This window comes from Scomber scombrus, chromosome 4 (assembly GCF_963691925.1).
Source record: "Scomber scombrus chromosome 4, fScoSco1.1, whole genome shotgun sequence".
NCBI classification, from domain to species: Eukaryota; Metazoa; Chordata; class Actinopteri; order Scombriformes; family Scombridae; genus Scomber; species Scomber scombrus.
This window is the reverse complement of record NC_084973.1, coordinates 3,331,310-3,475,488: the sequence shown is the minus strand read 5'-3', so window position 1 is coordinate 3,475,488 and position 144,179 is coordinate 3,331,310. Positions and strand designations below refer to the sequence as shown.

Here is a 144,179-nt window from a genome sequence, read left to right as displayed (position 1 = left end):
TCAGGGGTGTTTTTGTCTTTTGTTCTGTTTGGTAATCTCTCAATGATGTTGATGATCTCATACTGTACCTGTTGTCCTAATTACACAAAAGAAGTAGTAGCTCCAAAACTATGGAACTCTCTTCCTTTTGATTTACGATCTGCAGCCTCTGTAGAAGCTTCTAAAAAGCAACTAAAAACCCACCTGTTTAAATTGGCTTTTCTCTCACCTTAAAATGTTTAAGTGATTGTTTTTCTTGTATGTTTCCTTTGATATCCTCTGCCTCTTGCCCGTGTTATTTCCTTTTATATATTTTGATGACCTTCTCAGTTTTAATCTATTTTATATTCTTTTTCTTGCTTCTACGCTTTTATTGCCTTTGTTTTTAATGTTTGCATGTTTTTACGGTCTTTTCAAGTTTTATTCTTGTGAAGCACTTTGTTAATTTTACTTCTGTGAAAGGCGCTCTACTAAATAAATGTATCAGTTTTATTATTATCAGGACAAACCCATGAATGAAGACATAAAAGGCTCAGGCTCAGAATTGAAAAAAAAGTAATGTAATTTTTAAAAAAGGCTTTTCATTTCTTCATAGCCAGTATGGAGAGAATGAAGAATGACTGAATGTTTTAGGGTAGATGAACCTGAGTTTTTCCTTTAGAGAGTGAGAAAACAAAAAAAAAAAGTATCCTAAAATATAGCACAGAGCTCAAAGTGAGTGGGACGTTTAGAGACACCTCCACTGGCACGCAGCTGGTCCTGAAGTAGAGGTTGTTGATCCCTCGCTCAACAGTGTCCAGCAGGTCCTGAGACTGCTGCAGCTCAGCCTGCAGTCGCTGAACTCCATCCACCTGCAGATCCAGCTTCGCCTGCATTTGTTCCTTCATCTCGTCGAACCTTTTAAACAAACAGATGGGAGTTTTAAAGCATCTCCTTGTAACTTGATAACATGGCAGTAAAATGTCACACATGTGCAGTAGATGATAAAACTTTTCCTGATGCAATTCTTCTGTTATTTCTCTTCGGTACAAACCGTCCCCCGTCCCAGATGTTTAAGCAGATTAAATGATAAGCGCAAGAAGCGGATCAGATACTGAATACGCCACAGTGCGCTTTGAGGATGTCCCAAGGTGATGGGAGAAGGGGGAGGGAGGGTTGTTGAAAAGATCTCAGGAGAAATCAGCACAGACATCAATCAGGCCAAAAACTTGCCGCCACAAGAGGATGATGTTAACGGAGATTTCCTCGCTACGCCGAGCTGATAAATCTTCAATCCGGCCACAGGCGGCCTGTCAGGGCTGCCAGCAATGAGACGCTTTCACATTATCGTTATTATCAAATGCTGCACACACAGCCACGGGTGTTAAACTTCTACCTGCCATGTGAATCGCACTAATCCAGAGAGATGGCTCATATCATGTGGCCGGTGTGGTGTGACAAGAGACGCCACATTTATTATTCATCTGTATTTGGGTCAATGACGTGATGCAACCTAGTGTCAATTGGTGTAACCAGTATTTTTTCCTGTAAATCTGATTATATACAGGAAAATAAAGGTGAACTAAAATAAATATAATCCACTTTTGTAACCTAATACTATGGTTTTTAACTAATTTTACACAATTTGTCTAAAATTATTTAGTTTTTAGGATATGTCCTGCTTAATATTGAAATGCATTACAATTTAAATGTAGAACTACTACAAAGTTTTTTCTTTTCATTTGACGTTTTAAATGGAGTAATTATTTGTATAAGTCCACTTAAATACACTGTAGGTGGATCAAATATTTAATATTTATCATTCTTTTGTGGTTTCACCATTTGACATTTTCAGGAGAATTCAGTCTTACTTTTGGTAAGAAATGTTCCAAATGTCATTTCAAATGACATAAAACCAACAAAAATACTAAATGTACATTTTAATAAACCTGATCCTGCTTTTAAAATGATTTCCAACGATATGTATGAATTGCTCTTGCCTACCATTATTTGTCACCGACCCATTTATTGTCGTTTAGCTTTAAGTGATGATTCTATATGTGAGTTAAAAATTGTATTAGAAAACACACAGATGAATGTTGACACTGCTGAAATTACATTCAAACCCACTTTTGCTCTAAAAACCACACATATTTCATTTACAATTGCTGATGAATAAAGCTTGAACATCATAATTGACTATGTTTACATGCTCCCCCCTGCTGGATAGAATTGGTATAGCATGACATTCCATTTATATGTTGTGTGTTCCTTCCCATGTGGTCCTGATTCAGACTTATTGTGAGAGGAGCTACGGTAAATAGAAGGGGAGAAATATGACTCATTCTCTTTTCCACCTCCCAGCAACAGTTTGTGTTGTTTGTGTTATGTTTTAGTTCTTTGTCTTTGTTCGTTTTCTGTTTGTTTGGCGTGTCTGTAGTCTTGTTTTCATGGCTTAATTTGTGTTAGGTTTAGTTTTTATGTGAATTTAAGTTAGAGGGAAGAGCCTTTGTGGGCTGGTCTGGGTGTCTTTCCTTCTTTTTGTTTAGTTTGGTTAGAAATTGTTGGTTACTCTGTTAATATATTGGTTGAATTGTTTTTCAATCCTGACACTCCTTATTATGTTTGGCCCTCTTTGTACCAGGCTGTTTCAGAGGCTCATAATAACATTATTATACTGAGGACTAACATTTGAACACTATGGCAGACTCAGACTGTGTATCAGAGCTTCAGTGACAGTACCTCGTAGCAGCAGGTTTGACACTGAACTTGAGTTCAGCGTGCCGCAGCTCCAGATCAGCCAGGGCTTTGGTCTCCTGACTGACCACTTCCTCTAACTGGGTTTTTTCAGCGAGGAGGCGCTGCGTGGTCGCCCGCTGAGACACCACCTTGTTTACTAGATCCTAGTAAGATAGGAAGGAATAATTGTGAGTTGATAAATTCAGAATGTTCTACAAAGTTTTAAGTTATAAAGCAACACAACAGAAATAATCACACAAAGACTGCTTTAATATCTGAATAATAACTGAAGGCTAACTAACATCAACTCACAAAAGACATAAAATACATGATAAAATGTGTAATGAACTATACATCTGTGGAATCCAAGTGAATATACAAATGTTGAAGGTATTTCCAGATTCCTCCAAATCCTTTCTAACAATCTGGATGAAAAAATATCTGCTGGCTAATTTATAAAAAACATTTTTTAACCTTCCCTTCTCAAGTTGTGGCGGTATTGAGGCAGCTGGAAATCTCATCATATTGTTGTTTTTGTTATTTTGTTTGAAAATATTTTTAAAAGCCTGATAAGAAACAATATAACTGAACAATTTTGGTTTGTGTTGTAGAAACTGAAGATTAATTTTTGTCTGCCATCTTTGTTTTGGGATTGTGGAACAGAGTTGCACCTTAGGAAACAAGTTTTTATTATCACACTGAATATCATAGATAGTTAAAAGAGTCTTTGAGGAGCGCCACGGTAACTAAATGGTTAAAGTACATGCTGAATAATATCGACGGTCCGACTCTACCTGGGGACCTTTGTTACATGTTGTATCATTCTATCTCTCTCTAGCTTCTATCTCTTCCCCTGCTCATGTCCAGTCTGTTTCTCAAACATCAGCAGTTGAATAAAGGTAAAAATGCCCAAAAGCATTTTTTTTTTTTAAGTCTTTGAGGTTTCTGAATAAACATTTCAAATCACTGTGTGCTGCTGTGAGAAGCTCTGTCACTCAACTGTAGTAGTAATTATGAGAAGAACAAATCAAAGCATTATATATTGTCATTATGTCTGGAAATGTCAAATACTGCAGGTTTTATGGGTTCATTGATGTTTGTGTTGCTTCATTAAAACTTTGCTGTAAACAGTTAAATATTGTAGCACTGATCGGGGGATATAAGCTGTTATATTTCCCTCAGTAGCTCACTATATAAACACTGTGTTCAGTTATAATCCTCAGAGGCCTCTGCAGTTATTTCCTGCACCAGGATTTAGACACATAAGCTGTGATAACACATAAGCTTGTAGTTTTACCTCTTCTTTTATTTTTCTATTTGTGTCCTTGTCGTTCTATTTATACATTTGTTTTCCGTGTCTGACACTTGAAGCTAAAGCTGCCTTATAAATAATACATGTGAATGTGACTACCTGCACGTCAGCGCAGCCCAGAGCTTCTCTCAGAGCCTCCATATCCTCCACCGCTCTCGTGTCAGACTCAGAGGCGCCGCAGATGTCGTAACACTGGTGAGCTGCTGAGAAACACGCAACACGAATCCACAGTTTAACTTCACTGATTGCTTTATTTATTTATGCTTGTAGTATTATCTTAGTGGGAAGTGCATTCATAATATATTTTTAATGGAGAAAACTGTGTCTCAGTGATGGGGCTTACAGAAGACTTTTTAAAATGATTATTCTCGCTACAGTACCTGAGAACAAAATTATGTTTTTATGAGCGTGAAAGTTAATGTCCTTAAACTTGTTTTGCAAAAAACTGAGATTTGACAACTGAGCCATCTCCATGACAACGGCATCCGCTGATAAAGACCATGAGATGGGATTAAAAGCTTTGGAAAAAGCTAGTAATTGAGAATACTTTGTACATCAATTCAAAATTGCAAAGAAACTGGAAAATAACTACAATAGTTTAAAGATATACATTTAAATACTTTTAAATCACCAAAATAAGAGCATGTATTTATCAAACTTCTGAGAAACACTTAAGAAGATAACCTAGGAATAAAAACGTGAAGAATAAGACATTTATCAGTCAACTTACTCCTATTTATTTACAGTGATGTGTAGGATGATGCTCGAAGGAGAGATAGCCAATCAGAGACAAGAGCCTCTTTAATATCTTAAGTAGCAATTAATATATGTTTAATATGTTTAAAATATATAATTATAAACATAGGCATGACGTAATAGAAAATATGAAAGAAATAGAGATGCTGCTGGTAATAATAAAAATCATGATGAGGAAAATGAAGTGCAGATTATAAAGATGCAAAGTAAGTCAGGTTTAATTCTGTGTTTTGAACCCTGATAAATGCAAAAACACGTGTAACATCCTATCAAATTTTCTAATTAAAATCAAAGATTGGTGTTATTCTGAATTACATGTATTTCTCCATGTACAGTATGAACATACTATACATCATGTCCAATGATATTCTGTAGTCTCTACAAAACATGGCTGAGAGGGTCAGTGTGTTCTACCTCTGCTTCATCCAGGGTCAGCTCTTAACTTCAATATTTTATAAGAGGCAAGATAAATTTAGGAGTTTATTATTCATTTAAAGGGAGTAAAGGGTTGTCTTTCACTTCGGTCCAATTTTTTTTTGCTTTTAGCTGTTAGCCAGTAAATATAGGCTCAAAGTTAAAAGGTGCTTCACAGATGTACATAAAACATCACAATGGGTCTCACGCAAGAACAAGAAAACACTTGTTTGACTTAGAATTATAATGTCTTAATCGGAGTGAAACTGAAGTTCAAATATGATGCTGAAATCAACTAAAATACAAAAAGCTCATGCAAATATTATCATATTCTGTTCATCATACTGTCATCATCATGGCTGCCAGTTCATAGAGAGTTTTTTTTAGGTTTAATGATTTTTATTGGCATATTTTCAGCTGCCTCTGTGTTTCTGCAGCTCTCTGTCCAGCATCATGTTGTTTTGCAGCTGTTTTTTTAGCATCTAACTTCATGTCAAAGAATTCCTTCTTTATTACTGTCACACTACAGCACTGCTTTATGTCACTGTGGTCATATTTTATATTTGTATCAAGTCCTCCACTACTGACACTGACACTCCTAAACGTATCATGTTTTCGTCTGCTGTTTTCTGAAAGCAGGACTTGGATATCTGCGGTTTGAATTCTTACTCTTTGGTAACATTTCTGGGAGTAGCAGTCGACCACAGAGTGACCACGTCAACTTATGTGAACATTTTGGGGTGTTGATGATGCTTCTCATGAACAGGTGAGACTCATCATCTGAATAGATGAAGGCTGTGTCTGAAATCACTCCCTACTTACTATATAGTACACTACATTTACCCTCTTCAGCTGATGGTGAACTATTTAGTGTTCATTATATATTGTGAATGACTGAGCAAGGGAGTCATTTCAAACACAGCCAGGTTCATTGTTGGTGTACCTGTGACAGGACTGGAGCGCTCTACTTCTTCTTTTTCTTCTTCTTCAGTTTCCTGCATGTGAAAAAAGACACTTATTTATATATTGATTTATCTTATTCATCTTCATCACAATCTCAGATGAGTTCTTCTTCCGTTCTCACCCGCTCTTTCAGTCTGCTCTGTGATGTTGGGCTGAGAGGACGCCCGAATGTTTCTATCTGCTTCTTCAGCTCCTTCTCCACTGTGCCCAGTTTAAACAGCTCTTTATCCAACTGTCTTTTCTTTTCCATCGTCTCATACTCCATCTGAAACATCTGGCCCTGGTAGAGGTTAAAAAGAGAAAAGAATGCTGGCAGTCACGCTTTTAATCTGAAAAATGGTGACAGCTTTGAGAATCATAAATTCAAGGGTCAAACGCTGTTTTAAGGTCATATAGGACCATGAAATTATGTATTTTACACAAGCACTGGTGATCCACAAGGCTCCCACTATACATCAATGGAGACAGAGCTTCCCATTCCTGGGCAACCATATCACCCAACAGAAGTGGCTCTACTTCCTCAGAACATTGATAAAGCCCAACCTGTCCAAACAGCTTCAGGTATCTTTCTATAGCTGCTCCTACTGCATGTCGGTGTGGTATGCCAGCTGTTCTCTCTCTAAATCATCAACATACACCTTCTAAGACTGGAGGACACACACATTTAAGTTTGATTGCTTTTTCTGTGTGCCATTAGTTTTATGTGCAATACTGATCATCCAATAACTGTGAGTGTCTGTACATTTAACATAATCGTTTTATTTCTTATTCTTTTTTTTTTTTTTATACATGATATGTATGTGTGTAACTACTGGGAAGTTAGTATACTGTATTTATTTTTAAATAATAATAATTTATAAATATGTGCATGAAGAGGAAGCTTGAAAAAAATGGATTATGAATGTTTAATGTGTATCTGAGGTATATATCAATAGTTAGTATTTACAGTTTATTCTGATCTGATATAACACCTTTCAGGAGGTTGCACCTTCAATCTTTCTGTACTGCATGATAAAGACAATCTATTCTGTTCTATAATGATGGTGGTGGAGGTGCTCTCTGGTGGTGACAGGCTGTAAAAAGATATGAATTACAATACATGACATACACACAAATTGCCACAAAACCCTTTTTTAGATTAGATCAGGTAAAGTCAGGTAAAGTCAGGTAAAGTCAGGTTAGATCAGGTAAAGTCAGGTAAAGTCAGGCAAAGTCAGGTAAAGTCAGGTTAAGTCAGGTAAAGTCAGGTTAGATCAGGTAAAGTCAGGCAAAGTCAGGCAAAGTCAGGTAAAGTCAGGTTAAGTCAGGTAAAGTCAGGTAAAGTCAGGTAAAGTCAGGTAAAGTCAGGTAAAGTCAGGTTAGATCAGGTAAAGTCAGGTTAGATCAGGTAAAGTCAGGTAAAGTCAGGTAAAGTCAGGTAAAGTCAGGTTAGATCAGGTAAAGTCAGGTTAGATCAGGTAAAGTCAGGTTAGATCAGGTAAAGTCAGGTAAAGTCAGGCAAAGTCAGGTAAAGTCAGGTTAAGCCAGGTAAAGTCAGGTTAGATCAGGTAAAGTCAGGCAAAGTCAGGCAAAGTCAGGTAAAGTCAGGTTAAGTCAGGTAAAGTCAGGTAAAGTCAGGTAAAGTCAGGTAAAGTCAGGTTAGATCAGGTAAAGTCAGGTTAGATCAGGTAAAGTCAGGTAAAGTCAGGTAAAGTCAGGTAAAGTCAGGTTAGATCAGGTAAAGTCAGGTAAAGTCAGGTTAGATCAGGTAAAGTCAGGTTAGATCAGGTTAGATCAGGTAAAGTCAGGTTAGATCAGGTAAAGTCAGGTAAAGTCAGGTAAAGTCAGGTTAGATCAGGTAAAGTCAGGTTAGATCAGGTTAGATCAGGTAAAGTCAGGTAAAGTCAGGTAAAGTCAGGTTAGATCAGGTAAAGTCAGGTTAGATCAGGTAAAGTCAGGTAAAGTCAGGTAAAGTCAGGTAAAGTCAGGTTAGATCAGGTAAAGTCAGGTTAGATCAGGTTAGATCAGGTAAAGTCAGGTAAAGTCAGGTAAAGTCAGGTTAGATCAGGTAAAGTCAGGTTAGATCAGGTAAAGTCAGGTAAAGTCAGGTTTGTAGTGGTGACACTTACCACTGTGCTCTCTGCAGCAGTTGCTGCCCACTGGAACGTCTTGTTTGCTCTGTTCAGCTCCATCTGTCCAATGGAAACTGCACGCTCCTTCTCATCCAGGACCTTGAATATCCCACGGACTTCCTGATCACATTACAAATATGACACATCAGCTGATTGAGACATTCGACAGGTGTCACTGCTGAAGGGCAAGCATCTCAATGTGGTACGTTTGAAAAACAGTCATACAGTATATTGAGTGAAAGTGTTTGACTTCTCTCGTTACTTAATTGCATCATTTTATGAAATGACACTGAGTTCTGTTTCAGACTTATTTTGACACTTAACCCTTACTCCTACTTTCACAAGCCTTGCTGAGCACACTGAGTTCTTATCAGTGAGCCAATATTACAGATTTTATCAGATCTCTCACTTACACCAACATCACAGCTTAGAAATATTGTATTAGTTATTTTGTTCTTCACAGCAACACCATGTTTCACCTACATATTAAAAACCCCTCACACACACACACACACCTACATACCCACCCAATAAAATCAAATGTTTGTCTGATTGTGTGCTGATGTTGATGATGATGATGATGATGAATAAAAAAGGAGGGATATATTCTTCCTTCAACCTTGCTTTTCCTAGGGGTTTTTTTCACCTATTTTTAGAGTAATTTCTTTTCGTTCTAAAGCAACATTATTTCAGTTTAAGGTACTTAGTGAAAATAATAGTAACTTCATATTGTCTCTCTCTTCAGTATGTATTGATTAAGTATTTGTATTGATAAGCTGCATTGATAAAATCCATAGAAAATCCAAACCTCACACCATCTTCTTAAACCTCCTGCTTTCATATTGTGGTTAACAGTGTATAATAGAGTGCTGTTCACCTGGTGTAGATGATCACGCATGTGCTGGTAACTGTTCTGGATCTTCATCGCCGCTGTCATCTTCATCTTCATCTTGTCTATGTTGTTCTCCAGCTGCCTTATTCGCTGACATGACAAAATGAAGCAAGGGATTATAACTCTGTAATAGAGATTAGATTGTCCGTTAAAAAGTGCTAAACTGATTCATCCAGTATTAACTTTCCTTGCCAATGGTGCTAAATGTGGACTCTAGAGTGAGTTATGCTGAGCAGTTTATGCAGCTGTTGGCCCAAGACCAAGCAGGCTGTCAACAGTTGAAGAGGTGCGAATGTAGTGAAGAAAAATATTTCTATTCATTTCAATTACATATCTCATTACATTACAAATCTCACGCAGTTTAGCTTCAATTTCACTTTGACAATGACAGCAGTTTTAGTGTCAGAGGGAGAGAAATTGGGCCTGGTGGAGGAGTTACAATGTGTCAGGCGTGGTTCAACATGGACAAACTACATTAGTTAATAATAATTTGAGTCTAGAGGACAGACATCGACATATGCGCAACGTTGTTACATTAAAGCTGCACTAATCTTTTCTTATATCAACAATGGCTCAAATTATTGTTAAATGTGACACTGACCATGAAACACAAATAAAAAAGTGATATGATATTAAACTGATATATAAAAACATTTCGAAGGAGTTAAAAGAAGAGTGAATATTGGACTTACATTCATCAGGTGGTCAGAACTGGTGGTGTCAGGCGTTAATGTGTTTTAGGCTTGTTCTGCTTCTCCCAAGTGGACAAAAGCTTGATATATTTTAAAGCTACCATGTTGTGGTTGTAGGGGTGATGGTGTTGGTGACTGTTGGTGTCCATTAATGTTCTTGAGTGCACACTTACCTGGCACTCTGAATCTTCATTGTTGTAAGTTGTGATCTTAAGTTCCGCTGTTTTCGACATCTCTTGCAGCTCTATTAACTTAGTTTCTTTTTCCTTCACAGTAAACTTGAGTCTGTTGTGCTCATTAATGAGGAGATTCATCCGCCGTGTCTCGTGTTCAATTTTTTTCTGAATGTGAAGAAAAGAGGGAAAAAAATCGGAATGGTTTAAATTAAACTTCCTTGAAGTGATATTGAGTTTACACAGCTAGTTCAGTCCGTGGTGTTAGTTGGGATCAATGTTTTGCTATAAGGCACTTCAGCAGAATAAAGGAATGCATAAAGTAAACTCCTTTACCTCCAGAGGTAGTCCTGGCTTGCACGGCTTTTGTCTTGTAGTTGGACTGTCCTCGCTCTCCAAGACCCGTTTAGCAGCATTTTCTTCTTCTGCTTCAATCTGTTTGTCTAAAAACAAAAATCAGCAACAAAATGTATCTCTCAAAGTAACATTATTGATCAAATTTAACCCTGAACTCACCAACCTACTGTGTGTCAGTGAAAGTGTATATATGGTGTACTTGATGGTAGTTTTATGGTTGTATGACACTTTTTTTCTTGCTACTATAGTTATTACGGCGTGTGTACTTACTTATGTATTGTTCTTTATTCTTTTTATTGATGCTCTTTTTATTTTTATTATCACCTGCTGTTGTAATACTGTAAATTTCCCCACCGTGGGACTAATAAAGGAATATATTATCTTATGGCTAGGTTATACTTGTAGTTGTTACTTCTAAGGCTAGTTAAATAAAGACACAACTTTCATCCAGTTTTCATCATTTTGACGATGTTAGCTAAGCTAGCTTGGTTATAAATTAAGTAGCATAATCTCTCAAAGGACATGTATGTGATTTCTAAAGGCTTCACCTTCTAGCTAAATTAGCTTAAATATGTTTTTGTTTTTTTTTTTCCCCAGAGGAGTCTATTTAACAAAGTCTTGCATCTGGCAGGTGACCTAGCTATATGCTAATGCTAACTAGCTTAACTTTATAAATAACCTACCTGAGAATTGGATTCGACGTTGAGTTGTCCTTCCATCTTTCACCGTTTCCATTTTTTATTTGAGCCTAATTAGCGGTTACTTGTCAGCTAAACTATCCTAATGCAGTTTTAATTAGTGGAGTTTGTGTTTTTGTTGCCGTTTTAAAATCATTACAATTTCAACTGACAGTTCACTGACACCTGCCCTTAGTTACTGTTGCTATGTCTGTCCAGTGTTCTATTCTCATACAGAACATGAACCTGAGCACCTGTGGGGAAATTAACCATTAAAATTCAGTCATTTTTGTAACAATGTGTCCTATATGTCCGATTTAAGTGTACAAAAGCAGGCTGTAAATTTGTAATTTTTAGGTGAATGAAATGACAACAGTTACTGGTTAATGTGAAGTCCTTTTCAAACTGCAGGGATTGAACTAGTGGGTTTTAGTGACAAATTAAGGCATCTAAGAAGTTGTCTATTCATCTGCATTATGCAAATATCTCAAAAATTCTTACAAAGAATAAGCACACTTTTCACTCACACTTTTTTATTTCATTATTTTAATTCAGTTTCTGACATCATCCCCCTTTGCTGAAATGACCCTAATCCAGTAACTGGAAAGATCTTGTCCTTCATTGTTACTATTTTTGGAACCTTTTGCTGCAGTATGAGAATAAAAATGCTTCTGAGGAGCGAAACAAAAAAGGTGCCAGATTTGAGCATCTTCTCATGATCTGATACAAGCATGGTGGACTTAAATGCACTGATATATAGAAGTTGTATGTTTTATGTTTTTTGTCTGACATTGTGTCTGTCTGAAACAATATTTGATTTGAACTGCATTTGGACATGGTTAATGTAGGGCAGTGGGAATCTTTCCATTCAGGAAAAGGTATTTCCTTGTTCATCTTTGAAATAACTTCATACCTAGTCTGAAATTATAGGGATATCGTTCTTTGCAGCTAACAAAAAATACATTTAAAAAATCAAACCTTCTAAATTACTCATCCACTTAAATTAGTGATACTACTTTACACACCAGAAAAAAAAACCTGGTACATAAGTTTCTGGATTTCTATTGAGCCTTGTGAAAAACAAAATGAAAAAAATCAGGCACAAATGAAAACAACTCAAATGTCTGGGTTTAAAAATCAGCATGTGTACCGGCTTTATTAAAGACAGTAAGACAGTACCTTCCTAGTCTTCCTTTCTACTTGCTCAAAACAATTGAAAATTGTGACAGGAGATAAAATATTGACATCTCAAAAATGGATAAAGGTGTTAAATAATGGTAACAAGAAAAGTCCTACAAGATTACTTTTTTTAGAGTTCAAAATGTCTAAATTAAACTTTTCTAACCTGACCTCCGGAGATCAGAGTTCTCCGGAGGTCAGGTGCCTGAAGTGGTGTCACCCATATAGCAAAGAAATCCCCAGCCCTTGTTAGGAGAACAGACATCTTTATTCCTGGCTGAATAACTGTGGCTCTGTTCCAAGAAGTGAAACACCAACATCCACCTTAAAAAGCATTTGGAACACATTGTTATAAAGTTGGTAAAGACAACCTGTTGACATGAAGAAAGCACTCTGAATTACAGAAGTTTATAGGGCCTTTTTCACTTGTAGCCCAGCCCTTGTCGACTGAAGCTGCAAAAGAGCGGGACGGTGAAACACAAACAAACGAACTGTAAAAAAAAGAAAACATGAAATATACATTTTAGTTAGAGTCAACAAGACAAAAAGAACATTACATATAAAAGATAACATTCAAAGTCAAAGTGACAAAGTACATTGTTCTGGCCTTTCAACTACCAATAACTAGATGCTAGCGGTGAATGTGACATTAAAGCTGCTCTAATCGATATATGCTACATACCTAGCATTGCGCAAGAGATACTGCAAAGATAAGTTAAGCTACTGGATAGTGGGATCCAGTTGCTAGGTATTTCCTTCAAGAGTTGGTTTGTAAATCAGGGTACATATTCACGAAGAATCTTGTCACCAAAAGTCTTCCTTAATGGTACAAAAAGTTCATCGCTAAACTTTTATTTTTTAAAGACTGATTAACAAAAGTGTTTGAGAGCAACTTTTTCTAAGGAAATGAGAGAAACTGTGCGCTAAGTAAAGGGGACAGACACAGTTGCTATGGAATGAGAAAGCTGAATGTCCAGTACCTGTATGATAAACATCGTGACAACACCACAGCCTGTGCTACGGTAGTTATGGGCAAACCAGTCCTTCAGTTTCACAAGACAACCCTGAAAGACAAAATGTGTTTGGTTATCTTTTGTTTGTACAGAGTCAATTGGCTGAGCATACATGAACTTTTATAGGAATGTCCTGTTTACAGTTACACCAAGAAACAAAACTCACATTAAAAGCACCTTTCTTAAACCAGTTTTCTGAATCAACCAGTCAACCAGTCACTGGAAAGGGTAACATATTTTTATTGTCCATGTTATTGATTTTCATACTAGGACGCTTTTTATAAATGCCAGTGGTCATAATGAGTCTCTGTCAGGGAAGACTAAGCCACCTTATTATTTAAAATTGTACAGTGGTGAGTCTTGTTTTATCTCCAGAAATAAGATTGGGAGGAGTGCAAGTTATTGTTATATAAAACTCTGGATTTCAAGAACTTAAATGGAGAATTAATAATATATGGTTTACAAGAACACCTTGCACTATATTAAATGAGAGCGGCTAATTTGGCAAGAAACACAGTATTGTCTGTATAAAAATGACTACTATATAGTTTACAATATGGTTTATAATGGTGAATAGCACAGGTCCCAAAATAGAACCCTGAGGTACACCCAGAGTAACTGGCAAGAACTCCGACAGGCTCCCACCAAGATCATACACTGATGCTTGTTTGATAATCGGACACACCATGTTTCTTATTGTCTAAACTAGTAATTTAATCATTTATGACTAAGAAACCAGCTGAAAAGGTGTCTTGATTGGCTATAAAACTACACCCATAAGAACTTATAAGGACACAGTGCTCCAAAAGGATTGACTTCAACTGTGCAGGTGGATGTATTGGTGCATGCATGAAGTTATCATCGCCCATTGACTTCCAAACATTTATGGCATACAAAAAACAAATACATGATCTGCCTAGGAATCTGATCAAATGATGGACTATAGAGTATTTTGTGTGTAAATGGAAGAACTTTGGTTTAGACAGTGATAACACAATGTAAGCAGTGTACCTCTTGCCAGGAGCTAAAATTGACGACATTACAGGGGTCCTTTTTACAACAGGAGATTGGGATGTTATCCTTCCAATCTGCCACACCATGAACTCCACAACACTTAAACTGCAAAGGAAAAAAAAAATGCTGAATCATGTATATGAGGGTGAGTAACAAAAAACAGTACTGTCAAGAAGACAAATAGCAATGAAATTCAATTTAAGTTTATAAAGCAGAGTAATGGATCATTTACCAGGTTCTGGACAGCATCAAAGTCATCTCTTATGGTCTTGTTGCCTTCAGGACTGGACATTCTATAGATCTCCAAGCTTTGCATTAGGTCTTTCTCAAAGTATGTGTCAATCTGCATAGCAGAAAGGCAAGATATGTTATCTGCAATATCCTACTCTACTATTTTGGATTTGTAAAGGCAATATATAAAGTCTCTTACCTTTTTGCTGAAGACCAGGAACACACAGGCCATGGCCAACTCCACCAGCATCAGGATGAACAGCAGGATGAAGAACTAGGATCAGTGAATCAGATTCAAACATTACTATATGTTATGGACAAGTGTAACATACACTAATAATGATTTGATTTATACTATGTAGTGTAACAGATGAGGAGGTTCAGAAAAGTTAAAAAATGGAAATCGGAAGAACAGACTCGTAGGTGTGTCGCTACAGGACGGAAGTTGATTTTCAAAATATTTTCCTTTTTATAAAGGTAAAATATGAAGAATCTTTTTGAGTAAGACAATATAATATTTCAGTGCTATGTGCACTTAATGAGGATGTATGAGAGACCTGATAGCTGAGTGGTCAGTACCACATAGGCACAAACACCTTGGGTAGCGAGTCCTTGGTTTAATACCGAGGTGGCCAAACTATTTGCTTGCCCACGTTTCTTGTCTCCATCTTCTAGCACTATCAAATACCTAAAAACTCCTTATTTATCAGGGTATTTCAATATTTCAACAGTTATTGCTGTAAAATTTGTGGTTTTGAGTAAAATGTCTCAACATCAATCGGATGGATTGCCATGAAATTTGGTACAAACATTCATATCTCACTCAGAATGATTTATAATAACTTTGGTGATCTCCTAACTTGTCATCTAGCACCACCACCAGGTTAAATTTTAAATTGGTCCAACCCTGGATTGGTCAAAGACCTGACATTCCCATCAGACTCAACTGTATTTTGCATTAGTCTTGCTAGAATAATAGCCCAAACATCATAAAATGACATTAGTTTAATACAGTACCACAAGTTATAGAGCTTTCCCATTTAGTATTTTACCCTTTAAACCACATTATAGTAAATATTTTGTTTCATACTCACACTGATGAGCATGCAGCGGTTCTCCTTCATGCCTCCCAACACTCCTATATAACACACACACATAACGATGGTGCCGGTGACCACCAGAGTGTTGGCGGGGTAGATGGGCCAGAAGGTCGTGACGAGGGAGGCAAACCTGGAGTTCATGGACTGGAATATCCCAAACCCGAGCACAAAGCCACCACACAGCTTCAACAGACACCAAACAGACAAATTAGTATTATTCTGGGTGTCTGAGTTTGGATTTGACTGTAAAGAATGAGTTCTATTTTTTTTTTAAATACAGGCGGAATATTTATCCATTTATTTATTTATTTAACCCTAACCCTAAGTGATGTATAGTTTTTACAGACCTAAACCCTTCTATAAGAAAATATGGTATGGTTGTGTATTCCGGTCTGAATGTTCACTTGGAAAAGATTATATGGAGTTGTGTCCACATATATGATATCCTTCTACTATGGTCTGGTTGAGAGACAAAATATAATAATATTAATACATTTCAACTTCTTCATGTCTGTTGATTATTGTCGTCACAGAGCCAGTTTATGCTGAATATCACTTCAACAGTGCAGTGTGGATTAAAGGATAGGCCTTAAAACAATAGTCAGGTGTACTAATGAGAAGTTTTGCTTGATGTAATCATCCCTACATCTGATATTTGCCATTAACAGATCACTTCCTAAAGTGCTTACAATCTAAGTAATGGGGGAGAAAATCCATAGTCCTTGTTTTGTGCTTAACTGTGATCCTCCATCTATCTGCCCAGGGACTACGGGCGGAAAATAGCAACTTGCTAAACCTGGTGCAATGCATCTCTCCTTGTTTTATTGCGCACTGTCTCTGTTTAAATAAATAAAATACAAATTGCACATTTGATGGCCTTTGTCAGTGGTGGGACACTGAAGTGCTGAAAACCACCAGTGTCAGGTGAATCAGATTTAATGCTATTGTCTCCTTTAAAGGGAACATTAGTGGGACCATCCTTGACAACTTAGAGAGATCATAACACATTGGCCTTTGGAGGCATTATATCCCATGTACTGGCTGTAATATACAGCATAACATTCACAAGACTGTGTAGTGTTTGTAGCGTATGTGGGTCTTAAACCACCTACCCAGCAGAGAAAATGGAGAAATGTCACCATATCTTTCAAGAAGTTTAAACAGGAGCGATTCATCCTTCCTGATAATCGTCCGTATCCTTTGTAAGACCTGTAACATTAAGCAAGTCAGTGTCACATTTATTAAAACATTCGTCACATACAGAACTACAGCTTTTCAAACACGTAGCCTCGATACTTTGCGAAGGAAAACAAGTGAGGCTGAGTGTTTACAGGACACCGCTGTTTGATATGGCAACACTGAGCCATCACGCACAATGAATACCTGTGACCTGCTCAGCTCCAGTTAATCATTATTACCTGTGCTTATCTGCAGATTAACCATTTGTTACAGCTTAAAACCAAAAAAGTCGGAGAATGTGTTTCTTTAAGCGGCTTTGTCTTTTGCTTATAAAACACAAATGTATGAAATCCTTTCCACAGTAGAATACTTTCTCTAAAAATATAAATTTTCTGTATTTTTTTTTTTTTTAAATCTGCTCTTTCCATGTAAACTTAATTCCTAAATTGTACATTTAATGGTGTAATTCATTTAAATGAATACTAAAAACTTACCCACATACATACTGTTATAACACCAGCAATATTACATACACTGAATTTGTTTAAATAAAACTGTTCATTATACTTTTGTTTAAAATTCAATGTCTAACTACTGTGGTTGACTCATATCATGAAACAGCTTACCTTAACTACACTGTTTTCCAGCAATAGTCCAATGACAGGTGCAGTGAGCAGTATTTTGGTGTTGTTCCTAACGTTCCCAGTGCTAACTGACGAAAGACAGGTATGAGGAGGAAAGAGAAATAAGAGGGTGGGGAGGGAAGACAACCGAGGCTTCTGTATACCAACAGGCGGTGAGACATATCTACATGATCCACAGTAAAGAGGAGGGGCGTCCACATTTACAGCAGGAAGGAGCTGCTGTGAGCAAAGTGGGAAAGAAGTCCTAAAGGGAGTGTTGATCTCACAAACATAAATAGTAATATGTGGCTTTTTTGACACCGATCAACAGAATAAGAGCATTTAAAGTGATCAAAATGACTTAAACTACACATTTAACCTCTTTAACAAGACACGCTGAAGTCACATTATTAGTCAACTGGAGATCACTGGTGTGTATTTCAGTTGATTGTAGTATAAACACAGCTTTACCTGAACGCTCCAACAGTATTGTGTCAAATATCTGCAACATGAAGATAAAAGAACACTCGAGCAACTCTGCGAAAAGTCAGGAAATTTGACTCTACATCATTTCCAAGCTGCTGAGCATTGCCTGGAGTCCGGTTAAATCCATTTTTAAAAAATGGAAACAGTTTGGCACAGCTGTAAATCTGCTGTTCTCAAAAACTGAGTGAGTGGCAGGAAGACCAGAGCAAGAGAACACAGACGGTTCAAAGCTTCAGAGGTGCAGATAGGACAGACTGTTGGTTGACTGATTCACCAGTCACATATTCACAGTTTTACGGCAGAGTAACAGAAACAATGACTCAAGGCTGCAACTGCTGCCAAAAGTGCTTATCATACTGTAATACTTACACAAACAAGTATCAGTCAGGTGTTCATATGAACAGTCAAAGAGGTTTTCTTTGCTGTAATCATTCCTCCTGTTCATGCGGACTATTATAAGATCTCTTTTTGTATGTGCTTTCAATAGAAGTGTAAGTGTTGGAGTATGAACAGGAGGAATGATTACAGCAAGACAAATGTATTTCAATGTTCATTTGGACTTCTGACTGTTGTTTTAAGACAGATTTGGACAATTGTCTAGGAGAACTTTGAAGGCTCTTTTGAAGCCACATTAAATTTGACAGTAAAACATGACCCTCTCATCCCCCCACCCCCCCCCCCAAAAAAAACCCTTTATCAACACATAGACAAAAAACAAACACCATATAGGCAAGATTACCACAGACACTTTTACTGAAAAAAAATCAGTCACATGAGTATGACAAGAATATTCTTCAGACACAGGTTTGGATTAACAGACTCAAAGAGAAGAATAGGCTTCACTTCATTATTTAAATAGTTACCTAAAGGGCTCATGGTGAATTAAACAATCACAACAAATAACTTGACATACAGTAAGAAGTATAAGAATTAAATAAGCACCTAGGAAAAGTTTAGATGACAATACAATACAAAACTAAACAAAGAAAGAAGCAGGGTTTGTTGGTAAAGTAGTAATTCTAAACAGGACCAAAAAAGTGGTTTTCTGATATGGCTTAAAACTGCTAATGCTCCTGTAAAAATGTCAATGAAGAGAAAAATAATTAAAATCAGTTATTTTTAAGTTGTATTAATCAATGTTAAGCACACATAATTGTATTGGCTAATAAGTATTATTGATTTCTCTTCTCCTTACATTGTAAACTTCACATACTAGCAAGTGCATTCCCAATTGGGGATATTTTCATGAAGAAACTTGAAGAGTATTACTGTGCATTCCTGATGCCTCTCTGTAGATCAGCACAGATCAGACTCAACAGTAGTTTTTCATCAAACACGGTTGTGCAGTGTCAGCTTCTGGATTTTTTTTCACCTGGTCTGAGCATGAGGTTTATTTAGAAATATACTAATTATTAAACAGGAGAGGACTGAATTCAGGAAACACACCGACAGAAGTGCTGATGTCACTTTTAGCTATATAGCAGCTCTGTGTTCTGTATCCATGTGCCTTTAGGTGACGTTTGCATCATCATGACTCAGCATAGAGATTTATACAAGTGCAAAAAAAAGGGATTCCACTAAAATGGACTTAAAGGTTTCTCTGTAGGAATACAGAGTTCCTATTTATTACAGTGGTTCAATTTCATAAACCTAAGACTTTATTTCAACAAAATCTATTTAATTTCTCAATTCCAGTCCAAGACAAGTTACTTCAAAGAGTACTTTTTCTAGAGTAACAAAGCCACCGATTTGTGTGGAATCTGCCTTTAGGGACTACAAGGAGCTGATGGTAGATAGGTCGTGTTGACTTCACAGTAGGAGAAGCACAGGTGTAAATTGTGACATGCTGCTTCAGTTTCAGGGTCCTGCTACTGACACAGTATAGTGACTCAATGAGACTTCTGAACAGAACGGATTGGGAGCAGATCGTTAATATCATTATTAACACCCGTGCTGTCCTGCTGTAGGTGTAACCCTTCATGTCCACTGGATGCAGCTGTGTCACTGCTCACATATCTACTGGAGCCTCTAAAGCAGTTTGCAAAAATCGTGTGGTTATAAATATTTTGTTGCTGCTTATTGCTTTTAATTACTGTCCGCAGTATATTTGTCTTTGACAGTCACAAATGAAATGCTTCACTGAACATTAAATTCATGTCAATTTGTAGTAAATATAGCCATTTATATAAGTACAGGTGTGAATCGTGCATTTTGGAAACACTCACAGCTCTGGCAAAACCAGACCAGGTGTATAAAAGACAGCAGAGTGGTCAGACGCTTTGGTTACGTGTCTGACATGAACACAGCTGAAGACTGTCATTGAGCCGCAGCAGACCGAAAACAGGACACAGCCGCATCCACAGGACATTGGGTGTAAAAGGCACCTGCTTGTGTTACAGCCTGGCCCTGTTTAACCAGCTATATGACAGGTTGGACAGCTTAACAGTAAACAGCATTCATACTAACTTCGATTTATTAAAAAAACTCACATTTGACTACATGATGCTGCTGATTGCAATTAAATTCACAGTGAACTAAAGTCTAAATCGAGATGATAACTGATCACAAATTAAACAGGGGAAAGGGGGGGGGGGTTCTACTTACAGGGGGTCTGATGAGTATTCAGTGCCATTAGAAAAAAATAGTTGCTGCTGAGACTTGGAGCACGACATCAACTTCAGCTATCGGAGAACTGAGAGTAACTTCAGGAAGTAAATGAGCTCAAACCCTGCAGAAAGGACTGGAATATAACATAAGAAGTTGTTTTTATTGGTCCTCACTGGGCACATAAATACACCTCCTCTTTAGACTGATGTTATAAGTGCTTTACCTGGCGTAAAAGGTGCATTCAAGTGCGTGGGAGCTCGAGAAAATGTGACTTTTGTTTTGTTTTTTCAGTGCAGCAAAGGAGTCCACAGGTTTATCGGTCTTCACAGCAGCAGCGAGGGACACTGAAGCTGCTTAATGGTGGCACCAAGTGGCAAAAAGAGGTAACTACACTTTAAAATTCAGTATCCTGTAACATGATGTCGGTGAACGACACGCAGCATCTGGGATTTGTTTTGGAATTCTGACGTTTTTGTTCGGATTTTCTACATTTACAGTGTCTCAGTTAGTGCAGATGGGATGCTGAAGTCCCACTGTGCTTTTTATCCAAGTTGAGATGAGTGTTTTTTTCTTTCTTTTCTTCTTTTTTTCTTTTTTTAAACACACTATAGCAGCTTTATCTCATCTGTACTTCCATAACACTTACAATAAGTATATTTCACAGCTGGCTCACCTGTTCATCGGGGCTGTTTGTGTTCTCTTGGCTTCATGAGGTTCATTCAGTTCATTTGATTGTATGGTTCAGTAAAGCTATGGTAGTCTTTGCATTGTTATGATCTATGTTGATTAAGAAACACAGAAAAAAAAACAAAAAACCTTTGTGGTCTTAATTGTTCTTTTCTTTTTGTTTTATCAATAGAAACGTTTGCGTCTGTTTTCCTTCCAGCGACCGTAAACGATCAACCCGATCACCGCCAGCACGCCCAGGCCCAGGATGGAGAAGAGGAGGGTGAAGAAGAACTGGAGCCCGCTCATCCCCTCTTCCTGGACTTCCACTGCAAAGTAACGAGAATGGGAGATGGATTATTAAAACAGATCAAGAAGAGGAGTTTATTGTACTCTTCATGAATGTAATAATTAGTCGGATGTTTTTGCTCTCAGCTGCCTTCAGGAAATCAAATGTGGTTTTGCCACTGTGTGCATCCACGCTGTGCAAGATGTGCAAACTGCTTATGTCATGAGTTTCAACCAGTGAATGAAAGAAGGGGGACATGAGATGTTGAGTTCCTCCATTAATGCACTGTTAAGACTGGTGTATACTTTATCAGAAGTGTTTGTTTGACAGTCACATAGGTTCTCAAACACCCCCACACACACTTTTTCAACATGGGGGTTTAGAGGGGGGCTTATCTGAAAATTACCACTGCTATTCATATATTTAAATAATCTTGCAATATTGTAACATTCTCAGTTGGTTTTTTTTTATTTACCAAACCAATAATGACTTGATCTACTTGTACTGTAAGTATTGTGTTTGTATCCCAAGTCTGGTGTATCTTATTCCTCTGTGCTACATATCACTACGTCTTGACTTTGTACTCAAGTTCTTTACAATTTACAAATAGTACAAAGTCAAGAGGCTGTGACATGTATTTCATTGGTGCACATGCTCAATGTAACCTTAACTTCAAGAGTCAAGTGGAGTTGCTTCTACCTTGAAACTGTTCCATGTTGTCAACACTGGGGATGAGGACTTCCTCTTCTTCCTCCTCCTCTGGACTCTTGTCTACTTTCAGTTGGTACAACTTCATGGAGATGATGTCGTGGTTATCTGGAGCAACATGCACACATCAGTTATTAACACTTCATATAGAATTGATGCAAACCTCTCCTGACCAATAGCGTTTCTTCTGTCACTGAAGCTTCATTATACTTAAAACAGTACAGTCCAGATGTTACCTGACAGGTCTCCAGTGGCCGACGAGGCACCCAGGAAGTATCCTATAGGCAAGCGCAGTCCTGTGATGTCAGCGCAGTCTTTCCACTCCTGCTTACCGTCTACATTCACCATGAGCTGCAGAGCAGAGGGATAAACAGCTGATAAACTCACCTCATCCATGTGAGCAGTTATTTGTTTAATCTTTACATAGTGTTCAGGATCAAAATTGACCTATTTTTACATTTAAGAGCTGTAAATACACCCTATACACATTAATTTTAGCTGGACATTTCCAAATGTGACCCACAGTTTACAAAAATACAAATAAAATGCATCAGTTTCTTTAGGATTTGTGCAGCTGATCCACCTGTACAAATTTCACCTGTGTTTATTAGAAAAAACTCCAGCATTCAAACAAGTTGTATTCATCATATTCTATAAAATGTTCTCCTGGACCATAAAATAGTGATTATAAATGTCTTTTTTTTAACATAAGATTAATCAAACATTAATTAATGACTGATGGGGAATTTGTAATGTGAATAATTATGAGTCAGAATATGAACAGTATGTAAGGGCTGATCATTATCAGTTTCAGTTCTGAACAGAGCGGCTTCGAGAAGCTTTACACCTTCACTTTGTGTTTTGTTGTGTGATGACATGAACGTAAATGTGTTGAAGGCTGTTAGCCTCTATGTCAGAGTGACACAGATGAGATATTTTGCATATGAATTGATGTTTGAAAGAGCATCCAGAGTGGAGTTTATGGTAAGGCTGAACCATTTTGAAAAGATATGTAATTGTGATTATTTTGACTGATATTGCAATTGTGATATGATTTATGATATTTAGAGGGAATGATCATTTTTACCTAATATTCTCATTTTCATTGAAAAACATATTAAAATGATTATGGTGTGACTTTTGTGGGGTGTTTTCTTAAGTATGTTGAGCATGACATCACAATATTTCATTTAAAAGTTTATCTTGACACATTTTGCCATTAACAAACATTGCGTCTCCTATGATTTGATAACTGCAGTCAGCCGATTTCGATAAAATCTCAATTAATTGTTCAGCCCTAGTTTGTGCTACTGTGTCACCTCAGTGTAGAGTGAACTAGAAAAACTGCCATGTGGCTGAATAAACATTCACAGCGTAACAGATAAAAATAATCAATCATCTGTATTTGAAGTATTTGAGAAAGGGATGAAATTACACTTCAGTAGCTTTGATAGTGTTAAGTTTCACACTGAAAAAATATTATGATAGCTTTACTGTATTATCAAGATATTGCCTCAAACTTCCCTGAAGCACTAGAGCTCAGTTATAATGAAATGACTTCACACCATGTTTGATTCTATCAAACCTGGCAAACCCCAGCAGTTAACCTGATGATGAAACCTAGGACAGGTCTGCTTACTTTTAAGTTTTCATGGTTAAAATGTATAAAAAGCAGAATGTTTGTGAATGCACTGATCATAAAACTCCTCCCTGCACACTATCTCTACACTAAACAATCACACTCTTGGTTTTGCTCTCCTCTTGCTTGTCGGGTCATGTGAGCGGCGTGTGCTGAATAGAAATGAAATCTTTGCCACAGGCAGAGTTAAACCAGGCTGAGAGAACAAAAATGTAACGCAAGTGTATTTGAGGACAGTAGATTTGTCTTTGATTCTCACATAAAAATCAATGCTGTCTGTTGTTTAATTTTAACAACTGAACAACACAATAAGTAGCCTCTGTAGCTCGATACAGGACAGATACAGAACCTGTTTCTTTGGACCTGCTGTGACTGAGCAGCTGGAACTAATCTGAATTAAACTTCTAATGAAGACAATGAAAAACTACTTTAGTTCGTATGAATGGTAATAATAGAAATTGTGGTGATGTTGTTACCATCAGTTGGGATGTTTCACTACCTACATACAGTATAACTTACATGTTACCAGTAAAACTTACAGTTTGAGAGTTATAATTTGGTTGTTTATCAAAACCTTTGCTATCATTTCTATTGTGTTATGATTTGCTGCCTGTTTATTTTATTTTGTGATGTTACCATGTTCTAATAATAAAATCCTGTGTGATGGCACTTTGCAGCACTATCACTGATCAAGTTAACAAACTTCTAACCAGAGTGATTCAATGTTTTGCTTAAAAATGACTGAAATGATTCTTCAATTATGAAAATATCTGATATCTATCAGGTTAATTTACATTCACTCACATGCACACATATTGAAAAAACTGTGGGTTGAATGAGTAAATAACTATAAAAATAATAATAACATGAATTAAAGTGCTTATGCAGTTATTGCACATTCAGGGTTTTTTTTGCTACAAACTTCCTAGTTGAGCTCAACTGCATCTGTTTTCTTTAATAATCTCAGAACTGTCTCTTTAAAGATTCTTCCACACATATGCTCAGCCACTTAATCATTCTCATTTTCTGACATGTCTGAAAAACTGTAACTTAAGTGTGTCGATCCCTCCTTAATTTGAGTTTCATACCGTCAGTCTTTTTTTGGAGTATCTGACGAGGAGAAAGGTGTCGTAGGCTGCGTTGCGTGCCATGGCCGTGCAGCCTCCGAGCTCGGTGGTCCGCCCGTCGTAATCGTGGTTGTACGACAGGGTCCCGTTCCCCAGCATCATTGAGATGAACGGGAACCCCCTCTGTGAGGAAGAGAGAGGGGGGGTTTAACATGCGGCACGCTTTGTCTGCAGAGCCTCTGATACATACATACATACACGCGCGCACACACACACACACACACACACCAACATGCTGAAGTTTCAGTTGGAGCATCATGGTGACACCAAACAGAAGTGATGAATCAGGACTGATGACTGTAATGAGATGATGAGGGATGGTGGAATAAACAGTAGGTTTTTTGATGCTACCTGAGTTCCAGGTTGCTTCTTCTGCACATTGAAAAGGGGATGCAGGAGAAGAAATACGACACATTTTGAATATCAGTACAGTTAATGAAAACAGAGTCTTTTTAAATTGTGTGTCACATAGTCAGATTTGGCTATGGGAAGAAGATATTCCAGCACAAACGCATACATCTCAGAAAGTGAATCATTATATCGTGTTTATCTTCCTGTGTGAACTCAAACGTGGACAGAACAGGAAGCTACAGGCTCTGTAAGAAATGGAATCTCCTTGTGAAGAAATACTAGAATAACACAGAGATGAAACAGAGTCTGCCGGCTGTCACTCACATCGTGGTTCTTGTCAGCGTTGGGGTAGGTGTCCACGAAGATTCCCAGTCCAGTGAACTGGTTCATGTTGCCAAACACGGGACCTGCAGAGTAAAAGTGATGTAAGTTCACTGACCTGTTTTACCAAATTTGCCAACATGCAAACTGTGACTTGCCACATGACATCATTTCATCTCAAAGTCATTTTGACATGTTTAACTTATTAAAAGAAACACCTAACTTACAACTAGGCCTGCCACAATGATAACATAATCTTATTGGATGATATAAGGACATAACCCTGATCATTTCTGTTGAGCTCGATATTGCCTCTTATGCTTTTGAGTTTACATGAGAAAAAAAAAGGCCTTTTACTATTTTGTATTTAATACGTTTGTTGATATTTGCATATTGTATATTTATTCATAATCTGTCAATGTTATTAATCATCTGTACTGCTTTGGCAATATAGATTTCTGATCTGTCAACGCCAGTAAAACTTATCTGAATTTGTATTGAGGGAATGTTTGTGTGATGGTGAGGCTGGTAACTGAAGCAGAGAGTATGAAGGCAGCAGTTCAGTGAGTGTACAGTTTAGGTTATTTGTCAGTGGATAAATGCTACAACTCTTCAAGACCCAAACTAAGTTCCTATGTCTTTCTTTTCACCTGGGTTAGCCCTGATGTTAGCCACAGTGGGTTAGCCCAACTCCGGCATGTCCAAACTATTCCATAAAGGGCCGTGTGCCTGCAGGTTTTTGTTCCAACCAATCAAGAGTGCACAATATGACCAACTTGTGACCAGTGTGCTCCTGCTTGGTCGGAATGAAAACCTGTAGCCACATGAACCTTTATGGAATAGTTTGGACACCTCTTGCGTAACCTGGCCTGACCAGGCTCGCTTAAGGTGGACTGACCTTTAATGTGGACCAGCTAGTCTCATCTTAGTGACAATCTCAGCTGCAACTACACAGAAAACGGAGCATCGTCTGCCTGCCGAGTCTTGTTTTGTCTCATCTTGTTGAGTTGTGCTGCTGTGCTGGTCGTTAATGAGCTTTTTTTAAGACAAACAGAAAATGACTGATGTGTATATGAACTATTTAACTCATAAAATCCCTGGTTTTTGTGAGCATCACACTCTCCCCAACAAATAAAAATGGCTTCTAGAGACTCAAACCTCTCCCAAAACTCTGCCACTAGAGAACATGTATGTATGTAGGCTGCAGGTATGTGTGTGTCAGTGAATAAAGTAAAGCTGAGGATCCGAGCACCTCCCAAATTGACACATATAGTATTTAAACTTCCACTGTGGCATAAAATGGTCTTAAAATGACAGTAATATTGTTTATCGCGATTATTCCTGAGACAATATATCATCCAAAAAAAAAGTAGTTATTGTGACAGGCCATGAACATTTGAGAGGAATATAGGACACACACGTTCAACTTCTAAGTGAACACATTTGTGAAATGGGGCGCTGGCCCTATTTGGGACGTGCATAAGCAAATGCTAGAAAAATGCCTCTGGCTGTTTCTCCCAACGGTCTCACAACAAGAATGTTCCAGCCGACAGCGTAGTTTCACAATAAATGTGAAGAAACAACAAACAATGTGAAGCACCAGTCAGACAGGATTAATATTAGAGGTGGAGGGCGGAACATTCATTAGTTCCTTTTCTTCCTTGTAAGTTAAAAAAACAAAAAAACAACATTCCAAACTGTATTTTTAAGCCACTGGCAAATTACAAATTACAGTAGCTGGTCCTGTAATAGACGATAATAACCTGGGAAAACCATGAGACCTTTGTCATGGGCAGGCTTGGTTTTATAACATTAGTATTATTTACCAGTAATTATTTAGCTGTAATTAAATTATTAACACTGACAGTTTCAAACTACTTAAACATGTCTCTGAATGTCACTTAGGTTCTACTTCGACTGTAAGACACGATATGCAGACATCAGCAGGCTTGAGCGGTATTTAGTTTCTCATACCTTCCTGACATTTCACCAACGTGTACATCATGTCTGTATTTGTATCAAGAAGAAAACTAAATGTAAAAGCTGAGTTGCTGGTGATAGAAGTCATTGTAATATGAATGACACTGTGTAGACTACAATGCTGTGTGTCTAATATAAAATTAGTCTTGCTGGGTTGAACCCTTACATACTGTTCAGGGTCTAATTTGACCCAGTGTTATATTTGAGACAAGAAAACACAACCTAAACATTTTTCTTTTAGCCAGAAATGTGATAACTTTGCCCTTATATGACCCAGAATATACAAAAGTTGTAATATTTCAAATTATTACAAACACACATTTGTGTGCTGCTGATAGGCATTTTTGTTGAGTGTTTGACCTATATTTATTAAATAATCCACTAACTACCATTCAAAAATACAAATATATAGTGTGATTGTAAAACTTTTTCTTCATCAACAAAAAATGTAAAAACTGAAGAATCCATTCTCTCTGCTCTATTATGTATAGAGATATGAGGGGATATTGTGAAATGTCACAACATGAGCAGTATGTTAGGGTTAAATACTTACAGCCCACACAATAATGAATAGATAGTAAATAAACACCTTTCTTCCATTGATTCTTGCTGGAGAACCTTATAAAACGTGTTGCTGCAGAAGATGTTGATACATCAGTGAGCTGAACAGAGGTGATGTACAGGACAGGTGGTGTGACTCTCTTTAGCAGCAACTTCATTTTGAGGCAAATAGTTCACCAAACTTGATCCATGTTGGCTGGCTCACCTTCATCAGCGAGACTAAGCTGAAAATACTCCCAAACTGGGGCAGAGGCAGTTTTCTTTTTTACTAATCTGTATCATTATGCCAGTAGAGACTGACCTCTGGTGATGTGCCAAGTGGACTACAATACATCACCTCAGTACAGCATCTCTGCATCAGTTTAATAAAAAGAGGAGTGTCTGTATTTTTAATGCTGTTGAAATTCATAACTTTGGGGTTTCTAAACACCCTGATATACCATACTGTCTACAGTTCAGCTGTCCAAAGGCAAACCAGAAAAGACACAATCATATGTAACATGACTACTACTGTATGAACTGTGTGCTGTGTACATAGGTTCTTTTTTCTTTTTTTTTTGGTGTTTGATCTTTAAGGTATTTTTTAGATGCTGCAGGGCACTTCGAGTTTATTAATATTTATTACATATATATGCATATATTTGTTTAATAGTACAACTTTTGGGTATTTTTAGAAATATGTTTGTTTGTTTTTTCCATTGGATAGTTAGAGATGTGTTTTACATGTGGCCACATCTTAAGTGTGGATGTAGCTGTGGCTAATATATACCAAGCAATTTCCTGTGAATGATCAATAAAGTATCTATCTAGCTATAGTAATTATAATAGGTAATAGTAAATATAATCCTAGCATCTGCTTCCTTTTCTTTGTATGAGATGCCATCTACAGGGTGATCCAGTCTCTACCTACCATTCTGCATGCGTTCTTTGGTCAACCAGATGCCGAGACCATCCCCATTCAAATTCTTCTTCCCCTGGCCGTGGATCTTAAAGTGCACCTTGAGCTCCCAATCCTGCAGGTAGAGAGGCTACACAGCCACAGAAATGAAGACGAGCAGGTTATTCTTGAGCTGCGCTATGTGTAGTAGGCGTTTGTCAAATGTGTTGAGTAACAAACTTCCCATTTTTTGACACGGGAAGAATTAGTCTACTGTTGTAATATTGGTAAGTATGTAATGGTGTGAGAGGGTAAGGCGTGGGATGTGCTGTGTTGATGTAAGAGTGAAGCTCTTTCGGGTGTGTGTGTGTGTGTGTGTGTGGCATTTGTGGTTTGTGGTAGTATACTTACAACACGGCTCCACACTGCTCCTTGTCTGCTCTGCACGTCTGGGGTCAGCCTCACATGGTCAGGTGTGACCACAGCGGTGCCCATTAGATCCCATTGTGAAGAACTAGAGAAACCCAACCCTGCAAAAATAATGATAAATGTTAAGTACTTACAACATGAGCAGTATACCTTCTGATGATTCCTCAAACCTTTCTCTGCCTGTGGACATCTGTACAGTCAGAACTGCCTTCAAAAATCTCCACGTTTGTCTTTTTTCTGTCTTTTTTCTTTTCAAATAGGCACAAACCAACACAAACGGAGACTTTTGGTTTCAATGTCACGTTTTAGTAAATTCAGCTTACAAATGACTTGTCAGTAGCACGTTATTAACCCTTAGATGCATAAGTCAGTCAAAAATGACCCGGTGAGGTTGTTTTTTTGCAATATCTTTGTAATGAAAAGTTGTTATCATTTCATATTACAACTATTCCTCAAAAACATGGAATTGATATCATACCATTTCAATTTTTAACATACCTTTTATACATTTTACGAAAACTCTAGTTTTTGTATTCCTAGGTAGGAACCTTTGCTTCTTATCAACTGTGACTGTCAGGACTATATATTTTGTGGACCACACAGATTATATATACATGTTAAAAAAATGTAAAATAAAATTCTTGTGTGGACCAAAATGTAATACAAAATATAATACAAATGATTATTCTTAACTAAAGTGACAAAAGTGGAATAAAAACACATTGATTCTAACACGGGTCATTTTTGACCCCCTTCTGGAAGAGTGTAGGGGTCCAGTCACTCGTGCATCTAAGGGTTAATAAGACAATCTCAACATTTGTTTTTGAATTACCTCTAACAACTTGGTGGTAGTAGCGGAAGACGGCGTTCGCCTTTTAAATTGTAATTCACCTTAAATAGGTTTAGCAGGTGTAACGCTATAAGAAGCATTAATAAAAGTTTAACATGTACTGTGTTTAAGCTGATAAGCTCCTCACCACAGCAGCACTTGTCGGGAGTTAACTGTGAACTCAGTGATAGGAGATAGTTACGGTTAGTGTAAGCTTTAAATAATGCGGTTAGTTAACTGTTCTTTACGTTTCCCCTATTGTGACATTAGCTAGTTAGGATGTGTAAAGGGGCACACAGTTCCTCTTAGTTAATTATTATCCTAAGCACGTGATACAGTGTTATATACATGAAATAACTGGCCTAACGTTCAATTAAAAGAAAAGTCCACGTACAATACGAAGAATGCCTGCTGTTGGTTCATTTAAATTCTATCTCATTAACACGTCTGCGTTAACGTAGCTGACAGTGAACTCACCGCGATAAGGCTTTGCCAGAGAATATTCCCGCTTCAAAAAGTCCTCCATAAAGTCCTGCTCGTCTGCCAGCGACCGGCCCAGTAACACACAAGCGACGGCAAACAAACATGCTAATTTACGGAGGTTTTTTAATGGAAACATTGGATATAAAGAGGAGAAACTTCGATATCGACACAGATTTGAGGTAACAGTGGCAACCATGTTTAACCCTCCCACTCCATAGATGTAGTCCCACTGAGAAACGAGAGGGGGAAGACTACAACTTCCGGTCCCAAAGCGTCCTTCTTCTGTTTAATGGCGGATAACTAACTAGCGGGAAAGGCGATTATCGCCCCCTAGTGGTGGTAATGTAACATCATGGAGTTTATACAGTGGATTAGGCTGGTTTTCTTTAACCGTAAACTACTCTTGTCTTGGCATTGTTTCAGGATCATTTAGACTCATTCTGACTTTTTGGTTGTCAGAATGAGTCTAAATGTAACCTTCTATAACAATAATCTTATTTTGGGTAGAACATTATTTGAAATATTGTGCAATATTGTAATATGTTGCATTAAGATATTCAATATATGTTTTTAAAAAATACTCTGCTCGGAATAATGAGATTTGTTTAACATGTTTTATTCCTGAAAAAAAAAAAAGTCAGCCCTCTAGTCAAACTCATTCTGTACAGTGAAGCTCAAGCATTAAATTGAAGGATTCAATTCAAAACACATATTGAGTGGATGGGGACTTTAACTTCTCTTCTGTATATTGAGTTAGCCTAAATTCTTTAAATATATTAAAATAACTATTATAGTGTTCTTTATGTAGCCTATTTTTGGATTGTGTGGGCTAACCAATATTTCCCTGTTGTGCTGTTCTTTAAAATGTTAACCATAAAATGTATTGAGAAATAATTTCAAGGAAAGGTCAGATGTGAAAAAAGTATTTATATCCTATATTGAAGTAAAAATAGCAACACCACAATATCATATTATCAGCCATATTAGCCTATAAGGAATCGAAAGTAAAAGTAGTGATTATGCTCAGTGACAACCTTCGGGATGTTACATTATTATGAATTATATAAGTGCTTTGTAATTACTGATGCCTAAACATAAAACCAGCTTGATTCATACAGTGTATGTTTTATATGATGAAAAAAAAAAATACTAAAAAAGTTTTTAAAAAAGAATCTTATTAGCCTGTTCGAACAAATCTAACACTGACATGGAGCAGAGTCCACAGAGTCTGAGGTGAAGAGCAAACTGTGAAATTCCAACAGGAGATCACTACTTTGTACAACATGTCCTCTAAAGCAGCATATATATATTTATTGTTAGTGAAGTACAAGCTGTAAACACAACATTGTCAAATTATCACATTTTAATCTTGATAAGTCGCATCCAGCAGGCATATCTCTGACCATCTGCTGAATACAAGTCCAGATTCACTCCCAACTTTGTTTTGGTCTCCACCAGCTGAGTGAAACGTGTCTCTTTAGCTGCTAAACACTCCTCTATGTTCACCAGCAAGCTGCCACTGTTGAAGCTACAGGCTTGTCAGGCTTGTCCTCATTGTCAAATACATCGGCATAAACCATCACATTATTATTAAGACAAAATACCCATGACTAATTAATTAAACAAAAAAAAATTGGCATTAAAAACAAGTTAATGTACAGTAGATGTCAGCAGAACTTAATGATAGGCAATAACCACAACAGTACAGTACAGTGATTTTGGAAATGGCCACACTGCTACTCAACAGTTGCTAACTTTGTCTATTTGCCATTTGGTGCGGGTAGCATACACAGTGGGTTTATCAAAGCTTTTTGCCCTTAAAACAGCTGGCTGCAGCTGCTGGAAACAAGGTTGATGAGAGCAGAGAGAGTCAACACTATAGAAAACAAAGTAATGAGTTGTGGTTTTGTCATTACGAGTGACATTACATGAAATCATTTTTTTCCATTGTAAATGTAAAAATACTGATTAGAGCAGCTTAAAGGTGTAAGATATACTATATATATCAAAAACACATTTATCACAGAATTACTTTTTGGATCTGATGGTTGGAGTGGATTGGAAAGTGATGGATTCGAGGTAATCAAACAACAGATACCACTAGCATGTTGAGAGATGTCAAGATGTCATTTTACAGCTTACATTTCCCAAATCTGCATTTTTCATGATTTACCTCATCGTCAAACACATTTAATGAACGCGCCTGGATCAACAGTGAATAACATTTGACTCAGCTCTTCTCCGAGTCTACTTGCTTGCTGGCTTGCTCACCCAGCCTTGTTGTGTCTCATAAAAGAATGGTGCTCGGTTCGATTAATGGACGGAGCCAAGTATTGACATTTAATGGTGGACGCCAGGCTTGTGTCAAGATCCTGGGGGGGAATTACAGTAATGCAACAGACTTAAGGGTGATGCTATTGCTCCTCCGAGACAGACAAAGTGGGAATAAGAGAGCAAACATGAAGGTGTTAATGATCCAGCGGTGACTCGAGGGGCCCTTAGTATTTCCTGAATATGCCCCCTGGGAAGATATATTATTCACTTGCATTGTAGAATTCTAGCTGAACCTTGAAACCTGAAACATCAGTGTCTGGCACCTCTCTGACACCCACGCATCACCATTTGTGTATCCTGTAATCCGCCGCAGAGACCAATACATACAGCATGGGGCTGTTGGCAGGGCCATAAATCATGCCTCAGCTTATTGAAAGAAGAGGATCGCAGGGCATGCTGTGAAGACTCGCCACCCGCTGTGACAGACTTGCTCCGTAATCCATGTTTGCAAGGTCAGGAGATATTTTAATATTCACAGGCCACAGTCAGATTCAATGCTCATCTTTATTAAAACCATCCACACCTGTTCTATTGTAAACAATTTGAATGAATCCCTGGGGGAGAGAAGGCATCACTTTTTACAGGAACACATGCTCTGTGATTTCAGCTATGCAGGCTGCGTGTTGTGCAGGGTTGCAAATGAAGAAATAATATACATAGCTACATTATACTGTAGGTCACTACATAGATAGGCTGGAACAGTTGTTCATGTGTTTGTCTATAAGTTAGCACGATAGAAAAGATGTATGGGAACTGTCCAGAGGCCTCACACTTTCACAGGCCCTGAAGGCTCCAGGTTTGCTGTGTTTCAACTGGTTTGTGCTCATTTATTGGTTTGGGAATATGTGCCACTAAAGCTGTATCAGCTGACATAATAAGAACACTAAGGTAGGTCCTTTTTTAAAAATCTGATCTTGATTTATCTTGAGAGTCTCATGTCAAAATCTACAGGTAAGACCTTTATTATTTTCACTTTCATGCTTCCGTGTTGCTTATTACCAACATTTTTGTTAAAGTTAAAATACCAGGAAGCAAATTTGGAGCCAGGTAGAAGGAAACATGATCTGAAAGTAGAAGTCTGTAAAGTCTGTAAATCAGAAACCAAGAGAGAGAAATAGTTTTTATTTTTTGGTTAGCATCTCCTAGTTGTATCAATTCAACATAATACCGTCAGGTCTCTATCTACGTAGTTAGATTCCTTGTTTCCATACAGCCATAAAGCAGTAATGTGGTGATCAGTCACACTGAGCCTGATCGCATCCTGCTACACAACACAAGCACCCCACACCCTGAACAACAACTCACATTAGCTTTCCTGATAAAGTTCCCTTCTTATCTAACTTACAAACATGAGCACGTCTTCTCCTCGCACCTTGCTAACCTCATGAGCCACCGAACGAACCTTCTGCAGGGAAAAGTGCTGTGCTAGCGTCTGTAAGCGAGTAGAGGATGATACCACGTGGCAACAACTTCACACACAGGGAACTTCTGTTGGGGGAGCGGGCAGGGACGGTTGTTTTACGTATCGTGGCAGTCTCAAAGACTCGTGCAAACAAGTTAGAAGAGAGGTTGAGTATATGACAGCTTGTAGCAAACATAACGGCTGTCCATTGAGATGACTGCGTGTGGGTTAGGTGCCCAGAGCTGACAGTGTGTCATTGGTTGCCGAAGTTAGAGAATACCTAGACGTATCACACAGATAAAACGGAATAAAAGGACACGCCGAAGCCCGTGATGCGTCTGCACATGTGTCTGCCACTGTGAGAACAGTTGTGGATGAGGACAAAGCTCTCATAGAGGGGGCACGATTACCCGGCAGGGGGTCTTCCTCTGCTGTGACATACAGTATGCCTGTGTGATAGCTTCACGCAGCCAACGGGGGCAAGTGCTGTTTCATTAGAGGCTTTCGCTGAGAATGTTCTCTAATGCACTTCATGTGTTGTGCAGTTTCATTGTAGATCCATTACATACTGTCTCAATGTGCTTAACGAAAAGCAACTTTATCTTTAGAAATACACTGAAGGGAGGATACATTTCAGATGGTAAACACTGTTGTTCGTCTTACGAAATTCACTTAATTAAAAGTAATCTTAGAGAAATGTCTTTTCTATCCATCTTTATTATTTCACATTATGTATTTACTATTGCATATTTGGTATTGAGGTAATCTAGAAGTAACGGAGAGTAATCAAGTTAATTTAATATCGTGATACTTGGATTAGGTTACTGATTTAATTTTTTTAACAGGTAATTATAAATACAGTAATACATACTTTAACTAACCCTGTTCCAATTATATTCAGTTCATTTAAAATAAGTTTTTTTAAACAATTTGATGCATCAAATCTAAAGATCAAATTGTGCTATTGTGGGAGAAAATACCTTCAAATTGATTTTGAATGACTGATGGAATGATTATTGATGGTAATGTTGATATTTGGTTACCATGACTTCACCTGGATGTCCACTTTCTTTTTTTTTGATACATTAACAGTGTGTGAGTTGAGTTTATATTACACATATACAGCTAACCCCGGTGTGTCCAGCCTCCTGACAAGCCTTACGGTGTGAAGCAGCGAATGATTAAATAATGAGCAGCCCTTAATGCTTCCTCTGGCAGGACGTGCCTCTGTTAATATACGAGCACTTACAGCAGACAACTGTCCTCTTTGTCTGCTTAAAGAGTGCAGACATTAAGAACAGGCAAACACCTCTGGACATAAATATTCACACTATTCAAATCAACAGGCCTGAGAGAATATTGTCAGAGCAGTCAGAGGGATGAAATATAGTGGCTGCTCATTGCAGACGCACTTTAATGGGCTTTTTATCCTCCCCCCCCCCCCCCCCCCCCCCGTCTCTTTGTGCTGACAAAAACCAAAACACATTTTCTTAATTGAAACGCACAGTTCCTAACTATTTTCTCTTTAGGATGTGTTACTCAGACACATTCACTGTCAATGTTTCACAGCCGCGATCATCACATAGACATTAAATTACAACATAGTGATTGTTTTATATATAAATGGAAATACAGAGGGAAGCTCTCTGGTTTTGTCAACACATTTGTATCTGCACTTCTTAAAAAGATTGACTTCCTCATGCAGTCAAAAGCTACTCCAGAAAATTAGCGATTGTCTGCCAGCTTCTGTAAATTACCCAGAAAAATGCACTGGTGTTTAATTAAAGGAACTAAACCTGAATGTAAGCTGTTTTCCAGTTCGTCTATCCTTCCTTGCTGTGAAAATTACACTTGATCACAGCTTTTATGTAAATATGTGTCTCTTCATTTTTGCATGTTCTCCATGATTGACATTTTGATTGAGAAAGTGTTAAAACATCTTAAACATTACCACACATTTTTAAAATAAAAGTTGTTTTAACCATGAATGTTTTAACTACCATTACTAGTCGTTACAATGTTTTACAAGTTTTACAATTTACAATTTCACAAGATTACAATTTTTAAAATGACCAAACTGCAGGAGAAGTCCTTTTTAGAATTGTGTGTATTTTTTTCTACAGCTGTTTTAACGTCAAGCGTAATTATGAAATCCTCCAAGCAGGCCGTCTTAAAAACCCACACAGCAGATGTGTTTGATCGTGTCTGCAGTAATCTTAGTTGGCACATGGCATTCATATTTCTGAGGTTAAATAACTTTCTAGATAACGGTCTGCACGGTTGTAAATAACCAGTGTGGCTCAAACATTCTAAAAGTGGATTATTATAATATTAACGTCATCATTTGTATATCACTGCTATATAATGTAAGAATACCTTTTCAGTGCTTAATTGTAGAATAGGATTTATATTTGTTATTTGGAATATAAATGTAACTGTTAATAATACATTTTATTTATAGCCGCCTTTCTACTTTTCGGACGTAATTACATAGAAATTAGAATGTAAAAAACCTGCTTTTTTCTTCTAGTGCTACTTTTATATGTATGATCCATTCCCTACTCTATTGTTTTATTCTATAATTGAAAATATTTTACTATTTGTAATAAGTTTTCTCTGTGTGGAGGGGGACTACAACTACATTTCATTGTGCAATCCTGCATTGCTTAATGACAATAAAACTGAACCTTGAACCTTAATTCATAGGTATAGTCATTATTATATTGATCATTAGTACTGCTATAAAATGTAAGATAGCATTTTAATATATTTTTTTATATGAAAAACATAATAATGCAGTGCTTAATTTATAACTGTAATACTTTAGGATGTAATTACATAGAAATTAGAACATAGAAAGACGTTTTTTGTTCTATTGCCTATTTTATTGTTTTATCTATTTTATTTATAGTACAATCTTTTATTGTTTATTGACAATAAAACTGAACATTGAACCTTAAAACACACCAGGAGGCTATTATATGACAATGCTAGTGAGGCAATTCATTTCTAATAAACAATAAACTGAAAGGTGGTTTAGGAAAATTTTTGCTAGCATTTAAATTTTACGTAGTGAACTTTGTTGCAGATTAATGTAAAAATACAACGGGTCATTTGAAAACTCTAAATCAAAGGCTAAATGGTGTAAACCACCATCATCACAGTCATCAATCTGGACTGATAAATGCTTTTACGTTTTTCACAGCACCTCTTAGTGTAAATCAGTTCACTAGCATTGAACTGTGACAACCAGAATTTACATTAAACACAAACTGATGCCATTAAGAGCTCAAACATGAGCAGAGAGCCTGACATGACTGCAAGCAAAGAGATATAAATCATTTCAACATGCATGTCAAATATAGAGCGTTGCACCTGAGAACTACATGAGGAATGTGTTTAGTTTAGCTCCTATTATCCATTAAATATAATGAATAGCCTGTCACATTTAAACCATTTTTCATACATTTAAAAAAAAAAAAAAAAAGGTATCCACAATCCTAAAAAGGCTCTAATTTTATGCTCAATCATCAATCATCCACAATCAGGGATTTTCACACATTTGAAGCTGACTCCTCTTCTTTATGGACATGAAGTAATGACAGAGAGATATTTGAGTGTAGCTCCTCACAGACTTGTCACTTTGCAGGAAGCTCATCAGTGGAGAAGCTGTTTTACAGTTACAGCTCTCTTTAACATCCAGCCGTCAATCCATCTTTCACCTCTCAATAAGCTAATAGTTCTAATGTGTCAAAATTGATTTCTAGGAGCCTCCTCTCATAGCTCTTTCTCATCCCCTCTCTTCACTCACTCTCCCATACAACTGATTTATGGCCTTTGTTGCAGCTGGATAAACTACATTGATTTTTTTTCCTCTTTTCTTTGCATAAAGCTTTTCTTTATGGGATAAGTTGCTATCTGAGCAGAATTTATTTTCAAAATAAAACTCAGTTGAAACTCCCAGAGGAACAATTGTACAGTTTTTATGTGAGCGTATTGTTTATATCTGAGTATATCTTTTTAACAAAAACACAATTTTGATCATATTTTCTGTTGAATGACTGAATATTTTACACTGAATACACTAACCAACGAAATGAAACTTGATCTGGTCTAAAACTGTGACTTCATGACTTCACCTCTATTTTAGAGCACTGGCTCATGGTTGACATAACAAAGATTATAGCAAACATCTAAATTAGTTGTTACAGATCAGCTTGGATGATGTGTAATGTGGAACATCAACCAGTGTTATCACTTGTCTCTGCAGCTCTACAGAGCATTTTAGCATCTTTCAGCTCATTGTTTTGGTTTTTACGACCAACAACAAACACAACTAGTGTTTTGGTTGAGTCTCGCAGCTCTCATGCTGCCCCCGAAGTGGACAAAATAAGTTAATGCAGTTTTTAGGGAAGAAATTGTTAGATTTCACGTATGTGACACTTCCAAAGGTAACTATACACATGTATCTTTTTATAGTGACTGAAGGTTAGATGGTAGGATTATGAGGCACACAGTATGTCTTCTTTCCTTTAAGGCTAACCTGTCATCACTTATAGAACACCAATACCAAAGTACTGTATGTTATACATAACAGGCTTTAGTTCTTCAACTGGCTTCACAGGTAACATTCACAGGTATTTAGTGGTCATTTATTCAAAAATATATAAATATAATTCTGTCACATCATTAATTGAAAGATGACGATTTGGGGGCACTGACAGGCTTATGGCTCCATACAAGCTAGAACTGTCACTCTTCACTGTGCTTTGTGGATTTTGGCCCTAAGTATCATATAAGACAGTAAAGTGACAGAGTTAGGATTACATTTTTGTACATGACACAAAACAAATATGACATTATCTTCTCATTTTTGGATTAAATGAGAATGAAATACCACCTGCAGGGTTACATCAGAATCAGAATCAGAGTGCCTTTATTGTTATTGTACGCCTGCATGCAACACATTAAAAGTTTTACTCTAATGGTGCAAATTCAAACATAGAAAACACAAGATAGTGAATAAGAACATTAAATACTATAAAATACAATAATATACAACAATGTATCAAAAATAAGTATATATATGTATTTACATAGATACATCTGGGTTACATCTTTGAATCTTCTGATCTTTCTTATTGCATGTCAGAACATATTCACCATATCTTAACAATAATCTCATCTTAAGGCCCAGAGCCTTCAACCTTATCTCATGGTCCTCATCAGCAGGGTTTGCTCAGTTGCTTTGGAGCCAATGATGTTCAAACTAAATGTCTATGTAGCATAAGAAAACTCACAGTTATTTACTGTTACACTTTATCTCATCTTCACACATCATGAACACAGTTTTTGAATTCAGTTTAAAACATGTTTAGTGACAAAATAATGACACGACAAAACAATGAAAACAATTACAAAACTGAAAATGAAAAAATTAAAACAATGATAATGAAACGATGACAATGAAAACAATGAAAAAATATAAACAGAAAATTCAAACGCTGAAAATGAAAACAATGAAAAAAATATAAATGAAAAAATGGAAACAAAGGCTGATCATGCAGATCAGAGGTTTAGTGAGTCACATGGTTTTATAGAGAGCATTTAGCCAGTGAGGTACTGTAGAAGAAGGACACCACCGCTTTCTTCATCCTCTTGAAGAACCTCTTCACTCGACCAACTTTCTTTTTGGTCTTGACCTCTGAAAACCACAAAGATGTATGTTGTTAGATTGATTGAAGCAATTCACTCAAGCAGATGGCAAAGGCTTCAGACATGTGACTAACCACACTCGAACTCCATCAGCAATGCTGAGACACTTTCTGCATCGGTTTCCTCATGAGGTGTTTCAGGTTCAGGGACCGTTGACTTCACGTCAGCTGTCATCTGGCTGCTGTGCTGCTCTACAATAAAGAAAGGATGCTGCAGCACTTTCTTTGGAATGATCCTCTCATTCTTGTCCACCTGCAGCATCTGTTTCATGAGATCCAAGAGCTTTCTCATCTGGATGTGGACGGCCTCGTTGGTGTAAGACATGATCTGGAACAACAAGAGTTTAAAGTCAAAAACAGGTTTGATAACTTTATTGGAATTCAATTAAGACACCAATTTAAACTGAAGGTGTTAAGTAACAAGTGACTGATCAAAAGAGATGACTTACCTTCTCCAAGACATCCAGAGACTCGAGCTCAAACAGTCTGTTGTCCACAAACTGGTGTCCAGTCCTCCTGGCAAACTCCTCAGGGGTCTACAAAGAGACACATTACATTACATTGCATGGATGAATGGATGGATGGATGGATGGATGGATGTATGGATGCATGGATGCATGGATGGATGGATGGATGGATGGATGGATGGATGGATGGATGGATGGATGGATGCATGGATGGATGGATGGATGGATGGATGGATGGATGGATGGATGCATGGATGGATGGATGGATGGATGGATGGATGGATGGATGCATGGATGGATGGATGGATGGATGCATGGATGGATGCATGGGTGGATGGATGGATGGATGGATGGATGGATGGATGGATGGATGGATGGATGGATGGATGGATGGATGCATGGATGGATGGATGGATGGATGGATGGATGGATGGATGGATGGATGGATGGATGGATGCATGGATGGATGGATGGATGGATGGACGGACGGATGGATGGATGGATGGATGCATGGATGGATGGATGGATGGATGGATGCATGGATGGATGGATGGATGGATGCATGGATGGATGGATGGATGGATGGATGGATGCATGGATGGATGGATGGATGCATGGATGGATGGATGGATGGATGGATGCATGGATGCATGGATCGATGGATGCATGCATGGATGGATGGATGGATGGATGCATGGATGGATGGATGGATGGATGGATGGATGGATGGATGGATGGATGCATGGATGGATGGATGGATGGATGGATGGATGGATGGATGGATAGATATATACCTTAAGTTCCCAGGTTTGTTCATTGAAGCTGTCCATGATGTTGAAGAACTGGGTGCTATGTTGTCCACAGTTCAGGAGGTAATCTGGGATTGGACCCAGCGTGTCCACAATGAATTTCAGCTGGAGAGCATCACACACACACAAAGATATAGTCATGTGATCCAAGAGCTGATGTCTCATTTATAAGTACACTTCTTTGAGGACCTAATAGAGAATTTAGCAGTCTGTAAAGAGATTGCTTACCATGTCGTACTGGTGGGACCCGGGGAACAGCTGGAAGCCGAGCGTGATCTCTGCAGCTATCAGACCCAGTGACCACATGTCAATTTGCTCTGTGTAGTCCAGGCCCAGCATGACTTCTGGAGCTCTAAGCAAAGAGGAAAAGTCACACTGTCAGTTCTAAACTCTTATTTTTCTGGGAAACATCAGATCTGGATCTTTCCCTGTGACTGATACTGGAGCTCCACCAGTACAGCATCTCTGCCACATGACTCTCCAGCTGCTGTACTCACCTGTACAACAGAGACTGAACGCAGGATCCCGGGAGAACATGAGAGACATAGTGAGCCAGTCCGAAGTCTATGACCTTCACCCTCAGCGTCTCCTGCCAACGATCAACCACCATGACATTGTCAGGTTTCAAGTCGGCGTGGATGAGCTTCAGGGTCTCCAGGTGAAGAAGCGCTGTGGTCAGCTGACAACAACACAATGATTTATTCTTGTTAGGTCAACAAAATGTACATAGATTTTGATTTCCCTTTATTTTTAGATATGCAGTAAAATGATTCTTCCAAGAAGAGTGAAGAAGAAAATCCATCATACCTGGTGGAGGACTGGACGGACCTGGTTCAGATTCATGGGCAGAAAATCTCTCTGCTCCATGTAATCGAATAGGCTCAGATCCAGCAGCTCGAACCTGAGACAGATGAATTGGTCATGCTGGAAGAATCCGTCCCACTTGACCAGGTTACATCTGTCGGCATCGAGAGCTTTCAGCTCTTGGAGAATTTTAATCTGTGGAGGATTTTTATTGTTTAGTCACCTTAAAGACAAACTGCATTCATTTACTGAGGAAAGGTTTTAGGTGTGTGATAGATGTAACTAGATGTTATGTGTGTTGCACAGCTTTAGTTTACCTCTTCCAGAGCTTGCTTGGTTAGATGAGCTTTGTTTTTGGTAATTTTTATTGCCACCTTGGTGTCGGTAACGACATCTAGGCATCGGGCAACCTTCCCGAAACTGCCTTCACCGAGAAAAGCCTCTACTTCGAAGCGTGAGCCCAGCTCGGTTCCCTTCCATATGGGCAAATATTCTGTAGGAAAAACATCAACACAACATGAAAACACATGTTGTCACACACTCAATACAGCCATGTTACTTCTTGCTATAAATTTAAATTATTTTTCAAATATTAAAAGTATGATTTTATTCAATTGTTTGTTATATTTTTTAGTTCAAATTGTTAAATTATTCCAACTACTAAAGAATCATCTATTCATCATTTATATATTTACTTTGCACTGATATTGATAAAATAAACAGCTCATGAAACATTGTAATTGTGTACAGTAGAATGACTTTTTTCAAGTCAAATATAAAGATTATCTCTTGTTAAAAGTTTTATCAATATTGTTTCACTAAATAAATTTGAGGTATTTTCACATATAACTGAAGAGTTTTTCTGTGTTTCTCACTCTCAGCTTACCTGACATGTCGCTTGATGTCTGGGACATTTTTGAAGTAAATTCAACACAATACCAACGATAAGAACAAGAAGAATGAACGAAAAGTCTCTGTGAGAAGATTTGGGTGTACTTTCAGTGATGTGATCTGAAGGACTGAGGATGGGTTCTATTTCTGTGGATCTGTGGATTCTAGATCACTGTTAGGTCACATTCTATGATCAGTGTGCAGAATGGAACTGTATGATATAACGTTACCATGACAGTCACATATTAAGGATCATTTAGCAATAAATCAATATCATGTCTGACAATAAAAGTTTCTTCCAGTTTTCTGACACAGTGTCATTAGCTGGTAATGAGTTCAGTTTAGTTCAGCAAACTGACACATCAAATCAAACCCATTCATCAATAATAAGAATAAAAAAAGAAATATCACAAAAACACACAATGGAAATAAAAACAGTGAGAAAAAAGTTTAAGAAACAATAAAATAATTCCAAACAGTTAAAAAAAACCCCAGCTTATTATATTGTATTTTATTGCTAAAGTGACTGCAATAGATTTTCACTGTACTTGCCACAGCAGAATGTTTGATACTCTTTCTGTACCGCTGCCTTTAAAATTTGCCATATCAGTCATATAACATATACAGGTATTATACAGGTATATATATAGGTACTGTCTTTGAATACAGAGTCTTTTACAGTAGCACACAGTACACAGTCATGTATATGCAAGTATCAGAGAAGGCTTTTTTCCTCCAAAGGAAATAGAATCCAAAATCAAACGAACAAAAAACTACAACAATTAACAGTAGGGAGCGATCTTTCTACAGCAGTATCATTGATGTGTGAAAATAAAATTATAGTAGGCCTAAAGGACATTACATAAGAAACTCATTTTTCCCAGTGTGAGATAAATGGTTCAAATTTATGGTTAACAGATGCTGTTATCTTCTCCATGTCATAAATATCCATTGTCATTTCCCTCCATGCATTTAGATTTGGGCTTTCTTGGGACAACCATTTCCTGGTAAGAGTGTTTTTACTAGTCACCAGCAGAGCATTTATTCAATATTTGTCTCTCTTTGGTAATTCTTCAGATATAGAGCCAAATTATATTATCCTAATTTCCAGAGGTATATAACGCTTAAAAATAACACGTAGAGCATCATGTAATCCCTTTCCAATAGTCTTTAATCACAGGACGGACCCAGAAGTTGATACAGTTTTTAAAGCAGGAATAGTTAGATTTCTCATTTGTCACACTGTCACATGTATCTTTTTATAGTGACTGAAGGTTAGATGGTAGGATTATGAGGCACACAGTATGTCTTCTTTCCTTTAAGGCTAACCTGTCATCACTTATAGAACACCAATACCAAAGTACTGTATGTTATATATAACAAGCTTTAGTCCTACAATTTGCCTCACAGGTGACATTCACAAGTATAGTCTTTTTTTTTTTTAAATTACTTTATTCAATATAATTCTGTCACAACATTTATTTAAAGCATTTTACATATAAAAACAATGTATTTGCTTCTCTCTGTTTTGTTTTGTATAATTCTCAATAAAGATAAAGAAATCTTTTTTCCATACTTTTTATGTACACATCAAACTTTACGCATTATTTTTTTGTGTTGTGCTGTTTTGTTTGGATTGTAGGTCTATATACTTTATGTGCAGCAACCACACAGTCCCTCACATGTTGCCACTGCTGGTAAAGTTACTGCACTTCCTCTGTACATGAACATGTGGGCGTTATCCCAATGTTTAACCTGCAGATGACACCGTGCCACAGCGCCGGTGGGTATTGTTGTTGATATTCAGGCCCCATTGAGCAAATATGTCTTAAACTGTGTCTGACTTGTTCCAGTGGGGATCTGAGGAGCTTGGAAATGTGAGGAATGCTTAGCATCGCCTTGTGAATCCTCTGCTTCAAACCCCCCACTCATCCCTGCAGCCCAAAGGTTATCTGCTGCCTGACTCGTCTGCACACACGGTCTGACTCTGAAGCATGTTTTGTGACTGATCCACGCTGGTGGCAATCATGACCTACAGACACATCTCGACGGGACCTCCCTCCACGTTTTCTTCTACTGGCTGCTTGCAGTGTTTTGCCATCAAGGAATGTTACTTATGCTGTTGTAGAAATATTATCATTCATTTCTTTCACAGTAGGTTCTGTTCAGTTGGAGTTGTACAATAGTAAACAGTCAAATACAGATTGTTTGATTTTGGATTTAACTTTTAACTTTTGACAGTACATTTAATCAGAATGAATATAATTATTTTTGCGTTACCATTGTGCTGGTTTTGGGGATGACTGTGAAATAATTAAAGGTGCCCGTTGAATCTGTTTGCATTCAGTGTTACTTACCAAAATTCATTGTGTGTATACTTGAGGTCTAACAAAGACGATGGGTGCATTTCCTTCCTCATACGTCAAAATAGTCTATTCATATCCTACATTTATATCCTTGTTTGTTAACCTTTACTCTTCTTCCTCACTTCCTTTGCACAATCAAATCAAAGTGGGGACCCACTCTTTAAAAACATTGCTCCATAGTGCTAGTCAACTAGTGGTCAAAAACTCCACAGAGTAAATATCTGTGGTCATGGATTGTCAAATGCTTCCCTCAAGTCGGGGGCCTTTGGGGAGAGAATACTTTTGTTTGTGTGTATTGAAGTAAATATTTGCAAATGTAGTGTATAGTTTTTAATTTCAATAGTGTCTTATCAAACTGTTTGTCTCGTGTATTTGTAGATCACTTAGTTTCTGTGTTTTGACCACCCCTCGTGTGGCTACTGGCTGGAATTTCCAGGCACTGTTCAATCAGATAAGTTTTGTTTTTAGTTAGTTGTTCAGTTTGACCACAATCCAGTTTGATCTAATGTGGTGAATATTCACATTTACTTTGTCATTCCTCAATTTGGGGGATAAATAAAACATGTATTTTAAAATCAAAAGACCGCTCCCTCGGTTAAATAACCACTAACTAACTGCCACACAGTGAAACCCAAACATCTGAGGGGTCTGGGGCCTGGGGAGTTGTCTGTTTTATGTGGTTCAAAATCAATTTTTGCTTGTTCAAAGGACACACTGGTGAGATAGGAAAACTGCAGTGAAAACCTTCACTTTAGACTTACATTTCTCAAATGTACAAAAGGTATCACAACACAGATAATTAAGTTTTAATGGTGTCTGTAGGATAAGGGATGTCTGAGCAGTTGTGTTTCATCTGAGGTTGTTCAGTTAGTTCTGACCTCACACTGCATTTATTAAATAGTTCCACACACAATATAACAATATAATAACGTTACATTAATCATAACATCATAACTTTTTTTTGACCAAAATGTTACATTGGAGCATTAGCCCCTTGTAATGCACCATATTGTATTTGAAGGATTAGACTAAAAAACATGGACATTAACAGACTCAAATCTTCCTGATTCATTTAGAAATGACAGGCACAAAAGTGGAAAGGGTGGTGCATACTGTACCAGTCAAAAGTTTGGACACACCTTCCCATTCACTTGAATGAGAAAGTGTTTCCAAACTTTTGACTCTTACAGTATGTCTTAATAATGATGTACTAAATGGAACCAAAAGCTGTTCAAATAATTTAATTAGAAATTCACTTTAACCTTCGTGTCGTCCTCCTGGGTCAAATTGACCCTGTCTGTTTTAACTGTTCCTGCTTTCCTTCCTTCCGTCTGTCCTTCCTCCCTCCCTCCTTCTTTCATTTTTCCTTCGTTCTTCCCCTCCTTCCCTCTTTCTTTGCTCCCTCCTCCTTCCATACTTCTTTCCTCACTTCCTTCCATACTTCTTTCCTTCCTTCCTTCTTTCCTGCCTCCTTTCCTTCCTCTCTCCCTCCTTACTCCTTTCCTTCCTTCCTTCCTTCCTTCTTTCCTCCCTCACTCCTTTCCTTCCTTCCTCCCTCCCTCCCTCCTTATTCCCTTCCTTCCTTCCTTCCTCCTTTCCTCCCTCCCTCCTTCCTCCTTTCCTTCCTTCCTCCTTTCCTCCCTTACTCCTTACTCCTTTCCTTCCTTCCTTCCTTCCTTCTTCCTCCCTTCCTTCCTTGACTCGAGGACAACAGGAGGGTTAAAGACAAAAATCAACCAATGACAACCAGTTTACCAGTTAATCATACCAACATACATATAACTGTATTTGTTATGAAATATCACTGCATATATTATATAAAATACTACAATAAATTACATATAAAATTAAGATGTGTTCCACAGGTGATCTGAAATATGATGTTGACTTAATCTATTATATGAAATAAAAGCTCTGAGACTAATTACTCTCTCAATAGGGACATGACAGACATGACAAAAACGTAGCTACATTTTACTTAATTACTTAATTTAAATGTTTCCCCATTGTGATTCCATTTAATATATTTTTCAATTCCTCACATGGCTGAAATGAGAAAATCAGAGACATGAATGACAACACACAGGTGATATGAACACAACATAATACTCCAGAACTATGTCTTTAGTTCCGAATGAAATTTCAACATTTGAAAGGTCGTCAGTAGAAAATATCCACCACTTTGTCAGACTGTTTATGACATGAGTACAGTGATGACAACACGCTCTGCAGTCTGATGGTGACTGGCTACACTTGACTTTCTCATGGCTCCTCTTCCAGTCTGCCTAACCTCGAGTCATGTGGCCGCCGTGTGTGTGTTTGATATCAACTCAGGCACCGTGTCTTTTAGCACCTCCGCTCTGCTGTTAAACTACATTCCTCCCACCTCCGAAGCCCAAATATGTTCACTCGCACTAACCTGTTACCTTTCAACTGTCCAAACATGAGAGGTGTTAGGGAGACAGCGCGGCCAGAGCACTTTGGAACATTTCCAGTGACCCCAGCAGTGGAGACACTTTCCAGTAGAGGACATCATGTCTGCAGGAAAAACCACCTAATCAGAGATGCTTCTGATTGTAAATGAACTTTCTTGTTAAGGAGACTGTGACTAAATGCTTCTTCATTCTTCATTAAGGTCATGAAAAGGGTAGAAGGTGTCTACTCACCTTGACGAAATAGCTCTAGATTACCTGATAAACTAAAATGTTTTGCAAAAGTTTGACTTTTTTGAGTGTTGTTTTCACAATTCTACATTCATTTTTTACAGTTCCATCTATACAACATGCTTTTGAGTCTTGATAGCCTCTGTGATTGCAGGGGTCCATATGTGGTTTAAATGTTCTTAAGATCTCACCAACATTTTGGTTTTAAAGTATTCTTAGTGATGTGGAATCACCCATATCCTCTAAGACCATTGTTCATCATTCACGTTATCTAAAATTAAATTAACTTATAATTTAGTGTTGGATATCAACTGTAGATAGAACCATTGCAACACTAAATAGATAATCTTTAATTCACTGTGTCAGAGAAGGGTTAGGGTTAGGGTTAGGGTTAGGGTTAGGGTTAGGGTTGAGTGAACAGAAACTACAAATCCCCCTTCAGGGAAACGATCGGGATCGGATGGTCGGCGATACTAAGTGTCCAACTGACTTGGACCCAGGAGACCCAAACCAATGTGTAATGGTCATATGAGTCACTTTAAAAGGGAAATAACCAATGACTTATTTTATCTTTTACACTGAAGGGCTTATTTGAAGAACGAAAGGGAGGTGACCTATGACTTTGAGTCAGTGGTTTCATGCCATCAAACTACTTTCTGTTGCATTTACACATAGTATGTCACAGTCCGTCCTGCCACATAAGGTCATGATCTATTATTTTCAATATTTATTTGTGCTTCCTGTTTATTACGGTCACTTACCTCTTGTCTTGTTTCAGATCCACTCCCTGTCAAATGTCCTGCCTGTGTGATTGCCTGTGTTGCACCTGTGTATCATTGTCTCCCCTCTCCTACTGTATCTAGTCCGTGTCTAGTGTATTTTGCCTTAGTGTGAGAGTGTCAGTGTATTTGTATTGTGTTTCTAGTGTGTTTCAACCTTTGCTCAAGTCATTTACCTACCTTTGCCTGCCGATTTGGATACCTTTGCCTGTTTGACTGATTATCTGTTTACTGACCTGGATCTGACTATCTTGAACTTGTTCTGACCTGAAGTCTGCCTTGTGGGTCCATTATTAGTTTGTGCCTGATAATGTAGACGTAAGACAGCCTGAACAAATTTCAAAAATGGATCAGTGTTGCAGGACTTACCTTCCACTACATCCTGATTAAACCTGTAAAACATTCAGCCATTATCATACATGTTACCTCTATCACTTACCTCACATGAAACACCTTTTTGGTTCCTGGATGTAGTTTTTGACTGATGTTCCACCTCTTTGGTCCCGTTTGTAATATCTCAACAACTATCTGATGTCATATCACATGAAATTTGGTATAGATATTCATGGTTTACCAGAGGATGAATCCCAATCATTTTATCAATCCCTTGAGTTGTCCATCTAGCGCCACCAGCAGGTTAAAGTGTGTACTCACTGATATCTCAATATTGGCTAAATGGATCCGCTCAATATTATGTACAGACCCAATCCAAATGATCTGACAATCGCTCTAAGGATTTCAACGTGGTACCTAACAGCAGTCGTGGTACCGTTGACTATGACTTGGTGGTCTGTACGACCCTCCAAGGATATGCCTCACCAGACCATCACTGACCTATCGTTAAACCGGTCCTTTCACTTTTTGCTCTAATACCACTATGAGTTTGGTATTATTGGTTGACTCTGAACTGTTTCGACAGCTATTGGATGGGTTTCTATGAAATTCAGTGCAGACATTAATGTTCCCTTCATGGTGAATTGTAATAACTTTGGGGAAACGCTGGCGTTCATCCGGTGCCATCATCAGGTAAAAGTTTTAATGTGTCCACTACCTTTGCAAACCTATTGACACTAATGCATCACCGATAAATTCATTTGCTCAAAGCAGCACAGTGCCTTCATACAGCCTCACAGAACTGTACGGCTGTGAACTCTTAGTTTCATTGTTTGGTTTGTTCCCCATAGTGTCTGTTTATTGCGTGATAGTCTGAGTCACTTCACATTTGTATCATGTTCAGTCACAACACAATTTTGGCTGAGCCTGCATAACAACATCTCACCATAACTCCAGATTCTAGATCATCTCTGTAAAGAAACATCTGACATGGTTTATGTTACCATCATTATGGGTAAATAACACATTGATTCATGTAAATGGAAAAAACAGAAAATTTAGCTGATGTACACCAGCTGATACAACAACTACGTTAAGCTATTTCTCAATGTCTTGTGTTTTGTCTAAGATTGTGTTGCTTTTTATTATCTTGTGTTGATCTTTTTGTTTGTTACATTGGTACTGTTACATTTTATTTACCGTTTTGAATAATGATGTATTTGAATTTGTATATAAGCACAAATAAAGTTCTTAGTGGTGAATCATTTGACCTGTTCACCTTTTTAGCTTTACTCCATGCCTCTTTTGTTCTTTTGGTAGCAATATTCAAAATATAAATACTACTTTTATCAATCAGTTTATCCAGTTCTGTCACTTCTGTTAGTAAGTAGACACTGAGAGTCACCTCGTTTGTTTATTCCAAACACACTGGAAATGTAAAACCCATGACTTCCTGTTTTCTGGGAAAGACCGCAGATGTCTAGAATGGAAAAATGGATGATGAAGGTTGCCGGCTCTCCAAGCTGAAGTGTCAGCTCCAGCCGTGTGGACCGTTCCCCGTACTCCAAAGGGTACATCCAGTAATGTGGAGGTTTTACTAGGGAGAGTGTGTTCTGGGCAGTAACCCAGTGGAGATCTGCGGGTTTATCCTCAGTGACAGGTTTCACACGCAGCTTGTGGGCCAAACCCACAAATAACAGCCAGGCGTCTTGTTTGCCATCATTCTCCGGCCTGTTTCAGATTACTGACTGGCTCTTTGAAGTTGGCTGACCGACAGGCAGGGTTTTCCCCTGCTTCTCTGCCAGAAAAAGATTGGGTCATCAACAGCTCTGCCACCCACCGCATATCTTGAATGGTCTCTGAATAAGACGTGTGCTTACTTAGGCATTTGATCAGAGAGCTGTTGGGGAAGCTGTAACAAAAGGTCCAGTGTGAGTTATTTCCTGATTTCACAGCAAAGTCCTCCCTGAAATACAAACCTCAGTGTTTGCTTTTAGAAAAAAAAAACCCACTGTTACCCCATACCATTGTTTCATCAAAGGCCACTACTTAGAAATTGTAACAAGCTATAAATAATTAGACACAGTCATTGACACTGAACTTTAAGCACAGTGGCTCTAAGGAACTGAACTGATTCCATTATCCCAAGTCAGTGATAGTCCTGTTATGTACAAAAAGTCTTTGAGCTTGTTTTTCTTATGTACAACCTGTCATCCATGTCAAAATTGTAGTCATGGCAAAAAGAGTGTGGTTAAAGGCACCGTTTGACATTTTGGGAAACCCTTTTTGGGAAAGCTGCTCTCATATCTGTCCATCAAGTTTGGAGCTAGAGCAAGGCGGCAATTAGGCTAACATCAAGCCTGGAAAGAGGAGCTAGTCTGACTCTGACCACCACCAGTTGTCATTTTCCAAGGAAATGCCTGCCTCAACAATTCCTTCTGGGATCTGGGATCATGTCATTTTCACATTGTCGATTTGAGTACAGACTAAATAAATGAGATGTAATGTGTTATAGTGAGATTTAGAGTTGCTGAGAGGTGGATTTTAACTTTGGCCAGAGCTTGACTAGCTGTTTCCCTTCCAGGCTTTGTGCTTATCAGAGTGGTATCAATCTTCACATCTAAGACTCAGCAGAAAATGCAAATAAACAGATTTTCCCAACCTGTCTAGCTATTTAAAATGATACTATACAGGATTTGTTGGCCCCTCCTCCAAGAGTAAGAGGTGGTCAAGCAAGCTAGAGAGTTTATGAAGAGAGGGAGAAGCATTGGCGAAAACAAAGCCATTAATTGGATAAATGAAATATTTTCTGATTGTTTCATGGCAGTTACCTTCTAAACCACAACTAAACCACACAACACGACCACACTTTTGCACAACCCTGCAGGAAGGTGCCACATTGCCGGATTTCGTGCAAAGCTTCATCCTGTCTGCTCGGTGTGTATATATCTCAGCCCCGCCCAACAACACACACATAGACATGCTGCTCTTTATGCATCCATGATACAGAGACAGAGAGCAGAGCAGAGCAGAGCAGAGCAGAGAGACAGAGACAGAGATGTAACCTGGTTGCTAAAATACAAGTCCTGACCTCACATCCTGTGCGCTATTACTGGCTGGGGGCTACACACACTTTCATAGAGAAAGTTCATGGACACGTTATAAAAAGGGGCTTCATAAAGGATGCATGACTTCCTCCATTGGTACTAATAGCACTGGAGACAAATTGTGTGCTGCAGATGTGTCCAATATAAACATGTTTGCTGTGGATACTGGACTTTATGATAGTTTTGTCTGCTGCAGGGTCTTTTAAGAAGTAAAAATGAAAAGTCATGGACGGATCTACCATATGGGCTCTAGCAGAAAGAGGTCCTCAATGATGGGATAAAAAATGTGCCCACTTGTTTTTGTTTTTTTTGTTCGGGTTCTACAGAAATACGACACAAGGCTTGAACCATTCTCTTGATGTTGATAATTATGATCACTGCTAGAAACCTAGTATGTGTTCCAAGGTTCCCACCCGTCTGCAGCGTTATCCAATCAGAATGAAATAAAAGTTGTTGGGGGGACATGAGCTTCTGCCTATAGTCTACTTCTTAATGTGTTTGGATTTGTGATGTCATTGTTTTAGACACTTGGCTATAAAAAATACTATCAGATTTGCATTCAAATGGAACAAATCTCTACAGTAGCTGCACTGCTATAGTAGAAGATATTGATACTGTAGAAAGTGAGAATGGGAAAAATGTTGGGAGTTGGTTTTAAAACCGTTTTGCCAAAATTATTGTTTTCTTCTCTTCATTTTTTCCTCTTTTTGGCCAAAAATGATATCATTATATCTTATCTGAGTGTTCAACTGCACTGGGCTTACATCAGCAGATGATGGCATTGAGACATTGAGTAGCATAAAGGATTTTTTAGTCAAGTTTATATTTCTAAAGTCAGCAGTAAACCTTCCAGCTTAAATCAAATATTGAATATGTCATAATATTAATGTGCTGATTTCACAGTGGTGTGTTTCTGTGGTTACATGCCTGCAGAGGAACTCATCGACTGTTTCACTGTAATCCAACAACATACAGTAACCTTCTTCATACTTTCCTGACTTCATATTGAGTTCCACCTCCCCATACCCCTACTGTAACCGCCCCTGCAGCGCCCCTACATCACACATGTATCCTGAACCTGCCGCCCTCACTCACGGAAAGTTCTCCCCGGGACGTTCCTGCGCTGTCATGGGCCTATACGAGCAATAAAAAGCTTGTAACCAAATCCATAGCCTAATCCAACCGGGACAATCGCAGGCAGAGGCTGAACCTCCGCAGAGCCCAATCCCTGCAGACTGTCCCCATGCTGCGCTGCATGTTAAGGAGAGAGCACATCAGCTGGGGGCGAAACAAACCACAGGAATGATGTGGGGAATACAGAGAGTCAGTGTCTGCGTCAGAATGTTGCTTTATTGGTGATTTTTAGTGGTGGGGTTATAGTGTTCATGACAGTGTTTATGGAGGACTGAGTTTAAAATATATTGTTATTAACGGAGAGGGAAGAAGACTGAGATGCTTTAGTTAGTCTCATTGTGTTTGATAAAGTGTGTGTTCAGGTTTGGTGTTTTGAATCGTCCCTGACAGCTTCTTCATCCAGTGAGAAAACTTGAGGCAACTTTGTCCTGCACAATAAATACAATACCATGGAAACCCCACCCACCTCTGGGTGCCATACTGAGTCCAAACGTGTCAAAGAGCAAATGATCCTGGACACACAGGCTGGGAAGCATCAGAGCGCACTGGACTGTGGGCAAGAGAAAACATCCAGAGAAAAAAAAGAAATAATAGTTTTAAGGCTGCTATGTTTAGTGTGTTTTATTGAGTAAAAAAAGATGCTGATACTTTTATCCTGTAGGTGTTAAATAGGCTCAAGTTGGTGCGTTTCGGTGCGAAAACGTTTCCTTTGGAGATCATGCGCAGCTTCTCGGAGCCGTGCGTCCCCGGAGAGTTACAGCAAGCTTTTTCTACAAGAGTCCGAGATGCGGCTCTTCATTGCGGGAGTATCCTGTCCGGACCCTCGCTGTACCCAGGAATCGCGTTATCTTCCCGGGGATCCTCGGATCACAGAGCGGATCCAATGATTCACGCGTCGCCAACGGAGCGCACTGCGATCTTGTGCAGGCCTCCTGAAATTCAAGAAGGAACAGAGATGGTAGAAGATGAGCCCAAACTGCATTTAGAAGCCAGCGACCTTTGGAGACAATTCTACAAATGCGGCACTGAAATGGTTATAACAAAATCTGGGAGGTAATTATCGAGATTTACGCACGGGTGTAAAGTTTAGTGTTGAAATGAATGCTTGCTTCAGGTCTGTCCTCTCCTCTCAGGCGCATGTTTCCTCCACTCAAGGCCAGGTGCACCGGGATGGACAGAAAAGCCAAATATATTCTTCTCATGGATATCGTGGCGGCGGATGACTGCAGGTATAAGTTTCATAACTCCCGCTGGATGGTGGCGGGGAAGGCGGATCCGGAGATGCCCAAACGCATGTACATCCACCCGGATAGCCCGGCAGCAGGAGAGCAGTGGATGTCCAAAGTGGTTAACTTTCACAAACTGAAACTGACCAACAACATATCAGACAAGCATGGATTTGTAAGTTTTGCTCTTTATTTTTATTATTAAGCAAATTTGATGATGCTGCTTGTGGGAATATTTGTAAGATACGCAGCAAGTTTGGTCTTTTTTTGTGTTTCTTTTTGCTGTGGCGCATAAATAATCATTCTACATTTAATATTATGTCATAACATTTCACCATAACCCTTTTTACCATTTAATGACTTTAATACAAAACATTATCTTATGCTTCAAACTTATATTTTATGCTCTTTTTTAGTCTAGTTTTTATTTGATTTTCCTCTCTTTCTATTTTTCTGTGCTTTGTTTTTATTTGTATTATTATTGGTTCTTCTTGTTTTTAATTGTATGTTTTAATCTTTCCAATTTTGACTATTATTGGGTTTTATTTTTATTTTTTTGTTTTTAAATTGCATGTTCTTATGTTCTTTGTTTCCAATTCTTACTGTTAAATGTTTGTCTTTATGTAAAGCACATTGAGTTGCCCCTGGGTATGAAATGCGTTATATAAATAAAGCTGCCTTGCCTTGCCTTGCTTTTTATTTATTTTTTCCTGCTGGTTTTTCTTTTTCATTTGCAGACAATCCTCAACTCGATGCACAAATACCAGCCGAGATTTCATGTAGTGAAGGCAAATGATATCCTGAAACTGCCTTACAGCACCTTCAGGACCTACATCTTCTCAGAGACAGAGTTCATCGCAGTAACAGCTTATCAGAATGAAAAGGTGACACTTTAACACTTCTGACTACAGCTCCTGTGTCTTCATACAGGCCTCATTTATTACTGTCCAAACAGAGCAGCCCAGTTTCATTACAACCGGGATGAAAAGAATAACAAGTTTTAAATGTGTTATTAATACTCAACCACGTGACATAACGAAATATCAATCTAACTTGCATTTTTCTTTTCTTTTTTTTACACATTTTAAGATCACACAGCTGAAAATCGACAACAATCCTTTCGCGAAGGGATTCCGAGACACCGGCAACGGAAGACGAGAAAAGAGGTGAATTGTTCCTTTAAGCTCGAATTAATTAACATTAATTTTCATTAAAAAAAAAAAAAAACTTATTGCAAAAATGTAATTTGTAGTAGTGTAGCATGTTCTCTTTCTTAGCTGTATTTATCAGTATTTATTGGCCTACATTGATCAATTCTTCAGTTATGCACCAATGACTAATCTGTCTAACTTATTCTCATTTGTTTTGTTTTAATATATTTAGTTCTATTTTCAGTTGCCTAAATGTTACTTTCCAACATGAAGGCCTGCAGAAAAAACAGTTTCAAAGCCTTTTTACAACACAAGGAACAAGTCATATTCTGATGGGGGGGGAAAGAATAATTGATGTATTTGTTGCTCTAAAATGAGTCAAATTTAAACATACTGAGTTTAAAAATCCTGAATCCGCCTATAAAATAACCACAAGTTTAAAATGAAACTCTCACTATGTTCTTATTAGCCTAATAATTCAAGGATTCAAGGATTTTTTATTGTCATTCACTCAGGTCCCGGTGATTGTAGTAAAAAAAAAAAAAAAAAGAGAAAAGAAAAGAAAAGAAAAGAATATATAATAAAATAAAGAACATCTACACAACAGGCATAATGAGTCAATAGATAAATAAAGTAAGAGATAAGAGGTGAAGTGAGCAGTGCAGAGGCATTACAGCAGCATGCCACTGAGGGATATAATAGAGTTTATATCATGATAAAAGTAGCAGCAGCATCTGATTACAGTTCAGTTATGTAAACCTGTTTTAAACAAATCATAAAGGTTATAAGATGTTTTTATTATTAAAAATAGAGCAGTCAGTGGAGGAAATGTTCATTAAAAATGTGTGAGTGTGACATGTTCATTTACTGTTAAAGTCAAAACTAAATCCCAGTAAATGTATTTGAAGACAAATTCATATAAAGAAGTAGAACATCATTTGTTTGTTACTTCAATATAAAGCATTATTTTCATCCACATTTAGAATAATACTAATAAAAGAATCATATTTTCACCCTGGGTGTTATAATGACAGTAGTTATATTGACACTTCTATTTTTAAGATTATCCAGATTATCTAATCTTGAGGAAGCCTTTGAGCATGGTAACTATGAGACAGACACCGAGGACCAAGGCTTCTATTCTCCTCCACAAAATTCAACCAAATCTTAAAAAGGTCAAAGGTGACGCCAAATCCTCCAGCCTAGTGCCTAGTGTCATAAGTCAAACTTTTTCAACCAAAACAGCTGACGGATATGTTTTTTCCTAACAATTCCTCATTTTAATGGAGCACAAGTGGCACGAATTTAGTACAACTGTTCACAAATATACTTCATGATCTGTAAAAGTCAGTTTCCAGGTCAGTCATATGACTTCATGATGCTCGTAAAGCAGCGGTTAGCCTGTGGGATTTCAAAATAAAGTGGTCAACAATAACAAGCAGCGCAAATGCTTCCTTTTAAATTGATTTATGCTCTGGTGAATGATTTTCAGTCAATTCTTCTTCTTATTTGTTGGAACAGGAAACTACAACAATCATCACAACACTCTAAAGAGATGCGGATGACTGACATGAAACCTGTGAAAGCTTCTTCTCTACAATATTCAGAGAATTCCAAATCTTCAGGTACAAAAAAATGTTGTTTTTCTACATGTCACCAGTCCTGACATAAAAATGCATAACTTTCATTTTCAGTTTTTCTCAACAACTATGAACCCCCAAACTAACTCTCCTTTGTGTCATTTCTTAATGTAAGATGCTCATGACAGTGACAGTGACAAAGATGACCACGTTGAGGACTCTGTTGGAGAAGAGGAGAGCAAAACCCACAAAGAAACTGACCCCGAGCCAAAGGTTTCCATTACAGAAAGGACAGTACAGACTGCAGCAGGGACACACAGAGAAATGGACCCGTCACACAGTAATGTTGTCAGTATGATAACTGAGCCGCAGGACTCAGAGAAAGAACAATTGCGCAAATTACGCAGTGGTTTAGCGCACAGTTTTTTTTATCCACCGGAATTAAACAGACACCTACGAGATCAGAGCATAGCCAGCAGTTTGCATTCTGCTCAGGTAAACAGCTGGTACAGATGTGCCAGTATGGACGGAGCGGCGCCGTGTGGACTGAACCTGGCATCGTCTGTCCGGACTCCGGGGTCACCAGGGTTTCCCATGAGCCTTCAACAACACGCGCTGGTACAGGTACACACACACACACAAACACGATCAAAGAGCCAGCGAAGCTCTTAATGAAATGAATAGAAGAAATAATTATTACATTTCATTATAACTCCTGAGATCTTTAAATGACTCAATCATGTGAAGCAGTTGTAACCAGTGGAGGGAGAAGTATTCACATCCTTTAAAAGTAGCAACACTACACTTCTAAAATAATAATGATAATAATAATAACATCTTTATTTATGTATTATTGTAAATGTAATTACAGCAGTGCTTGACAGTACAACCAACAGAGTAAACAGTGAAAATGTTCAAATTACAAGAAAAAGAAAAAAAAGTCAAAGACACACAAAAAATAGAAAAAAAAGAAAAAAGCTGAGTATAAAAAAAAAAATACCAAAACAGGATATATACAACAAATATAAAAGTTCTGCATTCATTATCCATATCAGTGTTTTACAGTATATTCATATATTATGGTACTGGATTATTATTATTATATGACTCATGCAATATTATGTAAGATGCATTTACAAGTTGGTCAATGCGTAACTCATTTTAACTCATCAGGAACTCTTTTATAATTATAGTATAAATACAATTATAAATTATAAACTATAAACTATATAATATATAAATGACATATTATATATAGATGAATCTATTGCTGTAATTTGCAAATGTAATGTACTTAAGTATCACAAATTTGTACTTGAATACAGTTCTTGAGTAAAGTTAGTTACATTCAACCTCAGGCTGTAACACACACATTTATGTCAATACACAACATTATATTCTATTATAGGCTATTAGGTCAAAGCTGCATGTCAACATGAATATGAATAACTAAAAAATCACTCCTAAACTGTTATGATTGATTTTGCCTATCATTTATTTAAAGTGTAAAAGAATGAGGGTCATTAATATATCATGATATTTATTGTTTTTTAAAGTCATTATGAAATAAACATTGACACCAAAAAACAGTACTAGTGCATTAATTGGTTTATATTTTAGTTAAGTTTGTGGTAACATTTGACACCCTTACATTAGTATTCTAGGCTATTTCAGCCTATCAGGACTGGACCTGAGCTGTCACTGTTCTTCATTAAAACTTGTATGAATGTTTTTTTCTCATTTACAGGACCTGATGAGTCTTTCACACTTTGGAGGCTTCTTCTTTTACCCCTACTCCAGCTTCCCTGCAGCATCAGCCCAGTGTCTCGTCCCACCGCTGCGGTCCAGAGCGGACCTCAGAGCGTATCCGAGCGTTCACAGCCGGGACTACTTCGCTTCTCCCATGACGTCTTCACCTCCTCCTCCTCCCGTCGGCGATGCCGCGGGCGGCTTCAAATATCTCATCCCGGATTGGCTGACGCCGCCCAAAACGGAGCAGGAGAAGTCAGCGGATGAAGATGAAAGTCCCAAACAGACTGAGAACTGACTGCAGAGAGGAGTTACTGCATGTGGTCTGCCCACTTCCACCAAGTTTCATACATCTGCCTACATGATTTTAGGATTGAATCCCTGTGGTATAAAAAGCACTTACTTCAATAAATATGAATAGTTGTGATTTTATTGAAATGATGTGCTGCTTGGTAGATTATACAGATGCTGAATTAATGGCTCTTCTAGATTCAGGAAATATCTATAGACTGTTTTGCCTTTGATGCCCGAATTATTAGACTGACAGTTTTGTGAATGAAGTTTGGCATTAGAAAATATGAAGTTATTGAACTTCAAAATATAAAACCACTCTGAATATCTTTCTGCACTTTTCTCCTGTGAAACCTCCCGGAAAGATAGAATCCAACCTTTGTACTGCTACACACATGCACTTGTGAAATGAAAACCTTAAAAACGTCATTAATGAACAATATTACTCTCTCAATTTGATACCACACTCATCTATGAGGCCATGAGGATGTGTATAGATTTGTTCTAAAAGCTGTAAAAAATTGAATCAATAAAAAACAATAAATTGTGTTTATACCAAAAGAATATCTTTGTGTGATTGGTTTAAAAGACTGATGACTCTCAGGGATTGAACCAACGTGTGAGTTAACAGTGCAACATTCTTAAATGTAAAAAATGAGCAGCAATTGTGTTATTAAAACTCCAGCTTTGTATACGTGTCTGTGTTTGGCTTTGAATGTATGATCTTTACATGAGCATCATCACTGGCAGTCATTGTTGGCATCATTATGAAAAACCAGTGAACTGACTCCTACGCTGGGTTGTGGTCTGAATTTTAGACACACTGAGGTCATGATTCCACTCCTTGCCCAGACACAAAAACGAAAGTCTCTGAATGTTTTTAATTATTTTGCTTTTTCAAATTGTATTATTTAGTCAAATGTGAAAATATATATGTATTATATATTGTATTTAAATGGAGTAGTTCATTCAAAGACTCCATTTAAATACATGTCTCAGAACTGTTTTTGGTAGCAAATTACATGAAAACTTCCAGGAAATTTACAAGGGAAAAAATGGAATTAAAGTGTATTAATACTGTTTTTGTTCCCCATTATGAATAAAATTCTGGTAGATAAATACAAAATCAGTATTTTTTCTTGGCCTCATAGTATATCCAATTTAAATAGACTACTCGAGAAATTACTGGAAGTTTTTTTCACCTGTAGAATATCCCCCAATGTTGCTACAACCCCTTAATTACATGTCTATAAAACTTAAGTCCAAACAGAGGTGAATACTATGTACATGCGCTTCAGGCCTGAAGACCTTCCCCAGAACAGTATGAAACTAAATAAAGTAGTGTGATTTGAGGATGGAATTGAATTGAATTTTAGTCCAACCATATAAGGCTTTTCCTCAGCTTGAGGCCCATGTGGGCAGTAAGCATTGTCCACAATGACGACACAAAAAGAAGCTGTATGTAATTGTTCAAACAAAGAAATTGCCTGTCTTAATAAATGTGAATTGAATGATATGTTAATCTGATTAGTTAAATATTTCATAAACAATACTCCTGACATTTTGTATCTTTACCATTCCAGGGTTGACTCCCTTTTTCTATTTATGTTGTGTCTGCACTCATTCACGTAACGTTTCGACCCTGTTTACACCTGGAATTGTCATGCGTCTCAGGTGGTCCGATCACCAGTGGACAGCCGAGACACATTTCCATTCACGCCTGTCTCTATTATGTGTCTCCAGCTGATCACTTGTGTCTAGATTTAGTTACTGCCAACGTCAGTTCTACTAGAAAGTCAAAGGGCCCCACACACAGTCATCACATCAGTCAGATGAAGGCCAGATTTGTTGTTAGTGTGGGCTTAAGCGCTATACATGTACACGCTATTCCAACTGCTCAGATTACTCCACCCATCTACATCTATTCTCCTCTCCATTTTTACAACTGTTGGCACGCTTTTAACAAAACAACCGCCACATCCTGCATTGATGATGGATTTTCCTGTTACGTCAGGATCAGGAGGCATTAGCGTTTACAGTAAAGGATATGTGGTCAAATGTGTCCCACGCCACCTCAGCATGTGGTTTGAATGAAACGGATCACAAGGCGTCGTGGTGATTGTTTTACACTTGTATTTAGCGCTGTGACTGTCTACTTGTAATCAGATCGAGACACATTTGAATGCCAGGTGTACTCCCATTTCCTTTTTAATCTGGGAGAATACTATTGTCTGGGTTCCTATTACAGAAAGTATTGTCTTATTGTTGTATGTAGAGTCTAACAAGAGTGAAACTGATACTCAAACATCACATTCACAAAGCCAGATTTCTTCGGGTTTCTACCAAAATAGATGGACAACATTGTCAGATGATTTGAATTGGGACTGTTTCACATTCAACTGATGAACGAGTAATGTCACTGTATTAATGTTAGTGTATTAATGTTAGTGTTAATGTTAATGCTACCGTTAATGTTACTGTATTAATGTTAATGCTACTGTTAATGTTACTGTATTAATGTTAGTGTATTAATGTTAGTGTTAATGTTAATGTTACTGTATTAATGTTAGTGTATTAATGTTAGTGTTAATGTTAATGCTACTGTTAATGTTACTGTATTAATGTTAATGCTACTGTTAATGTTACTGTATTAATGTTAATGCTAGGCTACTGTTAATGTTACTGTATTAATGTTAATGCTACTGTTAATGTTACTGTATTAATGTTAGTGTTAATGTTACTGTATTAATGTTAATGCTAGGCTACTGTTAATGTTACTGTATTAATGTTAATGCTAGGCTACTGTTAATGTTACTGTATTAAAGTTTAGTGTTAATGTTAATGCTACTGTTAATGTTACTGTATTAATGTTAATGCTACTGTTAATGTTACTGTATTAATGTCACTATATTAATGTTACTTTATTAATGTTAGTGTTAATGTTAATGCTACTGTTAATGTTACTGTATTAATGTCACTGTATTAATGTCACTGTATTAATGTTACTGTATTAATGTTACTGTATTAATGTTACTGTATTAATGGTAGTGTATTAATGGTAGTGTATTAATGTCAGTGTTAATGTTACTGTATTAATGTTAATGCTACTGTTAATGTTACTGTATTAACGTTACTGTTTTAATGTCCTTTTATTAATGTTAATGCTACTGTTAAAGTTACTGTATTAATGTTGCTGTATTAATGTTAGTATTCATATTAATACTACCGTTAATGTTACTGTATTTGTAACTGTGTCAATAAAGTTGAGAAAAAAAAACCTTCTCTGACGACGTCATCGGCACGAGACGGATCTGAACGTAAATAAAGCTTCGCAGAAAGCTAGCTACATTAGCTCCATGTAACTATGAAGGTTAATGTGTTATTTTGATGGTGACCATGATTTCAGTGAGCTATATTCTGTTGTGCGGGCAGCTGCTCCTGCTCCTCACGGTCATACTGTTACAATGTCTGGAAGGAATTCACTCCCAGAACTCAACGATCACTGAGACACCCTCTGCTGCCCCCAGTCAGGGAGCCACATCTCTCCCGTTCACCGATCAGCCGCCTGAAGTCGTGAAAGATGAAATACCTTCAGAGAGTACGAATTATACCGAGCCTTACGAGTATAAACCCCCGTCACCAGTCGTCCTCTGCAGCTATCTGTAAGTATAGTAACATCTGGCTAACTGCTCTCTCAGCTATCTAACACTGACTTCACTTAGGTTCACAGTACAACGTTATTATTTGAAACGAGGCTAAACATCTTCCAGCTTCTTTCGTGTTGAGCAGCAATGAATGAATTAGTGAACTAGTCTCGTTATTGAGTCTCACCTCCCCTCCTTATAGGCACCAAATCCACCTTAGCAACACCTATGCAATATTAATCGTCTTCGTCCGTCACTTATACCAACCTGCACCGTTATGCACCTGACTCTGTCTCTACCTTTAAATCCAGCCTGAAATCACACTTATTCCAATTGGCACATTGTGTTTCACACTGACTATGAAATCACATTTATCTATTGTACTATTGCACTAACTACCACTTCAATGTTTGCTGATTTTATGATTTGTGATTCCTGTTGTTGTTTTTATGTGTGTCTTGTAAGGTGTCTGTGAGTTTGACTTGACTTTAAATAAAATGCATAATTATTAATGTTTCCCTTTCAGCAGATGAATGTCTCAAATTGTTTTCTAGTCTCAAACTCTGCACATACCTATCTGTATGCAGAGTGAATCTCAAACATCCAACTGTAGGAACAGGAAGAAAAACAGATTTTTGAGTGGAGGAGGACTTTAAGGGAAAGTTTAACATAAATGTTGATATGTAGCAGCAGACTCAGTTTTTTCATCACTTAACCTACAATTAGACATCGTAGGAAAAATCATTTTGTTTATGAAATGTGCTAAAAGGTTGATTTCATTAATATTGTAGCAGGCAGTGATGATAACTGAAGCAGATAAGTGGGTTCAGTTTTTAAAGTAGTCCCTGCGCCCTGTATATCGCTTGACTACAAGGGTTTGCCATTGATTTATCACAGAACAGTCCTTTAATACTACTCAAACACCCTCACACCTGTAACCTAATATAAACATTGTAGTAGTTAGAGAAGGACAGTAGCACTAATCGCTGTGTATGAGACAACATCTATGGTTATTTTGAACAAGCACTAGTAGCTCTGGGAGTCTGCTAGTTAATGTGGTCTGCATTTGACAAGTCTAATTATAATGTTTTTTGATCTGAAAGTGGGCTAATGTGTAAGTGGGAAACTTGCCACTAAATATCATTATTGATGTTTCCCTTAACGTTTCCCTTTACCATGGATCAGCAGCAGTGAACCAGAAGCTAACTTGAGCATCATTCTCTCAGGGTTGGATTTGTACTAATAATTGTAACAGTAAATTGCCACACTCACTTGCTCACTTTTTTCATCCACTCTCTCTCTCTTTTGTATGTGATGCAGACCGGAGGAGTTCATCTATTGTCAAGACCCTGTAGATCATGCAGGCAACCACAGCGCCTATGTGGAGATGGGCCACGGTTGTGTTGGGGTGAGTGTTTGTTCTCTAAGCAGATATTATGTTGTTAATTATGCAGAACTTTAATTGAATTGTTCTTATCTTTAGTGGGGTGGCCAGACTCAGAAAGAAGTGAACCACACACCGGTTATCTGCACTGCACTGGATGATATAGAATGTGCCGGACCCAGAGAATTCCTCAGAGGGAAGGTACCCTGCATCAAGTAAGAGACACTGCCACACTACACTTGATACAAAACTCCGTAGATTGTTAAAACACATATGATCCTTAAATCGGCTCACGTTTCTTAATTAGAATCTAGAGTTTTCTTCTTATTCTGTGTATTTAAATAGATTACTGCACTGTAAAGAGATCTAATCTTGTATGAGGTGCATAAACAGTGTCGTCAGGTATATTTGGAACCATTTCCATATTTTCAGTACTTGATTAACAAGGGGAAAAAAAGGGGGAAAAAATGTTTAGAGGATTATTTACAGATTTCCATGTTCCCAATGTCCAAACACCAGGTTGCTGAAATGTAGTTTCTAAATTATTAGAAAGTTAAAGTCTGGGATATGTGTCTGGGATTGTGTGACATCTACCAATAACAAGAAATCAGTCCACAGAGTGCAACAGAGTGCAGAACTCTGCTGGAGCCTAATAATCTCCCCAGTTAACTGTTCACAGTCAACATTGTACTGGCTGGATGAAAGAAAAGTTATATAAAAGCAGCCAAAGTTAGGCCAGATGGAGGTGGTGGAGGAAAGGTCATGAGCTCACTGAAATCAATGGGCTTCAGCAGAAACTGACCAGCAGGCTTGCTCATTAGAAACTGGAAAGTTGAAACTGTTGTTGGCTGTAGGGAAAGATTGTAAGGGCAATAAAATCAATAAACTGTCTTTGTGTTGGTGTCATGACAGTCTTTCTGTTAGTCACAGACCAACAACGATCAACAGACAAGGAATTACATAATCCCTGCACCTTTGTGGTGATGATAATGTCCAAAGGCCTGACCTGAATCTACTCATTCATAATTTATTGAGATTATAACAGAGAAATGTACTCAGTTGGTGTGATTGAAACTTAAAAGAGACTTTTATATTTTTGATTGTGACTACATTCTACCCATGCATTGAGCCCTTCACAAGATTGAAGAAACACAGTGTAACTGAAGTATCCAAAGAGCAGCTGTATGTGATCAAAAACCCAGCAGGGCTACTCCCAAGTGTTTTCTTGTTTTTTTAAATAATTTGAATAACTTGTTTTTTCTGCACAAATATACACCATTGAGCTCATTCAAATCACTCTACAGTTACAGTAACTGATCCGGTCACTTCAGATGAAGCGGTAGTACCACAATTGCGCCACTAGATGGCAATGTTTACAAATGTATGAAATCATCCCTTTAAATGTTCATTTTTTTTATTTTTTGGGGCACACCGTGTTCTGCACCGTGTTTTTATTTTTTTCACAGCACACCGTGTTCACTCAGCATCGCTCTGCATTCATCAGCACACGGGGGGTTAATCTCTATAGTAACTGCATGAGGATCAGAGGCGTGCAGAGGCTGGACACAATCAAAGCAGCACCTGTACATAGACAGCACTGAAATGCAGCACTTGGGATAAATTGTGCCTTTGCAAATCATTTCTTTTTTTTCTTTTCTTTTCTTTTCTTTTCTTTTTTTTTTGTTGAGACTGTGTTTATCCACACATTATATTGTAAGGAGCAGGTGTTTCTTTTATTGTGTCCACTCCTTGTAGATGAGAGCTGCAGGTGGTATGCACTTGCTTCCTAAACGCCGGTGGTTTGTGGCATCGTATTGAGTGGATGAAATGTATTGAAATTAAAAGTGAAATGTCATGTTCATGGCTTATTTTAGAGGCATTAATGTTGTTTAAGTTGTCATACACGTCCTCTTGTCCCTTGCTCAGGTACACAGGACACTATTTTATCACCACGCTGCTGTACTCTTTCTTCCTGGGTTGTTTCGGAGTCGATCGGTTCTGCCTGGGCCACACCGGCACCGCTGTGGGGAAGCTGCTCACCCTGGGAGGCCTTGGAATCTGGTGGTTCGTGGACTTGATCCTGCTCATCACCGGTGGCCTGATGCCCAGCGATTACAGCAACTGGTGCACTTATTACTGACAAAAGGACAGTGAACTCAAATATTATCAGTTACATATTGAGAAGTCCGGGGATCTGGCCTCAGCCTACCGTGGTAATGAGTCTGTGGGTTGGCTTGTTCTGAGGGGATTTACAGCGGTGTCATGCAAAGTGGAATCCAGGGAGCTCCTCAGGGCTCCGACAAGGTTCCCAGTGGCTCCAAAGTAAAATGAGGAATAATTTGATTTCATTCTAATTTAATTGACTTTGAATATCACTCTGAGAATGTATGAAAATGACTATTGTACTCAGAGCTTTCACTAGAGAGAGCCACAGTGAAGACAGTATTGAGCTTTTTTAGTGGTAAATTGTCAGTGAAGGTCACTTTCACACATGTAGTTCAGTTTAAAGTGCTTAGACATGCTGCCTTTTATTTGTGGTGTGTGTCACATTCATACAGACAGGAGTAAACATGACGTCATACCAACTGACAAGAAACATATCAATTGGACAGTTTTGGTGATGTCATCTTGCATCAATAGCTTCCTCATTGGGAAGTCAAAATTTGGTGAATGCATTCTTTCTAATGTATCGGGGCTAATGCTCACACTCGCATGGTGACGCACACATGTGTTACCATGGTTACTGAATGTTTTGTGTAGGTACTGTATACATCTCTAAAACAAATTGCCTCCATGATAGTTTCGCTTTCAGTTTCAGCTTTCAAGAACAGCACCCGATTCATAACTGCCCCTTTTTAATCAAAGGTGCACATGTGCGACACAGACCAACCACAACATTTAACGATGGTGGATACATGATTTAGCACACATTCAAAAGCTGTCAAGGATTCAATTTGTTAAGCATTCAGTGTGCGCAGTTGATCATTCAGTAACCATGATGAGAGTAATGGGCTTCCCTGATGCATCAGAAAGTGAAAGGGAGTTAAAACAGACGCGTGTTGAGCTTATGTTCTGCCAAAAGAGTGGAATAGTGAGCGTCCCTTCATAACTACTTTGTTCTTCACTGTCTATCACATTGGAGACCCATAGGTCAGTGTCCAAGTCTTCACATTGGAGAAATTGAGGAACATCTGGTGGGAACTTGGAATACATTAGAAACTAGATTTTTGTGCTTTTAGACTCATTCTGTGCTGTAGCAGTGTTGCTGTACAAAATCCTGCACACAGACCTACAATCTTTCATTCCAGTAGAAAACTGAGCAATGATCCTACAACTTTTCAGCTAAGTCCTGAAGGCAACACTCTGCACAGTTATTATCAGAGCTTCAAGCCTCTTCAAGTTAGTAAAATAGCCCAGCTTTGACCTTTTGCTGTCCTCTTCAACTATATGTCGCCTGAATCCTGCATTTTCTCAGTACTTACACTGATGAATATTACAGCCCCGAGCAAGTAGAAACACAGATCTGAAGACAGATAGCTATCACACAAGTCAGGTGATGATTGAGTGATTTTCCGTATTGACAGAAGGAATGTTATGGTAAACGTCTTTTACCTTGAGATTACGGGGAGAACTCCGCTCCCGACCCCCGTTAAGAAGTCTCCGACTAAAACAAAATCTTGATCTTCATTGACTTTTTTCTTCCTGCTCTGCTCAGGTCTGGCATTAAATATTCAAATCCTCGTCTTACCGCCTTTGTTAAATTTTCCCATCTTTATCTGCGACCAAAGGTTTATGTACCCTTCCGTAGATGGAGCAGGTTTCATTACGTAAGGATCCAATAAAACCCCTTTTTTTTTTTAGGTCTCCTCATAAAAAGTTGAAGAAGACACGATCGCAGCAATATGCTTCCAGCAGGTGATATATATTTTCAGCTGGCTAAACATCTTTTTTAAGAGGTGAGCATTAAAACACTGCTTTACATATTCCACTGAATCCACAATATGGCGCTTCATATGCTTGTCTTAAACACCTGTAAAAGAATACGTTTTTTTCCCGATATTTCCTTAAATCTGAAGGTTTTAAACTCAAATCCTGAATCCAGTTGTACAGAATTGCCTCAAATTAGTAGAAAGACATACTGTAACACACTCATTTTTGTGGATGTATAATATTGATCCGCCCAACAGAAGCTTTTATATTTCTTTAAAGCGAATCCACTGTGCTATTTATTTATTTCTTATCTGTTTGTTTGTGTTGTTGCAGGGGATTTCAGGGGGAATACTTAGCAATTTGTCAGTGTATGCTGTTCATTAAAAATTTAAGAAGGAAAACCGTATTAAAATGTTTATTCCAGATTGTTCTATCAATCTTTTCTGTGTTTTTTTTTTTTTTTTTTTTGTAATTAAAGCTGCACATGTGCTCCTGGAATACCCGATTTCCTCAATCCAAAGTGTTCGGTGTTGTATTTATCACTGTTCACAGTCATGACTCAATAAAAAGTATCTGGAACAGTGTGTTCTGTTAATTCTCTGATTAGATTTCTGCACAGTAGAATGTCAATGAAAGAGCTTGTTGTCTCTTCTTGGTACTTCAAGGATCTCAAGTTACAAGATTGAATTTATCGAGCGGCTTCAGTTTCTCCCATTTGATCAAGTTTGGAAACTACTCCAACTGATGCAGAAGCCTCCTCACTGCATCCATACGTACTATTTGTCACAGGAGAAGCACAGATGTTGGCAATGACATTAATATCGAGCTCTTCTCATTAAGGTAAAAGCAGGCCCAGGGCTTTGATACTCTCATGTAGTCTACGTCTTACCCGGGACACTTGTTGTTAATGTTATTAGTTACACCTGTGCTTCTCCTGCTGTGACCAGTCAAGATGTCTATACTGTGAAAAAAGGGGCTCTGTTAACATCCCATCATCCATTGTGGCATGACTAATTGAAAATGACACGATGTGAAAACAATCATATGGTTTATGTGTTTCCCATAGAGCAAACAACTACAGTACTACAGTGGGAACCACATGAAATGTCAGTTACCTTAAAGTCTATCGTATATAACCAGGTTTGGGAAGGTTGCTTTGGAAACGTAATAGGTTACAGATTAGTAGTTATCTTAGTAAGTGTACACATTAAGCACCAAAATCTAAGTTCAGCTGTTTTTCATGGATACTGACATGATTTATAAGGGAGATCATTTCTTCTTTGAAAATGTATTCATTAGTTTATGAAGATTTTGGAATATAAAATAAAGATATTTGATGAAAAAACTCAAATGTCTGGCATGGCCTTAATTGGTTCCGTGACACTTAAGCCCATGTGTGCTCCAAATAAACCCACATCATTATCTATTTATAAAATATTTTTTTAAAAACTATTGATTTGGAAGAATTAAAAACAGCAATATATGTATTCAGTAACATTTTAAATGTTAAAAAATGAGGTAAAAACCCTCCTGAGCAAAATCTTAAAGGTGTGACTTCAGATGTAACCTCCTTTGTAATCATCAACATTTTCACAAGTTACTATAATTTAATGTCACATTGTTTCTCAATAACTTTTAACAGTTACATTTATTTTGTAATAAAATTACGTAACGCCATTACATGTAACTAGTTACTGGCCAACACACAATGATTGAGTCTGGTGATATTTGAAATGTTCTTATTTTCAACAAATCCCATGATAAACACAAAACCAATAAAGAATTGGTTCTGCAAGTATTTTATGTGTCTATATGTTATATGTGATACATGTTCTTACCTGGGCCACATTATCTATATATGTCATCAGGTGAGTGCTTGGGGGCACCAATAAAAAAATTTAAAAAATGGTCCAAAACACACAACAGAGGAGAAACAGGGTTGGTTTATCCTTTAATGTGTAACCCATCTGTATTTATCTCACATTACATTTACATTTACACAGTTGACATACTCTAATAGCAAAGTAAATGTAGAATCAAATACAGTAGAAAAAAAACACATCATCTATATCATCATATACACTGAGGACTGTTGTGTTCAATCTAGTAAAAAGTCACATATTCAAACCTATTTAGTAAAAATATTATATACATAGTCATTCTTAAAATCAAAGCTTACTGTATTTACATAGTGATTCAACTTGTCTGCTTCCCCTCAGAGCTTACAATACTGCTGGTTAAACACTCTATATTGACTGGCCATATATTGAAGACAATTTCTGTATATTTTCAAGGTTTGTGATTGAACTTATTTAAATCTTGCAATTGTCCAGGATGTGCGTAGTTTTCAGTATTTTGTGTAATAGTGAATATGCATGAACACATAACCTGTAGTTACATACAGTATAGCGACTCAGAGCTCAGGTTAGCTTTTTTTTCACAGTGCATTTCATGTGCAGTGACTCTCAAGCTGCATATTAAACTCACCAAACTCACCGTGAAAACATTTCAAATGATCATAAAAAAACTGATTTCATAATTGTCAAACTGGTGCTTTTCCCATTACATTCAATGCATCGGAGTTGCACAGCACTTAATTAACCACACAGTTCACTTAAATGATTGTTCCCTGCAAATTACAAATCATCATCTCACTTACATGGTGTGGTATTTATCCATGCAGATGTCATTTTTGAGAAATATATGTTGGATTTTCTCAATGGAGGTGAATGGAATTACATTTTGGCTTCTTAAAACATTGAAAAATATACTTAATATTCTATGTTTTTGTCATAAAATCCTAAAAAAAAGACCCCAGATACTGCCTGTGTTTCTAAAGCCTGATAGCATCAGATCTACCTCTGAAAGCAAATACACTATTTCCTCCCACATGTCTTTTTGCAGTAATGTTTGTAGTAATGTTTCCAGCTGTTAAGACATTATGAAGCCTTCCTTTTATAAACAAAACTATATAATTGTTGGCTGTTTTTATGTCTTCAGTAGGAACAGACGGTGGCACAGATGTGTTTTCATTTCATTTCATTTCATTTCATAGTCTGTTGTAGGTTTTAAAATATTGTAAAATTCATGGTCTGTAATAAGGTTTAAATTCTACATATACATGCATGAGTAACAATTAATGCAGGTTTGTTGAAAGCATAATTGTGTTAATAAAATTGTTCATTTAATTATGTATTATTTGGTGTAGCCATGCTGTTATAGTACTATCAGTGATCACTACTGTGCTAGCCTGAGATTGATTGCTTCTGTCTCTGCCCACATATGTAGGAGACTAAGGCAATATCTCATGTCTGACTGTGGTATGTTGGTATTATATCACAGATATAGGGGCGTTGTTTGAGCTGACACACAGTGGAGGCCTGATGACCCCCTTCACTGTGATATAATCACAATATACCACAGCCAGCTGATAGATAATGCTTTTATAAAACAGTTACTAAATTACAGTATAGGAATTATAAACACAATGCAATAAAAAGTTTTAGAAAATAACAGTTACGTTACAAGAAAGTAGTTCCAGACTGCCTATGGTTGCTATGGTAGGAAACTGCCAAACTGTCTGACTTGAGTTGGGTTCTTTAGCTTAGTTCCTGTTTTATTTTGAAATGTTTTCTTCTTGTGTTTTGTCACCCTGACTTCCTGTGTTTTCCCGCTTTTGTTGATTACTTCATGTGTTCGTTCTGTTTTGTAATCTTGGTTTCTACTCATTTTGTTGTTGTTTTTTGCCTGAACAGCCTGAATTAAGACTTTTTTTTTTGTCAGTCCTGCTTTCAGTCTTTCCACCGCTCTCCATTGTGACACTAAACTAATGTTCAAGCTAGTCAGCTACCGAAATAAGGTTTGTTTTGTTCACATTAATTTGAACATTCCTTTTTATTTTTTTTATTTTTTAAAGATTTTGTTGGCATAGACACCTTTATTTAGCAGTAGACCTGAAACAGCCAACCTGCACATCAGGGGAAGCTAACCATTTATACACATTCATACACCGTAGGCATAGCAACAGGAGCAATTTGGGGTTAAGTATCTTGCCCAAGGACACATCGACATGTGGACTGGAGGAGCCGGGAATCGAACCGCCAATCTTCCAATTGGAGGACGACCTCCTGAGCCACAGCCGCCCCGATCATATATGTTGTTTGCCAGAAACAGTTTAGAAAAAAAGTCCTATGACTCAGGGATATATTGCAACTGGGGTATTTAGGACCAGATACGTACTTGCAGTACCCAAGCTATAGAACTTAATTCAGACTGAGACAGCTTAATCATTTATTTTGAATTGCTTGGATTTTTAATACTAACCACATAAATGTATATCTGTGTTTTTCTTTTGGTAGTATAGCAGCCTTATAGGACAAACCCACAGCCAATGCTTGCTCCACTTGCATGCACTATTGACTATTTCTATTGCTGTGACTATCACAAAAGCAGTAAGCCTTAAAGTATTAACCACCAGAGAACATAACAACCAAGGGAAATGGAAATGAATGGAAATTCATGAATGTTAAATTTAAAATTAAGAAAAGAAAAGCAGTAGATTAGGTAAGTAGTTAAGCTGAGCTATTGGATGTGTTTGCTTTTCTGATTTAATAGAGTAAATGTAGCAGGGTTCTATAACTGGAGTCAAGGCACAGTAAGCTAGACAGTAACTAGTGTGTAGGCAGAAACCTTCACTTACTGCAGCCTGTGGGTTTCTGTAGAAGCTGTTTGTGTGTTTGCTGTAAACACTCTCTCTAAGGTAAAACCATTTCATTACACCTTTCATTATTTCCAAGGCTGCAACCTAAGTTCATTTTCATTATTGATTCATTAGTGGATCATTTTCTTCATTAATTAATGAGTTGTTTGGTCTATAAAATGTCTGGAAAATGTTGTTCACTGTTTCCCGAAGTCTGCGATGCAAGTTTACATGGCTTGTTTTGTCCTGACAGTCCAAATCCCAACGATGTAGGAGGGGAAGGAAGGAAGGAAGGAAGGTAGGAAGGAATGAAAGAATGAAAGAAAGAAAGAAAGGAAGGCAGGATGAAAAAAGGAAAAAGAAAAAAGAAAGAAGGAATTTAAGATGGAAGTAATAAAGAAAGGTAGCATGAAAGAAAGTAAGAAAGAAAAAAGAGAGAAAGAAAGGAGGAAAAAGAAAGAAGAAGGAATGCAGGATGAAAGAAAGAAAGTAAGAAAGAAAGTAAGAAAGAAAGAAAAAGAGGAAGGCAGGATGGAAGAAAGAAAGGAAGAATTGTTTGTTAATATTACAAATAAAATATCACACAATGAATCAACTAATCATTGTTCATGTTTTCAGGCTGTAACACAGTGGTTTGGGTCTTTTCATGAGATTTTTTGGAAAATATGAAAACACATTTCTTTTTAAATTCAGTAAGTGCATTGATTGTGGAACTACAAGTCATTTTTCAACTGGAATTTCATTCACCTCCATTGTATTTGGGTGGAAGCTCAAATCTCAAACCTGGACCACTACAGGACTGAACCCACCATTAAACCACCAGTTTGTTCACTGCTTTCTATGAGTTGTTTGGTTCTAAGTGATGCAAGTTAATTTCTTTGGTGTAGCTTCTGTTTAGTCTAATTTTACTTAAGTGATGAGTTTCCTTCATTTCCTGTGTGGCATAGAAAGGTGTACAGTATCCATAGCTTTGATGATTTCCTTCTCCGTGATTGTTACAATTGCACATCTAGAAAGAAGCTTTTGTGCTTTCATGCAGAGGAACTGAAAGAAAAGAAGTGACGTTTTGACTTTTTAGACGTTTTGGATCACTGAAATGTTTTCTGGTGCCAGTTGTCTCGCTGTGATGTCATTTATCCATAGATCTAAGGAAAGTGCCGCCACACAACATCAAAAAATAGACAGAGTCATGCTGGAAACATCACAAACAGCTGCTTTTACCTGTGGTACAATATATCAAAGCACATTTTTTTCCTTTAATGGCTGACATTTACAACCCGTAGTATCAGTCCATTGCTTCAGGAATGATAGTTAGCATGACATCTCTATCCTTTCGTCTCACCACCACAGAGAGCACGGCGCCGGTGTGGACAGCCTCGCTCACTTCCTTCATGGTCTGAATGGGCTGCCCATTGACGCCGATGATTACGTCGTGATCAATCATGCCAGCGCTGCGGAGAAAACAATACCATACATTACTTACACATAAAGCCTTACAAAAAGAGTCCCAACCCAGGTGGGTACTTCTCACACCCCTCTGGAAAAAATCAAGCTCAGAGAGGTAGGGCGGGGCAAGACCATTCAGGGATTTTGGCCCGCCATTAAACAAGTGCGCTCCTGTGTGAGGTTCCTTCTGCCTGAAGCCAAGGCAAGACAAGACAAGCTTATTTGTGTGGCACATTTCAACAATAAGGTATGAAGCCCCAACCATAAAATGAAAGATCAAGAACATGTTTGCAATGTCACTTTTAATGACAGCCTCTTCATTTGAGTAGTGAAGAAGAAATGAATTAAAAAATATAAAAAGAAAATAGAGAAATAAATAAGTTTGGTTCATTTTTTTGTGATTTAAATGAATTTTTTTTGGACGTTTGATTTTTTTGCATCTGAATTCGTGCTTTTGGGTCTAGCACCTTCTGGGTGATTACAATAAGTGAATTAAAACAGTATCAGTACCAATTTATCTCACATTTTATCAGATAATTAATGCCTACATTTAATTTTAATATAGTTTTTGTTGCATTTAATGGCTCATTAGTAGAATTTTTGATTTTTGAGTCACTTTGATTTTTGTGTGTGTTTTACCCAACACTGGGTCAAACTCATGGATGTATTATAAGAGATGCAGAAATGGGGGTTTTTCCAGTGGCCACTCGCAGTATTGCAGCTAAAAATCCCCCTGCAGCCCAATAAGTATTTTCCCATAGATTGCTACTGTAAAAGAGACTGTTGACAGGACAACTCAAAGTGCAAACAAGGTCAATTATGACTCTTTCTATTATGAATGTTTGATCCATGGAGATTTTATATTTGTAAAACTCTCAAGCCGAGAAATATCAGTGACATCACACTGTAAAGTCTGTGGGATGAGCGGGAACTCGCAGGCTTCCTCTTGCTGCCAATGTTGGGATATTTACACTGGTATGGTTCACCATGAAAAGGTTCATTTTTGTTTATAATTGCCATAAAGCTGAGGTCTAGTGTCATAAAAAGTCAATCTAAAAAGTTTTCCTTTTTAGATTGATACATTTTCTAGTAAAGAAAAATTTGAACCCAACTCAATGTATTAGTGAGCTCGTGTTAAACCTACACATTAATCTCTGCTTGACTGGATATTGGTTTCACACCCAAATAGATTTTGCCTAAGCAATCCTGCAATTGCGTGCTGTATTAATTATTCATCAGGACAGGTACCACCTAATACTAAATGTTCATGATGCTTGGGACTTTTTCTATATTCTGAATTCACTGAAGTTATAGATAAATATGCTCTCATGAAAACTACAAAAGTCAAGGGAAGGTAAGGCATCTTCCCTGGTTAACTTCAGATCTTAAAAGTATTTTCAGGCAGAGGGATAATTCATAGGCCGCATTTCGAAAGGCCAAGGATCCTGCTGATGGAAAACTACACGACAGTTGAGAAATACAAGCAAAACTATGACCAGAAATGTCACCTCATCAGATAAGACTTAACAGTGTTATATTGCATGATCCACTTTTAGTTTCTCAAGCATTTAATCAGCATTAATCTTTGGTCTGTTCTGCCATGATGCCTGATCCTTCTGTTGCTGGTGATTTTCACAATATACTGTCTCGTCACAGCTGTCGAGATCCAGGTTACCATTAAGGATTTAAAAGTGAGTATTGGTCCTGCCTGGTTAGATGGCACTGACACCAAATTTCTCAAATTATCATGCCACATTCACTGTGCTACACAAAGGGGACGATGTATTTGAACTCAATGACTGTAAACCAATTTCAATCATTTGTTCCACTGCAAAAGGTTTTGAAAAACTAATCTGTGTTCAACTGCCACATTTTCTCAAAAAACATCATCTTTACAATCTGGCTTTTCTGGAAATTCGTCGACTTCTGACGTAAATGTAATGCAGCTTATTTTTTCTGAATCTAATGACAGTAAATTAACAGGTGCAACTTTAAATGATTTGACCAAGGCTTTTGATCTGTTTGACCACTACTTGTGTTAGATAAACTTAACTCTATAAGTCTGTCATGTAATGCTTTACTTTGACTCAATTCTTATCTTCATAACGGAAAATGATGTGTTGTCATATAACAATGAGGTGTGCTTCAAGGCTCAACTCTTGATCCACTTCTCTTTTCCATTATTATTAATGACATCTCTTGGATTTGTTTTGAATGTTATGTTCGGCTTTACGCGGATGACACAGTAATATACACTTCTAAAACAAATTTATTTCAGATTGAATCAGCTTGGCAGTCTGACTTTAATATCCTACAATGCTGGCTCACAGCTAATAACTTGCTAATTAATAAAACTTAATCTCACACTATAATTTTCTGTACTTGCCAAAGCATTAAATCCAAACCTAAAGCTCATTCATGTGTCATTGCCTATCTTTATGGTACACTGCTGCAAAGAGTTAAACACATCAAGTACGTGGGTCTATGGCTCGACTCTGAACTTTCATTTGAGTGCCATATCAATCATATTGTGAATAAAATAAACTTCTGTAGGTGTTCTTTACTGATCCTGATCCAATTGTTTTCCCTTTACTGTTTGAAAGAAGATTGCCTCACAACTCATTTTACCAATATTGGATTATGCTAATGTGGAATATCAGGCTGCATCCAAAACTAATCTTCTTCCTCTCAATATAGTTTATAATCACCTATGCAGATTTGCTCTTGGTTGTCCTTTCATAACTCATCATTGTACAATATATAAAACTCTTAATGGGCCTTCTCCCATCATAAGAAAACATTGCCTGCAGTTCATTTTTAAATGTGTACATTTCATGTACTCTCACTATCTATTATGGTACCTTTCACCTCCAATTATCAATTGAGAAACTCTTTACAGCTCTTTTTTTCTGTTCCTGTAGTCTTTAAGTGTATAGCTAAGAAAGCTTTATTTTTAAAGGTCCATCTTATTGGAATAATCAACCTGCTTTTGTACATCTTATTTGATATTTTTTAAATGTCTTTCTGTCTGTCACATTTGGTATCATTTATTGATCGTTATTTTGCTTTTTGTTTAATATTTTGTCTAATTGTGCTTAGATTGTATTATTGTTATTTAGGACACCCTTGGGAGAGATGGTACCTCTTTCTCATCTCATATGGTTATTCCTAATAATGAATTTACAATATCTTTCAAAAAAGCCTGTTGGCAGAACATCAAAACAGCAGGATGTAGATTTCAGATGTTGTGTATGTGTCATACTATTTGATTGCAAGTGGGCGCTTGTCTAATTTTTTACATTTTGTCAGTGAAGAAAGAGAAAAAAATCATTGCAGACCCTGATGGATAGAAGTTCAGAGGCTACTGACACAGGAGGGTTTGTTAGCCTGTCAACAGTAGTAAACAAGGATGATGATGTCAGAGAAGAAGGACCATCCTCTCAGTCCTCAGTTTCAAATTATAAATGCTAAGTCTCCATTTATAGATGTCATAATGAACATGGAGGTTTGTTTTTCACCACCTGGGTTCAGCTTTTCCACACTTTCTTTTTTCTCTTCTGATCAGTGTGGCATTTCTCCATGGAGATCTTTCCTTACCAGAGACCATCTTCACTTTAGTGGTGCAATGGCGTCAATAACATCCGTAATTGATCTACAAGCATATTGACTGTGACCCAAGAGAGGGCAGGTGTCGAAGAGAAAGACTGAGTAAATATTTCACTGGTAAGTTCAGTAATATACTGTTTTGTTTGAACATGTGTGTGCATGGAGAAAGCACTCTCAAAATAAACACAGGAAGGATTGGAGAGGGCAACATCAGTCACGACAACCTTGAAATGTTCACTCATAAAACTACCAAGTTTTAAAAAGCTAGATTCAGCGAGTTGAAAGCATTATCTGCCTGATTTTTTAGCAACAGACTGTGGCTGACGAGGAATTGATGCTAATTTTTTTAAAGTGCAGAACTGGTTGGTTGCTTCCTCTTTCTTAGCAGTATCAACATTCTTTTTTTATTACCTATCAATACAGGAATTGAGAACACTCCTGGCACACTGGGCTGCGGCTTTTCTTCTGAATATTAGTGAGTGCCTAAACATGCTCTCACTTTGCCCCAGGTAACACTTTCCAACAAAAAACACCTCACTAGTTTAGTATCATGCCTTGAAGCACGCACCAATGGGAGAAGAGGAATGTGTTTACTCTTTTAACAATGTAAAAAAACATCTTTACTGCAAGATATAAAGGTTTGGTTGACTTTTGTGACTGACACTGGCATGTGTTTGTACCATTGACAGTTGTACAGTTTATGCACATAAAAGAAATCCAATGTAAAAAAAATGCATTAATCAATAATTCCTTTCTTAACAATGACCCAAATGACTGTAATGGCGATATATTTCCTCACTGTGATAAAGCTATGTAAATTATCACCCAACTCAGTCAAAAATAAGGTTTTAACATCTTTTACCTCATGTTATGTATGGCTCTGAAGAACAGAAATCCCCCTTTTGTTTGGTTTTCATTGAAAAAGTTGTGATACACCCAAAGTTAGCGACTAGCTGGTGAACATAGTGGAGTATTAATAAGCTAAAGAGTCAGATTAAGAAGAGTGGAGACCAAAACAGAGCTAAAAGAAAATATATCAAGTGGACAGATGGTTACAAATGTTGGATGTGTAAATAGACAAAAGTCTGCCAACATGTTTTCCTTTACCATTTATAAGGTAATATACTATGTTAGAGGTTGTGCTTTCAGCTTGTTTCACTTTGCCAAGTAAAGACATGTAGCTTTAAGCAATAATATGAATGTGTTCTTGTTTTAAAGTAGTTTAGCAAAGTGGATTTATCAGAGCTTTTTCATTCTGAGTACAGCTGCCTGTTACTGTTGCTCATGAGAGCAGAGAGAGTGAACCAAAACAGTAAAGTTTCAAAGCTAAAGATACTTCAAAGCTCCGTAGAGCTGAGGGCAACTACTGAGTCTGATTATTCTCGTCTCCCCTCACATTACATGTAGTCATTTGATCTGCTGAGATCAGTTAAGGTGAGGAGCATTCCATCATATGAGAGGTGGGTCTTACTTCCAGTCTAAAAATATACAGACATATATCGATAACATATCATATGGTGTTATATTTTGCAGTTCTTTTTGAAATTTCGTGCTGACTGGGATGAGATTTTACACCAGAATAGAAGAGATCGTATCTTGACTCTTACCTGGATGCAGCTGATCCAGGGATTACCTCATAAATGTAAACCCCCGAGCTCACATCTGGAAATTCACTCTGTCGTGACTTTAGATCTCTGATCAAACTGGAGACACACAAAGGAAAATAGATTACAGAAACGTAGAAACTGTAATCTTGACATTTGAATTAATTTGACCTCTCATCCAAACTCTGCTGTAAAATGCATATCTAACAATTAAAAAAAAATATGTAAAGCAAAGAATGAAATGCTTAACAATTTTGAATTATGGAATATAAGTACAATTCAAGGTTGAAACATCACTCATGAAGTGTGCAAGTCACTAAATGATTGACAATATTAAAGCAATAATTCTTTTTTTGAAATATGCTTGTTTGCTTTCTTTTCATGAGTTTTATGAGAAGATATCACTCTCTTAAATTACTGTGGTATTAACAATATCATCTAACCCTCAGCAGGAAAGTAAATAAGTATATATCTCAAGATGTTGGACTATTGTTTAATTTAAATGTAATTTTCTAATAGCTGCCTTATTATTAGCAATGCACAAGTGTTTATTAAAATGTATGTATGTCTTCAAACTAAATTTACATGTTCTGGAATTCAGCCCTTATGTTATTTACTCACGATGAGGAAAGCTGCAGCATCCGCACGCCTATATATTTCTTCTTTTGTGCTGCATTTCCTGAAAACAAATGACCATATGAAGGAATATGATTATCATGTATCTAGTAGCTGTGATAAAATCAGAAGCAAGTGGTTAAACATGAGATCCTGCTCACCATTAACTTGTCTGTTGTGGGATTCAGCAAGGAACTGACGTATTCTGTCCGCAGGAATTGCAAAAGAAATTCCTGCCGTCACTTTTAGGGTATTTATGCCAATGACATCTCCATCCTGTTAAAACACAGAGTGGAAGGAGAGCCGTGAGACTGCGGTCGTAAGTGTTTCATATTCATAGAGAAAGGAAAAAAAAAAGTGAAAGTAATTTGCCTCATTTTCTTCCAGTGCACATAACATCAGTCTAATTATCTGTTATTTTCATTCACCAAAAAAAATCCAAAAACAACAGTGGTTATTGTAGTAACCTATCAATGTTTTCACAGTGAAGCACAATTTATCAAATATACCGTATGGAAAGTGTTCTCTTTTAGAATGAACTGCATTTTTAGGGAACAGAAGCTGGAGGCAGTAACCTTGATAAATGAATGTACCATCTGTATGATTCTATTCTGCAGTAACAATGCAAAGGCCTCTATAATCAGGTCTTGTGCTAAAATACTGCGAGGGAGGCTTAATCTCGAACCTGAGGGAGCAGATTGGAGGCTGTGGGTATTAAATAAAACAAAATGATGACCTTAGTCCTCGCTGTCATAAATAAAACAAGAACCATCACCTACATAGCGGAGAGAATAACTAATATGCAAATGTCATGCTCTGCTGCACCATGCTTGTGGAGCAGCCTTTCTAACCATCTGAGGGCAACACAGACAAAAAAAACCCAAAAAAGGCCCAAAAACTCTATTCAGAAGGGTTTTTCATCTAATTACTATTTTCTTTATGTCGTGTGTTCTGTGTTTATACTGCAGCACTTTGAGTGTCACTTTGAATCCCTTTATACAAGATACAGAACAATAAATCCTCTTACCAAGTTGACAAGTGGACCACCAGAGTTGCCATACTGTGAATAAACAGAGCAACAAAAGAATTTTACTTACTCATTGTTGAATAAGAACAAAAAATGTCTGAATAGATCAAATGAAATGCAGAGGCAAGAAAGAGAAAAAGTATTATTGGTGTCACTGACATTAATGATGGCGTCAGTTTGGATGTAGTCCATGTCAGAGTCCTTGAAGCCAAGCTCCATGCCGTTGCGATGGGCAGTGCTGATAATGCCGGTGGTGACTGTGTTCTGCAGGGAGAAGGGACTACCCACAGCTACCACGAACTCGCCGGGACGCAGGTCTGAGGACTGGCCAAGACGCAGGATAGGCAGGGGAGTCTGCAGCAAAGAGCACACATCAGCCAGAAGATATGAGGGTTACATAAGGTAAGAAATGCAAGCAAATATGTCATTCTGGGATCATTGAAGGTTAACTAGCTTACCTCGATACAGTAACTATAGGTTGGTATAGATGTAATACAAGGTCAGCAAGACCACATATACCCAGCCAGCATGTCCATGTAGGCCCCACTTGGGTTAAATGCAGGCTACTGAGTGGGCATGGGCCTGACCTGGGCAAATTTAGCAGGTTTCAGTAACATGGGCCGAACATGTGAATTCCACATGGGACGACTGTATGAGCTCCATAAGGTATGTAAGTGGGCTAAGCAGGCATTGGCATAAACAGGGCAAATTGTATGGGCCCCATATTGTTTCAGTAACATGGGTCCCACATGTGAAGCCCATGTGGGCTGGCTAAATGGACCCCATTTCAGGTCCATTCTGATCCCACTTAGTCACCATATGGGTAAACATATGGGGCCTACATGGGTCTCACTCAGTTGGACCCACCTGAAACCCAATCAGAACCCACTTGAAGCCCATATGGGCAAACACAGGTGGGACCACCATGGAAACTGCGGACAAACCCACTTGAGACCCATATTTGCAGACCAAATTGACGCCTTATTGGGACACATGGACATGCTGGCTGGGTAGTTGACCTTCTGCTTAATGAGACTTAGTAACTGATAGCAGATGTCTTTTTGTTAACCAGAAGTACTGTTCTGTTTTCACAGTAAATTAAACTCAGATTTTCATAATAAAAACACTAGTTGAATACAGTTTTATGATGTGCATATAAAAAACCAACATTTTAAAACAAAAGTCACATTTGGGTGACAAGAAACAACAGTGGTTGTTGTTAAAATGCTTAAAACAACTTATTCTGACGAGGAAGACCATGTAATGAAACTTTCACTGAAAAGTTCAGTCAGAAGACTCTAAAAACATACAGGCATAACTGGTTACTTCTGCCTTCTTCAAGCATGCTCATCTATTACCTAGATTTCTATGTCTAGGGCGTTATCTCAATTGTTGCCAGTCACCTGTCAATCAAACCAATAGCAAAACGCCACACTTCAGTTCTTTTAAACTGCAAATACCAAGGTCAAGAGTGAACATTGATTCTTTTGAGGCAACATAGGCGAGAGGTACTTAAAATGCCATGAAATCATGGCAGCTACTGAGCTTGCATATCTATCGCCATGACAACTGAGCAAACTGACCATGTGATCCAGTTGAAAGCTCTGCAACCTTGACTTGGGATTGTTTTGTCAAAAGACATATGTTTACCTGACAAGCAACCATTTGTCCCCTCTAAGAAAGGAAGTAGTGTGATATTGTTATAGCAATGCAAAATCTCTTTAGGAAGGAGGTCAGGTTGGTTGGGCATACAGTGTTGGTTGATTTGGACACGGGAGACGTTATTTGCTGACTATGTCTTACCAACAGTCAATGTTGGTTGATTTTACCCATGACTACAGTTGTATCCCAACCTTAATCAAGTAGTTTTAATTGGCTGATGATCTGAAAATGCCTTTTACAATTGTTTTTATGTAGGTTGTTTCGGGAGGTACGGACAGACAACCTGGGTAAGACCTCAGTGGACTCTTTTTGTAGTATACTTTATGTCTGAGATCAGAAAGTGAAATGTTTTTGTATAAAGCAGATACCGTATGTTACTTTTTGTGAAAAGGTATCAGTCATCCAAGTCATGGTTTATCTAGTCTTGCGATACCAGGCAATCGGAGATCTCCACCTACTGAAGTCTGGGATTTCTAAATGCACGCTAGTTGATTGAATGGCAGTGAGAACGACCGTTAACAAACCTACAAACGTACACGCCCTTACATTTCATCAAGGACCTGCCTTACCAGACATTATACACTTACCATAGTGAACTGCATGTCACTGCCCCATATGAAGGGCTTCTCTAAAGACTTTGGATTGATTCTGCAATGCAGTTTTTAAAAAAAATTAACTCTCTCATTGTTTCCACCCAGTTTTAACGACGAAACCTGGGAGATAATCCTCTCTTAAGACCGAAGCAAGAGACTGATCTCTGAGTCTATAGTATATCTAAAAGTATGAGGTCAAAGATGAACTTTGGAACTAAAGGAAATCTTTTGGATAAGAGGTGAAGCGTCTTTAAGAATCTAAGGTAAATACTTGATAGTTTATTTTGCCCTGTCCATTAGTAAGGTTAACTTTCATCAGTGACATTATTTCTGTTAGCAGCTCTGAATCTTAGAAATTATTGTGACACTTAAATTAGAATTCAGTTTTTTCCAGAACAAGAGGTGAACCTGAACTGAATATTATATCATTTTCTAACAAGTCATGAGGACACGTATTCCCACCAAACTTTTGCTGTTAAAAGAAAACACTCTCTGGTTTTTAACAGTTTGAATAAAGTCACTAGTATTGATTGCTCCTTTTCTCCTGGCACAAAGCAGGTTCTCTACTTGAATCTTTATGTTCCTGAGACAAGCTCTATGTTGGAAATGCCATTCTATATGATTTTATCATGGGATTTGTAAACCAAACTACACTAAGCCTTAGCTTGTTTCTGCCTCACTAATACTAGGTTGAAACCGTTTATGTGTGGGGTGGGTTGGACAGTAATGCTCGGCCGAATTTATAGCCACATCTCCTGGGGCATGGAGCCTCATGTCAAGACAAATGTGCCTTTTAGGCAATCTTAAGAACCCCTTCTACCAGGAATGTAACACATAAAGATATAGCCCTGTACAGCTGTCACTGCTCCCAGGCTGTTTTAAGACAAATTCCTTCACCTTTACAGCAGTCAAAGACAGATACTCCTCTGGTTTACTCCTTGTGATCTACACATATTCTTGTATTCAGATCAGTACTAAAAATGCTAATCATCTGCTTCATGCTGAGTGGAGTCTGACTGAAGTGGTTGGAAGTAGGGCCCATTCTACCATACAAAGCAGTTGGTTGTGTAAGAGCATGTCTGAGCAGTGACATGTTTTATTCACAAGAGCTGTTGCAAATACACAAAAAATAGCTGTGGCTTTGAAATTACTGGACATGACCAAATACCCCCCCGGGGAATATCAGACGACAAAATGACCGTGTTAAGGAATAGTCTAATTCTGGTGGCCCTGGTGATGACTTTCTCCATGGAATATCTGCCCCACTTTCTGTGCAGGATTAAAAGACTTTGATGTTAGCCACTGATGACAAGCTGCCAGGCCAGAGGAAATTACAAGACAGAATTTAGACTAAGGCCCTTGGGGAGGTGAGTGAAAACACTGGTCACCCACGTCCGTCTCAATTTTGATGAGTGCAATGTCGATCTTCTGGTCCACGTCCTTGACTGTAGCATCGTACTGGAAACCGCTTTTCAGTTCTACTTTAATCCGCTGCTTGTTGTTGAGTACGTGGGCATTAGTGACGATCCAGCCATCTTCTGATACAATAAACCCAGAACCACTCGACACAGAGACCTCCTCATTGGAAAATGGCCCTCTGGCAAGAGTGAGAAGAGAATTGCAAAATGAAAAGATTGTTTTATATTCATAGAGACACACTGACACTTTTAATTTTCTAGCTTTGCTTAGTTTTACCTTTGGAAAAGTTCTAGATGCACCACAGCTGGAACAATTTTGTCCACCACATCTGCAATGAAGTTGAATTTGTAGCGCATGCTTCCTGGATGTTGCAGTCCTTTGAGGACACACAAAGACAAAGACAATAAGTTTCACATGATTAAAAAAACAACAACTTATTAGCCACACTAGCAGCATTGCTCTAGGAGTGACTGTTGATGGGCTGTTGGTCCAGACTGAAATATCCCAACATGTATAATGGATTACTATGACATTTTGCAAACATGGAGGATTAATGCAAATGACTTTGGTTATCCCCTCACTTTTCCTCTGTACACCAACAGGAAATTAAATATCTCTACAACTTTGGCCATTGAATAAGACTGAGAGTCTACAACATGAGAGATGGTAAATGCTAACATCGACATGCTAGCTTGTTCACAAAGACAATCCTAGCATGCTGATGTTCAGCAAGTATAATGTTTACCATGTTGACCATATTAGTTTAACATGCGAAATCAAACACAAAGCACATTTGAGGCTTATGAAAATGTTATCAATTTTACAGGTATGTGGACAAATAAAAATTTTGACCAGCTGAATAAAAGTAACAGGTCATTGCAATTCATCCAATAGTTGTTTTTGGATATTTCACAATACTGCATTCTGGATGATTTTGTGGTGTCATACAAGCCCATGTGAGCTTCCTTTAATTGCATGCATGAAACTTTTAAGAGAAACTCAGAATATCGTTGGGTGGATTGACACAATATTTGGTACAGACATCCATGGTTCAAAGATGATGCATCTTGATGATTTTGGGGGACTTTTAATCTAGTACCACCTTGAGTTTTTTTGGATTATAACATTTATTTTAAAGCACATCTGGCATTTTGCATCATTTTTATTGTAAGTTTGCCATTTGTCATTAACTCATTTCACAGCCTGCTATTGTCTTCCAACCATTCAATAGTCTTCTGTCTCTCCCACCTGCAGCTATTACCTGACTCCCATCTGCATACCTGTCACCAATCCCCTAATCAGCTCCCCAGCATGCAGACTGGCCACTTTCCCCTCATCTTCCCACCAAAGTGTCTGTTGTGTTATCATCTGGCCTTCTTTACACTTGTTTCTGCCTGCTTAAAACAACTGTCTTTACACCTTTTCCTGCCTGCCTCATCCCTTTTGCTTTGTTTGCCTGACCACCCACTGATAAACTACAAACACAGCTAACTTTGCTTTAATTTAAACTTCTTTTCTGTTAGTCATTCGTTTGAGTCCATTGCCTGCAAGATCTATTGTTCCTGCCTTGTCACCTTAAAATCTAGAATATATTGATGAGATGTGGCAACTACTTGGCAAAGATCCAAAAGAAAATACCAAAGTTAAATGGATAATTATCAATTAATTTCCTTCAATGATCAAAGACTTAACTCGCTACCTCTCAGGCAAGTAGTGGCACAGCCCTACTTCTGAGCTTTTGTGTGTCATGGTTTCACTCAAATCATGGACTAATGTGCGCGCATAAACACAGATCAGATTATAGACCTCATGTTAAACCACCTATTTGTCTCTGCTGCCTAGCCAACACATTCTTTCTATATTTGGTGTTTTTCCTAAAAGAGAAACTGGAAGGTCAAGTTGGCTTGTACAGGTAGAGTTACTCACTAAAACTGCAACCTGTTGTAGATACCTGTGTTGTACCACCTCAGGGCAGCGCTATCTCCCTCCTGATAATCTTTCACGTGATCCCTCTCCAGAAGCTCCCACATTTTCTCTGACTGATGTTGTGTTTACAAAACTGCATGAATAAACTTGTCACTGCAGAAACAGCAGCAAATATGCAAATGACATTGTTTCTATTGCCAAGAGCTACTTTGGCAGTACACCAACTATTTTTTCCCGTCAGAGAACTCGACTAACAAATCAACAATATCCTCTCCATTGGCAGGAGATCCTGTAGCTCTCTCTATCCTCTCAATTACACTGTGCGGCCATGCCAGCTTGTACAATTGTGTACAACCCATCAGATGAATCCCACTTATACTCGCCGTGTCATCTAATCTGTTATTGAGTCTCCAAATAATAAAGAAAAATGCAAATCTGCTTGTAGGATGACAACCAGATTCCAGAAAGATTCACATTAGTTTCCATGACAATGCATCATTACAAAAGGACACCATGTTGATGTCCATGTGATATCATGAGAAATTTGTTTTACTTCATTCACCGACCCGGTCAAGCCATCTCTACCAACCGGTCATGAAGAGGGGCCTTTTACGGTGGACTAACCGTAGTTGTTGTTGCTGAAGTTTAATGCCAGGTGGTTTAAAATGTGACTTTGGTCCATTACTGAAATATCTCACACAAACAACTGGATGGATTGCTATTAAATTTTTTACAGACATTTACGGTGCCCAGAGGATGAATCTTGATTGCTATAGTGATCCCTTGACTTTTCCTCAAATGCCACCAGCATGGTTATATTTGAGGTGAAATGTTCTGTCAAATATTAGGTAGACATGTGTCCTCCTAAGGGTACATTTTATTAACTTTGTGGATCCCTTAGCTTTCCATCTTCCATGTAGGAAATGGTCATTTTTTTTATTTAAACGCCAACATAACTAATTCCTATTGAACCCTGTCTCCTGGAAATTGTGTTTCTATACTAGGTCAGTTTTTTTTGATGTTATAATGTAATTACATTCTGCATGATCTAGACAGCATTATGTTTCCTGTGTATTTTCTGTTGAAAGTTAATAGTATATCAATGTCATTTTTAAAAGGCAGTTTCGTCCGCTTCAGCCGTACTTTTGTGTGTAGCGCTAATTAGCAAACGTTAGCATTCCGAAACCCTAGAATAAGATAGTGACCTTGGTACATGGCAATCAACATCAATATCTCATCATTCACATTGTATTTTACAGAAAGTGAGTAAAACATTTTTTTTTAACATTATATTAGATAAAAATTAAAGAATAAATAGTTTGAAATAATTTACAACCAATTTCAGAAGTGAAGTGCCAGGTACATGGGATACAAAACAAAACTGTCATGTTTAGCAGTTTTCTCATCACAATCGATTGTTGATGATGACAAATCTGTTGTATTATCTGGTATATACTAGAATTTTTCACTGAACAAACAGTAACTACTCTGGTAACTGCTCTGCCCCTACAATGATCAGACCAAACAAAGTGAAGTAGTTAAAAAAAACTATTAACTATTTAGTTAAGAAGTAACCAAAAGCGCAATTCAATCATTTTGCAAAGAGTATTTTAGATAAAAGAGAGATTTTGCTTTGACTCCAGAAGAGGACAAGCCCCTAAATAAAACGGAAGAATATGCTGAATTGCAACATAAGTACAGTTTTCCAGGGCTTTAACAAAACAGCCGAATCAGCCGAGGCTTTCAAGATAATTAAGTAGTGAAAGCAGATATCAAACACGCTGTTTATGAGCTTTTTGAGAAGATTGAAGATGAACACATGACCCTCTGTATGCGATCACAATAACTCAAACAACAGAAATAAACAAAACAGTCAATAAGGAAAGTGATCAGCTGTTCAAGTAGCCTCTGTTCTGTATTATGGTAGATGAAGGATAGTGTACAATAGCTATAGGATGCTCTTTCTCTCTCTCTCACACACACACACACAGAGACACACATATATCTTGTATCAAGCAGACAGAGAAGCTGTAGATATGTCACCATGTTTGACTTGTCTGTTCCTGATCACCCTGGTGACTGAGCAGCAGTAAAAGGTGATGAAATGTACTGACAGGCCTTTACACACTGCTATCTGCAAGTCACACAGCCACATTTTCCTGATTTGACCTGCTCTGCACTGGTAGTATGGGAGAGATTTTCTCATTTGAAGATAACTATTATGTCTTGAAATGTCTTACCCCCCTTGTATCTAGGTAGTTTAGGTTGTATTAGTCCAGGTTTTGAAATAGCTGTCTCCATTCCTCCACTCAATACAATGTGAGTGAATGGCATTTTGTTTGTTGTGCTCGCAGCATAGAAACTCTACTTTTTAAAATCTGAAAACATCCTCTGTCATCCGCCCAGATTTCAGTGGAAAGAACCACCCCCCATAAAAATTGTTTTCATTGGCACTATTTCAATAGAAAGTAATTCCACTGAAAATAGCTCATAGGTATCTATCAACCCCCTGGAAACAAGATCAGACAAAGGGTAAATAAGGAAGTATGTTTTTCGTCAAAATGTGGGTAAACAGACCCTTTAACGTTAAATCTGATGCAAGTTTTGGTGGATTTCGGTGAGACCTGCTGTTGTGGCTTGTTATCAGCATGTATTCTGTTGGGAACCCATTAAAATAACATAAACCAACCACCATGTTAAACTAGAAATACACACATTATGTAACAATAAGTAGTATCAGTATTATGCCAGCTCAGTGGTGGCAGCTGGTACATGATGATTTGCAGTCTTGGGGTTTTACTGTGGGACATCATTGTAAATAACATATGTGTTAGGTTACGTTTGTGTAAGTAGACAGCTGGTTTTTGGTTTGATTTACATAAATGTAGAATCATTTAGAATTAAGAACATACTTATTACTTATGAGAGATGAATAGAAATAGTAACAGTGGTTACAAAGTAGAGATACATTTCAAACTGTAGAGATGTCTGAAGAAAACCTTTCATCAGCATTCTGTCTGACATTAAGTTGTTTCTGGGCCTGGCTGTCTTTTCATTGGTTTAACCCCCAACTCTCCAACTTCACACCCTATCACCAGGCATGAGAGTTAGTATCGGAACCCTGGATTCTGTTCAATGATGATTTGTGTGTTTTACATCCAATGCCTCAATCTCACTTTCTTCAATATCTGAACATGGCAACTGTATGGTGAATAAACTATGGTTAAGGTATGGTTAGAGTCAGGTTACTAACACACTTGATTAAGGCAACCGAACATTGAGGTACTCTACCTTCTGCCCTAGCAAATTGTGAGGTGCTTATGTGCGAACATAGACATAATTCCAAGGAATTCTGAGCTGGATGCCTTCTTTGAAAGATAGATAGGAGATATAACCCTTCCTTGTAAAGAATTGAAACAATGGTCACATGCAACCTGGCTACATATTGATCTAAACTTTTCAACCAAAACATCCTCGTTTTAGTCAACTCCTGGAGTAGAGTTTGCTGCATGAATGGAATTTGGAGATTATGAATGCACACTTTTGGTTTTCCCAAGAGGCTAAAGCAATCCCCATAACATTTTACTTGGTTGTGATAGGCAAAAAAATACATTTTTATTAAGCTGCACCTATGATTAAAACAAGACCGTACACCAGTCTTCTTCACAATAAATCGATTGCTCATTCATATTACTTTTCTTTTTCATGGCTATGCATTGTGAGTATGTCATATCATTGCAGCAGTGAGCAGTCCTGCTGGGGGTAATTGGGGTGGTACCCTACTGCAGAGTCCATTTGTACAACTATCTCCATTTACAATCCAACTCTAATGTTCCTTGACATAAATCATGTGATGCTCAGTGACCAGAAACACCAGAATTTTCAGAGAAAAAATGGGTTACATTTAATTAGCTGGGTTTCTATACTATACTATATAATATAGAAAGGAGAAATATTACATGATTACATGGTCACATCCTGGCCTGTTACAAAGATCATATAGTTTTCCTATGGTATCCATGCTTTATTAAAAAGCATCTCTGCAGCCTCTTTGCATACCTGCTCGTATAGGAAAGCAGTAAAAGGCGTAACACATGATGAATTCTTTCTCCTCGATGTTTGACGACGATAAGAAACTTCACATTATGAAAATGAATAAGACAGGACAGGAAAATGAAGAGGATATATTTGCACAGCAGTGTGTTGCAGGAATTCCCTCAGGAGAATTAAACACCATCACCGGAGAATTTGTGACTGCATTTTGTCATTCTGAGCATGAATATGCAGAGGACTTGAGGCGCACTAACTCAAGCTTTCCGCAGAGATACATATTCTAGATATATATCATTCTCATCCAGTTTTACACAGTCTACAGAATGTCTTATTAGCTTCTTGAGTCAAATTGGATAGCACAGGTGATGATGAGTGTTCTGCAGGGGGTTTTTCAAGTGGCACACACTGAGGAAATACAACAGTCTCTGTCATATTTAACTCTTAATCTGTGTGGGGAATGTTTACACAGTGATGCTTTTCCAGAAACACCATTCATTCAGTCCTCGGTCTTGCCGCAGTGTGTTTGGTCAAAGAGGAGCATCGCTGGATTTTAAAGGGGCACTCTGATCATTAAGTGTTGTACTTTTATGAGTGTAGGGGGGCTCATAAGAGATTTTGTTTTTTTGTTTTGTTTTTTTAAAGCTAAAAATAAATAAATTAATAAAAAAAAAATAAAAGCAGCCTGACTTTTAGCCTCTCATATGGACCAAGCTCCTGAAACACTGGATCCTACATTTCCCATAATGCAACCTGTGTGGCTCATTAGACCCAACCTGCCAGGCTAATATCCATGTCTATCAGACTTCACGCCCTAACAAAATGTATAGTGACATTTCAGGAGTTACTTCCTAAGACTTGACAAAGCTCCTCCAGAGTCACAGATGCTACGCTCTGAGACTTGTTTGTAACTCACACAGGATCAACACAATCTATCAGCTAGCACTCTGTTCATGAGACGTAGTAAAAAATGTTACAGCCGCTGGTGTTTACTAAGTTTCAGGAGTGGCAATCCGATAATTTTGCCCTCAGAGTTGTTTTACTAACTGTGCGGAGGCCCAACATTCTGGATTGGAACGATGACCTGATAACAAAGCCCGGAGGTAAAGTACGCTGCTCAGCATGACACACTTTTTTTCCATGTGTGAATTTCGTTTGACTTGAGGGCAGCCGTCATGGAGGGGAGGGCATTCGCGGGCCATACCCCGCCAAATTGTCAAGCACAGACCAGGTGGACTCAAATGCAGAGACTAACGAGGCACAGGTGTAACACATTAGGGGAAGGGAGGCAAACAGGAGGGGAGGAAGCTAGACAAGACAAGGGAAACACATCAAAATAAAACAGGATGCAGACAAGACAAAAACCAAACCTACAAAATACACCACAACACAACCGGGCCCTGACACAAATGAGTTATTGCACCCCAACCAACCCCCTTTGCTACCAAGCCATGTAACGTTGCTTTTTATTCATTTATATTTATCATATTAAAAGTCATACTTAGGACTTTTCTAAATCACAACTTTTATCCAGGCCTATTAATTTTAGATTGCTATTTACTCATCTCAATTTACACTATTTGTTCTTGTCTTTTAAGGTAAACAATATTTCGTTTTTCATTATGTATGGAAGTGGACAATCAAAAAGGGAATCTTGAAATCTTGAGTCAAAACTTTTTTGCTAAATATTTTTGTGAAATGAAATGGTTAAAAAAAACACAAGAAAAGGAGAAAAACAAGCACCCTGTTGGTCATATATGTGTATGGTCACATTTGGGGAGGTATGCATATTGGTGTGGTGCTGACGTCTGATCCATTGGTTCAATTTGTTGTTATTACATCAAAATAAACACATACAGTGAGAAAGTCAGATGGCGTTAATACTTGTGAGAGAAAGATAATGAATTCAACCAATTATCAGACTGCAACAGAGATGAATGGGTATAATTAATCAGCCATCATGCTGGAAAACTACCCATATGTGATCTCAGAACTGACCAGCACAACTAAATCATCTTACAACAGTACCCTGCCAGCATTTTCAATGGTAGGAAGTGTTCATTTATCTATGCTTAGTAGCACAACCGGCAGCATTGCGGCAGTCTACGTAGCACCAACCAGAGGTCTCTGACACTAGGCACCTTTGCGATTGTGGGCTTCCGTAACTGGAAAAATACTGTGGAGAGAGAGAGAGCAGGGATTTCATACACATAAATCTTCTAAAGGAGCACCTCTCATGTTGTGAACTGGAGCGGTAGAGGTGTGTCAATACTGGAAAGGAGATTTGAACGCTCGTCAATGCAGACCGGCTACGAAAGGACGGGTATTACATTTGCTCTCTGAGATTTGTGGTGGAAAAACCAGTGAAAACCAGCTGCCTTTACAAGGGAAGATGGAGAGTTTTGAAAACATGTTAGTGTGTGTGTGTGTGTGTGTGTGTGTGTGTGTGTGTGTGTGTGTGTGTGTGTGTGTGTGTGTGTGTGTGTGTGTGTGTGTGTGTGTGTGTGTGTGTGTGTGTGTGTGTGTGTGTGTGTGTGTGTGTGTGACAGAGAGAAACCTCAGATTGGGTTTGCCCATAGGTTATATTGTGTGCAGTGTGTGTGAGTGTGTGTGTGAAAGAGTGTTGGTTGTTGATGACAAATTCATATTATCAAGCATTTACATCACAGATTGAGTCATTCAGCTCCAGTTCGTAACCCCCTGTGGTTACCCTAATGCCCTCCTATTAGATTAGCTCTGATGCTGACTCTTCTCGCCTCTTTTCAGTCATTTTGCCCTTGCACAATATGACCAAAAGTGGAGTCATTGGGTCTGAATCCTACAGGGGTACCTCTACTGCATTACCCCTCTTCCTGCCAGTAATAACCACGGTAACCCAGTCAGCATTCATCTCAACACAGTAAGCACGCAACAATAATTTGATAGCGTGATGGAAACGTTCCAGTGCCCCCTGACTTTGTGTATGATACACAGAGGATTGGTTGTGTTTGATGTGCAGCTGTTTTAATACCTGTGCAGAAAAATGGATGAATTTTGGTAATCCCATAAATGGAAATGAACTGCACACAATTGACTTGGCTATAAGCCTGGGTAAAGGATATGCAGCCAGGTACCTGAAGCCCTGGCACGCAGCTGTCAATAAATACACAGCACCAGACCGTGAGTGAGAAAGAGGACCTACACAGTCAATAATAAGATGTTTAAATGGCTGGAGAGGGATATAACTAAGGTCTTGATGTCATTTGCAACATCTTTCTTAACACGGGTCATAATTAATGTCTTTAAATACACAGAGGAACCACAGTGAATGGAAGCATAACTTTCACAAACTCCACAGGGTAAAAGTAGTAAAATACCACAATGTAAATATATTTTCTTACAAGTAAAAGCCATACATCCAAAATTGTTCCATTGTTTTCAAAAAAATACATTGAGTACTATCTGTAAAATGTATTTAAAGTATGGAAAGTGAATGTCTAATTATGCAGCAGAGAGAAAAGTAGAAGTATAAAGTAAGAGACAATGGAAATACAAGTACAAGTGCCTCCAAGTTGTACTTAAACACTTGGTTAATGTACTCAGTTATATCACTACCAGAGACACCGCAGTGCCACCAAAATTATTTCATTACTGTATCAGTGCTAGTTCACAATAAATGTGTGTATATGTAAAAAAATAAAATAAAAGTGGAAATGGGTTTCTGTTTCAACATATTTATCATACCAGCTGTAGCCAGTCTTGTTCTCTTTTAATCCTAATGCATGGTCAGATGTCCTCAGATAAGGGATCATTGGGTCAGTTGAGGTCTATGATCTCGAATGTGTTCATTTCAACTGATTTTAAACTAGAAGTTACATTATTTTTCATATATGACATAATAATCTACGAATTCTCATTGTTTCAGTTTTTCTCTTCAGTTACGGTCAAGTTTGCATTGGTACTATACTTGGAAAGGCAAACGTTGGACATTTCACCTATTTACTTAGTAGACTACTTTCTTCAAACTATTTCGATCTCTCAGCTTGCTTCATAACTACTTGAGAGCAGCAGCAGATGGTGTTCAGCTGACTGGTGCGAGACATGTTCCTGTGCAGCTGGTGGTTTATCAGCTCTTGTAACAAAGATCAGCTGCACACCCATTTGCCATCCTGTTTGTGTGATGATGTTATACCGAACCATTAATAATCTTTTACTTATTTATTATTACTAATTCATTTTTTAATTCATTTTTGCCAAGTCATAATTTTAAGTTGTCAAATGAGGGTGAGTTATTCCACAATGTTTGCATGTGTCCCATCTCAACTGTAAAGCACTTCCTTTATAAATATCAGCTTTCCCTGGTTGGATATCATTGACCTCAGTAATAGCTGTTTATTGCAATAATCATTTTTCGCTATAAGCAGGCACCTTCAGCAATATTTTATTTTTTAATCAGATGTGAAGTTTCGTTGTTCACATTTTTGCCCAGCACTGTGATTCAACTGTTTGATAACTTGTCATTATAATATAGATAATATCATTATTACTACTACTAATAACTTTATTTATATAGCGCCTTTCAAAATAAAGATACAAAGTGCTTTACAATAAAAACAAATAATGCAAGTAAAAGATCCAAAGTAAAAATATGGACAATATACAATGATTAAATAACACAACAAATACCAACAGTTAAGAAAAAGCCAGACGATAAAAGTGAGTCTTATAAGAAATTCAAAGGATGACACTGAGCTTTCCTGTCTGAGATCTCCAGGCAGGGAGTTCCACAGCTGAGGGGCCCGAACAACAGAGGCCCAGTCCCCTCTGGTAACATGTTGAGATTTTGGAACCAACAGTAGGGCCCTGCTGGAGGATCTCAGGCAGTGATCATGCTCATAAGGAGTCAGCAATTCATAAATATAAACAGGAGCCTGACTATTCAGTGCTTTAAAAATCAATGAAGGGCAGCAAAGATTGGTGTAATGTGGTCACTTCTATTAGAAGCTGTTAAAAGCCTGGCTGGAACATTTGGTACCAACTGTAATCATTGTATGTTTTCTGCTGCTGATGCCAGAATAAAGTGCATTACAATAATCATGTCTGGAAGTGCTAAAAGCATAGATGACCTTTTCTTAGTCTGCAGATAAAAGAAGAAATGACTTGATTTTTATAAATTGTCTCAATTGGGCAAAGCGGGATTGCAGTACTTTGGTCACCTGGGCATCAAAAGACTGAAAAATAACACGTAAGTTCTTTGCAAATGTTTTTGCAAATTCATTTTTGACAGATAAAGTGTATATCTTCTCAAAACTTTATTAATCAATCTCTTCCAAACATATCACAATGAACATTTAAATAGGAAAAAAACAGAGGATTGTGTCTGAAAACCAAAATTATTCCAACTTTATGGGTGACAGTGTATGATGAATACAACATGTTTTAATGCTGATTTTTTTATTTTATTGTCTTGATTTGACTTTATTTCCAGCTGCCCATATATTTAAAAAGAGATCCATTTTATTTCCATTTTTGTGAACTGTGGGTCACATTAGGAAAAAATAGGGATAAAATTTATGTGTAGCCTATATTGTGTTTTTACAGTTTTCAAATGTAAAAATGGGTCGAATTTGAGTTATTCCAAAAATGTAATATAAAGTAATGCGTTACGTTACTTAATTAAGACTGAAAGACGTCACAACAATGACCCTAACCAATGTGTAAGGGTTAAATAAGCCTGCACAGATAATAATAATAATAATAATAATAATAATAATAATGATAATAATAATAATAATAATAATAATAATGATAATTACTTTATGTATATAAAGATTTCAACCTTGACTTTGAAGTTTAACATAGCTAAAATATGTGTAAAAAGACAGACAGAAAGAAAGAAAGTGAAATAACAATAAAAAATGTGCACAACTCACCTGACTCACATCGTCCCCTCTGGATCAAAATGACCGCTGCAGTCTCTCCTAGTTCGGCCCTCCTGTTCTCGGCTGTCAGGCGGCAGATGCTGGGGTAAGTCCTGCCGTCGCTGCCGCACACCGGACCAGATGTGGAGCAGACGCAGGAACCCTGGAGCTTCTTCCCAGGGACCGAGTCGCACCGCAGCCCTTCCCCGCAGAAGAGCCCGCTTCCACCGCCGCACTCTTCACCCTCCCCGGCCGCACACACCATACAACATCCACACCTGTGCTTCACCTGGCCGTAGTAACAGGCCTGAGGCAGGACCGGGCACTGAGCCTCATCACACACCTGCGGACACGAGTGTCTTTTTCTCAGCAGGCCTGCGTGAACTGCGGAGAAGAGGATGCTGAAATACGCCACGAAATTCATCCTGAAGTCACAACAGTGTTCCTTTGGTCATACGTGTATGCTGCTATGTGTGGTCCCTGTCACTGATGAGAGTTCAGTTTACACCAGCAAGGTAATGTCAGCACTACTGTTCACCTGGAGGCCAATAATCTTCCAGTATCAACATGCTGGTACTAGATTCTCCATATGTCATGTATTGCTGGGTCCTTATGTAACCACGTGAAATGCAGCTGTATCACCTTCAATTTTTTTTGTGTTGAGTTATTTTTATAATCTGAGTTTAAGCAGTGGCATTTCAAACTGTGTGAACCACAGGGCCAATTATAATAGGCATTTACAGCATGTTCTATATGGTGCATAGAATTGTTATATTCTACATAAACAAAAAGACTTAGAATGTGTTTTTCGGTGTTGACTAGGCAGATCACCTTAAATGACTTTATCCATACACTCTATCATTATATATGTATTACATTCACCATTAACCCCAAATTACAGATACAAATATATAAAACAAAAAAGCCAATTAACAGATAGAAAGATAAGAATATAATAATAAAAAGAAAAATAATAGAAAAATCTATGAAAAGAGAAATGTTAATGTAGAAAAATAATAAACTCAAGAATGTATTAGCCTGCAAGACGGTGTCTTACGAGCTGATATGGGCACGTTTTTAACAAGTTTGCACCACACAGTAACTACATGGCTGGATATACCATACAAGGCAATCTGGGTTAATGCAGCCTTGAGTAACTACACAGGGAATTAAAAACAATATTAAACAGTGTGAAGATGCTTTAAAACTGCACTAATCAATATTTCTTTTAAATGAAAATGGATCAAATGATTATGTGTGGTGTAAAAATTATGGTTATGGCCTGCAAGTTTCCTAATTGGTTCAGTCTCGCCGCTCTGGTCAGGTTTGTTTCCAAAGAGCAGCAGGGAGCTGTTTTCAGCCCACCGTACACTACCTTCCCAGCATCAAACAGCACACAATGTTAGCCAAAGGGAGGCAAATATTAGAGTTACATTCTAGATAGCCAGAAACATAACTCCAAATGAATGCTAATGTGGTACCATGTCTGTTTGATGTGTAAATAGGCAACATTTTTTGTCATTACCACTTTAAGATGATCAAAACAATTAATTAATGCAGGGTTAAAAAGAAGAAAATGTATTTTAAAGCATATGTAACTACAGATATTACAGTATTTTCTGCCTTTGTAGGATAAAAGCTGGAAATCTGGACTCGCCGTCACACTCCGTTTGGCAGATTTTCCTCTAAATTGGACCTGGTGGCTGATAATGTAAAGCACATTGTTGAGGCTATTAATCTTTTTTAACAGTGTCATTTATTTATTTTAATTACACCGAGCACTCCAAATGAATGGGCTAATGATCTCCTGATGTTATGTGTTGTGCGCCTTGAAAAGCCCAACTAGTAATACTTGCGACAATATCAGTTTGAGGTATATTTAATTTGAAAGGTGCATCATAAACATTACTGACCTTTACCAGCATCGCAAACAAATAAGTTCATCATAGTCTGTGCACTTAAAAGACATGTCAATCAATTTGAGAGTGACAGCAGCTACCCAGTTCTGTTTTGGTGCCTCTTTTTCTTTTTTCTTTTTTTCACTAGGATTACTGCTCAGGCAGCTAACAGAAGGAGGTAGTGAAGGGTCAGAGCCACAACAGCCTGAGAACATATGCTGCTCCAAATATTATTGCTCCTCTGCAGCTATAATGGATGACAGAGGGAAGCTGGGCAAAGAACATGCTTGTGTCAACAGTATTGAGCTCTGCATTCATTTATACTGCAGCTTACCTTTGGTGTACCCCATTGCCTGAAATGACAGGCCTTCTGCCATTTAAAACAGTGTTAATTTATCTCTTATGATTACCTGGGGGGCAATACAACAAGCTGAAAACACAACATATTATCTCCTTTTAAAAATATGTTGAACATGTTAATAAGCAGCTGTCTTTCTGGCCTCTCTAATTATTCTAAGTCCAATATTGACTGTGCTTTTAGATCTGTAGTGGATCATTTCTCCTCTATCATCACCAGCTAGTTACTCATTTTGTCCGTCTGCTGATTGGCTGTCTGCTGGGAAGGTAAACTAAGTTTTTTTGCTGACAGCAGCTGCCTGCTGCTTGCCTGCTGCTGGAAATATGCTGAGGAGATAGGTGAAAGAGAAAGTTGTATGAGGGAAAACCAAAAACAATGAATTCAGACCTGTTTAAATCCCACACACAGGCGCTTTAAAGGTGCAGTGTGTAGACTTTAGTGACATCTAGCAGAACAGAAGTGGAAGATAATATTTATAATTATGTTGTAATTAGTGTGTAATCACCTGGAAATAAGAATTGCTGTGTTTTTGTTACCTTAGAATGAGTCCATCATATCTACATAGGGAGCGGGTCCTCTTCCACAGAGGCCGTGATGCTACACCATGTTTCTACAGTAGCCCAGAATGGACAAACTTAAACCTGGCTCCGGAGAGGGACTTTTTTCGCGAGACTACCGTAGATTCTCCTACAGGCTTACATGGAGAGTGGGAACCTCACCGATGAATGCCACTAAATCCTACACACTGCACCTTTAAATTGCTACCAACCAATAAGGAATGCATGGAATGTAAAGTATGCATTATTATCTTATGTATTTTATTATAGCAAATCACATTTTTCCTTGAGAAAAAAAAGCTTATTTGTCACTTTACTGATAATTTATATAACGCTTTTTGTTTTATAACCAGGGGACATGCCAGTAGTAGCAAAACCAGGTTGTGAAAAAATCTTTAATACCTATTAAGGTACTTATTTAAGTATTCAAACAGTTGACAGCTGGTCATAGATTGGACAGAATGATACCTCTTAACAATAACATAACTGATGTGTTTTTGTCAAAACATGTCATTATTTTTGGGGGGTATTTGTGGGTTCAGGGGAACAAAAGAAAATTATTCAGATTTTTTTTTTTAAATCATTTTTTAAACATTATGTCTTTCTGATAATTATATCACCAGAAAATTACATTCTTTACCTTTATGTCCTAACACATATTTATAAGTGATAATTAGCCATTGTGATGACGTGTTACATGAGTTTAACATATGAGTTTTCCTATTTATGTGCTTTCCTGTGAAAACATTATTACTACTTTTCAGGTACACTCTCATTATTTATACCTAAAGTTTACTTGAGATCTGAGACAGAATCTTCAAAAGATGCAGGTTTCTGAACGACTTTTTTTTTAAAGGATTTTTATAACATACAAATCTCAGTTGGTTTTCCTTTGAAACTACTATAACTCTTTTTCAGTCACACTTTCAACAGTTTTCTGTATCCAAGTTGAGTTCTTCAGAAGATGCAGGTTTCACTCTACATTACTCATCTCCTAATCTTCTTTGTTTGGGCTTTTAGATGCTGTAATTAACTGTCCACTCTGATTATGAATGAGAGAATAGCTATCTATCGATCAGGCGCCAGCATCTCCCTCACCGAAATTACACCTGTTGGTTTTGTTTGATCCACAGATGGAACTCATTTGAAGCTATTTCTTGAAAGTGGTTAAATACTAACTGTGTTTGACGCACCCTTGTCAACCTTAACGGGCGTCTCGGAGAAGTCCAAGGCAACCTTTGATCATATCCTGCTGCTTGGTAATGTAGACAGACACTGAAATCTGAAGTATACTGAACTCTAATTTATACACTAAGGCTTTCGTAATGTCAATGAAAGTTACTTTGAATGAGAAAACAGCTGAGAGGATCCTTAATATCTGTTGATAGTGCTTTTAGCATAGTGAATAGACAATATGTCAACAGAAATTAAAAAACATAGAGAGCAGGATTTTTTGGCCATGATAACTGAATAAGAGATGCAGAGTAAAGAATTTTTAAAATTAGTGTAACTGAAAATGGATCCACACATTAACAGTCTCATTACATATTTGATAACACTAGCCAGAGGTAAACACATGGGCCTCATATTGGCTTTTTGATATGATGGATATGATGCAGTTTGATTGATTACATGTTAATTGCATAACCGATCGATATGCTGTTCATATACAGGAAGCTCTTATCATGAAATGATTCTAATGCAGCGCAATGATCATTATCTCATAAGTATGTGTGAGTGAGTGATTAAGTTGATGATGCTGATATTATGCTGCTGTTACTCTACTAGAATGTGTCTCCCAGTCAGACAAGAATAAAGATGAAAAAATAAGACTTCTGGGAGCAGTTACAACTTTTTGGTAGTTTTATGGCGTGGGAATAATCAAATCTAACCGACTACAAGATTTAATCAAGCCTGTTGACAGTTGTTGCTAGCCAAAATCAACATTAGCACCTGCCTAGTAGCCTGGTTCCAGACCTCTAAATTGCTGCACACAACTTCTATGTGTCCTATATTTCTGGTCCAAAGCTAAGATGTTTCTCCAGGTGAAAAAAACAAACCACTAATCAGAGTGTTTGTTGTAGTTGGTAATAAGAATGAGAACATGATCTTCCTGCACCGAAAAAAAAAAAAAGAGGCTACATCCATGGAAAATAGCTGCAGGAGAATGGCCACAAAAATGCTAACAAGTGTAGATAAGATGGACATGGAGTAGCTGTACAGGCTGTCGTATGTTGACTTACAGAAATAACTTTCATCAATATTTTCCCATGAACAATTTAAAGCATGAATAATGTTAAAGGTGTTGTTTCTCAGTAGGCTAACAAACCCACAGAGAATTCTGTGACTTTGCATTTCTTCTCAGCTCTACGGAGCGTTTTAGTATCTTTTATCCTCTTTGTTTTGATTTACTGTTTGCTGTTTAGTCTCACGGATCTTATCAATTCTTTTCGCAGCCATGAACGGCAGCATTTTTGAGCAAAAAAGGTCTGATAAACCCACTATACGCATACATACCTGCCGAGCATCAAACAGTTAGCAGCTAACTAGCTAGCACTAGTGACATAGCTGAGCATTTAGCTGCTAAAGGGCTATTTTCTTATGAGATTAAAAAGAAGCTAAAAAGAAAAAGAAGGGGTCCAGAAACATTAGTACAACTAGAATTCTAATGTTGCTTTTTGTCAGCTAGATGTTTAAAAAGTATAATAGTCAGAGTAAAATATCATTTTTCTGTTTCTAGCTTGTTCCACTGGCTCGAAGTGCCCCCCCACACACCCTCAAAACATTGGCCTACATAAACACAATGTCACACAGATGAATAAAAGTGAAACTGAATAGCAGTTCATTCTGCCTATCTAAAAGAACGATTCAACAAAATAAATAATCTATACACTCTTCACTCAAGGCCAATTTACTACTGCAACTGCTTAGAGTTTCCTCTGTTGTCATGGATATGGTTCAGTGGTTAAATAACCTGTTTTAGTATAAATCATACCACATAAATATTATTAAAGATACATCAAACTGCAAAATATAGCATACTTCCTCAAGTGATGTCTGTCTGCTGTCTAAAAAAACAGGACATTTTTCAGCCTGTACACCATTACACATCTTTGCTATTACAGATAATCGTTTGGTTGTCTACAGCATCTTGAAAGCTAGTGGCTACTGAAATGAATACTTTTCATCTCTTGTAAAGGTTGAATCAACTTTTTAAACTCTTGACATTATCCCTACTTGTAATGGCAAAGATATGATTCAGCGTGACAGATTGCCCGCTCAATAGTTTAGATGACTCTATTTTGTGTAGATTGGAAAAGACATAGATTGTCCATCTGTGTACTTACTTTCGCATCACCGCGGTCAGCGACACTGTAATTGCACGCAGTCTGAATCCGCTCTTTCTGCTTGGTAAGAGAGATCTTGATAATGGCACTATAATCTGTGACAAGCAGCCAGGCTTACTGTAGCAGTGTGAACCTTGCAGTGACATATTCTGTGAAATATTTCACTGGTGGCTGTTTGATTCTATATTACTGTGATCTTAATGTGGAGCATTGGGGATGAAATGTGGGTCATGCATTATCATATATTTCTATAATAGTTTACTGAAGTCAAAAACAAAAGAAGTACTATACATACAAGTAAGGTGTGTTCAAGATTGTACAACAAATACAACATGACTCATGATTAAAATACTATCATTTTTCTTTGTGAACTTTTCAGCAGTAGCATAAAACTTATCATCTATTAACCCCAAAACAAACCTCATGTTTACCTCTGTGCTTAACCTAAAATACTGTGCTTCTACAATTCACTTATAGTAGTGTAGTTTTATTCATCAATGTGTTATGTATTTGCAGAGAGAGGTCATATAAAGTAAATGGCCCTTTTTTTTTTTTTTAAAGTCACTTTTATCACATCATGACTTATCTTTGCCAGCTCTATAAAGAAATGGTAAGATTGAAGAACGGTAGGGTGAAGAACTCGACTGGCGTGCACAGATCCCTGACCTCAACTCATCTAGCCTTTGACATGAACTGGAACACTGACTTCGAGCCAGGCCTCATCACCCAACATTCAGCCTAAAGGTACAATCACATTAGTTTAAAAAAAAATAAAAAAAACACTGCACCAGGCTCATCCCCTCAAAAAAGATGTGATTTCACTTTTCTAGTGTGGGTAATTACATATTATGGTGTATAGTCTTGTAGTGTGATATTGTACTAAACAGGGTGATGGTACACTCTCTAGTGTGTGTGTTTCTATTGGCTGACAACCGCATTCTCAAAGTTGTATATGCTGGTATATATTGGACTGTAACATAGTAACACATATAACAATACTGGATCATAATACATCTGTATAAATAGTGCATTACTTAATCTAAGTTCATATGACCATATATCAGATTTTCTAATGGGGAAATATAAAACACTACACTCAGATACTGATACTACATTACAATGTTGTTAATGGGAAGGTTATTTGAACATGAAATCAGCCTGTCTATCAGCAGTGTATTGATAATATTTCAATGGTGTAGGCTACTTGTGTTTGTATGCTTTCTTTGTTCCATTCAGCCTTGACGCACTTTAAGTCATATATCATAACCATTTGTATTTGTCTCTAATGTCACCTCGCTTGGACCATCTATCTTAGATGCACCTCAGGGGGACGACTGCGTGATAGAAGCTGCGCGATAGTAATTGGACGGGCTGATTAAAACATATGGAGGAATGTTGCTTTTAATGAGGTCTTGATGATAATGCTAACAGTTTGGGTAAAAAAATAATGATAGTGCCATCACAAATGCCTCACCCTCTGGCTTGAGTTCAATTACATGGCGTTATACTGTATGATGTGTTGACTGCCTTCCAGGCTCCATTATATGGTGATGGAGAGCAGATGAAGCAGAGATTCGCATCTGCCAGGGTTCACTCTGCCTGACACAGTTGCAGCAAAAACATACATCACCAGCCATTTGAAAGAGAAATATCCAACCTTGTGTTTGATTAAAAAATATAGTTACAATAAAAAACAATCACCCGTTTAAGTGTTACGTGAATGCTTGTTGCAATTTCAATTTGTGAGATATATACAACTGCAGTATATCATGTTTTATACATTTAGCTTCTGCAGCACTTAAGGATATTGCATGATTTCATGGTGAGAACTGTGAAAATTGACACGGACCTTTCAAAGCGAGGCTAACGCCACGTTTCTCCTCGTGCTGACTGGATAATGGCCAAAGTGAGACACAATAATGGTAGCCTGTGGTGGAATTCAATTTGGTGATTATTTTGTTATGATTATAATTACAGTATGTCCACATGGTAAATGGATTACATTTAACATAGTGCAGTTAAGAACCCTTACATCAGAGGCAAAAGAAATGACCTGACATTTCCATAATGGCCGACTGTAACTGCGCGAGTCGTTTTTTTCATTTATAGCCGCTGTCATTCTGGCTGCTCCTTCAGCATACAAATCCATTATTTCCCCTGGAAAACTCATAATTCATAAGCTCATTACAGAGGGTGTGAATTAAAGAGGCTGCACGCGTCCTTTGTGCAATTTCCTGATCAGGAGTGGCCTACTTTTGAAAGTCAAAAGCGTTTATTCTTCCAACTTCTACAGATTCTTGCAGTGACTTTGAAGGGACTTGGGTTTGTCCTCGTACAATGCAAAGTTCAGATCGCACAGAAATGCTTGTTCTCAGGGTTTCCTGCGCTTTCCACTTAGCCATGATGTGTCACACTGCTGCTATGAGCCAGGCTTTTGCGTGGCTCGGCCTTCTGCACAGTCCTGAGAGCACCATTTTATCATCACTTCATGCTCCTGCAGTTGGTCTCCATGAAAGAGTTGAGGAGGTTGAATATTCTCTTGCTGCCAGTAGGGGGCAGAAGAGATCCACATTCCATATTATGTGTAATCTAATGCCTCCTATCTAATTTGAGGCAGGAGGTGCAGCGGGGAGAACGCCTTTAAGCTCCACTGCCTCTATAGAACCAGATGCATGCAGGGAAGGTCTGCTGCTTCCAAGGTCAGCCATCTGAGGACCAGCACTGACCGCAGCCCCTCTCCTCTTCCACTGATGACCGCTGGACTAATTGGCCATGGGTTGCCTCTGCGATGCTGAAAATGAAACTGAAGTGAGATGACAGCCCCTCTGGACTATCTTAGATGCAGCTTTTTAAAGGTCCCATATGGCAATTGTCAGAGCCAGGGCTGTTTGAGGGGAACTCTCCATATCCTATTTCATTAGCCTTGTCTGCTGTTGTGGATGAGATGTAATGTGGTGGCAAAGTGCATCTCAACATCCCCTCTCTCCGGTGGTATAGCTGCCAGATCACCACTAGGGCAAATAAGCTTAGTCATGGATATTGAGTTTACTCCCTCACTCGCTTTTGTGTGTGCTGATTGATGGCGCGTAATCTATTAAGAGGATTTGGGCTAGTTTGAAATTGAGGGCAGAAGTGTCTCAGAATTAGCTTTCTTAATGTCAATTCGGCTCGAAAACTGCAGGAACAAGAGGTGAGGGCAACTTCAGTGGTGATCTGGGAAAACTCATTAGCCAGGAAAGCTGTTTAGATGCTACATAGAGTCTATGCTCATAGATAGGCATTTCAAAAAAAACCTTGAGGATGGATAACATGGAGATATCAACACACCATGGAAAAAAACAAGATATTTTATTACTGCCCAGCCTCAGCCCTTTATATAGAGAGCTGAAGAGAAACCGACCTTGAATCAATCATATCACATTTGTTATAATGCAAATTGCTAACACCCTTAACCACTGTGTATTCTTCTTTTGTAAAAGATATCTTGGTCTCAATGAGATTGGCTGAATAAATTGAGCTTATAAGCAATTTAAGGGTCATTTTCTGTCTTTCTGTTTCTCATGTTTTCATGTTATTTGAACTCCTTTTTGTTCAAAGAATGACATGGTAACATTACTGTGTAAAAATAAACTGTGTTTAAAAATGCTGTAATTGAAATAAAAATCCAATCTGTTGGTGAGACACACACAAAGTGAAAAGTTTGGTGTAATTGAGAATGATTCCACTTAAAGGGCAGGGTCACAATTTTTCATGTCCGTCTTAAAACAACAGAAGCCCAAATGAACACTGAGACAGGTTTTTCTTGCTGTAATCATTCCTCCTCTTCATACTGACCATTAGAAGATTATTTCATAATGCACTTACAATGTAAGTGATGGAGGACAAAATCCACAGTCGTCCTTTTGTGTAAAAAAATATCTAAAAGTTGATCTGAAGGTCATGTGAAGCTTCAGTTGTCCAAATGTTATTGTTTTTAGTGCCAAAGTCCCTTTTTTGTTACTATACTTCCACCACAGCTCAACAGGGAAACACACAGAGGTAATTTGATGCTAAAAAGACTGTAAATGTGTCAGATATCACTTGATATGACTAACTCAGACTGCTGAAGCTGAATAGAAGCTGATCATCTACTTTTAAATGACTGTGTGGACACACTGTGGATTTTGTCCTCCATCACTTCCATTGAAATCACATTAGAATGAGATCTTTTAATAGTCAGTATGAACAGGAGGAATGATTACAGAGAGGAAAACCTCTTTCATTGTTAATATGGACACCTGACTGCTGCTTTAAGACACACTTGACAAATTATGAACCTGCCCTTTAATGCTAACAATGAATGTAGCTAATGCTAAACTAATGCTAAAGATGATCTGTTTGACACTGAAGTTACTGTACTGTTACAGGTCTTATCCTGAACAGGCAAAGCGTTAAAACTGGTAGAAAATACCTTTTTACACATGCATAAAATTCAAATACTGAAATTAACACAAAAGACGTTTTAGGTTTTATTTCATTATATCCTCCTAACTCCCATCAAGTTAGGGGGGCAACAGTAGCATCAAGCTAAGAGGCTAAGCCTGCAGTTTAATGGTATGTGGCCATTCTGAATGATGTAGATATTGTAGATAGTAGTGATTATAGCTGAAAAGTATGACATTTGACTGTAGAAAAGAACACTGGTTGATACTAATATGGGGGAAAAAACAAGTTACAATGACATAATTATGCACACTGTCGCAATGCTAACATATCAGTGAAGTTTTGATCAGAATTTATTTGTATTCCAGCAAATGAAACATTGTTAAACTTTGCTTAAATGAAGAAGCACGGGCTGTAGTAGATGTTCACTTGTCTTATATGGATAGAAAACCCAGGAACACTTACATTTTTCAACATTGACTGGTGAAAGAAATGAAGTATAGAGGCTAGTGGATTAGCAGCTAGCCCGAAGCTAACACCAGATACTTCAGCTCTCTAATACCGGAGCTTGAGAAGCAAATGTATGTTAAATATTTTTTTCTACCAGAGGCAATAGAGGTGTATGGTTACTTTAATTTCTGCCAGTTTGACTGAGACAGAGCTATGTAAGAAATACTGGCCTTGTAACTTGAAGCTTGCCTTTTGGAAATTTACAAGAAAAATGGTGAGGGCCCTTTACAGAGAATTTATATCCGAAAACATTTTGAACAGACAAGTCTGAGAGAAGATTCATCTTTGTTGCTCTGTTTCTTATTGGATTTCACTTTGTTTTATGTGAAAGGGTTCTGAACTGTTGGCTTGCAAGAGTTTGGTGGCCATTTGATAAGAGAGAGCGGTAATGATTTGGTGGTGCAATTACCCCATAGGAGCGGGCAGCGGTGACAGCTGGGAAAGGACAAGAATGTGTGTTTCAGTGCGGACATGCTTAATGTCAGGCAGATGAAGAAGGAAGCACCCATCAATGCGGAGCTGAATTAGTTGTTATTTATGTTTTCATACCAACTTCTCTCCAACTTTTTAAGAGTCTTTCGGATACTTTATCTAATCTGTGGCAGAATCACAAGAGAAGAATCAATACTTTGATGATAAAACATTACAGTAAAACTAATGATTATAAAGTTTCTTTTTAAATTCCGTCTCAAGGTTCTTGCAGGCATAAAATGTGTCTTTCTGTCTTTCACGCTCTCATGCGTGTGCCATACTGTGCCATACAACCTCTATCATTTGTTCAATATAAACATTGTAGTTGGAAAGAAATCCAACTAAATTGCCTTTTTTTCCCCTTAATTACTCAGCCTGACATTGATGTTAGCTGGCAGGGGAAGGCTTATTTTCCCTCTACTAATTAGCAGAAACTGACAAACGTATATACATATATAAATACATACACCCAGCTGACATTGTTTTCAATCAATATGGTTCAGCAGCAGTTGCTAACATTACTTAACTTGTTTTCATGTCAATCAAAGAAATATACCATAATTAAAGTGTTGTTACATGTGTTAAAGGTGTTTTAATAGATTTTTTTGCCACTTGGGGGCAGCAGAACGACCTGTAAACACTTTGACTTATTATATGTATAATTAGCAAATAGTAGCCCAGCAGACAGGGATAAACATTAGCATTTATTTGGAGTCGTGCAAATTTAAGTGCAGTATTATTATAATGACTTTCCTTTTAGCTTTGTTTTTGCTCACTACTAACTCCTGAGGGAAATATCAGATCATTAGTTACTAAATGTTCCATTATGTTCACCAGCTAGTCGCTAGTAGCTAATGGGTTTGTGAGAGCTTTTTCACTGAAAACAGCTGGCTGACTATATGTAGAAACTATAAAGATGAGAGCAATGAGACACAACCAAAACAGGACAAGTTTAAGTTCTTAGTAAAACTAAAACAATTGCTGAGAAATGCGAAATTTCTCTGTAGAGTCAGCAGTTGGTTGATAATTCTCTGTGGATTTGAGCAGCCCCATCACATTAGACAGTCATTTAACCCAGTACTTATATAAATAGATAATTAATGCCAACGTTCAGCAACTTGTACAGCTTCATTTATTATATCCACACTTTTTTTCTGTTGATGTTTTTCAGGCTCAGGAAGACGACACCGATGTTACTAATCCTGTCTTTTAAATCCAAACTGCTGAAGAAAAAAAAAACCCCAAACAAACATTATTTCTGTCTTTTTGTTTTGTTACATCTCTCTTATTATAAAGTTGTATTGGTGGCCTACGCTGTTATAATGTGTACAGTTATTAGTGATTAGTTGCTGCTAAGAAATCACATTTTATTTAAAAACAATACCCATTAATTGACATGAAATCAAAAAGCTGATTATCACACGTTTCTATTTGAATTACTGGAAGAACAAAACCTGACAAAAAACTCTACTCACTTCTGTATTTATTCCCATTAGAGGACATCCATAATGAACATATTTAATCATGTACTAAATATCTTACCGGTAAACATTATGAATCTAAAAGTTAATCTTCGTACTTTGGATAACTTCTAGAAATGAACTCTACACTTTTACACATAGTAGATGCTTTATTGCATATTTAAGTGATATATTGGAACATTATGTTAAGATGAGTCTACTTTGATGTTAGTTGTGTATTTGGCGCTTACTAATATGACCCCTGTGGTACTAAACATATTCTTGAATAAAATATAATTCTACTCGATGTCAGAGGTCAGAGTCACCTTCATAACAACACCTGTGCCGCTGAGCTGGAAGGAGCCTGATGCCTTTTGTATATGTAAATTTAATTTAAATGGTTGCAAACACACTTATATGGCTTTAGCGTTGGTTCTGTGATTGAAGTGGATATACTATGCTTAATCAACTCAAAATTAAATGCACTCCATCTTTAATCACAATCCTTTTTCTTCCTCTATAAAAAGGAACATCTTCTTCCTTTAGCACTCCTACGAGGTAAGAAATTATTATTTCCAAATAATTTGTGCTATAAAACATTTTGATTACATAATTATTTTGATGGGAGGATGATTCTCATGTACTTGGTGAATCAGTCCATTTCTGTCATCCTCACAATTCAGCGCCAGACTCCTAACGCTATCCCATTCCAGTTTATGAGTGGATTATCAGTACTGTCACCAAGGCGTTAATGAAATGGGCGCTAACAATTCTGGGGATGTTTTTGTTATTAGTTATAGATCTGTTAATCAGGACTTTCACATTTTGTGGGAGATACAGATTTGTTTTCAGCCCAGAAACAGATAGCACAAATGATTGAATATGGTTGATTATGGGTGTTTTATAGTTGTTGAGACTATATGTTGGTCGGATGTTTGGATGTTACTGTACTGATCTCACTAGTGTTCTCTTGTTGAGTTATTAAACTGCTAAATTATCTTATTTGGTCATAAACACATTATCAGCAAATTATCTCTGAGCCATTTCTGCAGAAACATTTCACACCTACTTGCTTTTTGCTCAGATAGAATTGACTTTAGTATTTGACCAATCAGAATCAGCTGAACACACAAAAAAGCTCTTGCACACATGATTATAAAGACAATCTAGACCCTAAAACCTATACCCAAACTCAATTTACTCAATTTAAAGTCCACTTAACCCTCTGAGTGTCAATTGAGGTGTACTTTAGAGTTGTACTGTAATGAATAATCTAGTACAGAAATTAAATTCTAGTTTAATCGTTAAGTTAAGTCAAACCCTTTGCCACTTAGTTATACAATGTATGGAACACCATCAGGTATCTAGGTTGTCTATACTATAAACCATCAAGTCACACCCTACTATCTATTAAGACAAAAGAGGATATAAAAATACTGACTGAATCAAAAATGTTGGCTATTCTGATATCTGTGTAATTTCAATGTGATTGTTGCTTTTTGGTACTGGGATCCTTAACTGTTAAAAATGTCCAGCAAAGTAAATCAAGTATTTCAGAATGCCAAAAAGAGGATTCGGGGATTGTGTTTCAGGAATATGCTGAAGAAATTAACTGGATTAGAGGCAACAGTCTATTCCATAGCGATGATGTGTTTGAAAAGGCATGATATACGGTTTTGTTGTTAAAGCTGCAGTTGGTAAGTCTTATAAAAGTAAATTTTTGTCATATTTGCTAAGACTGTCACTATGTAAAGACAGCATTACATGAAACTAGTAATCTGTAAAAAAAAAAAAAAAAAAAAAAACAGGCTCATTTAGCCCCATCTATTGCTCCTACTGCAAATTGGCAAATTGCCAGAATCTACCACGACCGGACAAAGAGAACCAATCAGAGCCAGGATGGTGTCTGATGGAGTGTCTGACAGCTGTCAATCACTGCTCACGCACACAGCCCCCTCCCCCTTCCTCCTCAGCTCGGGAGAGTGGCTTCAGGAGCGTAGAGAAAGTAATGGTGCAGCAACAACCATCAGCGAGGACAAAACTACCGATACCTCCGTTACCAACAACAGCTTAAAGGAGTTAAAAAAGGACACTGTTTAGTGAGGAATTCATATTTTATGAAATAATTGGATTTAATAGGCATAATGGCAGCAGGCTTTAAAACCAAAGTGCAAGATGTCAATTTAAAGTGTACATCTTCAGTGTGCTTTTCATGATAAGGAATTATTGGGTGTAAAGGAATGAGAACAAACCGTGATCAGTCAACAAAATCATCAACATAGAAATGTTTCCAGAGCAGTTACTCATATGCTATACTTAGGTACCAAAAGTACAACCAGTTTAAATTACTTGTACAATAGCATACAAAAAAAAATCTGTAGTATTGATATCTAAACAAAAATTGTAAGCTCAAAAATATAGCAAACCAGTGTAAAAGTGACTGTCCTATTTACAGCAACACAGGCAGCACAATTAAAATTTAAGTCCAAATATATTAAGATGAACAGAAAACGCAACAAATATAAAAAACACAAACCCCACTTTGGACTAAATATTACAAACTTGCTTCAATTAAAGCAAATATAAACCCAAGTCATAACTATGCCTGTTGGTGCAAAGGATGTGAGGAGCACTCAACCAACTTTCATGTCTCTTAATCAGTAACAAGAGGTTCTTGGTCAGTCTCCCCAACAACCCTTAGCTGCAAACCAATCTCGAACTTGCTGGTTGCTCATTCTTGATTTCTTGCATAGAGTGTCAAGGTCTTTTTCATGTAGTGAGCCTGTTGAAAGGTAATATGTTACCAATGGTTGGATATTTGGGGTATCTGTACTAATGTATATCTGTAATATTTTTTGTACATTCCCTAACATACTTTTAAGTTGTTCAGCCTGTAAAAATGGATCATATTTTACAAACTGATCATGATTTATACAGACGGGTGACAATGAAATGGAATTAAAGGAAAGACCAACATAAAGCTTCAATGCTCCTTGGCATTGATTCTACAGTCTGTGAACTCTACTCATCATTCTTCTAAAAGATATTCCATCATTTGGTGTTTTGATGAGGGTGATGGAGAATACTGTCTAACACATTGGTCCACAAGCTCCCATAGGTGTTTTGGGTTGAGATCTGATGACTGTGATGGCCATAGCTTATGATTCACATCATTTTCAAACTCATCAAACCACTCAGTGACCCCTCATGCTCTATAGATGGGGACATTGTCATCCTGGGAGATACCACTCCCATCAGGATAGAAATGTTTCATCACAGGATAAAGGTGACCACTCAGAACATCTTTGTATTGATTTGCAGTGACCCTTCCCTCTAAAGGGACAAATGGACCCCAACCATGCCAGCAAAATGCCCCCCACAGCATAACAGAGCCACTGGATCCTCTCACTGTAGGGGTCAAGCATGCAGGCCTGTACCGATCGTTCCTTTAATGTGACACCAGTTTGTATACAAGGTATTATATAAGATAGAAGCAATGTCAAGTACCTAGTAGCTAAAGCTGTTAAACAACATAGTAAAAAAAAGTTCCCATAAAATGTAGTGAAGTAGAAGTATAAACTGTCATGTACTGAAATATATATTCGTATTTGAAATTATGAGACTGCACAAAAACACCTCAACATAATCAGGACTCAATGCTTTGTCCTGCCCCTGCACACATGTTTGTCATTCAGCTAATTAGGCAAGAAGGGCAGGATAAATTGCTACAGCTTCAATGTGCTTCTGATCATTCAGTCATGGTGACTCATCTCTACCTAGGTGTGATAATCTTGGCTGTTTTTGCAACAACTGTTGCTAATGCAGGTATTTTACTTACACACGCACGGATGTAGTAATTTGGCACTTTTTGCGTACTTGTGAAGGGTTTCATGTATGAAAACTTGTTTGCAGATATCCAAGTAGCTTGTGCAAAAGACTCTGTAAAAATCATATGGAAGATTGGGGCAGATTTGGTGCCAAACGCAGCTCGTCTCTTCCTTGGAAACTGCATGGCTTCTCATTTAGATGTTTTGCCCACTGGAGAGGGGGAAGTAGAGTTCAACTCCCCGTTTGCTGAGTGCAAATTTAAAAAACTGGTAAATGTTATTTATTTTAAACTTGTATGTTTTTTTACCCACTTAGTCTTAATAACCTGTCACTCATTTACAGCTGAAAGGAAAATTCCTCATCTATCAAAACGAACTGACTTACAGGCCACAGCCAAAGTCAAAACCTGCAGCCTTTAAGTATCCCATTGAGTGTGTTTATAAAAGGTAGAGTATATCTTTTTAACTGAAAATCCCATTTATTGCTGAAGTAAGGGATGAGGAAATTCCCAATTATATATTTCAGACCTGAAGGGTGGGTTCCTGCATTCCTAAACCCTGGATCAGGTGTTTCTGAAGGTCGGAGTGGCTTGGTATTCCGCATGGCACTCCTCAATGGTGAGTCTGCACGCTGCCAAAACTACAGAAAATACAACATGAAGATATTCCGAGACAAATTCAACCTGTTTATTTTCCCCTACAGCGCAATTAACATCCTTAGCAGAGACAAATGTTATCCCCCTGGGCTCGTTCATACCCATATGGGCCACAGTGGACCAGGTTAACCATCAGCCATTGTTGCTGCTGATGGAGGAATGTGTGGCAGCCACAACACCAGAGCTGCAGCCTAGCAGCCAGGTTTACCCCATCATTAACAATAAAGGGTAGGATTTCATATACTTGTTAGTTATTACAGTACTTGCTCCAGAAGATGGGCCTCGTTGCTAATATGTGAAATCTTAACTTTCTCCAGATGTCTTTTGGAAAGCGCAAAGGGGAATGCCAGATTCATCCCTCGGTACCACTCATCTTCACTCATCCTCTACATGCAGTCCTTCCATTTCCGTCTTGGAGAGCCAGTAAGAGAAATGTTCACTGCTAACTGCCCGTGTTTAAGTTTTTAAAGATGACATGTTTTGTGCTCTTCAGGTGTACATCCACTGCAAACTGGTCGCCTGGGATCCTGAATTTCTTGGTCAAGGCAAGAAAGCCTGCCAGTACTCAAAGGAAAATGGGAGGTAATCATGGTTTAGAAGAATTGTCTGACAGTTTGGAAAATATTCTAGTTTGCTTTCTTTTTCATGCCTGTATACTAATTGCCAATTGCCTCCTCTTAGTCAGGAGGTGATTAGCTTAGCATAAACATGGTAAGCAGAGGGGGGTGGCTAGCTTTCTGGAATGTAAAAAACAGGACGACAACTACCTGTAAAACAATAATTAGCATATCTCTTTAGTCATTAACTATCATGGCAACAATGATCACTGCACCCAGCTGCTCAGAGTAGTGTATCAACTTTGGGGAGAACCAAGATGGCTGTTTCTGGCTCTTGTGCTAGGCTAATTTCCTCCTGGCTCTAGCTCCATACTTAACACTCAGATGTGACAATGGTATCGAGCATGGATATAAATTTGGGTATGGACAGTAGTGCCACTGCCATTTTAATTCCATTGTTAGTGGTCAGGTTTATGCAGAGTTTCAAAGTTTTTCTGAAAAAAATGGGTTACATTGAGCTCAACTCACTAGAACAAGGCAAGAAAACATTTTCACCACATCCAAAAAGGTATTCTAACTTAAATCCACTACTGAACTTGGTTTTTTTTAGAAGCGACTAAAATTGTGTCAACACCAAGCTGATGATGGCTAACTTCCTTTGCTCTTTTCTCAGTTGGGAACTGCTGGATGACCCATCTCAGAGCGGCCTCTGTAGCTGCTGCGATTCAACCTGCACATCACGCTACAAAAGAGGAGTTGATCGGGGTATCAATTTTATGCCAACTTGGTTGATTTTTACTTTTTTTTTTATTTTTGAATGGTGCTTTCTCTTAAAATCCCTGCCATCGTTTTTGTTTTCCTTCAGCATCCCAGCACCTGAGTCACAATTCTGTGTTGGGACCCCTCATCATAGTGGATCCGTCAGACTCGAGGGCCCACAACACATCTGTGGGGTCTTTCACTGCAACTGAGTCTTGGGTATAATAAACCAATTAATTCTTCAGAAATGGGTTTTGAACACTGGACATAAGAACTGAAGTTCCTGATTATGTTTAACAGGATAAGATCAGTCTAAGCTGATTGGAGAATGGAGGGATCCTGTGCAGCAGAGGTGGCAGTAGCAGATGGCATCAGCATCTTAACTTACAAGACAGCTGAACATGACCTGGATTTAATGTGTCTGCAAAGTCATCTGAATGCAGTAGTAATGTCTCAGTGTGAGCCATCTTAAACATTTTGATGTACAAATAAACCTGGTGTAAACTCCTGTTCAGCTTTTTGTCATTATTTATTTTTTTTAAACTGACATTTCAGTTTCTCACTTTTCATGCATATTAATGTAATGCATGGTGCTTTACATAACAAACATTGCAGGGTTGGTGATACAGGTATTGGTCCTAGTGTAGTAAGAGATTCAGTTGACAATAGTCCCTCTTTATTATGAACTGAATTTCTCACTTCCATATGCAAGTTAGGGAATGTACTGTATCTAGTCACTGGTGCTATGAATCATGATTTTTTTTTTTTAGTGGGATTGCCCCGTTGTCTGTTCCCTTCAACCTGTTGAGCTTAGATTCTCCACCATTACATTTATCCAGTGATACAGCAGTTTTCCAATGTCTTAAAATGATTAGAGGCTGTAATCAAACCTACTGTAATAATGGACAAGATTTTACTTGTGATTTGTTCAGCTTCTGAAATTTCAGTCTTATGTTGACATCAAAGTGGCAAATAGATAGCTACCTGGTACTCTGCTCTTTCAGATGTTTTACTTGTGGTAGGTTTGTAAGGCTGTTCCAGCATTACCAAACTTGATCAATCCAACTCACTAACATTCTTTCATCCAAGTCATACAGTCTTAACATTTAACCTGATACTGTGTATTTATATGGCTAAAGTTGTCATTGTCTCAATTTACCACTAGTGTCTTGTTTTTTTGCTGGCAGTTTCAAGGCATGGCACATCATTAACTTTGAAATTGTGGTTCTACATTACTTGACATTGGCAAAAATAAGAATCTAAGTGTAAGTCACTAATTTATTAACACACTCTGTTTTGCCCTAATGTTTCCAGACCAGTCTTTGTGACTCAGATGCTATAGAGCAGCAGTTTTCAGAGTGGGATCTGGAATTCCAGGGAGCACCCAGCATAAAGGGGAATAATTTAGGTTCACTATAATCCCATATCTAACACAGCAAAAGAATGCGTGATCAATTTTATCATGGGTTACAAACATTTTCAGGAGCTCCTGGGACAAGAACTTATCAAATGTAGGTCTGTGGTCTAATTAGATTCAGTTTAGGGGTCCTTGAAATGAAAATGTTTGAGAACCACTGCTTTAGAGGATCCAGCCCCTGCATTGACACAACCATTCCCCCCCCCACTGAATACCAAATGCCTGTCTTTCACCTTTTCATGATTAATTATACTGAGATATACAGAAATATAAATTATATTAAATCAACATTGAAAATGCCTGTGTCAATGTGATTTATCCTATTAACCCCTGATTGTCACTCATATATGTGGTAAAGAATTAGCCTTGGGCCACTTTTGCATGCATTTGAATGGAGCTTTGAGGTTTTCAACATTGGTACATTGGTAGAGAAAAATATTACTTACTAGATTTACTATGGACTATACTTTTTATGTATGTGTAAAATGTTTCACTCTAATATATATATTTTTATAACAAAAAATAAGAATTCTTCTAAAAAATGTGATCATCATATGAAAATGAGATTGATCTTATATGTGGGATGTATAAATTGTCGCTCTACAAGCTCATTGTAATTGATTTGATGGCCTGTGCACCTGAGATTGCTGACACACTCCAGGTGAAAGAGGTTTTCTTAATTGACATTCACCCAGTGACAAACCAGCAGCAGTGCCAGTATTGAGTGTTCAGTCATGATGGCTTCTTTTTGGCAAGGTGCACTGCTTTTGAGCTTTGCAGCTGCCATTTCAGTGCATGCAGGTATAATATTGCATTACCAGAAAATTGAGTTTTAACAATCCTTAACTCAAACTGTGTACTGGTACAAACTTGACTTCTTGTTGTGACCCTTACAGACATGAAACTGGACTGCAGACCTGATTATATGTCCCTGGTGTGGACAGAAAGCAGAACCCAGGCTGACACTTCACTTGTCCGCCTGGGGTAACTGTTTGCCCACCAGCATCACAGCCAGGGAGGCAGTTTTTTCAACGTGGATTTCAATGATTGTAACTTCAGGAGACTGGTGAGTACACCACCTCTAACTGCTCACTCTAAGCTTTATTTTCTACAGTTTAGTAACAGTTGTTAATCGTGTAGGTCTCTGGGGATCAGCTGGTGTACACCAATGATCTGACCTATGAGTCTTCTCCCAATTACCAACGTACAATCCTTCACCCACCCAGTTGTCTGTGCCTTTTGAGAATAGGGTGTTCATACTGCTCTGATCGTATAAGGTAAATGTGGTCTTGTTCTACAGATGTATATTAAACCTAACCAACTGCTGAAATCTTTTTTTTTACTGTGCAGGCTGAAACACTGGTACCCACTCATCTATGACCCCGTGTTTTAATACATATGATCAAGGAGATCTAGTGTTCCACATGGGCTTATGAATGGTGGGTGCTCAGATAAAACATCACTCACAACTACAAAATTGCCATGACTACTAACCTAATCTTTCTACTTGCTGCTATAGATGACTTCTCAGGCCTGGCTACATCTACCAGTTTTCCTCTGGGATCCTTTATTCCTATCATGGCTAGTGTGGAGCAGAATCGCCACCAGCCATTGCTGCTGCTTCTTGAGGGAATGTGTAGCTGCAGCCTGAAGGCAATTTATACCTAATAATCACCAATAAGGGGTACTTTTGAAAATACAAGCATTAGTTAATGAAACAGTTTTTGTCCAGACATTAACAGTAACACTTACTGCTTTTTAAACATACAGATGCCTTGTGGACAGTAAGATGCTCAAAATTTGAAGACGCAGAAATCCACTTATCCCTTGAGGTTTGCATTTGGAGAGGTGAATGAACTCATTCTATACACTGAATGTTCTTTTGAGGAGCAAAATCAAATAGTGTCAACACTGGCATTATGGACTGATGCATACTGTATCTCAACTCAACAGGTGTTTATCCACTGCAAACTTGCTTGGGATCCCTCTGGTCTTGACAACACTAAAAAGGCCTGCCACTGTGATTCAGGCTTGTGATGACTGTTAAACATTGTAAACTACAACTCAATTTTTAAAGAGCCTCTTATTGGGGATACACTCTATCGGTGCTGTTGAGGAAGTCTGACCAGTTGTTGTATCCATAGTGCCAGACTCAGTTCTTAAGGAACTTGTACTACTCGAATCACAAGTAATTACCACATATAACACTCAGCTGGAAGCTGTTGGATGACCTTGCATATAGCAATCTATGTGACTGCTGTCACAGCTACAAGTCCAGAAAGATGAGTACAGCATCAGGTATCTGGTATCTGCTGTCCAAGTGTTAATTTTTTTACTTAACAGGGAAACAGGGATAAGCACAAACAGCAGTTATTGGGCCAGTCTTTGCCATGATTTTGTAAATATGTTATGGTCTTAAAGGGGTATAGGTCATAATTTCATAGCTCTATTTTTGGTCATTACAAGGGATAATGGTGGGATTATTTCAAACAACCTAAATGCAAATCAGTTTCAAACATGTCAGCAGATTGTTTGTGAAAATGTGCCAAAGGAGCTTCATTCTCTCAGACTTAATGACCCTGTATGTCATTATCTGGTCAAAAATAACAAGTGAATTTAGCAAAAAACCAACTAACAAATGCTTTTGTAGCTAACAGAAGCCATAAATTAGCATTGTTGACAAAGAACTTTGACCATGGACCGGGAGAGGCGAGGGACATTGAGTCCGAGTGGGCCATGTTCCGTGCCTCCATTGTCAAGGCGGCCGACCGGTCTTGTGGCTGCAAGGTGGTCGGTGCCTGTCGTGGCGGCAATACCCGAACCCGCTGGTGGACACCGGCGGTGAGGGATGCCGTCAAGCTGAAGGAGTCCTATAGGGCCTTTTTGGCCTGTAGGTCGCTGAGGTGGTCAAGAAGCTCGAGAGAGAGAGAGAGAGAGAGAGAATTGTGCAGCTTAGTTGTGTATCATGCTAGGCTACTAGCTACTCATTAATTTTACAGCTTGGCGGCATCATGCCTTCAGTGTGCATTCTCTCTTGAAGTCCCATCCCTATGACTGCCCTTTATTCTTATATTCTTTATATATATACTTTATGTATGTTAATCCTTATCATTTAATAAATACTTTCATTGATTTCACTTTGTTTTTGGGTCTTTTTTTTTTTTTATACCTCCACAGTAGTCTAGTTCTCTCTAGAGGGTGGGGATTTCAACATGCAGCATTTCTTGATGTTTATTTGTAAAGGGAAATCTTGCACCTTTTTTTTATTGCAAATAGATGTCACTTTTATAATAGGAATATTACTAATATAATACAATAATTTGAATTATTACTTGTTTAAACTAAACATGTAATAATTTAAATTCTTTTATATTAGTCATATTCCTATTATTAAAGTACATATATCTCATGTTGCCATTCTGTATGCTGAGTTTTAGTAGCCCATATATTGATTTAACATAAAAACCTTGTGCATGTGTGTATTTATTGCACCTATCTGTTCTGTTTAATGTTAATTTCATATGAAAACCCATGGTTATAATTACATAAATACATCTCTGTACAGGGGGGGATTTTAACATGCAGCCTTTCTTGATGTATATTTGTAAAGGGAAATCTTGTACCTATTTTAGAACATTCTATTTTTTAGAACATAGTTCCGCCAGTGCGGACGTTCGACTCCATTAGCCAGCAGCACGGATGAGACATCTAGTGTTCTATATATATATATATATATATATATATATATATATATATATATATATATCTATGGTCAGAACTAGTTTAATGTCTTTCTACAGCAGCCATATTTGTTATTTACACCTGTGCTTTTCCTGTTTTGAAAACTCAATGTCTGCAATGAAAACAGCCTGTTCACATACTGGTACACTACATGGCCAAAAGTATGTGGACACCTAAATATTACAACCATATGACTGCTGACCATCTCAGTCCAAAAATGTGGGCACTTAAATGCTGCCACAAGAGTGCAGATTTTGCAAACCTATAGGGATTTTCTTGCATTCAGCCACAAGAGTATTAAGTGTAAAAATGTGGAAGCACAGTGGAGCATCTGCAAAAACCCAGAGAAATAGCTCCTAGCAAATGTTTCCCATGATTTTTTCGGGTGAGTATTATTAGCTCGTACCTTTACTCTCGTGGAGAGGGCACTCACAATCTGTCTGATAACTACCATCTGTCATCAAGTGCATCTGTGGATTCAAATAAACCCCAGGAATCTTAGGAAGCACTTGTACCAAACTGCACAGCACCTCTATACTCTGGATGAAACCATCCAAAAGTCACGCTGAGGTCTGAAGATTAGTATAATCAGCAGGACAATGAACTCATTTAAAATCAGGAGCAAACTAGTTTATAGTGTTGTCAGGATCCGCCGGCATGTGTCACGAGTTTCCCAGAGACCTGGGAATGGTTCTCACACAGGAGCATAACAGGCTGTGAGAGGCTCTGCTGAAGGCTTTGCTGTGGATATACAGTCATGAATATTTCATGCTTCATACCTTTTACTTTTACTGGTCTCTGTCGGCGCAGCCCGACGGTTACCTTTCCCTTGCCACATGCAAAGCGCAGATACACAAGAGGGAGGTGTTTGACAGTTTGTTTGTTTAGGGACATCATAAGGACAATCCAGCCTGCCTCAGCATGACTGTAATACATGAAAAGCCACAGTAGCGGTGCAGAGAGGGCGATTCCGGCAAGTTGGCATGCTGTTTATCAGCAATAAAAAGGCAAATATGAGGTTCTCAACCAGAGAGTCACGAAGACACAGAAACAGATGCTGTACAGACAAAGGATTCATGTATGTCTGAGTGTCCGCCTCCAGCTTTCTCATGTGTTTGGGAAGGTGAAAGGAGAGGAATACTACATGCTGAGCTCAGCGGGGTGCGAGCTGAGCTTCCAAGACAATTCTTAGGTGTTTGCATGCTTCGAAACCCGCAACTTATTTAAGAAAAGATGACACGGTACGTCAAAGGTTCAGATCACACTTCCAGTTACAGGTGGTGTTTTCAAATCTTTGATGTGTGGAGGCTTTGCACATGTGCAGTAGCTTGACATCTAATTAATGAACATTGGCTTCGTATGCACCATCTGTGCATGAGAAACCAGTCCTGTTAGACATATAAACGTAACATATGTTGCATTCATGTCATATGGGCACACATGTTCATGTTTGTTTGAAGTCATGATTGGCTAAACACTATTTCTGAGGTGTTTGGCAGGCCTTGGTCACCCCCCAAGTAGCATTTTTGGTTTGAATGTGTGATTCACTAAAGATCAAACACTTTGGAGTTCATATGAGATAATGTGGCTTGTTTTATAGGGGATTAATTCACATTTGGCTTACACACCTGAGATCTAATGAGGATGTTGGTTGTTCAGAGAGCTGCTGCAACAAACAGTGCTAGCATTAGCATAGCAGTAAGTTTCAGGTTATGATGGCCATACTGTACACTTGAGTGACTGGATGTTACTAGTCAGCAGATAAGCAAACAGCTGCTGAATGAGACGGTTATTGTGAGGCATAAATTAGGTTACACAATGAAGTAAAACATCTGTGCCCTGCCTGAACTAATGCAATTTTCCATTTTAGCATGTGGGACCCATGTTCTTGATATTGACCGGGCTGGAGCCTACATCCACAATATAACCTACTAGTGGCGGATTTAGGCGCACTCATTTGAATGTCTTCTTTTTTTAATGTCACGTGTGGATCAATTCACCTTTTTTCAGTGGGCGCCCTCTTCTAGTTTGTGAATTAACTAAGTTTGTGATCTCAGTCAGAAAACAAGAGATGGGGAGAGGAGCAAGGGGAAGGCTGACCTGAGGTAGGGGGGAATCTAGCGCACCTAATTTTGTATTGAAGTATACTGATGCAAAAAGTAAAATTAGTCACACTAAAAATAAAACACAATTTATAAGTGTGTTGTTCTATTTGTGTATTTGTGTGATATAGGATTTGTCCAATTTACTTTTATTTCTGTGTTTTTTATTAGCAATATGTTATAATCCACTTTAATTTGATTCTTTGTTTTATTTATATTTATGTACTAGAATTGTTTCTAATCTTCTTACTATATTTTTGGTATCTGGGATTGTTATGATTGTATATGATTTTGTTTGTTATGGTTGCAATATCTGTCTATCTATATGAATATATATATATGGGGGGGCACTGAAAGGGGGTTCACCCAGGGTACCATAGAAGCTAGAGCCGCCACTGATTGAAATTTATTTATTTGGATAAACCCCTTGAGATGCATCATCTTCCTAAACAAAAAAAAAAATCAGACTGAAGAGAAGATTGAATTTGTGGTGTGTCAGGCTGGGATGTATATATGACGGTGTCATCAGCATAAAGTTACATATCACAACTGCTTGACATTATATTAAATGTGTAAGTGTAGAATGTAGTACAAAGACAAGAGATTATGTTTTGAAGCACAAAAAGCTAGCAGCTCTGTAAACAAAACCCTGTTGTTGTCAGTGGCAACTGCCGTACAATAAACTACTCTTATGAGACTGAAAATCGTTGTTTTTATTCTTCGGAGCCGTAAAAAGATATAGAAAATGGTTCTTTTAAGGTAAGCACTTTCACTTTCAATGGAAAAGTTTTTTCTAGTTGAAGCTTACTGGTTCTTATTTGTTATCTCTTTCAAGTTGATTGCACTGAGAGCTCTGATTTGACACACCTGTTCTAGTTACTATAAATGTCAGGTGACATTTATAGCAAGTGATTTTTGGATTTTTACCCCTGAAGAAGTCACTTTTCTGAAATGCTAATCATGAGATTAGCATCAGAGTTATAAGTGTCTGGTTTTAGCTTTTACCAAGAAGTTTGGCAGACCTGGGACTTAGTTTCTCGCCTTGCCCTGTCAGCAGTGTTGCTGTATTCCCAGATCTCAGCAATTCATTTGGTGAGTACAAGCTTATTATTACTGGGAGGATGATGGCCAAAACTACTTAAAAAATAAAAAATAAAAAAAATTGAATGGACTGGAATCATCCTTTAAACTGATGAATGACATTTCCTTGCAGTGTTTATCTGGTGAAAAAGAGAGGAATAGTGTAAGATAGTCATATTTACCACATGAGACTTGCAATGAAAAGTATTTCTGCACATTTTACCAGCTGCTCGGTGACATGACAGTTCATTTCATGCAGGGGACTCACATTCACCATCTTCCCCTTCCATTCTGAATGCAGCACAAGGCAGCAGATGAGCAGATGTCATCTCTTTGTCCAGCCATATATCCTTTTTGCATGCACCCCCCCCCCCTCATTAATAATTTCCCTGTGATGATGCAGAAGGCCTTAATCATGAGAGAGGGTGCGAGCAACAGATTGTGGTTGATGGGTGGCGTGTCTGCTGAGATGTGGGTGGAGGAGACAGTAATGGCACAGACAGCTCGTCAGCAGATGGTTGGTGATATAGAGCTTCAGATAGGTTAATTGGCCTGATAAGCAAAAAATGTGTTGGATTTGGCACTCTGTCTGCAACTGGCTGATATTTCCTTCACATGGTCACCATTTATCTTTCAACACTGAGAACCTGCAGATGAGCTTTCCTCTGTATGCTCAAGTGAGAACCAAACTATCTGAGCTGCGCCTCCCTTCTGTCTAGTAACAGGTGAGTCATTTTTACAAGCAGGCACCATTCAAAAAAGGGAACAGATTTAGCCCATGGCATGAATCACTTATGTTAGTGGAAGGTTTTTCTGTTTCTGTGTGCAACCCTGTAACATGTTTATACAGTAATAATTTGCTACCAGATATGTTTAGGAGGATATGGATTGGCTGGATTACATTCACTAGCATAAATCTGAATGATATTGAACATAAAGTTAGATAAGGAACATTTTCAGGTATTTACTCTTCATTAAAATGTATGCATAGACAAACAGCTGCAACATGAGTAGCATTGTTCATATATTTTCCTGAGTATTGAATTGTATATCCTCCATGGGCAGATCAGTGCTGAATCATCCCTGTCTGAAACGGAGTTATTTCTCTTTAGAAATTCCAACATCATGACAGAAGAATCAAGTGTCACCATCGCTGATTATTTTCTCTTTCCACCTGCGTTTTTTGTCATTTGTTCAGAGTCTGCTGCTGATTTTACTCCCTAATGCACTTCCCCAACTGTTCAGGAGCCTTGTGTGTAGTGTGAATTTCTGATTTCTGAGGATGCACCAAAAGAACAGAGGATATGTGGGTCAGCCATCGTTGCACAAACAGTTCTACAATAGTAGAAGAGTTATAAAATAGAGAAACCGAGCTAAGTAAGAAGCAAATAATGCATATAAAATACAATTCTAAGCATTTGGAAAGTAGACAGTATGATTTTAATTTTTAGCAGACAGTAAGGCTGGGCAGTCACATGACAGCAGCATCTTTTAAGTTTGTAGAGTATCATGTTCTCAGCTGTTGTTTCTGAGGTTTAAACTTTCCTCTGAGCCCCTGCTGGCAACACATCAAATCCTGCCAGAGCCTCTACTGCTACCTTCGCTGCCATCCTGCTGCTGCAAGAAAAAACAGCAGACTTTCTTTGCTCCTTTTTAAACAAATTTGTCAAAGGTGACCAAGCAATAACACAAGCATTGACCCTGTTTGTGCTGAATAGTGAGCAGCTTTATATAATACTGTGGCCAGCAAGCAGAAGGTATTTCATTAAGACGTGCTTATTTCCTAATACCTGCTGGCAACGTGGCATCACAAGCTTCCAATTTGCATATAAATGTATTCTCTTTTGTTGGGTGTATTGTGAAGAGGATTTATTATGAGCAGTTCAGCATACAGACTTAAACACAGTCTGACTCTATTATGGTATTGCTCTCATCAAAGATTGTTCCCTATTATTAAGACCTCAACCACTAGAGCCTAAATAGACCTGAATAACGGATTAGGTAACTAGGTTTTGACGGTGCTATAAGGCACTTCAAACATTTACTTGACTCTGATGTAAACAAAATGCTGCTTGTTCAAAGGATATCAGGAAGGCAAAAACCTCTTCATGGAGCTGAATAATGCAAGATGCCAAGAATGATCACAGCCTGCATTAAACTCAAGACGTATTCTGCTGTGTACCGCTGGATGTGTGCCCTCAGATCGACATGCCCTATTTTTTTGTTTTTATGAGTTGTATTACTTATAAGAGAAAAACAACAAGGTGTAGTTGTTGGACCCTGTGTTGTTGAAAGTATCAAACGTCGCAAGAATAGTACATACCTCATGCTGCGTGAGTGCATCTTTCTTAAGTTTCAGAGATAACAGACATGTGATTTTAAGTCTGCATCATATATATGAAGGTGAGAAACCTTGAGTAAACCCTTGCTACTGCATGTGAAAAGTTAACATCACACAAGTTGAAGTCATGCACAGGTTAACAAGCTGTTGCTAACAAGCCATGGGGGAAAACAATGTAACAAATAAAGTGTGATTAAATACAGCTTCATTTTTAAAAGAGGGTCTTGCATTTAGATTCTGACACACTCTTCATGGAAGCGGTCCTCACCGGAAAACAGTAGGGATGGTCTTAAAATGACTTTCTTACCTCTACCTTCACATGGGCTTTAGACTTGCATTGTAATTTACATACAGTACATACTTTACCATACCAACCCATGACAAATAAGCTCATTTCCCAAGAGATGTTCCATGTACCATTTTTCTTTCTCGCCCAGGTGGAGGTAGTTATTATTGTTGTTGATCTTCACGGTTCGATTTTCCTCCAGTGTGTTTCAATGTTCTTTTATGTAGTTGAGTGCAACAGAAAAAAAACATGTGCTTCAATTTCCTGTGAGAATCAACTCAGTGAGATATGAGCTTAACAACCATGACCTAGGAGGTTCCTTTTTACAAGGTTTTTTTTTTTACAACAGAGCCATGGCAGAGTAATGGTCTAAACAGGAAACAAACCTTTCAGTCCACTTGTGTTAACCTGAAATGTCACTTGCTATTGTCAGTCATTGGTTATCATTCTATGTTGGGGCGCCTAAACTCAGTGTCCTTTTAATGTCAACCATAATTGGAGGAGAAGAGGGTTTGATTCATTGAAAAATACTTCAACCTTTCCCGAAATCTGTAACAAAAAAAAACCCCAAAACAGTCTGGCAACGCTTGCTACGGTGCTCAGAGACTTCTGACTTTTTGTGGTGGATGGTGCCAACGGGTTTATTTGAGGTTGAATTCAGAATGAATGGCATACTGTTGCATCTGCAGTTGGTGATTCCATATGTAGGATGGGGGTTAGGGTTGACAACCATGACCATAGCTTTCCTTAACCTTGACTTAACAACCATTTCCTGAGATGTTCTGTTTTAGAAGGTTTTTACGACAGAGCCTTGACCAAATAATGGTCTGAACAGGAAAAAACCTTTCAGTCCATTTGTGATGAAATGTCACTTGTTATTGTCAGTCATCGGTTATCATTGTGTGTTGGGATGACTAAACTCAGAGTCCTGTTAATGTCAGTTAGAATGGGAGAAGAGCGTTTGAATCATTGAAAAAATACTTCAACTTTTCCCAAAATATGTAACAAAAACCCCCCAAAAGACAGTCTGGTGTAACCCACAGTAAAATATGAATAAATACAAAAAATTCATTAAAATGCATAAATAAGTTAAAACAGTTAAAATGTCACATTTGATTAAATAAGAGTCATTAAAAAACTGTGTGATAATAATTTCATGGGTAAAAATAGGCCTATATAAAATGCTTTAACGTTACTGTCCCTTTAAGAGATTGATGGTCCTTTGACCTATGACCCTGGCATGACATAGCATAAATGCTGAACGGACCAGAGAGCAGATGAGAAGAGCAGAGAAACGAACGAATGAATATTTTTCCAGAGAGTGATTTAAGACCTGAAAAATAATAACTACGTGGTTGGTGATTCACAAGAGCCATATCTAATCAAACCACAACGGTTTTGGTGAGTTTCAACTTATTTTATTGTAATACCGTTTGTAATGTTTATACTTGTGGATGCTAGCTAAATGCTAACGTTGCAACTGTGTGGAGAAAGCTAATAACACAAGCTGTTTAGCCGCTAATGTTTTCGGTTTATTAAGGGAACCAATTGAGAGTGCGTGTTGTGTTGTTAACTGAAAAGAGGGTTATATTGTGTTAGGAGGAGAAGTTAAGTTGTATTATATGTAAAAGACGGAGATGCGAGATGAAAGACGCAGCTCCCGTTGTTGCCATTTTCAGTCTGGTTAAACAACTAGCAGTAATGTTACGATGCACAGGAATTGTACAACTTTATTGATTATATTGACAAAATTGATTTATTTTTCTTATGACCTGTTGTAGGGTCATGTTTGTGTGTGTATGTGTTTGTGTGCGCGCGCGTGTGTGTGTGCGCGTGCGCGTGCGGAGACTACACACACGCCCAGGACACCAGGTTATATTGTGTTAGGAGGAGAAGTTAAGTTGTATTATATGTAAAAGATGGAGATGCAAGATTGTTGTCATTTTCAGTCTGGTTAAACAACTAGCAGTAATGTTACGATGCACAGTAATTGTACAACTTTATTGACTTGAATTATATTGACAAAATTGATTTATTTTTCTTAAATTTTTTTGTGTGTGTTGTTGTTCCCGTTTGAAGTTTGAATTTGAAGAGGAGTTTCTTCTGTGGAGTGTGTGTGTGTGCGTGGAGACTACACACACACGATGGCGAGCCAGGCCCGCGGACAAGAGTTCATCTTAATCTTGCTAGTGAGAGGATCCGCAGCGTGAGGATGGACTTTTGGTGAACTCTCTGCCAGAGCGGTAGGAGTATTTGATTACATTTCTTCTTTTCATACTGAACTGATCTGGAGTACATATAAATTGAACTCTGAACTGAAGTACACAGAAATTGAACTTTGAACTCTGAGTTGAAGTGTTACATTTTGTATATTGTTCTTCATAATTGTCATTGTTGTGATTAGAGGTATAAGTGTTACACTTAATTTTGATTTAGAAAGGTGTAATTCTATTATCCGTCGGAAGAGAAAAAAAGTTAACTCAGGAAGATAATGGAACCAAAATAAATGATCCTCAAATAAGATAGTTACAGACCGGTCTAACATAACTAAACTATCTAAACTAAATAAATCATCTAACTAGGGTGGGTTGCCTGAACTAGATTATCTCTAACCTAGGAAAAAACTGAGGTGAGAAAAAAAGAGGTGAAGTGAAAGAAACGTATTTTTGGTACCTGCAGGTTATTGACTGATTCAAATGTTATGTGTGTTTTTATTTTTATTTACTTCCAGTAAAGTGCCGGCTTTTGCATTTACATCACCTGGTCTCTGGCTCAATTGTATTTGTTACCCCACTCCATTAGAACCTAGAACTGGTCCAGTAGTGTAAATAGTGTGTATTGGTGATACATATGCTATACTGGCAACATTTTTTTCGCTGCTGGGAGACTTCCAACTCTGTAGTGTAGGCATACTGTTGCATCTCTAGTTAGTGAGTCCATATGTAGGATGGGGGTTAGGGGTGACAACCATGACCATAGCTTTCCTTAAACTTGACTTCTTTTCTTCTTCTTTTTGCCTAAGCTTAACAAAACCTTAACTCTGCATCAGAAATACTCAAATTAATCCTCTTTTTGACTGTCATTCTGAAATGGTTTTGGAAGCCCTGACAAATGACATTGTCCCCTTGATACTGGTGTTTGATCATAAAACCCTCAAGGCAGTTATTTTGGAAGGCAATGACAAATTACTTGGTTTGTAATGTAGGTTTTTTGCCTGAAGATCCTCAAGATGTGCTTTAGTAGTGCATATTCCCAAATAAAATTAATCAATTGAATACTAACTATATTGCTACATGGTGACCCTGGGAGTTAATGATGCTCATTTGGTAATCTGCCTGTGTTCTGAACAGTCATGAAACAGCAGTGTAGGAGGCATTCCTGCTGAAATAAATTGTCTCACAGCAGAGAAGCTGATTATCATCCATGAGAAGGAACTTTTCTTGCAGCAGTCAGACACAGCATCTTCTAGCAACCTGATGCATTAAACTTTATTAAAACTCTCAATCAGTTAAACAGGTATTTGAGAGATGTGTGATGTTTTTATTTTGAGCATCATCAGTGAACAGAGCGCTGTCAGTGAAACATCTCTGCTCTGAATCAGATGAAGGAGCTTAAACTCCCCATGACAACTGCGAGTTGTTGTTGTGCTGTTGCATGTAGTGACGACGGAGCTCAAAGAATGCAGATCCTGACAACACTGATGAACCGCTACGCGTTTTATCCTGAAGGGCAATCTGATGCTCTTCAGGAGAAGCTTTTGAATGCCTTAGATGTTAGAAATTAAGGAGGAAGACAAACTTTCATCTCAGTTTATGCCTGCCAGTTCTGTGAAGCTGACTACCCTGCTCCTGCTCTGCAGATACGTCATCGTTCCTTAATGGAATGGAAAAAATACAAAGGCTTGAGATCCTTTTAATTAACTGATATCATGGCAGTACACAATGTCAGACAGATCGTTGTCTTCCAATTCCTGTCTGCTCTTTTATTTCAAAAGGAAAATTATACATCTAAGTCTAAACTTAATGTACTTCGAGTTTAAGCAAAGGATAGAGCTATTACTCAAATTTTGGGAGCATTGGAACAAGCTATAAACACAACATTGACATATACTATCACCTTAAAGTTGTTATAGCTAAGTTGTTAGCAAATAGTTTCCTATTTAAACATCCAGCTGTAACTTAGCAACAGTATCATTTATTTGGAGACGTGTTCCTTAGTACCTCGCAAATGTAATTCTGATATTTAGCAAAGGCTAGTTGCTAACTTTGTCGTTTCGATTAGCTGCCTGTTAGCTACATGATTGGTGAGAGCTGTGAGAATGAACCATAACAGTAACGTTGTAGGTTGTCAAACCAAAACAATGAGGTGAAAGAGCCTAAATGTTCTGTAGACTTGAGAGGAACTGCTGTATCAGGGCTAATTTTCTATGGGACTGTCACGATGAGTAACATCTTTCACATCACATTTATTAATATGACCCATTCTTAATATAAAAATATTTATTAGTGCAGCTTTAAAAATAAAAACTTTAAACTCAGGAGGTTGGTTAAAAGTGACCTGTTTAGTCTGTACAGTATACAATACCTTTTCTGAAGTAATATGTATTATTTTGAATAATGAAAGAATGCAAAATGGAAGGAATAAAGATGACAATTTTCTTCAGTGTTTTTCCATTTTCTCAGGTCTATAGTACCTCCTACAAGCCACAGACTTTCCTCCATTCTCTATTTTAAATTTTGTTGTTGTTTTCAACCAATTTCTAATAATTTCACCCTTATTTATATGGTTGGAGGCTACTTGTCGTTTAAGTTGTGAATCATTCATGGCGACTTCAAGATTTCACACAAATGGAATTACTTGAAAAAAAAATCCATAAAGGCGTTTGCAGACTGGGAGAATATAGGAATAAAGAGAAACCATGTACAATCGGGTAGATATAGCTAGATACGGAATTTTTTGTCTGATTGGCCATTAGTTGCTCTGTGATTCTTATATTTATATTCTGCAAAATGCGTTTGCTCATCAGTGTTTTACTTACAGAGATTTATGGAAATTTCAAGGAAATTATGCTCCCAGAGGTGCGTGGTGAATGGACACTGCTCATTCCTGCAATTAGCTATCTCTTAGATGAAATAATGATATGATGAAATGATATTTCCTTTCAAAAGTTTAGACAAAACAATTCTGCTCACCATTTTCAGTTGTTTGTAACTGCTTTCTCTCTAACAAAGTGAAAAACAATACATCAGCAGTCACAACAAAAACTGTTCTCTTACCTTAATCTTATTGATGTTATGTTTCACTCATTTGTGCCGCGTTTGTAATTTATTATCCCTCGTGTATTTAAGTTCAGTTCTCTGTTCAGTCTTTATTGGGTCATCTTGTCTGTTCTTATCTGTGCTGCCTATGTAGTTCTACATTGTCTCTGTGTTTAAGCTTTTTTGTTTTGTGCAGCAATAAAAGCTCTTTTTTCATCAGTCCTGCTTTCTGAAAAGGCCACTACCATTCTCTTGAGCTAAGAGACGATTAGCTTAGCTAAACACAAAACTGGAAAGAGATGGAAACAGCTAAATCTCACTAATTAACATGCTGTATCTCATTTGTTTAATCTGTACAAAAACTTAAGTGTAAAAATGACAAGTTGGAATTTAACAGGGAGTTACATGCTGGATTCTTTCGTTGCTGAATTACTTTGACTTTATGCTCGTTGTCTGGTCACCCTATAGTGATGACCAACTGTCATTTTGTTCTTTTAAGAGTAACATTTAGACAGCCATTTCTGCCTGCTTTGAGTCTGTATGCTGAGAAAAACTAACCATCTCTTGGCTCCAGCTTAATATTTAAGTGACAGATATGAGAGTGATATCGATCTACAAACCTAACTCTCTGTAAGATAGCAAAAAAGCTTATATCCCAAAATGTCACAACTTCTTCTAAGTCTGCATTATAGCTTTTCTTAAAAATATCACTGTATAGTAAACATATTGATGTAAAAAGGCACTTTAACACCACACAATCATTTACATTTGACAGCTTGATTTTAAATGTGATGGCTTACACAACTCAACTTTCAAGAAGCTGCAAAATGATTTTCACACGAATGAGTGTAAACCAATGGTTAGAAGATTGCGCCCAAAAACTAAACTGTACAGCATGCATTCAGAAATGCATTCCATGTTATTTGTGTGTTATTATGTTATGTTAGCAATTCATCACATCTTGTAATAAAGAATGAATGTTGTATTCTGGGTCAGTCTACAGCTGAAATTGCAGCATATAGTTAAAAGATCCAGTCATCAAAGTCATTCTCTCTGTGGTGCTGCTGAGCCTGGTGTCGTCTAACTGTCGCCTGATGGGGGGAATGATATTCTTGGGCACAAGCCTGGGTCACAGATCAATACCAGCGCCCAGTGAATCTTCTCCAATGAATCAGCAGCAGCAGCAGCTCTCTGGAATGTATTAATTTGCTCAGCATGGGCATATGTGGCACTGATGAACGAGACAGACACACAAACCTCTGTCCTTTTCGGTCATCTGACATTGGAAGTAAAGGCCAGCCTGGGGAGCAGGTGACAACCCCCCTCTCTGCAGCATGCGGCCATATTTAAACTTGTGTTGATCCCCCCCCCTGTTTGATGTTCCACATTGTCGCAAATTACACGGGTGGGTATTGATAGGTGATTTGTCAAGCTGCCATGTGGGGATTGGTTTTGTATTCCAGTGGGAGCACTATGTAACTGCTCTGGATCTGAACACTCACAATGCAACAAAGGGTTTGGAGTGTGCTTGTCAAAGTGTCAGCCCAGTTTTTTGAGTAGGGGTGCGAGTGTCACCAAAGTCTAGAAATTCACTGTGGAATGGAAAGTATGGCAGAGAAATATTTTGCAGTTGGAGATGATGCCCGAGCTTTCTCTACATAGTTTCCATAGTAAGAACAACAAGAGATTCCACCCCAGGTCTGGAACGGTTCAGAATAGAAATGGCTAATTTGCATTTAATAAGGAAGATGGGTAGAATTCCTGGTTTCAGGTGGGCTTGGTTTTTAAATGGAAAGCTACACCATCAGCACTGTGATTTATAGAAGAAAAATACACCTGCTGTTGTTTTTAGTAGTTCCGGATGGACTGTAGGCCTATTGTAACATGCTGTCCCATACAGCTAGCTAATTAGCTATAGAGAGGATGCTGGTTAGGCTGTTTATTGATTTGTGTGTAAGCTTTCACTGCCATTACTGATTGTTAGTCAATGTCAAAGTAAAGTGATGGTTTTGACAGTAATAGATAATTACTCAGCAGTCATTACACTGTTTACATTCCAGCTAAGCTACACTTATCGGTTAGTTGGAGTTGCTACGATATAAAGGTCCACAGCCAACACATACCATGTTCACCAACCCTGTGTCAAGCTTCAGCAAGCAGTTGTTTTGAATGAAAATGCTGGCTTACCAGGAGTTAGAAGGAGCACTGATGTTAATGTCACCCTTCTTTTGTGCTTTCAGTGGACAGACTGTTCTAGGATGTGTTAGCCTAGCATAGGGGCTGAAGCAAGCAACAAGCTTGAGGGTGAAGTCAATGTGGAAGTACCTTAAAGTGCTGCTGACAGCCGCTACATGCTGGCTCTAAAAAGTCCTTGGTTCCAATTTTCTCTAGAAATACTGTGCACGTCATTTTTTTTCAACAAGTCATTATAGCCTCAATCTCTAAATTCAGGCCCTCCAATAAGTGTGCTGGTCAATCAATCCATCAATGAAACTTTATATATATAGCACCTTTCATACAGCCTAGTGTAGTTCAAAGTGATTTACAGTTATTTGATTGACAAGCTGATAATAAGAAAAAATAACAACAATAATAATGATAGTAATTTTAAAAAGGAAAAAACAAACAAAGAACAATTTAAAGACAAAACTGGAGACCAATGCATGCAAGACAAAATAAAAATGCTTAAAATGTTTTTAATAAAATACGTGGAAATAAATAATAAAATAGATACAAATAATTAAATAACTTAACTTTCAGTAACTCTAAAGTGTTATCATATTTTTTGTGTTCTTAGTTTGTTCAAGATATTGAGCTGTGTGACCACTATGGCTTCATTGCGAGGACAAGATTTCTAGAGAGCAGCCTTACAGTTGTTTAAAGACATCTTTAATAGAGCTATGTAATATAGATATACATTTGCAATTAGTAATTAAAAGATTGCGGTTTTCAAGTAAATATCCTATCAGTGAGCTGGCAAAGAAAAGAGCCAAGGTTGTTCTGTTTCAATCTTGTTCTGGTGGACTCATGTGGTCTACAAAGAAAAAAATAAAATAAAAAAATAATCAAGCTTTAAATATTCATTTGAGGTATAGTAGTAGCTGTTGTTGAGAGTGAGAACATAGGCCGGCTTGCTTGTTTTCTCTGGCTTCCTACCAAAGTGACCTAAATGTTGCACTCATAAAAATAAAAAAAAGACGTAAAACAGGCAATTTAACAGTGAGTGGACTGAGAAGTATGTGTGTGGGCCTTTTGGTCCAAAAGCATGTGTGTTCATTCTGTGGTGAGAGCACCTTTGTGAAAAGGGAATATAATGGAGCAATTGAAGAGAACACACTCAAACTTTGACATTTCCAGTGGGCCGTAACACTCGTTGTGTTTAATTTAGCACATGCTCATTATTGAAATTGTTAGTGGATTAACTGTTTGGTAAGTTGTTAAATGTAAAGACAATTCAAGTATGTTGTTGTAGCTGTAATATACATGCTAAGCAGATTATATGACCCTTATTTCAATTTCAATGCCATAATGTTTCCCCCATTCTATGATAATTGAAAGAAGACTCACCTTTGCTGCCTCTGCAGTATACGTATCCAGAAGGGCATTTTAATTGGCAAAGATGAATCAGAAAATCCTCCCAGGTCTACCTTGAATTACATATGACAGTATTTCCTAGCAGGAAGAATGCATGTCTCACCTGAAGCATAGAACATCTTAAAGATTTCCTCCACGAGCAGCATTTACCCTGATCAGACACATCTGGCTTCAATTCAAACATCCTCTTGTCTCTTGCATGTCATATATGCAATGAGACATAAAATGGCTCTGAGATAAAAATCCTTTTCAAAATCTATATCCATCACTGTCTGGCTTGCCCTCTTTTATCACAGGCCGCTCAGGGCAATGATAAAACTATACTTGAATTTCACAGACTCAGATTCCCATTGATCTGTCAGAGCCCACAAGCTTGATATACTGGGTGTTGTGAGCTCTGCAACTTACATGATGCTGATGACAGGATTATTATTATTATTATTATTGTGATATTATTGTAATCTTTATGGTAACAGCATTAAGGTTGATCATTAACCCTCCTGTTGTGTTCTGGTCAAATCGGACCAATTTCCATGTTTTTTCTCTGAAAAATGTAGTTCATTTAATCTGCTTGTTATAGGTTTCAATGACTTACATATATCCAAACAGTGCATCTGAACGCACAGTCAATTTTAATAATGTTTTATTTAAAGGACTAGTGTGTAGAATTTAGTGGTGAGATAGCAGATTGCAACCAACTGAATACGCCTTCCCTCACACTCCCCTTTAAAGTGTGTAGGAGAACCTATGGTGACCGTGAAACGTCTGAAAAACGTAAAAGGACCCTCTCTAGAGGCAGTGTTTTCTCTTGTCTGTTTTGGGCTACTGTAGAAACATGGCGGTGCAACATGGCAGCCCCTGTAGAAGAAGACCCACTCCCTATGTAGATATAGATCATTCTAAGATAATGAAGACAGAACTATTCTTATTTGCAGGTCATTATACACAGACTAAAACACTTATGATATATTATATTCCATTTCTGCCAAGTCCGTTTGGCTAGATGCCACTAAATTCTACATACTGCTCCTTTAACTTTTGTACACCTGTCATTAGAAATTAATGGGTGAGACTACAATAAGTGTATGAAATAGGTTCAGGCTCATGTCCGAAAAAAAATGTAACATAGCATTAGGTGATAGTATATGTATAATTATGGATTTATAATCAGCTATAATGGGGTGGTCTTCTTGGACCTGGAACATTACTTATTACAATTAATTGACATGAAACAAGCACAGCAGGAGGGTTAAACATGAGTTATTCTTCCATCCTCCAATGAAAAAGTTTAGTTCCCTCCTCATTGGAAAAATAAATTAAGAAAGCAATAAGCCTCACAAGTGTACAGTTTAAAACCTCTGTAGAGTGTGGTGTGTGTAAACTGAGGAAGTAAAATGATGGGAAATACATTTTAAACTCGGGTCTTGAATTGTGGAATTTCACACATGGTTGCACACAGCTGCTCTTTTTTTATTTGAATTCAACAAACCAAGTCACAGATGTATACTAAAGAGAAATTATACTTGTATATAAACGATTTTACACAGGCCTGTCAAAATTAATTAACCTAAAAAGTAGCACTGTTTTCATTTTTTTTAGTACACAGTGACTTGCAGTATACTGTATATGCTGCTTTATTTAAATAATACATGTTGTATTTGATTGCACATTTGGAATACATAGATTTCCTTATATAACATTATAGAGCCTATTTAGCTCCAGGGTTGTGTTTGGTATGACACCCTTAGGGAAAGGGGGGTTCATTTCGTTACACAGAACAACAAAAGAGCATACTGGTGTTTTTCCATGTTGTGGTCCATTTACTACTTCATATTATCCACAGCAGGATGTTTTAGATCCAATTTTGAAAGTGTATTCAGACTATTTTCAATTCCCTTCAATACAAAGTGAAAATTAACCTGCAGAAACTGGAAACCTGTTTTATCTTCGAAGTGACCTCATCATGTTGTATTTTTTGTGAGTTGAAGTTGAAAAGAAAGTAGATTGATTAGAGAGGTCACAGCCTGCATAATGTGTTCATGCAGCGCTATTTCCAGACAGAATATTGATTCTGGACAATTCTGCAAAATGCCAAATCTTTTTTTAAATGAGTTTTTCTCTAACAATACTTGCACATGGTAGCTATAATTTTGGATGATGTTAGAGAAAGACTTTGGTTAAGATAATGTTAGATAACTAAAATATGTGAGTTAAGGTTAGAGAAAATTTGGGGTTTATGATTAAAAGAAAGAAAAGCAACCCTTTAAGATCCCCTCCAGAAATGATTTATCTGCTTGGAATAATAATATGTGTCTGAATCACAAAAAGCTCAATTACAGTGTTAAAAATTCTTCCTCATTAAAAAATGAGTGAATATGTTAATTTCAAAAGTTTAACCGCAAGACACAAGATGTCTCCTGCTATACTGAAACGTCTATTCTCAGTGTATGAGAGGCATCAAGTTTCCATATCACACATGTGTAAGTTGTACACTAGACCATGTAATGTCATCATGCTTGTACGTGCACAACTTCAACTTAGTTGTTCTGCACAGTGAGGCTCAAACATCCAAGTGAATTAACAATAATTGGAACACTTTTTTGAGTGGAAAGGGGATTTAATTTGTTGCAATTTGCAGCATTGGGACATGACATAAATCGTCAAATTTAACACAATTATATGGGGCACTGGATTGGCCCATTATTTTCTTTATACATACATGCCTCTCCTGGAAAACCTCATTACTACCATGGTGTCTTTTTTCATTGTTATGTTGATGACACCCAAATGTACCTCTCTGTTTGGTTCACTTACTCTGGCATGCTGAGTTCCCAAAACTCCATGTTACCATGTTCCAAGTTCCTTGACCACTTGATCTGCTAAGTATCTTAGTTTTGACTCCTGTTCCATTGAATTAAACCCACTTTCCTTGTGAAACCAATGTCCTCACAAGTCCACATGAGGTAAGGAAAATGTTAAATGAAAATTAAAGTTATATAAAGTCTGGCAAGGGCAGACTAGCAACGTTCTATCAGACTCTTGAGTTTGTCTTTCCTTATTGTTGTTGTCCACCAGATGCCCTCATACATTTCCTTTTAGGACTGGACTGTGTGAGAGATGGATTTTTTGGAAGGACTGAATTGTTACTTTGGTTTTAATGGTTGATCTGCTCTGTGTCTTCCTGGTGTTGTTTCTCTGCCTGCCAGCTCAAGTGGATAGCTGAGTCACATTACTGTTCACACCTGTCCCTATAATGTGCCTTGAGCGGTCTCAAGCTGACCACTTGTGTCCAGATTTTCAGATATCCAGATATCACTTCTGCAAGAAGGTCAAACAGTCCTGCTCACAGTTATTATGTCAATCAAACAAGTACTAGATTTGTTTTTAGTGCAGGCTACAGAGATAAGAGCTAATACAAATGTCTCAATATGTATAGGCTATTCCAACTTACATTACTCCCATCACATACATCTGTGCTCATCTCCATTCTTTTCAACTGTTAACCAAAACAACTGCCACATCTTACATTAATGATGTATTTTCCTGTTAATCACTGGCAAGGGACGCATCAGGACATATTAGCATTAACACTATGTAAGATATGTGGTCGAATGCTTCCCAGACCACCTCAGCATGTGGTTTGAGTAATCAGATCACAATGCATCTTGTAGGTCATTTACACTCTCTGTCTCTATTTTGCTTTTCCCTCCACACTTTCCCTTCACACTTGCCCTGAAACTCCTCGTTAGCTCTGCCCTGCTCCCAGTGTCTTTCCCAGCCAATAACACCCTATCAACACTTGTGTCTAGTCACCTGTTCCCCATTCCCTCAATAGTTCAGTTATTATTTATGTCTCAGTTACCTGTTCAGTCTTTGTTGGATGCTTCATCAAGTTTGTTCTGTTCAGCTCTGTACTTTTGGTTTTGCATGCAGGTCCCAGGAATAAAGACTTGTTTCTGGAGCCATAGTTTCACCCTTGGTCTTTGGTATTTTGGTCCATCTGCTCTGCTCTCCATGACACATGTACAGTAATCACCACATTTCAATAAATATAATTTCCTTTTTATTTTATTAAGCTATACAATAGTCTGCATTTTTATTAAAGCTACATTGGAGAAAGGGTAGATGTAATTTACTGCATCTCTCTGTCAAGAAGATTCTTTTTTTATGAGAATAAAGTAATAGTGGAGGTTTTGTCACAGTTCAGCCTGGTGGGTGTGTTGAGGACTTTGAAAGTTCCACTTGGGAGTAGCCTACAGACTTCTGAGGACAGGAGGATGCTTAATAAAATAACAGAACATTTCATATAGACTGATGTGTTGTGGTGATATCTGTACATATGGAGCCCCAGAGGTAGCACTGTCATTGAAGCTTCGCTTTACACTCCCATAAACAAATGTGGCAGCTACAGTTGTTAGATTTCATCTGTGAAACCAACATTTATCTTCCAAAAGGAATTATATCATATTATCTCAATGCTGCAGAGACATTTGAGGCAGAGGTTAATCTCCAAAGAGTTGCACGGTATCAGACGTCATGTTGACTGGCCAAACCCTTCAGGAGCTGGCTAGATGACCGGCCTCTTCATATGACCGAAAACATCGAGGCAGATCTACAAACAAGTGTTATTTGGATAAAGTGAGCACATAACATTGTCAGTTCTACAGCAGAAATTACAACAGCTTTAAGCCTTGCTATAGCACAGTCTAAAGAAACTCAATGCATTTTGGGACAGTTTGTACATTGAGGCTTTCATCATACAGAGGTGGCAGCCAGTTTTTGCCAGTGGTCTCTTGCAATGTTGCAGCGAAAAATCCCCCACCAAAATCACCACCATTGTAAAAGTGACGTCTATAAAACTGCAGGACAGGACACCTCCAACTACTAACAAGGTCAATTATGCATGGAGGTTTTATATTTGTAAAACTTTCCTTAAGCTGAGAAAAGCATCAATGTAAAGCCTATGAGCCGAGTTGGAAACCCGGCCTATAGACTTTTTTGGCGCATGTACCAGCTGAGCAATTCTTGTTGGACTGACTGGATACCATTTTTGATCTGGTATCCAGCTCTTATAATACATACATGGGTTTCATCTCAACTTGGTTGGAAAAATGATAGACTTCGCTGTCAAGCGTCCCCAATTTACTAAATTCGAACTGACACATCATGGCTAATTTTTACTGTTTGTGTTAGGCCAATATGTAGAACAGTTAAACTAAATTTCCAAGATTTTCCGATCCATGTTTATGTGTACAGAAAGCACAATTAATGTAATGATCACCTATTCAGTCAGTCATTCAAGTCCATATAAGAGCACAAACATATCTATGCTTCAATGACTTTTAAACTCTTATATTCTGTAGCACTGGCTGTTGTTACACATTACCTGTCTCAATAGAGGTCCTACAAAGACTTCCTCATAACTTTCCCTGTCTGACTTAACTTCATCTGTTTGTTAACGGTTAAACTTGTTAAAGTTGTTTAACTTGACACAGCAAACACATTCTATGTATTATGCAACACACTTGCCTTTCATTGTGTTTTTGTAATGCCACAATAAATAACTCCAATGACGTAGTCCAACCTAATCATCTGAATGATGCATTGTGCTCTAATTAACTCCACAGTCACACGGTAACATCCAATAGTTCAAACACCTCTAATTGGATCTGTGCTGGTTCCTGCTCCAACCTCCGCCATCCTTTCTGTTTATTGTTCAGAGCCATGTTCACCTGTATATTTAGTATTTAACAAATCAGTTTTATTGCTGGGTTAACTATCAATTATGATATGCCTTACAGGCTATAATGCAAAAAAGAATGGATGTGTACGTAGGCAGCATATAATGCGCTTATTAGACTTCTTTCACATTCACCACAGTCATAAGAACCATTGTTAATATAAAAATATAATCATTTTAATAAGAATGAAAAATAACAATTCTAGTAGCTTTAATTTTGTAACAAAATCTTAAATGTTGAATGTCTGAGTAAGAGCAGCACACTGGCAACCAACACTACTTAAAATAATAACATACTACTGCAGCAGGTATGATGCAGTAGCTTCTCTGACTTTTTTGAGAGGACAAAGATCTGCAGTACAGCTTGGGGGCCAGAGCCAGCTGTGTGAAAAATCCCACCCTAACACTTAAGCACTGTTAAAAACACCTACTGGCTATGTACCTTGCATTTCCTGGCTCTGTGTTGTTGTACGGTGCTGTATTTTTTCCTATTCTTACAGATAACTGGTTAAACAGATGGTGTGGTGTCATATGGAGATATTTCCAGCAGCTGCAGAGAAACATTTTCAGCCGCATAAAACTTCAGCAGTAATCATAGGGGTTTTTGTTGTTTTTTCCCTCAGTATCAAGCCTTAGAATCAAACAGTAGTCATACAGGGATAAATCTTTCAAGCGAGAGGTAGAAAGTTCAGTTGCTCCACACATGCTGATCAAATAAACCACAGGAACTTGATACAAAAAACTACATTATTCTGTAACTAGCTTGTATATGTATATATATATATAGATATGTGTATGTCTAAATAATGTTCATACATCCAGTTTTGAGTGAGTATGAGTTCATGACCTCTCTTTGGGATTTGTGGTTGAAGATAACATAAGATAACTAGATGTATTTTATGTTCCCATCAGGGGAGTTTTTGTCTTGGGCTCAGTGTTAATACACCACAAGACATTTATCTCCTAAACATACTTACATACATGCATACATTACGTCATTCATACAAAAACAAAACAAACAAACAAACCACACAAAACCACTACACAATAAGACATTGTTGTTGTGACATTGATAAAAACATCTACAGCTTATAGAGCTCCCAAAACAGGGTCACCATTTAATCACTAAAAGAAGTAGCAGCCCCGACTCCTACCAATGATGCATATTTAGCCTACTTTTAATTTGTTTTACCAAATCTGTGTTCATTTCGCCGATGTAAACTAATTGTGACAGATGGAAACCAGCCTAAAACTAAATAAAACAAATTAGAACTAAATGAAAGATAAATGGCCCACTGCTTTAATTCAAAGTCTTATTCAATGATCTGCATGCTTCTGTGTGTAGACTAGCTCCTGATTAATGCAACAGAATGCCCCAAAATATCTCTTGTTCAGAAGCAGATCTAGCTGTTTGATCTACAGTTAATCAGCATGTTTTAATCTGTAATGCCAGTAAATAGAAACAAATTTATTGACCAAATTATTCTACAATCCATAAAGAATTAGACACGAATCAGAAACAAAAAGGCTACAAAAACAAGCAGGCAGCACACCCACGTTTATAAAAAGCTAAGCTAGCACAACGTTATCAAGAGCTGTGGAGCGTCTGTCGTTTATCTTTCCTGTTGCTATCAAAAGAAATGAATGAATTCCATGATGATGGCAGTCAGCCACCTTTTAATGAAATATCACTAGGTTATCCAACATTTTAGCTTCTCATCTCCAATTAAAAAAACTGTTCAGTATCTGAGTTTAGCTTAACAGGATAGACTACACTAAAATATCTTACATTTTGTACTGGCAAATACTGTTCTGTAAGATTGGATGATTTGGTGGGGGGAAAAAATGTCAACAAAAATCAGTGTTGGAGAGTAACTAGTTACATGTAACAGCATTACATAATTTAATTACAAAATAAATATAATTGTTATCCGTTACAGTTACTGAGAAAAAATGTGTAATTAAATTACAGTTATGAAAATGTTGATGATTACAAAGGAGGTTCAACTGAGTATTTTCTGTAAAAAGCTTAAAAGGTACACTTACCCTAATACTACAACAAAAAACATTTGTAAGAAAATTGGAAAAGTAATCAAAAATGAATCGAATGCGAACATTACTTTGATTAATATCTGAAATAATTACATCATTTCTTACATTTTAAATATATGTAACTAGTAATCTGTAACCTCCAACCCTGAAAACAATATATCAAAAAAGTATCAATATTTTTGCATCTTGCCAAGTACAATAGTTAACATTTCTCATTATGTTGAGAGAAACGTAATTTAGCCAGCATTCTAGCAAAACATATTTGATGTTGCAATTTATCAATATATTAATGTGATTTCCAGCAGATATGGTTGGCTAAAGTATGTAGCAGGAGTAGCAGGGAGGTGGTTGGGCTGGATGGTGACCATTCTCTCACCAGTTTCCACCAACAGTCAACATTGGTTTCTATTAAACTTGAATTTTAGAAGTGTCAGATCAGAAAACTATTGAATCAGTCATATGTAACAGTTTTGATAGTCACTAACAGAGGATGCTGCTCTACAAGTAGGAACTGAAGAGTAATAACGCTATTTGTTTTTGGAGGATAATTATGTGTTTTCATGTTTCATTTGGAGGACTAGTTGGGTTAGGTTTGGGCAAGTAAAACACTTTGGTTTTATATATATATATATATATATATATATATATATATATATATATATATATATATATATATATATATATATATATACACACACACACATA

General features: G+C 37.8%; 5 protein-coding genes, 1 long non-coding RNA gene and 1 pseudogene across 6 annotated transcripts; 3 read left to right on the top strand and 4 right to left on the bottom strand.

Annotated features, from left to right (window-relative positions):
• Nucleotides 1–4,183: 4,183 nt before the first annotated feature.
• On the bottom strand, nt 4,184–6,285 carry LOC133978664 (uncharacterized). Its single transcript, XR_009925035.1, has 3 exons — nt 6,264–6,285; nt 6,123–6,174; nt 4,184–4,209 (listed from the first exon to the last, which is right to left on the bottom strand). It is a non-coding gene; the product is annotated as an uncharacterized LOC133978664 (long non-coding RNA).
• A 5,812-nt stretch (nt 6,286–12,097) lies between these two features.
• Nucleotides 12,098–17,464, bottom strand: LOC133979524 (leukocyte surface antigen CD53-like). Its single transcript, XM_062418057.1, has 8 exons — nt 17,387–17,464; nt 16,694–16,790; nt 15,576–15,764; nt 14,681–14,755; nt 14,483–14,593; nt 14,248–14,355; nt 13,204–13,287; nt 12,098–12,714 (listed from the first exon to the last, which is right to left on the bottom strand). The coding sequence occupies exons 2-8, from the start codon at nt 16,754–16,756 to the stop codon at nt 12,646–12,648; spliced, it is 699 nt and encodes a 232-aa protein (XP_062274041.1). The 5' UTR covers nt 16,757–16,790; nt 17,387–17,464; the 3' UTR covers nt 12,098–12,645.
• A 3,800-nt stretch (nt 17,465–21,264) lies between these two features.
• Nucleotides 21,265–30,951, bottom strand: lman2lb (lectin, mannose-binding 2-like b). The gene is made up of 8 exons (XM_062417408.1): nt 30,731–30,951; nt 29,407–29,525; nt 29,029–29,146; nt 25,581–25,663; nt 24,867–25,028; nt 22,376–22,490; nt 22,131–22,247; nt 21,265–21,471 (listed from the first exon to the last, which is right to left on the bottom strand). The coding sequence occupies exons 1-8, from the start codon at nt 30,930–30,932 to the stop codon at nt 21,329–21,331; spliced, it is 1,059 nt and encodes a 352-aa protein (XP_062273392.1). The 5' UTR covers nt 30,933–30,951; the 3' UTR covers nt 21,265–21,328.
• Nucleotides 30,952–62,853: 31,902 nt separating this feature from the next.
• Nucleotides 62,854–69,073, top strand: tm2d2 (TM2 domain containing 2). Its single transcript, XM_062418094.1, has 4 exons — nt 62,854–63,198; nt 64,501–64,588; nt 64,664–64,779; nt 66,491–69,073. The coding sequence occupies exons 1-4, from the start codon at nt 62,924–62,926 to the stop codon at nt 66,702–66,704; spliced, it is 693 nt and encodes a 230-aa protein (XP_062274078.1). The 5' UTR covers nt 62,854–62,923; the 3' UTR covers nt 66,705–69,073.
• A 5,405-nt stretch (nt 69,074–74,478) lies between these two features.
• On the bottom strand, nt 74,479–101,441 carry htra4 (HtrA serine peptidase 4). Its single transcript, XM_062417091.1, has 10 exons — nt 101,389–101,441; nt 97,054–97,442; nt 85,442–85,541; nt 85,139–85,343; nt 81,651–81,845; nt 81,492–81,524; nt 80,626–80,740; nt 80,471–80,528; nt 79,853–79,948; nt 74,479–74,644 (listed from the first exon to the last, which is right to left on the bottom strand). Exons 1-10 carry the CDS (start codon nt 101,439–101,441, stop codon nt 74,479–74,481), a joined length of 1,410 nt encoding a protein of 469 aa, XP_062273075.1.
• A 12,381-nt stretch (nt 101,442–113,822) lies between these two features.
• Nucleotides 113,823–117,282, top strand: LOC133978778 (zona pellucida sperm-binding protein 3-like). The gene is made up of 10 exons (XM_062417090.1): nt 113,823–113,889; nt 113,977–114,161; nt 114,235–114,338; nt 114,418–114,509; nt 114,595–114,775; nt 114,865–114,970; nt 115,041–115,129; nt 115,778–115,869; nt 115,970–116,082; nt 117,178–117,282. Exons 1-10 carry the CDS (start codon nt 113,823–113,825, stop codon nt 117,280–117,282), a joined length of 1,134 nt encoding a protein of 377 aa, XP_062273074.1.
• A 732-nt stretch (nt 117,283–118,014) lies between these two features.
• LOC133978777 (uncharacterized) lies at nt 118,015–120,983 on the top strand (annotated as a pseudogene).
• The last annotated feature ends 23,196 nt before the right edge of the window (nt 120,984–144,179 follow it).

Excerpts from the sequence above, each read along its gene's own strand:
- htra4 (XM_062417091.1), bottom strand. The coding sequence starts at position 101,441 with ATGAGGCCCATGTGTTTACCTCTGGCTAGTGTTATCAAATATGTAATG. Across the intron at positions 97,443-101,388 it reads ATCAAATATGTAATGAGACT|CATCCTCTTCTCCGCAGTTC; the intron begins GTTAATGTGTGG and ends GGCGTATTTCAG. Across the intron at positions 81,846-85,138 it reads TCATCAAAATTGAGACGGAC|ACTCCCCTGCCTATCCTGCG; the intron begins GTGGGTGACCAG and ends TCTTTGCTGCAG.
- LOC133979524 (XM_062418057.1), bottom strand. The coding sequence starts at position 16,756 with ATGAATCGCTCCTGTTTAAACTTCTTGAAAGATATGGTGACATTTCTC. Across the intron at positions 14,356-14,482 it reads TTGATGCTGTCCAGAACCTG|TTTAAGTGTTGTGGAGTTCA; the intron begins GTAAATGATCCA and ends TTTCCTTTGCAG. Across the intron at positions 13,288-14,247 it reads ATTTTAGCTCCTGGCAAGAG|GGTTGTCTTGTGAAACTGAA; the intron begins GTACACTGCTTA and ends TTTGTCTTTCAG.
- lman2lb (XM_062417408.1), bottom strand. The coding sequence starts at position 30,932 with ATGGTTGCCACTGTTACCTCAAATCTGTGTCGATATCGAAGTTTCTCC. Across the intron at positions 25,664-29,028 it reads CAAAGAACGCATGCAGAATG|GTCCCGTGTTTGGCAACATG; the intron begins GTAGGTAGAGAC and ends TTTACTCTGCAG. Across the intron at positions 22,491-24,866 it reads ACTCCAAAAAAAGACTGACG|CTCATGGTGAATGTAGACGG; the intron begins GTATGAAACTCA and ends TCTGCTCTGCAG.
- LOC133978778 (XM_062417090.1), top strand. The coding sequence starts at position 113,823 with ATGGTGACTCATCTCTACCTAGGTGTGATAATCTTGGCTGTTTTTGCA. Across the intron at positions 113,890-113,976 it reads AACAACTGTTGCTAATGCAG|ATATCCAAGTAGCTTGTGCA; the intron begins GTATTTTACTTA and ends ACTTGTTTGCAG. Across the intron at positions 116,083-117,177 it reads TCACTGCAACTGAGTCTTGG|ACCAGTCTTTGTGACTCAGA; the intron begins GTATAATAAACC and ends TAATGTTTCCAG.
- tm2d2 (XM_062418094.1), top strand. The coding sequence starts at position 62,924 with ATGGTGACCATGATTTCAGTGAGCTATATTCTGTTGTGCGGGCAGCTG. Across the intron at positions 64,589-64,663 it reads TGGGCCACGGTTGTGTTGGG|TGGGGTGGCCAGACTCAGAA; the intron begins GTGAGTGTTTGT and ends TCTTATCTTTAG. Across the intron at positions 64,780-66,490 it reads GGGAAGGTACCCTGCATCAA|GTACACAGGACACTATTTTA; the intron begins GTAAGAGACACT and ends TCCCTTGCTCAG.